At 51.1% G+C, this 142,666-nt stretch overlaps 2 protein-coding genes across 5 annotated transcripts; both read right to left on the bottom strand.

Moving 5' to 3' along the window:
- Positions 1–48,869: 48,869 nt before the first annotated feature.
- Positions 48,870–60,113, bottom strand: MATN1 (matrilin 1). 4 transcript variants are annotated; one of them, XM_006054585.4, is made up of 8 exons: positions 58,480–60,113; positions 56,428–56,774; positions 55,091–55,313; positions 54,050–54,175; positions 52,678–53,094; positions 51,630–51,782; positions 49,972–50,052; positions 48,870–49,383 (listed from the first exon to the last, which is right to left on the bottom strand). In XM_006054585.4, the coding sequence occupies exons 1-8, from the start codon at positions 58,574–58,576 to the stop codon at positions 49,334–49,336; spliced, it is 1,494 nt and encodes a 497-aa protein (XP_006054647.4). In that variant the 5' UTR covers positions 58,577–60,113; the 3' UTR covers positions 48,870–49,333. The 4 variants fall into 4 exon arrangements, with proteins under 4 accessions (XP_006054647.4, XP_045020567.1, XP_045020568.1 ...); XM_045164634.1 differs by lacking the exons at positions 48,870–49,383; positions 58,480–60,113 and adding an exon at positions 50,635–50,719 and having other exon boundaries at positions 49,967–50,052; positions 55,091–56,549; XM_045164632.1 differs by lacking the exon at positions 58,480–60,113 and having other exon boundaries at positions 48,870–50,052; positions 55,091–56,549.
- Positions 60,114–74,404: 14,291 nt separating this feature from the next.
- Positions 74,405–100,536, bottom strand: LAPTM5 (lysosomal protein transmembrane 5). The gene is made up of 8 exons (XM_006054586.3): positions 100,378–100,536; positions 84,197–84,290; positions 83,258–83,334; positions 81,477–81,611; positions 80,655–80,777; positions 79,416–79,511; positions 77,044–77,136; positions 74,405–75,791 (listed from the first exon to the last, which is right to left on the bottom strand). Exons 1-8 carry the CDS (start codon positions 100,462–100,464, stop codon positions 75,702–75,704), a joined length of 795 nt encoding a protein of 264 aa, XP_006054648.1. The 5' UTR covers positions 100,465–100,536; the 3' UTR covers positions 74,405–75,701.
- Positions 100,537–142,666: the final 42,130 nt, after the last annotated feature.

Raw genomic sequence — 142,666 nt, 5'->3', positions numbered from 1 at the left:
TTTTTACAGATAAGGAAACTGAGGCTCAAAGAAGGCACATGGCCTCCTGTGTCCCCACAGCCGGTGACCAGGCCCAGACCAGTGTTCAATCTGTGTTGTGACTCCATCTCCAGGCACCAGTGTTGGGGTGGTACTTCCTCCTGCTTCATCAGCATGGACATGAGAGGAGGAGTCCACGCTTTTCTCCATGCTGGTACAGGGCCAGGTCCACAGCTTCTGCCCAGGAAATATTGGCCACCCAGGAGTTGTGGAGGGTCAATAAAAGTGTCCGTTACAACTGACCACTTGCCCAACAAGGGGCTAAGCATTGACCTGTGTTGTCCCTTTTAATCATGACCGCAACTCTACTCCCACTTCACAGAGGGGCAAACTGAAGTTCCAACAGGCTAAGGCACACGTCCAGGACCACACAGTCAGCGCTTCAACTCGCAGCTGTCATGTCCAGGCCTGCATCCTACCCACCACAGGCCAAGACCTGTGTAGCTCCCTTTACACCGCATCTCTCCCACAGCCATCCTCAGAGGGAAGTCTCCTCATCTCCCATTTCACAGGTGAGGGAACTGAGGCCTGGGGGCATATGGAGGTCACTCAAGTTCCCACAGCCAGTAAACGAAGAATCTCCGAAAATTCAGACCCAGGGCTCCCTCTTCCCACAGTGATGGCAGTTTCCTCCTCCCTTCCTTGTTCTGAGATTGCATGAGTGACCAACGGGCCCCAGCTGTGGGGAGGGGGCTGCGGGGACAGGGGAGCATCGAGACCTGTAAGGAGGGCAGGCTGGGCAGCCAGCCCCCAGGGTTCCAGAGATCTCTGAATTCCATACTCTTATCTCCTTGACACTCCTCAGACTTCCAATCCTTTGCAGAGCCAGAGCCTCCTCTGAGAGCCGGAAGGCGAGGGGAGAAGGACCCGCTTTCTCTCCATCCTCTCCGCTCAGCATCTGCAGAGCTGTGCATGCACATCAGAAGGAGGAGGTACATCTTCGAGGGCCCACGATGAACCCCACAGAGATGGATTTTACTGAACCTCGTTATCTTTCCCTCCCAGGGTCCCAGGTCACGTCAATGACTTCCTGCCCACTGCCTGGCACAGATCTGCCACGAGGCTGCAAGCCTGTTTTAGGAGCTGTAAATCCACCCTCCCTCCCCCCGGAAATCAATTGGAAACCTGATTGCTAAATCCAGCAGTTTATGAATCAAAGGCTTCTTCTGGGCTCGGGATGGGCTGGCTGAGGCTCCAACTCCCCAGATCAGGTTCTATCCAAGTCTGGGGAGTCGTGGGACACACCAAGACCAGACTAAGAGAAAATCCCCTAAACCAGGTGGCAGTTGCTGCCCCAGCCTTGGCCCACACCAGTCTTCCAGGGGTGCTGCTCTCACCCACTGGGCCAAGGAAAATTCCCAGTGAGTCTGCAGGGAAAGAAGCTACCTGGTCCCAGAGCTTCACCCTCAGGCTCATTTCTCCCTCCACAAGCACTTGTCGAGCACCTACTCTAGAGAATGAAACTGAGCAAGACCCTGTGGGGCCTTCCTGAGGATAGACCCTCTATGTTCCCCACCTCTTGTTTGTAGAAAAGCTTCAACCTTCTAGGCTTGCCCCCAGTTCCAAAGAACAAATTTAATCAGAGAAGGGTGAAAAAAAATGCAGAAACAAAGAAAAGCAGTCAAGCAAAGCAAAAAGTTTATAACAAAGTCAAGGATCCTTAGTTCCTTCTCAAGGGCTACAGATAATATCCTGAGCCATATCCTTGAGCTGTTTTGCAGATACTAAAACCCCTACCAAGTGGAGGAAGTTGACTGAGTGTTGGCAACCAGCACACAGACCTCAGATCAGTTGGAACCAGAAGGTTGATAATTGAGTTAACCCAAAACGTCGCTCTGTTACCTCCCCATCAAGCCAACAGAGAATTGTACCTAAGCTGATCATACACTCTGCAGGCCTCGCCCTCACACTGTCTTTAAAAGTCCTTTCCCAAACACCATCAAGGAGTCTGGGTCTTTTAAACATGAGCTGCCCATTCTCCATGTTTGGCACCCTGTTATAAATGCTATACTTTCTTGCACCTTGACCTGGCATCAGTTTTGCTGTGCAAGGAGACCCAAGTTTGATTTGGTAGCAAGAACACTCTGGTTCTGAAGTGGCCCAGGAGATTACCTCAAAGTCCCATCACTTTACCAAGTCAGGGGGCTTTAGGCAGCACCTCCTGGAAGAGGGAGGCCAGAAGTGGAGCTCATCTGCAGCCCCTCTTCCCTCTGGATGGAAGAGCTGTGTGGTGCAGGAAATGGGTAGTGGGCAGTGGGGGCTGAAGAGGAGGAGTTCTCCTGTGTGTGGCACACATGCACATCCCATCTCCTGGCACCTTGGACCTCTTTAAAAGCAGCAGAACTCTCTCCTGATACACCCACTCGTCCACCCAGCCTGATTCCCCTTCTATTCCCAGCCTCAGCCACAGACACTTCCTCCTACTGACCACCCCCAGCAGAGTTCCCTTCAACCTCACAAGCTACATGCTCCCTGGAGCACAGGCCTTTGTTCACTCTGCAGGAATTCCCTTCCTGCCCATCCCTGAGCCCAGGAGAGCAGAAACCTGCAACCAGGTTTGCCCAAAGCTGGCATGATGACCGCCTAGTCAGTGCTCATCACTTACCTGTGAACAAATGGATGAGGAAGGGATCAAGTAATCAGTCCAGAGATTATCTGCCCTGGGGCATGTGAGTATGCTACGTCGCTTCAGTCAAGTCCAACTCTTTGTGACCCCACAGATCATACCCAGCCAGGCTCCTCTGTCCACAGGATTCTCCAGGCCAGAATACTGTAGTGGGTTGCCATGCCCTTCTCCAAGGAATCTTCCCAACCCAGGGATCAAATTTGCGTCTGTTATATCTCCTGCATTGGCAGGTGGGTTCTTTACCATTTGCGCCATCTGAGAAGCCCCTAATACCAGAGTGGGTAGCCATTTCCTTCTCCAGGGGATCTTCCCAACCCAGGGGTTGAACTCAGGTCTCCCACATTGCTGGTGGATTCTTTACCAGCTGAGTTACCAGGGAAGCACCCTGGGGCACATCCTGTGAGGAAACTTGGGCCCCAACCAATGGCCCTCATAACGCTAACCACAGCCCCTGCTGTGCGCCCAGGCTGGAGTGAAGGCCTTTTCCCTCTTTTCCTCATCTGATCTGCACAACACAAAATGCAGGTGCTGCTGCCATCCCTCTTCGGGGGCGGGGATCACAGAGGCTGAGAAAGACTGAGTGAGTGCAGCATGTCGGAAACAGACCTCCAAACGACGTCTGCTCACCCAAATCCTTGCTCTTTCCATGGCTCTGGCCTCCCTGGGCCCCTAGTTCAGTGCAGTTCAGTTCAGTCGCTCAGTCATGTCTGACTCTTTGTGACCCCATGGACCGCAGCACGCCAGGCCTCCCTGTCCGTCACCAACTCCCGGAGTTCACCCAAACTCACGTCCATCAAGTTGGTGATGCCATCCAGCCATCTCATCCTCTGTCGTCCCCTTCTCCTCCTGCTCCCAATCCCTCCCAGCATCAGAATCTTTTCCAATGAGTCAACTCTTCGCATGAGGTGGCCAAAGTATTGGAGTTTCAGCTTTAGCATCAGTCCTTCCAAAGAACACCCAGGACTGATCTCCTTCAGAATGGACTGGTTGGATCTCCTTGCAGTCCAAGGGACTCTCAAGAGTCTTCTCCAACACCACAGTTCAAAAGCATCAATTCTTCGGTGCTCAGCCTTCTTCACAGTCCAACTCTCACATCCATACATGACCACAGGAAAAACTACAGCCTTGACTAGATGGACCTTTAAGTCAGGTAGTATTGTTGTGTCAAGACAACCTTGGAGTTAGAACCTCTGACTCCTCCTCTGCTGGGTTCTATTAAAAAGATTTAGCATCCAGACTGAAGGAGGTGAAGGTCCAGGGCTCTGCCTCTTGCCTGTCTGCATTGGCTCCTTCCACAGGCCGAAAACTCAGGGCCCAATAGTTGTTAGGAGTCACGTGTTCACCCACCAGAGAAGGACCAGCTTTCTCAACTGCAGTTTTAGCAAAGGGCAGATGTCCATCACTGTGGCTGAAGGCATGGGGGGATTCAGATTGGTCCACCTCTGGTCAGTGCCCATCCATGTCCAGTAATGAGTGTCCATGAGTGATGACAAGGTCAAGTAAGACCAGGTGGACTCCTGATATTGTCACCTGGAAACAGGGTCAGATGCCAGGAGGAAGGGATGACAACTGGGCAGACAGCAATCCCCATTTTACAGATAAGGAAACTGAGCCTCCCAGAACAGAAGGAATTTTCCTGAAGTCACACAGTGAGTAAGTGGCAGAGCTGGGACCTGAACCCAGGTCCACCAGGCTCCTGAGTCTGTGCTCTAACCACTTTTCAGTGCTGCCCATTCTGCAGTCTGCAACTGCAGAGAGGTCAGAGGCAAGGCTGAGACTAAGAACCCTTGGTCCCAGGATAACAGAAAGGGCAGGCGCTCTGCCCTTGGCTCCCTCAGCCTCTCTCAGAGGTTGGGCTGTGTGTGGAGGCTGAGGTGGGGCCATCACAGACCCTCCATGCCTCACAGCCCAAACTGGTGCTGGAAAATTCCTCCCAGTAATGGGGATGTTTGCAGAAATAATCAGAGTGCAATAAACAGACACCAGAGTAATTAGACACAAACAGTGGACGTGCCAGGCTTCTCAATGCCAGCAAGCCCTCTCCATGTACCCTCCCCTCCACAGTATGAGAAGAAGCCGCTGGGTCGAGTTGAGCAGTTGAGAGCTGAAGAACCAAAGAAGAGACTGGAAGGGAGAGGGTTCCCTTGGAAATCTTAGCATCCAGACAGTGAGGGTGAAGCCCAGAGAGGGAGAGGAAACTGCCCAAAGACACAGAGCAGCCTCAAGGGACAGGCAGGCCTGGACCCACAGACTGCTGGGAGGCAGGTCAGGCCAGTTCCTGGCACATCTGGTTAAGTGCAGGTCAATGTCATCTAGGGGAAAGGATCGCAACGGACAGGCAACAGGGGCACAAAATTATGGGAAAGTGTTGCATTTGTTCATCCATGGGCTCTATATTGAATGCCTACTACACTCCAGGCCCTGTACTGGGATAGAACAGCGAGTAAGACAGGCAGTGAGTGAGTTCAGTCCAGGGACATTGAACCCAGAGTCAAAGACCAGCCCTGCTTCATGCTTATAACCTGCACTGGGAACCCAAATGGCAGCAGAGGAGCCCTGGGGGGCTGAGGGCAGGCCGATCCTGCCCAAAGTCACTGCTAGAAAAAGCAAGGGGGAGACTCTCCAGAGGAAAGTCAGGGCATGGCCACATGCTCCCCCCTCCCACCCCCACCCTCACCTTCCCACCCACCCCCCACCCCCCTGCTTCCCACCTCCCCTGTGGAGCAGGGCCTTTGTCTCTTGGCAATGGAGTGTCATGTAGCTGAAGCAGTGCAGGAGCAGAGCTGTGCTGTAAAATGTTCTCTCTGGGCCAGTATGGAGTGTGGAATACTGGGAGGTGGAGGGCTCAAATGGGGAGGGATGGGGAGTCAGGAGGCTGTTGTTGTGTTCCCAGTGAGCTCTGATAGGGACCTAGGATGAGGAGGCACAGGAACAGGGTGGGGTGGAGTTTAAGGAGAAATGCACACATCCTTTTGCATCCCCATGACCTGGGAAAGGGATCAGGACTCCAGAGGAGGTGGCTGGCCTCATGTGGTTCAGAACTTGCCTCTTGGGCCTTCCAGACCGAGTAGGTGGATAACCAGCAGCTGTGGGAAATGGGAACTCACAGCCAGGGCCTCCCAGCACCCCCATATCTGCAGTACCAGCCATGAGGACAAAGCCATGGGGAGCCTGACTCCCTGGAGGAGTGAGATGAATCACTGCAAGCTGTCCTGAGGTTGGGCCCCCTTGGGAAAGAGGAGGATTTGCAGACAGACAGCAGGGCAGGGGAGCCCCTCAACATCTCGTGGATCTGGGTTTAAATCCCAGCTCTGCCACTCACTTGTTCTGCGGCCCTGGGTAAGTTATTGATCTCTCTGAGCCTCAGGTCTCCCCATCTGTGGAAAGGTTAGAGCTGATGGTCTGTAAGCTTTGACCTTCACGATCTTCAAGCAGCAGACAGTGAGCAGCAGGATTAAAGCGAGAGCCCTAGCAGTACCACATGCTTCCCATGAACCAGGCCAGACAATGGGAGGGCCACTTTCCATACATCATTCCACTGGCAAAATGGCCCTCTGAAGATGAACCATCCTCAGGGCATGCAGTACCTCAGCACCCTTTTCCCTCTGTCCCAGCAAACCCCACCCATTCCTCAAGGTTCTGCTTAGCAATCCATCATATGCCAGGAGACCCAGGTTCTAGGCTAGGTTCTGATTCTTCTTGATCATGTGACCCAAGGCCAACTGCCTCAGTTTCCCCACCAATGCAATGGGTACTCACCTTGGAGATCTATAAATACTCTTTCAGCATTCACATTTTGGGGATGGGATTGAATGAGCTGCCATTTGCTGTATGACTTTGGGGGGAGTTACTTGAAGTCTCTGGACTGAGCTGATCTGCTCACCCAGCAGCCCTGTCCCTCTGAGCCAGGGTGCCCTCTCTCGCCCACTTAGAATTGACTTTCAGTGCCTCAGCTTGGGCAGACTCCAGCTGCACTCCAGCACTCTTCAAGGTAACATGGGGACTCATGCAGCTACCCCAGCCTATCCCGCTGGATGGAAGACGGAGACACATCTGTACTCCAGAACTAATAGGCCAGAAAAAGTAGCCAGAGCCCTGGAGGGGACCAGAACCCCACAACCACATTAGCACTGTGAAAGAAGAGGAGAAATGCATCTCCCCAAACTTTCCAAACTTCAAACCCTGGAGCAAGGAAGTTGAGCCAGGATAGGAGGTGGGTCAAAAAGTCAGGCCCTGAGCACCCATTGCACAGATAGGGAAACTGAGGCAGCTCAGCTCAACTCACACAACAATGAGGTATCAGAGGCTGGCCTGGAACCTGGGCCTCCCGATTTATGGCCAGTTGTTGAAGCAGAACCTTGAGGAATGGGTGGAGGGTTTTGTGTTGGTGGTTTTTTTTTTTTTCTGATTTAAAATCTACTTGAATCGCTTGCCACTCACTTGTTGTATAACAATGAAAAAATAAAGCATATTCCTCTGATATTCATGGAATAAATCTGTGAAATGCCAAAAATTACTTTAGAGAAAGAAAAAGTAGAATTTTTCAGACTGTGTATACGTGATAACCAAAAAGAAAATCATCAATCTATTATATTGGCTCATATTTAAAATCTGAGCTAAAATGCGTATCATCTCTCTATAAGCAGATGTCTTAAGGTAAATTGTTGAGCACGCTGCTCAGCATCAGACCTGAGATCTGGTGGCCTTGGGCATCTGTGAAGCTCAGGTTTTCAGAGCCCCAGAGATGGAAGCAAGGAAGCTCAGGGACCATCATTTAATTTTTTTTAAAATAATACTAAAGTTTCAGACTTTATTTTTGGGGGCTCCAAAATCACTGCAGATGGTGACTGCAGCCATGAAATTAAAAGACGCTTACTCCTTGGAAGGAAAGTTATGACCAACCTAGATAGCATATTCAAAAGCAGAGACATTACTTTGCCAACAAAGTCCATCTAGTCAAGGCTATGGTTTTTCCAGTGGTCATGTATGGATGTGAGAGTTGGACTGTGAAGAAAGCTGAGCGCACAAGAATTGATGCTTTTGGTGTTGGAGAAGACTCTTGAGAGTCCCTTGGACTGCAAGGAGATCCAACCAGTCCATTCTGAAGGAGATCAGCTCTGGGATTTCTTTGGAAGGAATGATGCTAAAGCTGAAACTCCAATACCTTGGCCACCTCATGCGAAGAGTTGACTCATTGGAAAAGACTCTGATGCTGGGAGGGATTGAGGGCAGGAGGAGAAGGGGACGACAGAGGATGAGATGGCTGGATGGCATCACTGAGTCAATGGACATGAGTCTGAGTGAACTCCGGGAGTTGGTGATGGACAGGGAGGCCTGGTGTGCTGCAATTCATGGGGTTGCAAAGAGTCGGACATGACTGAGCGACTGAACTGAACTGAACTGAACCTCTAGCTCAGGAAGCCCATACCGAAGAATTTATCCTACAGAAGTATACACAAAAATACTGAAAAATGTACATTCAAGGGTGTTCCTAATGGCACTGTACAGAAAGAAACTGGAAACCTTAAATGTCCATCATGTGGGGAGTGCATGCGTGCTAAGTCGCTTCAGTCACGTCTGACTCTGTGACCCTATGGACTGTAGCCCACCAAGGTCCTCTGTCCATGGGATAATCCCAGCAGGAATACTGGAGTGGGTTGCCATGCACTTTTCCAGGAGCTCTTCCCGACTCGGGGATCAAAACTGCATCTCCTGTGGCTCCTACATTGCAGGCAGATCGTTTACCGCTGAGCCACCAGGGAAACCCTCACCAGTGGGAAAACTAGGTAATAAATCATGGGTCATCCACACAACGGAATGAGATACAGTGTGGGGTTTTTTTAATGAAGTAAATATACAATGATGTCAGAGAGACATTTCCAAGACAAATTAGAAGGGGAAAAGGAAAGTTGAGAAACAGTGTATAAAGAATGATCTCATTCTTATAAAATGTCTCCAGAGGTCTGAAAAACAAACTGCCAACTCCTGGAGTTGGAGGAGAGAAGAGGTGAAGGTTTTCACTGTCTTTAAAGAACAGAAGGAAATGCAAAAAAGTTTCTATTAACTGTTTAGTAAGAAAAACAATAACAATATTCATTTTAAATTAAATCAAATCAATGTACACTAGTAATAAAACAAAGTGTGTTTTGTCTTTTCTTTTTAATGTGTATTATCAACACCCAAAGGTGTACTTTTAACATTTGATTGCATTTCTTTCAGTATTTTTTAATCAGTTTTTTGGGCATAGTTATTATTGATCTGTAGGTGTAATTTAACACTCTAGGATCCTTTAAACATTTAATAGTATAGCACTAAGTATTTCCCATCTTTTATGAGTGTAAACAATATTTCCATCACCTGAGAAGTATTCCAGAGGGTCCATAATTTAGTTAACTAAACTCCTCTTGTTGAGTTTAGATTTTTCCCTTTTTTTTTTGCTATTATAAGTAGCCCTGCAGTAAATGTATTTATGCCTGAAGCCCTGGGGACAGAGGCACAGAAGAGTCCCTATGCATCATTAAAAAATGCAAAATATATATGTAAAAGACTACTGCCTTGGCTGAACCTGATGGAGGCACAAACAAAACTGATGCAATTCTCCTCCAACTCTCCCTCAATTCTGCTCTACCTAAGGCCCACCTCAGCGCTCAAGGACTTCCCAAGTGGACTCCATAGCTCTGCAGACCCTGCAGATAGACCAGCACCCCGTGGAATTCATTCTGTCCCCTAGCCAGCATGGAGAGGTCCAACGTGGTCCAACCAGCCCTGGCCTGACCAGAATTCAGAATTTGGGGACCGCTGCTGGGAAGAAGGTGGAAAGGCAGGCCTCAGGGTCTGCTCCTTCCGTCGTGTTCCCTCCTGCCCTCCTGAGACTTCCAGCCCCTTCAGGGTCAAGCAGCCCAGAATGTGAACGTAAGCTGTCGGCTTCCAGAGTCTGTGTGTTTAGCCACTGTGCCAAATTGCATGGAAGGGCAGAAGGATGGGAGGAGCTGAAAATGAAGGGACCCTTCTTCTCCAGTCTCTGCTGAAGAGATGCGGTCCTCGTGCATGCCTGTCAAGTTTCCTGCCTTTACAGGACAGGCTCTGCCCACTTCTGCGGGCTTGTATACTTAATTCTCTGCCCACTGTGGTCTTTATTATGAACCTTCCATTTCTGCAGGAGCGAGACCCTTGCCATAGTAACCAATGTTTTGTGTATTACTTTCAGTTGCCCCTGACCCTTTTCAGCCTTTAGTTAGTCACTCTGGCCTCTTTGCTGACTGTGAAAAAGGACTTTTAGCAGGAAACTGTCAATTGGACCTGCCTTTTGAGGAGCGAAGTCCGAGGTCCCCAGGGTGTCAACGGTGGATGTGAAAAGACACACAGGGATGGCGAGCTGGGCTTTCCATGGAAGCAAGAGAAGGATGAACCTGGTCAGGGGGGCAAGCGGATGGGAGGGCACCTGATAAGTGCTCAGATGGGGTCCCGCTGCTGCCGCCCCGTCCTCTAAGCCTCCATCATCTCTATCCGAGGCTATTCCACAGCTCCCTCGCTGGCCTCCCTGCTTCCACCTTTGCCCCCTACAATCTCCTGCAGACGCAGCAGCCAGACTGACCCTGAAAACCTGAGTCACATCATGTCAGCCCTCCTCAAATCATCCACTGACTCATTCCTCATTCAGAGTCAAGGCTAAGTTCTTCCAGAGGCCTAGGAGACCACCCTCGCTCTGGCCACCTTTGCCTCTCAGCCCCCAGGCCAGCAGAGACTTTCCAGCTGCTCATTACACCTGAGCCTCAGAGCCCTTCCCTACACCTTGAATCATTAGATATGCACCTGCCCCAGGACCTTTGCACTGGCTAGTCCCTGTACCTGGAACATTCTTTTCCTAGATTTCTACACAGCTCACTCCTTTATCTACTTCCAGCCTTTGCTTAAATGTCCCCTTCTCAGTAAGGCCTTTTGCAGACATTCCTTTAAAATTACACTTCTATCCCCCTCTCAATCAAGCAGTTTCAGTCTTCCTTACCCTACATGAATGTCTCATGCCCTCACTGACTTCTAATACACGATGGATTTTTACTTTTTATTATATTTATGGTCTGTCTCCTCCTTAACTAGACTGTAAAGTGTGTGAGGGCCAGAATTTTTTTTATTTCTTTGTTTCCCATGAGGTAGTGCTCAATAAATACGTGTTGAATGCAGAATGGATTCCTAAGCAGAAGGCTCCTCCCAGACTGCCCCCTTGGTATCGTGTCCCAGGAAGGAGACCACACACACATATATCCCCAGACAGTGTGTGGGAGCTGAGACCAGAGGGATCCTGAGCATCTTTCTCTGGAGAAGCTCCAGGAAGGCAGGCAGGAAAGACACCAGAGAAGAAAGGGATGATGGGAGTATCCAGAGGCTGGAGCTGTGGATGGCTTCACAGGATTCTCAAGGTCCCATCCAGGCAGAGGAAAGGCCACAAGAGAGCTAGCTTGGAGCAGTCCTGCAGACAGACAAGGTTCAGTTGCATATCCCTACACCTGAGGGGAGGAAGGGAAATGCTTACACAGATGCCAAGATGGAGAACAGGCCCTGGAATCAGACACGATTCTGGGGAATGGTAGAAGTCAGCCTGGAACTGACTGAGCCCATATTTCCACCACTCTGAAGAATCGGGCTCTAGACATGTCAGGACAAGTCATGGCAAAGGGAGACTAGTTCTATCTCTGTTCTTCCGGATTTGTACCTTCTGCCTGCAGTTTTTCTATCCCTTTCAGAGCTCAAACTCAGCACAGGGGAAGCCCTGAGTCCCTTCTCAGGGCCATGAACAATGTTTTTCACACTTTTTCTCCCAAGAACCTTAAAAGAAAAAGAGAGAGTGGCCCACACAGGACTCAGGAGTTGCAAGCCAAAGCTGATGCACTGTGATAGTTAATTTTAGTCTACTTGGCTAAACCACAGTGTCCAGATATTTGATTAAATATTATTCTGTGTGTTTCTGAGACAGTGTTTTTGGATGAGATGAACAACTGAACCAACAGACTTTGAGTAAAGCAGATTGCCCTCCAAAATGTGGGAGGGCCTCGTCCAGTCCAGTTGAAGGCCTGAATGGAATAGACTGACTTCCCTCGAGGGAGAAAGACCCCTACCAGCTGATTGCCTTTGGATTTGAACAGCAGCTCTTCCCTGGATCTCCAGCCCAACATCCTACCCTGCAGACTCTGTATTTGCCAGACCTCCACATTTCATAGGCAATTTCCTTTAAAAAAAAAAAAAAAAAAGGATTCTATCTCCTGGTGGTTCTATTTCCCTGAAGATCCCTGACTAATGCAAGCACTGAATCTTATTTTATTTCTAATACTATGAAATATTTATCTCTATCCATAAGATATTTATATTTGTTTAAATATAGAAATGTCCTCAGTCAGCAGATAATCAACAAATGCTTATTGAGCAAATGGGTCAGGTCCTGACCCATTTGCCTTTTCTAGAAGACACTACATAGCTTCCAGTTCCCATGCATCACCCCCTCAACCTCCAGAGTTCACTACTCTCTCTCTTATCTTTTACTTGTTAAATTCCCATTCATGTTTCAAACCCCAGCTCACTTAGTCCACTTGAACTGCTATACCTGGCAGAGGGGTGGACCAGGTACTATAAACAACTGTTCCCCACGGAAATAACCTTGATCTTTTTTACTCTCATTAAAAGCATCAAGGCACTGTCACAAAATTATGAAACCTAAGAAGTAAAAAACAAAGAAATAGCAGAATTTCTGGGAGGTCAGAAGCACCCTAACTAGCTTTTCCCAAAAAAGTTTTACAAAATCTTGGAGACCTCAATAGGAGACAAAGTCTAGCACCATGCAAGGTGATGGGGCTAATAGAGAATTCCTGCATGAAGAGAGACCCCCAAAGGGCTTCACCCTCAGTGAATGGTTGAATAAAGAATAAACACACTGAAAAGAGAAGAGCAGCTAGAATACATGTCTGACTCAAACTCGGTGTCAGGCAAAGGGAGAAACACTTTACAAAGGGTTGTAACTACAGGGTCACAAAAGGTTGTAACTACAAGCCCATTCCCAAGTGAATTTGGAGTCAAATGTGTGATATACATCACTCAAACAACTAACATTTTAGTTGTTAGTGACCCCACATTGATGAGCAGCAATAAATGCGAACTGAACGAATGCAACCTCTAAGGACCATAAATTCACAGCACACACAAGGAAAAAAGCACTGTAAGTGAGAGTCCACGGAAACTCAAGACTAGAGAATCAGACCCATGAAGACTCCAGATGTTAGGGTTATTAGCCACAAACTAGAAGAGCTTTGTCTAATATGTGTAATGCAATAAAAGAGAAGATTGAAAATATGAGCAACAGCAAGAGACAATAAAAAATTCCAAAAAAATTGACCAAGCAGATTTTAGAATGAACCGAAAAAAAGAGCACTTTAGAAAGAGTTGAAGAGACTATTAGTGAGGCAAGTAATACTGTTGAAGAGTGCAGTACAAAAAGACAATAAGATGGAAAATATTAAAGAAAGAGGTTAAGAGGCAACGGGAACGAAGAACTATTTGAAGATAATTATTCAGAATTACTGGAAGACAACAATTTTCATCTCCCAGACATTAAATGAGAAAATTAAAGATAGTCACACCACACTGTAATACATATAATAAAACAACAGGAGAGAGAGAGAATTAATATTAAAAACAGCCAGAGACAACACCTCTCCTATTCCATTCCCTCACTTCCTCCCCCCAGGGGGAGATGTTTGAGGGTACATACTTGCAACTAGGAGATAAGTCCCAGAAACCTAATATACAGTACAATGATCATAGGAATAAAAAGGTATTATGAAAAATAAATTATTTTTAAAATCCAGGGGCGGGGGCGGGGGGCGGCGGGGAGATGCCTACAAAACAAGGAAGGATAACTTCTCAGCAGCAATGATAAAAGCTAAAAAAAAGACAGTGAAGTACTCTTTTCATTGCACTAAGGAAAAGCAGCTGTCAACATAGAAGGCTGGCAAACCTCTCTCTAAGGAGGGAAAAGGAAAGATATTTTCAGAAAACAAAAACAGAGTCCACCACCAGCTGGAGATAAATTCTAAAGCATGCCTTTTTCAGGCAAGAGGAAAATCACTCCACTCTGAAGGATGTGGTTTGGGCAAAAGGGAAATGAGTCCCAGTATAAGGACTGAGAGAAAAAATGAAATGGTGACACGCTGATTACCACATGGGAAAGCTAAACTTACATTAAATGTCTGAAACAATAACAATCATCTCTAACATCAAAGACAACAGTGTGATAACGATAATAAAATTTCATTTCAGAGGTTAGAAATAAACAAGAGAGAACAAAAACACCTGATAAGAAACCCCAGGTAAGTTGAGAGAAGGTGATTAGAGCATCCCAGTGTTCCCGTATTTCTTGGGAGCAGTGTAGAAATACCAATTAACTTTCAGTTCAGTTCAGTCGCTCAGTCATGTCCGACTCTTTGCGACCCCATGAATCGCAGCATGCCAGGCCACTTTAAGCCTTATTAATTGAGGTAGACATCTTAAAGCAACTAGAGTAACTGCTAGAAGAATATATCAAATAGACCAAAGCCTGGACCATGTGTCATGACCAAATGCAAGCTCCACAAATGTCAAAGGATGACAAGGACTCAGATCACAAAGCAATCAGGTTAGAAACTAATAATGAAAGAGATAATGGGGGAAATGCCCTTGCATTAAGAAATTAACCATATTTCTAAACAATTCAAAACTGAAAGAGAAATAATAATGGAAATGTTTAATATACGGAAAAATAATAATGACACTATGATACATTAAAACTGATGGGTATAGAGAAAGTGATAGAGGTTCAGTTCAGTTCAGTCGCTCAGTCGTGTCCAACTATTTACGACCCCATGAATTGCAGCATGCAAGGCCTCCCTGTCCATCACCAACTCCCGGAGTTCACTCAGACTCACGTCCATCGAGTCAGTGATGCCATCCAGCCATCTCATCCTCTGTCGTCCCCTTCTCCTCCTGCCCCCAATCCCTCCCAGCATCAGAGTCTTTTCCAATGAGTCAACTCTTCGCATGAGGTGGCCAAAGTACTAGAGTTTCAGCTTTAGCATCATTCCTTCCAAGGAACACCCAGGATTGATCTCCTTTAGAATGGACTGGTTGGATCTCCTTGCAGTCCATGGGACTCTCAAGAGTTTTCTCCAACACCACAGTTCAAAAGCAGCAATTCTTCAGCGCTCAGCCTTCTTCACAGTCCAACTCTCACATCCATATATGACTACTGGAAAAACCATAGCCTTGACTAGATGGACCTTTGTTGGCAAAGTAATTCCTCTGCTTTTGAATATGCTATCTAGGTTGGTCATAACTTTCCTTCCAAGGAGTAAGCGTCTTTTAATTTCATGGCTGCAGTCACCATCTGCAGTGATTTTGGAGCCCCAAAAAATAAAGTCTGACACTGTTTCCACTGTTTCCCCATCTATTTCCCATGAAGTGATGGGACCAGATGCTATGATCTTAGTTTTCTGAATGTTGAGCTTTAAGCCAACTTTTTCACTCTCCTCTTTCACTTTCATCAAGAGGCTTTTTAGTTCCTCTTCACTTTCTGCCATAAGGGTGGTGTTATCTGCATATCTGAGGTTATTGATATTTCTCCCGGCAATCTTGATTCCAGCTTGTGCTTCTTCCAGCCCAGCGTTTCTCATGATGTACTCTGCATATAAGTTAAATAAGCAGTTAAATAAGCATATAAGTTAAATAAGTTAAATATACTGCCTTGACATACTCCTTTTCCTATTTGGATTTAGAGGTTCAGAGTCTTAAATAATGAGAAAAGGGCTTAAAATGAATGAGATATGTATTCAAAGTAAGATGTTAGAAAAAGAACAAAATAAACCTAAAGAAATGCAAGGAAGGAAATAAGAGACAGCAAAAATTAATAATAAAAATAGAAGTGAGAGCAAGTATTTACTGAGCAAAATTCAGACTTAAATTGAAGAAAGTAGGGAAAACCACTAGACCTTCCAGGTACAACTTAAATGAATCCCTTACAATTATACAGTGGAAGTGATAAATAAACTCAAAGAATTAGATCTGATAGACAGAGTGCCTGAAGAACTATGGACAGAGGTTCATGACATTGTACAGGAGGCGGTGATCAAGACCATCCCCAAGTAAAAGAAATGCAAAAAGGCAAAATGGTTGCTTGACGAGGCCTTACAAATAGCTGAGAAAAGAAGACAAGTGAAAGGCAAAGGAGAAAAGGAAATATATACCCATCTGAATGCAGAGTTCCAAAGAAAAGCAAGGAGAGAAAAGAAAGCCTTCACAGCGATCAATGCAAAGAAAGAGGAAAACAATAGAATGGGAAAAACTAGAGGTCTCGTCAAGAAAATTAGAGACACCAAGGGAACATTTCATGCAAAGATGGGCCCAATAAAGGACAGAAATGCTATGGACCTAACGGAAGCAGAAGATATTAAGAAGATGTGGCAAGAATACACTAAAGATCTATACAAAAAAGATTTTAATGACCCTGATAACCACAGTGGTATGATCACTCACCTAGAGCCAGACATCCTGGAATGCAAAGTCAAGTAGGCCTTAGGAAGCATCACTACAAACAAAGCTAGTAGAGGTGAAAGAATTCCAGCTGAGCTATTTCAAATCCTAAAAGATGATGCTGTGAAAGTGCTGCACTCAATATGCCAGCAAATTTGGAAAACTCAGCAGTGGCCACAGGACTGGAAAAGGTCAGTTTTCATTCCAATCCCAAAGAAAGGTAATGCTAAATAATGTTCAAACTACCACACAATTGCACTCATCTCACATGCTAGCAAAGTCATGCTCAAAATTCTCCAAGCCAGGCTTCAACAGTATGTGAACCAAGAACTTCCAGATGTTCAAGCTGAATTTAGAAAAGGAAGAGGAACCAGAAATCAAATTGCCAACATCCATTGGATCATCAAAAAAGCAAGCGAGTTTCAGAAAAACATCTAACTTCTGCTTCACTGACTACACCAAGGCCTTTGACTGTGTGGAAACTGTGGAAAATTCTTAAAGAGATGGGAATATCAGACCACCTTTTCTGCCTTCTGAGAAATCTGTGTGCAGGTCAAGAAGCAATAATTAGAACTGGACATGGAACAATGGACTGGTTCCAGATTGGGAAAGGAGTATGTCAAGGCTGTATATTGTCACCCTGTTCATTTAACTTCTATGCACAGTACATCATGTGAAATGCCTGACTGGATGAAGTGCAAGCTGGAATCAAGATTGCTGGGAGAAATATCAATAACCTCAGATACACAGATGACACCACCTTTATGGCAGAAAGCGAAGAGGAACTAAAGAGCCTCTTGATGAAAGTGAAAGATGAGAATGAAAAAGCTGGCTTAAAACTCAACATTCAAAAAACAAGATCATGGCATCCAACCCCATCACTTAATGGCAAATAGATGGGGAAACAATGGAAACAGTGACAGACTTTATCTTCTTGGGCTCCAAAATCCCTGCAGATGGTGACTGCAGCCATGAAATTAAAAGATGCTTGCTCCTTGGAGGAAAAGTTATGACCAACCTAGACAGCATATTATGGAGAAGGAAATGGCAACTCACTCCAGTACTCTTGCCTGGAAAATCCCATGGACGGAGAAGCCTGGTAGGCTACAGTCCATAGGGTCGCAAAGAGTCAGACACGACTGAGCGACTTCACTTTCACTTTTCACTTTCATGCATTGGAGAAGGAAATGGCAACCCGCTCCAGTGTTCTTGCCTGGAGAATCCCAGGGACAAGGGAGCCTGGTGGGCTGCCGTCTATGGGGTTGCACAGAGTCAGACACGACTGAAGTGACTTAGCAGACAGCATATTAAAAAGCAGAGACATTACTTTGCCAACAAATGTCCGTCATGTATGCATGTGAGAGTTGGACTATAAAGAAGGCTAGCGCGAAGATTTGATGCTTTTGAACTGTGATATTGGAGAAGACTCTTGAGAGTCCCTTGGATTGCAAGGAGATCAAACCAGTCGATCCTAAAGGAGATCAAACCTGAATATTCATTGGAAGGACTGATGGAGAAGCTGAAGCGCAATACTTTGGCCACCCGATGAGAAGGACTGACTGATTGGAAAAGACCCTGATGCTGAGGAAGATTGAAGGCAGGAGGAGAAGGGGACGACAGAGGATGAGATGGTTGGATGACATCACCGACTTGATGGACATGAGTTTGAGCAAGCTCCAGGAGTTGGTGATGGACAGGGAAGCCTGATGTGCTGCAGTCCACGGGGTTGCAAACAGTCAGACATGACTGAGCAGCTGAACTGAACTGAAGTGATCTACTGAGCACCTACTATGTGTAGAATGCAATTCTAATATGTATTAGCTCAATTAATCTTCATAAACATATAAGACACACACTATTGCTGTTGCTCTCTTTGTAGATGGGGGAACAGAGGCACAGAATGGGTAAGGCAAACATAAAGTAAAGAGGATTGGCAATGCCAAAGATTGATGCTTTCAAATGACTAAAAAACCCAGTCTCTGGCATGAGTGAAATAAGAAAAAAAGGTAAACAGAGAGAAGACACAAATAAACAGCTTTAACGACAGGAAAGAGAAGCTTCAGGGATTAAATAGATAAATAGGAGAATATCAGAAATAACTTTATGACAATAAATTTGAAACCAGATGACACAGAGACCTTCCTGTAAAAAATACAAATTATGAAATCTGACTCAACAGGACATTTTTATGTCTTGTTGCATAATTGTATAACATTATGAAAGAATTAGAATCTGTATTAGAAGTAGAAACCTTTTGACAAAGACACTGGCCCAGATGGTTTATAACATGATTTCTCAGACATTATAAATAAAGAACAATCTAATCTTTCAAAAACAGGTCCCATTTATGAAGCTAATAAAACCTTGACACTAAACTCAGAAAAGAACAATATGAGAACGGAAAGTCACAGGCTAAATTCAGTCAAGAACACAAATGTAAAATTCTTAAACATAATATTAGCATATTAAATCTAGCAATATATAAATAATAAACATATCATGATCAACTGGGGTTATTCCAGGAATGCAAGGTTGATTTAAAGTTAGAAAATTAATTAATGTAAACATCCCATTAAAAAGTTAAAAGTAGATAAAACATGTAAATATCAATAGATGCAAATAAAATTCAGTATTCTTCAAGACCAAACTCCCAGCAAACTAAGAATAAATTAGACTTTCTTAGCAGGATAAAGAGCATTTCTGAAAAATCTAGTGCAAATATCAAACATTATGGTAGTGAAAACAGCTTTCCCTTTGAAATAAGGAATGAGACAACAGTCTCCTCCATCACCACTCTGGAAAGGTCAGAAAGAAAAGCAATGAAAGGTGAAAGGAAGAAACAAACCTGTCCTTGTTTGCAGATGATGTGACTGTCTATGGGGAAAGTCTAAAAGAATCTACAGATAAATAAATAGAATTAATAAAGCAGTTTATGCATATATCAAATCATGTTATACACTTTAAATATCTTATCATTTTATGTCAATTATCCCTCAAAAAAGAGAATTAAAAATAAGGAAACTTAACAAGTTTATGGGTCAAAAAATCAATATACAATGCTAAATTACATTTCCATGCCTCAGTAAAATAAAAAGGAATATCATTTACAGCAGGAAAAAAAAAAAGTATAAAATACCTAGCAACAAATCTAATGAAAGTCACTGAAGCTCTTTCTGGAGAAAATTAATAAGCTCAATTTGTTTAATAATTATATATATATAATAATTATAGCTCTTAGTGTGTATGTCTCTCTTTCCCCTCCCCTGTCTCTCAGCTGTTAGTTTCATCCTTGAGTAGGGGGAGGACCAGCATATTTATCAGAACAATTTCTGTTGACTGATTACCATTGATCTGTAGCTTTAAAAATTTGAGTTCTTCATACTAGCTCCTTCACTATGTTTCTCACAGGTGGGCAATAATATTGCTATCAGCATTTCAGGAAACAAGTCTCAGAAACGTGAAGTAATTTGCCAAAGGATGGTAAAGTGTGCAGGCAGCAGCAGAAACCAGGTCTGTTTTGTTTCAAAGTCAAGCTCTTCCCACCCCATCTTGTGCCCCTTAAACAAGAGCTCATTGTTGATTAATTCCCCACATAGTGAATAACAGTGTGCTGGAAACTGGTATTAATGAAATGCAGCAATGAACAAGATGGACATGAACTTGCTTTCATAGAACCCAGAGTCCTCTGAAGAAAACAGATTGTTAAATAATTACCACAGAGCTGAATAATGCCATTCCATGGGGGCTCAGAGCAGGGGAACAGGAAGGCTTCCTGGAGGAAGAGGTATTTACTTACAAACCAGTAGAGGAGTATGTGTTGTCCTGGTAAAGAATAGTGGAGAGGTTAAGGTAGAAGAGTGATGGAAAGGTATTCCAGGCCGAGGGAACAGCATGTGCAAAGGCTTGGAGGAAAGAGACTGGCCTGAACACGGAACAGAAAGCTGGCTAGAACCTAAGCTGTGGCCAGTGATGGGTGACAGGCAAGGGCTGATCCACACAGGCCCACCACAGCAGGTAAGGAGCTTGGGCTTGGTCCTAAGGAAAATGGGAAGCTATGCAAGCGTTTTTTTGGTTGTTGTTTGGTTTGGTTTGGTGCTGTGCTGGGTCTTCGCTGTTGCACAGGGTTGTCTCTAGCTGTGACTAGTAGGGGCTGCTTGCAGTCTTCTCGTTGTTGCAGAGCACAGGCTCGGTAGTTGTGGTACACGGACTTAGTTGCTCTGCAGCCTGTGGGATCTTCCTGGACTAGGGATCAACCCTGTATCTCCTGCATTGGCAGGCAGATTCTTTACCACTGAGCCACCAGCAAAGCCCCCACCAAAGCGTTTTAAGAAAGAGAACATCATGTGTGATTTGGGTTTTAGAAGACAGAGTGGACAGAATAAAAGAAGAGGTACTGAAGTCAGGAAGCTGGGTCAGAGGAGATTCTCATCCCCAGCCTACCTGCTTTCTGTCCATCCAGAGCCCTTACAACCTCATGAGGCCACCCCCAATACTGGTCAGGACTCTAGGCCACAGCAACAGAGGCCAGTCCAGCAGCTGAGGCCTTTAGAAGGGGGATGATTAGTCCCCAGGCTGACAAAGGGGCTCAGAAGTTTGGGGGCAGTAAAAAGAAAAGCCAGAATCAGGATCTTGGTGCCCCCAGGACACTCTGTCTATCATCGCTCATCTCTGTCTCTGCTTCTTTCTGCCAAGTGACCTCAGTTTCTCCCACTGCACCTGGGCAAGACCCACAAGGCCAGGGAAGGTGACCCCAAGAGTCTACTTTGAACTCTTACTCCAAAGGCAAGAGGGAGTTTCTCCCATAGACAGCAGCAGAAAATCCCAAGGGAGGCCTTGATGGGTGGGTCCTGAACCAGTAAGGAGGCAGTACTCTGATTGGCCAGCTTGGGTCACATGTCCATCCCTGAGCTCTAAGCTGGGAAGTGCGGAGGCCAGAGAATTGTAATTGATGGGAGAACAGAAATGGAAAGGCTGTACCATGACCTAGTAATAGGGGAGGCTAGTGAGCAGGTTAAAAACAAACCAAGTACATAATCAACAAACAACACATATAGACCTCCATGCAGGTAATGGTGAGTGGTTGAACCATTTATTACACCTTTCTCCCCCTAACTCTCCTAGAGCTAACTAGTAGAAACTAAAAACCACCAAAATAACTAGTCAGTCTGGATCAGGCAGTCCAACCTGCAGTCAGTACAAAGAGGAAAGAAAGTCAGACGGTGTTTATGGCTGGACTCACAGGTGGCCCACAGTGCTGTTCTGAAAATTCTGTCCAAATAAATGCTGGTCAGAGATCCTCCTGGAGTTAGCAGTGCCACCAGGAGCTGTCCAAAAAACAGGCCAGGGTGAATGGACTATTGGGCAAAGGCCAGATCCCCTGCCCTCTTATTTCAAGCTGCCTATAAGAAAGAGCCACCTGAAACCTGCAACCCACACCTTCCCCAGCCTCCAGTGACCTCAGACAAGACCTGGCTTGACAAACCCTTGAGCTCAGCAATTCCACTTCTCAGTATCAATTCTAGAGAAACAGTCTCACATGCACACAATGAGACATTCACAGAGATTTTTATTGCAGAACTTTTTATGGAGAGAAAAGAAAAGTGAAAGGAACTTAAATATCTATCAATAGGGAAATGGTTTTTTAAAAGATGATGCGGACTTCCATAGTGGTCTAATGGCTAAGGATCCGCCTGCCAATGCAGGGGACATGGGTTTGATCCCTGTTCCAGAAAGATCCCACATGCTGAGGGGCAACAAGCAGGTGTGTGCCACAACTACTGAGCCCTGGGCACCCTAGAACCTGCGCTCTGAAACAAGAGAATCCCACAGTGAGAAGCCTGTGCCTTGCAACTAGAGAGTAGACCCCGATCGCTGCAACTAGAGAAGAGCCAGCACACAGCAACAAAGACCCAGTGCAACCCTAAATAAATAAGTAAAAACGTTTTTTAAAAAGATGGCACATCCAAGCCATGGAACATGACACATGACCTCATTAGAATAAGAGAGCACTCTATGTGCTAATGTAGAAAAATGTCTGGGATGCTACTAATATTTAAAAAAAAAGCCAGATGCAAAAACATGCATATTGTATAATAGCTTTCATGTTTTTTGAAAGACCCATAGCAAAAACACATGCATATGTATGTATATAAATGCATGGAAATGAAGCTATAAGGATTATACGCTACTCTGATAACAGTGGTTACTATGGAGAAGAGATTGAAACGTAGGGGTGAGTGGTGGAGGAAGGCAGCCCAAGGAAGTTTTTCTTTATCTAAGTTGTTCAACTATCTGACAAGGAAAATATATGCAGCTAGCACTTGCACAGTCGAAGTTAATATTTAGGGAGAAAGTCAGGGGGGTATGTGCATTGTAGCACTGCCAGTAATAACAGAAAACCCAAAAACAACCTAAACACTTACCTGAAAAGGACCAACCAAACCAGTACAGGCCCCTCTGACAAAAGGACCCTGGGCGGCTGCTGAGAAAAAAGGGGGCCGAGCCACGTAGGAAAATATTCTCCGAAAATGAAAAAGCAAGCTGCAAGGATGATGCTTGGAGTATAATCTCGTGTTTACAAAGCAAAGATGAGTTATCGTACACTAAGGGGGAACAGACCTGAGCCAAACCACTAACAGGGAGTGTCGCCGAGTGGAAGGACGCTCTTGGAGTCACACAGATGTAGGTTCACTCCCTGCCCTGGAACCAGCTGGTCTTGGTGCTGGGGTGGGGGCGGAGCGGGGGCACCAGCTGTAAGCCCCTTTGCCTGTCCTTAAAAAGAGAGGGCAGCAGAACCTACCTTGAGGGGCTGATAACAGGATTGAGGAACCGTGAACTTTAAAAGCCTGACTCTGCAGCCATCTTTCAGCAAGCTCATTGTCCTCAATGCCTGTGCTGTTGCATCTGGAAGTGGGTTTCGGAGCTGGGGGAACCAGACACTCAAAATACACTCTACTACAATGCTCAGATTTCTACAGCGAGCTTGCATCACTTCCATGTTTTAAAAAACTAAAAGGAGAAAACAACCCAGCCCAACAGCTGCCTGTGATGTGCCCTCTGACAGCAGCTGGATGCTCCACCCCAGGGCTGTCCAGATGTGAAACTCCTGGGCCCGTCACGCTGGCATCGCTGACCACGGGCTGTGAGTGCGCACACCCAGCCACCACCAGCTCTCACCTCAAAGAAACTTCTTCCAGTTCCAAGACTGTGATTATGGAGACACGCAGGTAAAATGAGCCAGGCCCTCAGAGCACGAAGATCCCTCCCAGCTGCAGGCTCAAGACCGGGGGACGGGCAAGAGGTGGGTGACAGGTGTTCTCCTGTCGCCTGCCTGCCTGCATCCTGGGATTTAATACAATTTGGACACCTCAGCTGAGTGGTGGCCAGGGCTCCAGCCACATGAAATCAGGCAGATAAATACTGGAGCAAAGGGCGCCGAGACCTCGGCTCCCTGTCATCTTGTCACCAGCTCTGCCAGAACCCCTCTGGCATGTTAAGTTGCTGAATCAATCAGGGCTGAAGGGAGGAGGCTGAGAATTCCACAAGATTGCACCTTGAGAATCACATGATGCCACTGCTCTCCCTTTGAGCATCCGAGAGGTCCATCCAGCAACACAGAGGAGACCCCGGGCACAGGCAGTGGATTCTGAGCACCTACCCTGAGCCAGGCCTAAGAATTTGCCGGCAATGCAGGACACCTGGGTTCGACCCCTGGGTTGGGAAGATCCCCTGGAAAATGGAAAGGCTACCCACTCCAGTATTCTAGCCTGGAGAATTCCAGGGACTGTATATCCATGGGGTTGCAAAGAGTCGGATGCGACTGAGCGACTTTCATTTTCACTTCACTTCACCACGCACCAGGTCAGCACGGGTCCCAGGAACGCAGCAGAGACAGGACAGCGACACACTCTGTAGAAAGAGCTTCTAGGTTTGGACCCCCTCTGTCCCCAGAGTCCAAGCCCCAACCACCACGAGGGTGGCATCTCTCACTCTCTGGAACTGCTCTGGGACCCGGGGACCTGAGTGACAGTCCCCATCGGGCACTGTGTGGGTGAGCCGTGAGCCCTGGTATGATTAGCCGAGTCAGCCCTACCCTGGGAACACTGCAGTGAGTGCGGGGGAGAGCAAAGGGTCTGACACTTGCTCCTTCATCTCCCACCTGCTTGGCACCATGCAGAGCATGAGGCTGAGCCGGGAACAATGTGGACATGCCCTGGAGGAAGCAGGGACCTTGAGGAATGAGGCCATTATCCCCAGGTGGCCAAGACAAGCCCATGGTGCCTTTGCTGCCACCCAGCCCCTCTCATCGAAGGGAAATCAGTCCTGAATATTCATTGGAAGGACTGATGCTGAAGCTGAAACTCCAATACTTTGGCCACCTGATGCGAAGAGCTGAGTTATTTGCAAAGACCCTGATGCTGGGAATGATTGAAGGCAGGAGGAGAAGGGATGACAGAAGATGAGATGGTTGGATGGCATCACCAACTCAATGGACTTGAGTTTGATTAAGCTCAGGGAGTTGGTGATGGACAGGGAAGCCTAGCGTGCTGCAGTCCATAGGATTGCAAAGAGTCGGACACTACTGAGCGACTTAACTGAACTGAACTGAGCCCCTCTCAGCTCAGGGAGGGAATCAAGCACAGAGACCTTTGTCAGCCCTTCCAGGAGGGCAGGAAGATTCCCCAGGGAGTCCATGGACCAAGCTGCTTCCATCCCCCTGCAGTGACCTTATGCCCAGCATAATCCCTCCACCCTCCCTCTGTCCCTACAAAGTGACAACCTCACAACCCCTCACTTAGAAAGTTCTAGGTCTCCAAAACAGACCAAATACCATGTTGATCGATATTTTGCCAAGTCAGGGTGATTGCTGCTATGGTTTTCTGTCCCTTTTTTTTCTTTTCCACCACCTGCCTCACATCATGTCAAGATGACCTCAATTCATGCCATCTCTCCCTTCTATCCACCCCCACTTAGCTGTCCCGTTAATTCCTTTGGATCCCCCACAGATGACCGAGCAGCTGCCCAAGTCTGTGCTACCCTGGACAGCAGCCTGGGATCCAAACCCCTAGACCCCAGCATCCTCTGTGAACGAATACCACCCGACTCACCCAGAGCATCTGACCTTCCACCTTCACCTCATTCCTTCCCCCTGGAGGCTGTGTTGCAGCAAGCAAGCCCCTGCCCCAATCTGGGCCTCGGTTCCCATCTGCAGAGTGAGATCCAGGCAAGAGGATCGTTGAAGACAACATTCTCCATCCTCATTATACAATTGCCTCTCCCTGACTCACAGTGGGACCCTCATGGGATAGGACCATGTGTCCCTCATCGCTAGGTCCCAGCTCAGGGCCTGCATACAGGAAGGCAGATGGAGTATGGTTCTGAGAGGGACTTGGAGTCCCACAGAGAGACTGGGGGCTGGGCAAGAAGGAGGGGTAAAGCCTCAAGTCCCAGCTTTCTCTTCACCAGGCACAACCCCTGAGCACTTTGCACCCAAGGGTCTCCTGCCCTCCGCCGTAAGACGTGAGAGCACCCTCATCTCCATCAAGGCTGTAGCTGGAGGTCAAATGAGAAAAATGGGTATAAAGCTCTCAGCACAGAGCCCAGCGCATACCAAGTGTATGATGAAGATTTGTTGTTACGGATGACGATACTTAGAACAACCGTTTGAATAAAACATAAAACCAGCGATTGTTACTTCCTATTCTTTAGCGACTTCGGCTCCCTGTTAGCATTCATTCATTCATTTCACTCACATGAATTGAGTACCTTCCATGGCCCAGCAGGGCTTCCCTGGGACTATAGAGGTGAAGGGGACAGGCAGGGCCACCCTCCTGGGACCAATAGTCTCCTGGGGAAGAGCGACGTTCACCAAGTAAGGGAATAAACTGAACAATCATGGACAGGAGAAGATCCTTCTGAAAATGTTCTTCTTCGTCTAAGAACAGAAACAAAACAAAACACTGCGTCAGCTTTGGGGAGGCTCTCTTGCCTCCACCATGTCACGGGCACTCCCTCCAAATGGCACAGCCTCCCCTCTTCCCTTTCTCTGCCAAACAAGCTCCTACTTATTTCCCAATCCCCAGCTGGTGCCAAGTCTGGGCCCTTTCGACCCTTCCTAGACACCCACCTGGCTCACAACAACCCCTCTCCTCCTCCAGAAACCATCCTCTGTCCTCACCAGACACGCTCACCTCCTCTGGGCTCCAGAGAGTCTGCAGCATGTGACCGCACCTCTGACCCAAGCAGGCTAGACCAAAAGAGGATGCTTGACCCAGGTCGGAGCAGACTGGGAGCCTTGGTCTACTGGGAGGCCTGGGAAGAAGGAATCCTGGGCTGCAGGGGGAGGTGGGGACAGAGCTGGGAAGACAGAGGACAGGAAGGCTGGACAAGGGGCTTGTGTCCCCTCTCCCATCCATGTCACCCATCCACATGGTGGGGCCTAGTTGTTCACTTACACATGCTCCAGGATACTTTCGGGCCTACCCACCTGAGAACCCCGGAGATGACTCAGAGTCCTGCTCACCCCCTCTCCTTACTGCCTGTGCGGTAAGCAAGCTGCATGGCCACTGGGGGAGAATCCTGGGTTGCCCATTAACGTGGACCTAACCACCCAGGGTGGGAGGGGACATCCCAGCCTGCACCCCCAAACCCAGCCCCCCACTGCTGACAGGAGGTGGGAGAGGAAGGGAGCTTTGACATCTGCGCCAGGGGCTGCTCATCCCATGGATGGTTGATGGCGGGGAAAGCAAGGGCCCCAGAGGAGGGGCTCGGTGCCGGCTGAGGGGACAGGGGAGCCCAGCTCTCTGCCTGCACTGGTTACAGCTCAAGGGGGTGGGGAAGGAATGAGGGAGGAGGTGCGACTCCCCTCGGAGGACGGGAAGCAGACACGGAAGAGAGGGTCACCGTCCTCTAAAAGCACACAGAGACAAGCCATTAATTTAATGGGTTGGTTTTTTTCAAGATTCCTAGTAGCTCGTCAACTTGAGGGGTTTTTTAAATAACATTTTGCAAAATCCTTTGTGTCTAAATCTGGCCTTATCCAGTAAGTACATTCAACCCACACTGTGGACCTCCCCACTGACCCCTCATCGAACAGGCTTGGAGGCCCTGCCTGACTGGCTCCTGGGCAGGTCTGAGACTGGGTCTGGGGGCTTCCCAAGAAGGGTCGCCTTTACTTCTTCCTCCTCAGCACCTTGTCCTCTACCTGTGGAGATGTCCCCAGCCGGGTGTTCACACCTCTTCTCTTCTCTATTTGCTCTCCTTTGCTAGATGAACCAGGCCAGGGTCAAGGCTTAAATAACCTCCCCTACCCCCACCATCACTGACAACTCCCAAGCATTTCCCTCCAGCCTGGAATTCCAGGTTGTTAGATCCAGCTGCCTTCTTGACACCTCCTTCCAGCCATTTAATGAGCACTTCAAACTTAATACCCGAAACTGAACTCCAGACTGTCACCTGTCCCCAGTGGTGCCATCCCATCCGCTGCCTGCCCCTCCCACTGCCATCCCATCTCTGGGAACAGAAGCTTCTCATCACTCAGGATAAAACCCAGAGTCCACCTTGACCCCTCACTGGCTCTCACTCCCCACACCCAACAAGCCCCCAGCACATCCCAATGGCGCTAGCTCCAGAGTTCCCACACTGACCGTTTCCTCCCACTGCCACTGCCCTGGTCCAGCCACACGCCTCTCTCACGGCTGCACAGAGGGACTCCCTGCTCCACGCTCCGCCAGGGCTCCACTCAACCTCAATCCAGCAGCCGGGCACGTCCAAACACAAGTCAGAGCACGTGACTCCTCTGCTCAAAGGCCCCCCACTCCCCGACTCCCATTCTCCTAGCACTCAGGGTGACCCTGAGGTCCTTACGAGGCCCTGCAGTGGCAACCATCCTCCCCCCACCCCTCCCTTGGCCCCATCTGGGGTGCTTGCAGAACGGAGGGAAGACCAAAGAATGAGGGCAAGAGTCCGACCTACCTGCCTGAGCAGACAAGGGACCACAGTGCACACCCATGCTTGGATGTGTGTGCCCCGGTATGTGTGTGCGCACTAGTGTGGCTGCCAGGTGCACTGCTGAGGGGGTGAGGAGGAGAGAGCCAAAGGAAGAGGCAGAGAGCAGCATCTCACTCAACCAGCCCGACCTGCATATCTGAATGAGGAATGTGTGTGTGTTTATGTCAATGTGTCTCTGTGTGGGTATCCATGTGAGGCGGGGCAGGGGGTTATCACACATAAAGAACTCACTCTCAGCCAGCCCCACAGCCCACCTGATGGCTCCATGGCTGACCCCGGTCCTCAGGGACGTAAGTGAAGAGGGTTCTCTTTGCAAGCTCAAAGGGAAAAGAAGTGTCCCGGCAACCAGGTGGGAAGTGGCCGGTTATAAACACCATGGAAGATGAGGGGGTCAGGTGGCGGGTAGCAGGCACTGGGCTTCATGCTAAGCTTAGCTTCATGGGACGTGAAAAGGATTATAGGAGGCAAGCGTGTACAGGGCTGTTGGTACCTACTAAGTGCTTGGTGAAAGGCAGCTCTCGGTGTTATTATCTTGTCATCTTTTCCTCTTCTTGACAACCTCTTGGGAGCAGGATTAAGACCCCCCATGTCACAGGGGAAGCATAAGGAAGTGAGTCAGTGATGGAACTGGGACTTGAACCCAGGTCTTTGTGGCTCCAGAGCCCAGGCTCTTGACATGGCCCACCTGCTCTACCTCAGTCCTCCAGAGCCCAGAGTCTCCACTGGTGCCGTTGGGTCAGGACTGACTTGCAGGCAACAGAGCTTGCGGCTGAGGGAGATCTGGAAAAGTGTCCAGGGTGATGGGGTCAGATCTAGCCAGGCGGATAGCCATCACTAATGTCAACATGAAGTGGACAGGTAGGGGCAGGAACAGACCCAAGCGGGAGGATAGGCAGAGACTTTCGGAGGCAGGAGCCACCGGCCTCAGTGACCATCCAGGGGTGAGATGAGCATCCTCGTCCCATCAACCCCAGCCGCAGGGCCTCCCTGTTCTAACACCGCCTTCACTGCCCTGTGATTCAGCCCACTCCTAGCAGCTGAGCCCAGCTGCAGCCTCTTGGAAAGAGCACACTGTGAGTCCAATGGCCCAGGGCCAGACCCTGCCTCAACACTTGCAGAGTTGTCTTCAAGTTCCGTCACTTCTCTGAGCTCCCGTGCCATCCTCAGTCATACAGGGCTGACAGTGTGTTCTTGCTCACGTGGCCTTGAGAATGAGCCTAATCCATGTATGAAGGAAGCCAGCCCAGAGCCAGGTGATGCTCCAGTCCCAGGTGTTAAGTTGGACCACTCAAGGCCCTTAGATAATGCTGGATTTCACTAAACTGGGGGCAGTCCACGTTGTGGCACCCAGTCCGACTTTGATGCATGCTTCTAGCATGCATTAGTTCCTTAATGAGTTTGAATTCTGGCTCTGATGGTTTCAGCTCTGACTCCCACCAGGGCCTGCCCTCTCTGTGCCTCACTCCCCTTGTCTGAGACTCTTTATAAAGCCTTTTCATTCGCTCCCTGAGTTTCAAATATTCGTGGCAGTAAAACCCACTCAGATTCAGGGAGACAAAAAGCCGGGAGGGTAGAAAGAGAGAAACGCTGACAGGGAGAAGCCAGGGTGTCACAGCACCTCACACCCCTCCAGGGCTGGAAAGGCTGAGTTCAGAACGCCTGTGTGAACAGGGGCTGCTAATTAAGCGCAGAACTCCAGGAATGTGAGTCCTGGAGGAAGTCTGTGATTGGCTTTGCTCTGAAGGTAGGAGAAGGTGGGCAATGCAGAACTGTGCAGGGGAGAAGAGCCCTGGGCCCCTCAGAGCCCAGATGAGAATGGGAAGAGGGAGACGGAGGGAGGGGGAGGTGGTGTCTGGGGAGCACAAGTATTTGCACATGGCTCGTTTCATCCCACAGCTATCCTAGGGGGTGTGAGTTCACCCCTTTTACAGATGAGAACACTGAGGCTCCAAGGGGTCAGGAGACTTGTTCAAATGATGGAGGCGGGCCCTGGGCTCACCATGGGGATGGAGATGCCCCTAGTCCCCCAGGAGACAGACGATGAGGATGCAGGGGGGTCTGATGGGGGAGCACAGGTGATGTGGGAGCCAGAGGAGGACCCTAGCCAGCCTGGGGTGTCAGGGGCTCTCTGAGGAGGGGCTGTCTGCTCCGGGGCCTGAGGGTGAGCAGGGGTTCATCCTGGCAGGAGGAGGAGGTGGGGAAGCAGAGAGAGAAGAAGAGATGCTCACCTGGAAAAAATAAGCAGTACCAAGGCCCAGGGCAAGCATGGGTAAAGCTGTTCCGGAAACTGCAGGACAGGCCGCTCCAGCTGCGGGAGGGCAACCCCACGAGCAGGCAGGTCACACAGCTAGTGTGAGGCAGAGCTGGGACTCCAGCTTGGAAGTCTGGCCACACTGCCAGCTCTGCCTTGGGGCAGTATCATGGCTGAGGCTCATCGGAAGGGCTGGGCCTTCCCATCACACCCACCCTACCCCCTGTAGACATTCAAAACAGCCTGGTGAAATCCAGCTCCCACCCTCAGAATGGTGCCTGGTTTTCCCATCACATCACTCTTCTTGCTGTTGCCTGGGATTTGGCTGGAAGCACATCTTGTCTTTTCCATGATTCTTTTCAGGACCCTGATGCTAGGAAAGATTGGGGGCAGGAGGAGAATGTGGCAGCAGAGGATGAGATGGTTGGATGGCATCACCAACTCGATGGACATGAGTTTGAGCAAACTCCAGGAGATAGTGAAAGACAGGGAAGCCTGGCATGCTGTAGTCCATGGGGTCGCAAAGAGTCGAACATGACTTAGTGACTGAACAACAACAACAATTTCTGCCTCTGCAGAGCTGAACGGCTAGGATAAGGGCCAGCAGGCAGAGGATGGCTTGTTCTCACTCCAGCAGGGCAGCAAAGGAAGCGGTGAGTGTCATCGTCAGGAGTTGTCATGGCCTATGCCTTCCATAGCCCCATTGCCCTCAAAAGTGAAGTGAAGTCGCTCAGTCGTGTCCGACTCCTAGCGACCCCATGGACTACAGCCCACCAGGCTCCTCCGTCCGTGGGATTCTCCAGGCAAGAGTACTGGAGTGGGGAGCCATTGCCCTCAAAAGTCATTATGTTTTTAGCCAGGAGATAGTTCAGTTTCTGTCTTGATTTCTATTTACTTGTTTAGCCCATTCAGCATTTTGGGGTGAATAGAGAGAGGCAGGGAGTAGTGCCATGGAGAGAGGGGTGGGTGACTTATTCAGGGATAGATTTAGGCTCAGCATCAGCTGCCAAATCTAAACAGTGAGACAATTTGCCCTGTCAGATGATGAGCTCCCCATCCCTAGAAGTGTCCAAGTTATTACAACAAAGAGGGAGCTTCCTATATTACAGGAGGGAGTTGGGCTAAAGTTATTTCCTGTGCTAATATCCTGATTCCAACATTTCTATTTCAGCTCTGTTCCTCTGAATGCCTTTATGTTGTCCCACGTCTTTTGTAAAGATTCTTAAATCCTCAGAATCTGTGGGCCTGTAAGTCTGTGAATGCATCTGTGCTCCTATAATTCTAGGACTCTGCACAAAGACGAGATGCTCAGATCTTGCAGTTTAAAGATTCTATAAAATGCATCTCTGAGCCTGTGAAAGATGCTCTAATCCCAAGATTCTGTGCATCTCAGATGCTCTGAATGGTACCAGCATATATTCCAGAATGCTCCAGCTACACAAGGGAAGTAAAGGTTCAAAGATCCTGGGCTTCTCAGACTTTTTGATATCTTTAGGAGATTATTTGGTGGTTTTTCTCCAGGGACCTCTCAGCACTAAAAAGTGGAGTCCCTGGGTGTTCCCATTCCATTCACCTCCCTCTCTCATCCCTATCTGGCTCACCCTGCTCTCTCTCTTCCAGGACCCAAAGCCCTCAGAGTGGAATGAAACATTCCTGAAGTCTCCACCCCCATGTTCAACCCCACCTCCAACTGAGCCTCCACCTGGTTAACCTGCCAGCAGAGCCACACCCCTCCCTTGACGCTAGTGCACAAACTGCTTCTCTGGATTCTCACACATACACTCCCCCGGGGACCACCCCCCAGCTTGGAGCACCAGGGCTGAGACACCCCTCCCTGCACCCCAGGTCCTCCCCTCCTGCCCTCCCCAGCTCCCAGACCTGGGTGACAAGTGTGGGCCACACCCCTGCTGCCCTGTGGTTGGGACCTTCTCGGTGGGGGAGTTGTCACCTGTGACAACCCAGGTGTAAGGTCACCACAGGGACGCCTGCACACGCCCCCACATCTAGGGTACGTTTAGCTGGTCTTAAAGCCCAGATAATAAAAACCATCAGAAAATCTTTGGGCAGATGTCGTCCCAGAAGAACATTTCAGGGATTTTTTCTCCTCTAGTGTTAATTATGAGTAGGGATGCAGTCTCTGGAAACCACGTGGAATTTTTCTGGTGTAAGTAAGGGTTAGTAGCTCAGTCGTGCCCAACTCTTTGCGACCCCATGGACTGCAGCCCACATCTCCTGCGTCCATGAGATTTTCCAGGTAAGGATGCTGGAGCGGGTTTCCATTTCCTTCTCCAGGGGATCTTCCCAACCCAGGGATTGAACCCGGGTCTCCTGCACTGCAGGCAGATTCTTTACCGACTGAGCTACAAGGGAAGCCCTTTTCTGGTGAGTTTCACTAAAAATAAACACCTTGGGGAGCAAGAATCCAGGAGCGCACTTTCCTTTCAGTTCTGTGTTCCCTGATCCTCTCGCCCTCTCCGCGGAGCTCTTCTCTCAGTTCAGTTCAGTTCAGTCTCTCAGTCGTGTCCGACTCTTTGCGACCCCATGAATCACAGCACGCCAGGCCTCCCTGTCCATCACCATCTCCCAGAGTTCACTCAAACTCATGTGCATCGGGTCGGTGATGCCATCCAACCATCTCATCCTGTGTCGTCCCCTTCTCCTCCTGCCCCCAATCCCTCCCAGCATCAGAGTATTTTCCAATGAGTCAACTCTTTGCATGAGGTGGCCAAAGTACTGGAGTTTCAGCTTTAGCATCAGTCCTTCCAATGAACACCCAGGACTGACCTCCTTTAGGATGGACTTGTTGGGTCTCCTCTAGTCCTTGTTTAATCTGGGCTCTCAGTGGGCTCTGAGCACTGGACATCCTGCCGGGTTCCCTTTGGTTTTTCCGGAAAGAACTGGATCCCGGGGAGGGACACATGGGAGAAGGCAGGGAGAGGCTGGAATTGTGGAGGCTGCATCTGCAGTCGATCCTCCAGGGCAGCCCCCACCTACCCTGACCTCAGCAGGCAGGTGGGGGTCCTGGGGAACCTGTGTCAGAGAGGGAACCTGGAGCCTAGAGCCCAGCAGACTTAGCCGTGAAGGAAGAACCAGGGGTGGCTGGGGCTAAATCTCCCAAGGTCTGGGTACAGAGACCTGCCTGTGAGGGAGGGGGGCTGACTGGGGACCAGGAGGCAAGGGTGGCCGCCAACCTGCTCTGTGTGGACTGGAGGCAAGAGCATCTCTGGCAGCTGCCTTCCCGGCCCCTCTGATCAGAGGTGAACAAAGAGGAGCCTGCACCCTTCCCAAGCCACGGCAGGACAGCCATTGGCTCAAGGACCAGAGACCAGGCTGCCTCCCTGGAGGGAGACGCCTGTGAGGCCAGAGCATCAGGGGCAGATGAGAACAGAGCAGCCTCGTCACCGCCCTGGCCTGTTTCCCTCCTCCTCTCGCAGGGCTGAGGTGGCAGCTACAGTGACGGCACAGACAGCCAGGGACAGGGCCAAGGGGAGAGCACCCAGGGCCTGGGAGCCCGAGGGAGGGGCCGACCTGGGAGACAAGGGGGAGGAGGGGAGATGGAGGGGGTTGTGTTAATAGCCCCCAGCCCTCACCTGTGACGGGCACTTCACACACTCTGTCTTCTTTAATCCTCACAATGGCCCTGGGAGCCTCTGTTAATGTCCCCATTTTTCAGATGACAACACTGAGTGTCCACGATGATATGACAAGGCCAAGTCCCCAGCTGTTCAGTGACAGGGCCAGGTTCCCACCCAGGCCTGTCTGGCTCCAAAGCAGGTGATTTTCTTGTGCCCCAATCAACACAGACATGGAATAACCAGCACTGATGCTTTTGCACTGTGGTGTTGGAGAAGACTCTTGAGAGTGAGTCCCTTGGACAGCAAGGAGATTCAACCAGTCCATCCTAAAGGAAATCAGTCCTGAATATTCATTGGAAGGACTGATGCTAAAGCTGAAACGCCAATACTTTGGCCACCTGATGCAAAGAGCTGACTCATTTGAAAAGACCCCAATGCTGGGAAAGATTGAGGGCAGGAGGAGAAGGGGACAACAGAGGATGAGATGGTTGGATGGGATCACCGACTCAATGGACATGAGTTTGAGTGAACTCTGGGAGATGGTGATGGACAGGGAGGCCTGATGTACTGCAGTCCACGGGGTCACAAAGAGACAAACACGACTGAGGGACTGAACTGAAATGAACTGAACTGAAGACAGGCTCCCTTGGGACAGAAAACAGGGCCGCAGCTGTAGGCTCCAGGAAGGGCCCTGGACTGAGAGTGCGAAACTGAGGCTCAAACAATGGCCCATCCACTTTCTAGACGCCTTAGGCCTCTCTCAGCCTCAGTTCCTACATTTGTTAAATGGGAGGGATGACCCTATGGCAATGCGGGAGGGTTAGAGGGAGACCTGTGTGCCTGGCACACAGCAAAACATGAGCTGAAGCAGGATCTAAGGCTGTGCTCTGAGCTCTCCGCTGGCTCCTTTCCTGGTGACCTCTTGGTTCCTAACTCTTTCTGAATCCTTCCATCCACTCATCCACCTATCCACTTGTCTGTCCATCCACCCATCCATCCACCCATCCACCCATCCAATCACTCTCTTGCTGATTTAGAGCAGGAACCTAGAACTGCATTGAGCAGGTCCTGGAGGGAGACACTAGGAGGGATAAGACCATCCTGATGTCTGAAGGCCCTCCCAGTCCAGTGAGAATGGTCATAGGTGGAGGAACTGCTGGATTCCCCAGGGAGCACTCTCCCTGGGAGCATCGGGGAGGACTGCAGGAAGGGGGCTAAGTTACCACCAGCCTCAGCAGAGGAGGAAGAGCATTCTGGGCAGAGGCACATGTGCAGAGGAAAGGAGGCACAGGAGAGCCTGACTTATTCGAGAAAAAGCTTAGTGTGGCTGGATCCCAGTTTCAGCACTCAGGCGGGTGTATCAGGAGGGAGCAGGAAGAAGCCGTAGCTTGAAAGGAGGCAGGGCCAGACTTGGAGAAGCCTTAAATTCCAGGCCAAGAAGGTTGAGCTTGAGCCCACAGGCAGTTAGGAGCCACCGAAGGTTCTTGAGCTGGGGCGTGGCAGGGAAATACTCCTGTTAGAAGCACCCTCCAGCTGCAGGGCAGAAGTGAGAGGGGCAAACCAGAAGGCTGTGCATCTCCTGGGCCCAGTACTGCAGGGCCCTCCTCTCACAGAGGGCCTCCTGGCACACAGGGACCACAGGCTGGATAGCAGTAGTGTTAGTTGCTCAATCATTTCCGACCCTTTGGGACCCCATGGACTGTAGCCCACCAGGCTCCTCTGTCCATGGAATTCTCCAGGCAAGAATACTGGAGTGGGCTGCCATTCCCTTTTCCAGGGGATCTTCCCAAGCCAGGGATCAAACTGGTGTCTCCTGCATCACAGGCAGATTCTTTACTGTCTGAGCCACCAGGGAAGCCCAGGCTGGATAACTAGTGCTAATAGCTGGGTGGGGAGGGTGGTAGCGGTGCAAGGGATGGGTTGAGAAGTGGCCTGGGGTCAGTTCAATCCAGAGCCCTGCCAATGACCCAACACACAAACGCACAGCTCACACACCCCCACAAAGTCCAAGGGGATCCTGGAGTCAACCCCTCCCCCAGTTCCCAGCTACCCCGAGGGTCTCATCACCAAGGGGACTGTTTCAGCCCTTCTCTCATGCACCCCTCCCCTCCCCTTCTCAGCAGGTGAGCTCACTTCTCAGTCCAAAGAAAACCCAAGCCTCAAAATAGAAACTCCCTAGATTTCCCCAAACATTCCACCACCCCCACCCCACACGCACCCCCAGCCCCGCCCACCACCACCCTGTCAGCACTCACAGGCCCCTCCTCTTCCTCCTTCTGAAGATGGAGCTTGTCCCCTCCCTCTGCCTGGGCCCAGACCTGCTCCATGAGGCCCTTCCTGCCCCACCTCAGTCTGTCCAGGGGGAGAGGGAAGCACTGCTCTAATCTCTTTATCTATCATCTATCTGTCTGTATTTATTTCTGTCTAGCTCTGTGGCTCCCTTCCCTTCACACTTGGTTCATATTTGCTTGTATTCAAGTCTCTCACCTTGTAACAAACAAACCTGAACTCCACGTCCCTGTCAGTTGTATCCCTCTCTTTCCCCTAACAGCCCAACTTGTTAAACCACTGGTCCACAATGGTTGTGTCCCACCCCACCCCCCGCAGCATGCACACACACTCACTCCTGTGCCCACCACAGTCCCCATGCAGCCCCTATGACACTGCACTTGTCGAGGCCACTCTGACCTCCCTGCTGATTCCTCCAGGAGCCACCTCTAGCCTGCAGCCACCACTTCCTGTCTGGCCTCTTCCCACCCTCAGCCCTGTCCACAGCCACACAGTGGCCAGAGGGACCCAAATCTGCCCAGGTTCCTCCCCTCCTCACACCCTGCGTAGCAATTGTTCAGGGTAACATCCCAACTTCCTGGCCTGGCTCCACTGCCCCCACCACCATTTATTGGATGGATGGGTGGATGGATGGGATGGATGGTTGGAGATGGATGGATGGATGGATGGATGGATGCTGGATGATAGATGAATGGATACGTGAGACATGGATGAAGGATGGATAGAGGCTGGATGGATGATGGATGGGTGGATAGATGAGCATGTCAAGGACAACACATCCTAACACTCAGAGCTGGTTCAGAACCCCCCAGATTGTGCCAAACTTTCCCTGCCCAACCAGCAGATCTTCACCCCAAGAGAAGACAAATATCAGGATGAAGTACAGGATGAAGTACAGGATAAGCCCTACTGTTATGGAGACCTGGCCAGCCCTTTTGCCTGCTCTTTACAGCCATGACCCTATGAGATGGGTCTCTTGGTCTAAGGCTACAGTCAAGGACATGGTGGCTCCAAGCAGCCCAGTGGGTGGCCAAACTGGACGGACACCCAGCCTGCCTGGCCCAGAGCTGTGAACATGAGCAGGGTGCCCCTGGCAGGGGCTGCTCGCATGGAGCTGTGCAGAGAATTCTTCCCAGCTGAAAGCCATGGGTCGGGGCACCCAGAATAAGCTCCTGAGGCTTGCACAGTGATGCTAATACTACCAATAATACCACCACACGCTGCTGCCGCAGCTCCAAGCAATGACTCAGTGCTGAGGTCCAGGCCAGCCCCCGACCTGCCTCACTGGGTTTCACCCTGCCACAGCCCCTCGGGCTGCTACGGCTCCTCCCCATGTGACAGAGGAGGAAACGGAGGCTCGCAAGGTGCTGTGAGCTGCCCAAGGTGCCCCCATCCTGCCACCGGCAGAGCCAGGCTGGACCCTGGGATCTCGTGGGCCTCCTCCGTGTCTCCCAAGCTCCAGCAGCTTCTCTGACCCTCCCGGGGGTTGCCGCCCCCACCTCTCCCTGCACAATATTGATTTTGATTCAGTCCAACCCTTTGACTTGAAATGGCCTCCCTTTTTCAATTTCCCTCACCACAAGCAATAACATCCATGAAATCAAGGTTTAATGCATTAATTACTTGTGAGGTTTTTTTCTGATATTCATTAAAATAAATACATGACTGGTAAAATATAGAATATTAATGTTTGCCCATGCACCACCTGTGATCACCTCTCAGAACCCCCTCCCTGGGAGACTCCACAGCTGCTGCTGGAGAAGAGAGGAGAGAGAGGAGGTGGCATCTGATCAGTAAAGCCGGTCTGGCCTCTCCCAGCCCAGCCCAGCCCAGGACAGCGGCAGTTCTTTCTCCTGGGGAGGCCCCACCCTCACCTGCTGCCCCAGGCTGGGCCTTGGCAAAAGGAAACACCAGGACAGCTGGAGGCAGGCCCGCTGACCACCAGCCCCATGAGGGAGGACCCTGGGGGAAGGGACCAGAAGGTTGTGATGGCCCCAGTGGGATGCCTATGGGAGTGCTCACCACGTCCACTCCCCGCCAGTCCTGGCTCCTGGAGGAAGCCCCAGGCTTGGGACAGATTTCCTGGCTCTGCACCAAACACAGGAGAGAGGCGGGGAGGGATTGCTGTCCACAGGCCAAGGACTCCTGCCAGGAATGAAAGCAGGAAACTGCAAGGGAAAATTTGATACCAAGAGGAGGGGAAAAGCCTTCCCCACTGTGCTCACACACCCAAGCAGCAGCTGTGCCAACCATAGGGGCAGCAGGGAGGGAGGTGGCAGGCAGAGAGGCCCCAGGTGGGAGTGAAGTCTGCAGGACTGGGAGGGGAGTCTGTTCCAACCAACACGGTAGAGGGGATGTGACCAAGCTGGACGGGGGTCCAGAGGTGGAATCAGGGGAGCCAGGATCCCAGTCTAGGAAGGGGTTTCCTCCTGGAGGAAGGAAGACTCTGGGATCAAGTAGGGTAGACAGGCCAAGTTCAAGTCCCAGAGCCTCTACTTGTCTCTGTAGGTCCCTTCTGGCCTCTGAGCTTCACTTTACCCAACCTGTACAATGAGGATAATCATACTTCCCTAAGTGGTTGTAAGAAATAAACAAGGTTAGCACTCTTAGGACAAGGCTTAGCCCATAGTAGGGCTTCCCTGCTGGTTCAGATGGTAAAGAATCTGTCTGCAATGCAGGAGACCTGGGTTTGATCCCTGGGTTGGAAAGATCCCCTGGAGGAGGGCATGGAAACCCACTCCAGTATTCTTGCCTAGAGAATCCTCATGGATAGAGGAGCCTAGTGGGCTACAGTCCTTGGGGTTGCAAAGAGTCTGACACGACTGAGCGACAAAGCACAGCACAGCATAGCATAGCGCATAGTAAGCACAGATATGTGCTAGCTAGTCACAGAGTTATACGTGTAATTACTATTTATAGTTATACTGTAAGTGTATTATTGTACATCTATTTATATATTTATATACTGACATAATATATTTTTGTTGTTGTTGTTCAGTCACTCAGCCATGTCCAACTCTATGCAGGCCCATAGACTCCCGGAGTTTGCTCAAACTCATATAAATTGAGTCATATTATTTATATATTTATTTATTTATTATTTGCATAATTATATGACTTATTTATTTTATGTCTTAATGTGTTATATATAAGTATATAGTTATACTATGTACATTGTGAAGTGAAGTGAAAGTCTCTCAGTCATCTTCCCGCCAGTCCTGGCTCCTGGAGGAAGCCCCAGGCTTGGGACAGATTTCCTGGCTCTGCACCAAACACAGGAGAGAAGCGAGGAAGGATTGTAGTCCATGGAATTCTCCAGGTCAGAATACTGGAGTTGGTAGCCTTTCCCTTCTCCAGGGGGTCTTCCCAACCCAGGGATCAAACCCAGGTCTCCCACTGAAGAGACCTCCCATTGAAGACGGATTCTTTACCAGCTGAGCCACAAGTTAACATACCATAAATTGCAGTTTATAAATTACGTTTTATTATTATCACTAAAAGGCTAGGGGAACCAAGGGAGCAGATATGCTCTGTGTGGCCTGGATGCCTTCATTCTTTCCCACTTTCATTCAACACACAGGATTCTCAAGAGCAACTTGGAGCAACTCTGCCCCAAGAGGCAGAGTTGTGCTCATTCTAGGCTATGACTGCACAGTCTCAAGCCCTCAGGTGGGTACCTTAGAAAGCACAGAGGGGCTGTAGCTGTGAGGGTGCGGGGTTCCAAGGTCAGTTCCCAGGGACGACGTGCCTCGTGTCCGCCTGGGGCAGCCAGCGATAGCATCGGTGCAATGACGCTCAGGGTGGTGGAGGACTGGCCGTGGTCACATGGGGTCTGAGCACAGGCAGGGTGGCCACCCTGTAGACCGTCCCCCTGCAGAGCCCCCTTGCCCCATCACTGGGCCAGGCAGCCACTCACACTTTACAAGGAGGCAGGAGACACAGAAAGGATCCACTTCAGGCCCTGGGACCTGGGGAGGACGTGGGAGGGTTGTGCCCTGACCTGTTAGCAGATTTTCATGAGGGAGGAAAGGACCATTCTTTTTTTTTTTTTTCCTTTTTTTTTTTTTTTTTTTGCCATGTGGGATCTCAGTTCCCCAACCAGGGACTGAACCCATGTCCCCTGCACTGGGAGTGCAGATCTTAATCACTGGACCACCAGGGAAGTCCCAGGAAAGGACTGTTCTAGATGTGCAGAGATGTGCTTCCTCCTTGAGGCCCTCAGGGGAGACCTGTGATTGAGATGGGGCTCCTGGAAGACCTGTGACTGAGACAGGGGTCCTGGACCCAAACCCCGGCGAAGATGCAGCTTCTGTCTTGAGCCCCTAGGGCCCCTCGCCCTGCACTGGGCACTCACACACTGGCTCCTTTCAGTCTTCGCATCGCAGCCAGGGGGAAATCATTCTCCCCACTTCCTAGGTGAGCAAACTGAGACTCAAACTGAGGAGCCCAAAGACACACAGCGCAGGAGGGACAGCACTGGGGCCTGGATTGTGAGGTGTCTTGGGGGCCCCAGTCACCTCTGCCCCAGGGTCTCTAATAACCCCTTCCCCGGGCTGCAGTTATTTTTGGCTTGAGAACACATACCCTGATTTAGGGACAGAAGACTTGACCACTGCCCACCAAAACAAGAGAGGGTAGGGGAACAGGAAAATGTCTCCTGGGGGGCCTCCTGCTTAGCCCCCACCCTGCCCCAACATTCAGGACTGAGCTGCCACCCCTAGTTCAGCAAAGCCCCTGGACAGGCCCTACGAGACAGGAGGTGACTCCAGCCCAGGCCCTTCTCAGGGTTCAGAGCGAGTGATAAGAATGGGAAGATAACACCCACCTCTGAGACTGACACCCACGGTCTGCCCTCCTGGGAACCCGTGTGTGCAGGAGGGAGGGGCAGTTTAAAGGGATTAGAGTAGGTGCCACTGAGTGTGACCAGTGATGGAACTGCCCCAGCTCACAGGAAGGTGCGCTGAACCCCATTCCTGGGCTGATGGTGCCATCCTGTGGCCAGCTTCCACCATAGCAGCCCCAGGTCTGCAATTCCAGCCCCAATACAATCCCTTAACTCCAAGGTCCCAAGTGATCCTTGAGATCTTCTTGCCCAGTGTCAGGGGTCCATCTCACAACTGGGCAAACTAGGTCACCCAGGTAGCAGCAGAGGCTGAGTGGACGCAGCAGGAAACAGTCCAACGGGTCTGAACAACAGCCAGACGGTACACCACCTAGAATGCTCAACTACTAAGCATTTTATCTCCAAGGTAATAGGGAGCCTGAGAAGGTTCTTGAGCAAGGGTGTATGTGTGACTGATCAAATGTTCATTGTAGGACAATCACTCTGCTATCAGTGTGCGAAATGGACTGAAGAACAAGGCGGGAAAGCCAGTTAAGCTGCTATGGTCCCAACCTGTGGAGGAAGAACTAGAACTTCTTTCATCCTAGGGAATCTGAACCCCAAACAGATCCCCATTCGTGGAAAAAAAATATTTAAAAAGGTCACTAAGAAGTTTCCATTAGAAATTGCATGTATATTTCAAAGCACCTAACAGATGATCCAAAAAAGGTAATTCAGTGAGTGATCTAAATCTGATTCTGATCCTAAATGTGCGAAGGCTGCCGTGCCCCCACCAGAGCCATCCCCTCCCCAGGCCATCAGAGCTTGCCGGCGGAGCCCCCTCCCTTTCTCCCCTCCTCCCATCCCCCACCACGCAGCCGCTGGGACCGGGGAGGCAGCACACTCACGTAGCAGGAGGCTCTGAGCATCTCCTGCCTCCTCCCATATTAACTGCATTTGTATCTGGAACAGATGGGGTGTTGGGACTTCCCCACCCTCTACCATTTTTCACAGCGCATTGGTTCAGGAGAAAATCATGTAATTAAAAGAGGAGAAATGCAAAACAATCCCCTTAGCGGACTTTGCCATCTTCCCTCCCTTGTAAATCCATTAATGAACTGTAATTACAAAGACAAACCCCTTATTGAAACCTGGTAACCAATTCACTGGGGGGCCAAGAGACTCCTATTGTCAGCCACGACCTGAGGAAAGAAAGAAAGAAAAAAAAACCTAATTAGTTTAGCTCTGTTTATCTATACAAAAATCAAAAAAAAAAAAAAATACCAAAAATATCAGTTACAGAGTAACTTGCCGTCTGCCAAAACACTGCAGCTGCCCTGGGGAGATGCTGGTTTTCCTTCTTTTTGGGACTTGTTTATAACCTTCTGTTAATCAAACTGAAAGCAGAGAGATGGGGGGAAATTACAGAGAGGGGGCAGAATGGCAAGGGGACCTGGAGTAGCTGTGGGCAGAATTGAGATGAGCAAGCCGCAAGAGTTTGGATTTGAAAGATCTCAGGATGCCAGTCCCTGCCTTCCCTGGAGTCTGAGACGTGGTCCTTTATGAGCTCACCCCCCACCCCACCCCTATTCCCCCCATGCAGGGAAGAATGATATGATCCACAGAGCTGTTCCAGCAGGGGTTCCATGCGTCCCTGCCCACACTAGTTGGGACTATTCATTAGTTCTGCCTGCCCTGCTCCAGGGCCCTGCCTCTCACAACCCCTCCTCCTGAAGAACCACTGCTAAGTCGCTTCAGTCTGATTCTTTACAACCCTACCGACTGTAGGCTCCTCCAGGCTCCTCTGTCCATGGAATTCTCCAGGCAAGAATTCTAAGAGTGGGTTGCCCTTTCCTCTTTCAGGGGGAATCTTCCCCACCCAGGAATCAAACCCGCATCTCTTACATCTCCTGCATTGGCAGGCGGGTTCTTTACCACTAGCGCCACCTGGGAAACTCAGGTTTCTGGACCTAGAGAATCCCTTGCAGCCAACTCACCCATCATAGGGGACAAGCAGAGCCCCAAGCCTAGCCAGTCACAGCCTTGTCTCCCCCTGGCCACAATGATGGCTCAAGGGTGAGTGGAGGACCCAGTCAGATCCAAGGGGACTGAACTGTAGGAATGGCCACACACTTGGAGCTGGCAGAGGGTCAGTGCAGAGCTCATGGGCTGTCTCCAGGAGAGGACGTGCCCGGGCCTGAGGCCATGGAGATGGAGACCAGAGTCAAGAGTGGAGAGAGACCAAGGCTTGACAACACTGTGATCCCTGTACCCGCCCCCCGACCCCACCCCACCCCACCCCACCCCATCCCACTCCCTGCAGCACCTTCAGTCACTGGATCCCACCAACTCCCTTCTCGGGCTTAAGCTGCTTGGTGTAGACTTTCTGTCACTTACCACCAGGAGCTCTAACACCCTCTTCTGCCCCAGGGTGCCTGTGGACCAGCCTTCCGGTGTTTGAGCTCAGTGCTTCTCCGTGTGTCTTACTCTCCCTCTAGGCATGGAATTCCTCAGGCAGGAATGTTGGAAACAGGAAGCAGTCCCCCTTCCCCACCCCAGCATAATGGCCATATCCTGGGCACTCACCCTTCTCCAATTGTTGCTTTCATAGAAAACCCTGAGGCTCCAGGTCCCCAAGCCACCTCAGCTCAGCCTGGACTGGGGCCAAAGCCAGGCCTGACCCAAATAGCATCAGGCCCCCTGGTTCTAGCCTCTGAGCTGTGGCCTCCCCCAGCCTTCATTCTGGGAACCCTCCCTGGCACTGGGTTCTGAGCCTTTTCCATGGCTGGCCCCTTCTCCAATCCCAGTCTGTTGAGGAGGCCCTTACTCCCTGCCTGGCCCCCACCAGTCCTCACCTCTGGGGTCCGACCCTGTCCCCTCTGCCCTCCAAGATCCAGACTCAGGCTCCTCCACAACCAGGTTTACCCTCAGCCAGACCGTGAGCCTGCTGACTGCCAGGGCTGGGGGCGGCAGGGAGGTCACTGGGGTCTGCCAAGCGCCTACTTGGGCTTGAAATCTGTTATCACAAGCAGCAGAGCTCAGTATGGGCTGTTCTTGAGAAAAGCCTTATCGTCAGATAAACCAAGGAATCAGCTCTTCCACTGACTCGGACAAGTCCCATCACACGGAACAGTCATATTGCCTCCGAGGGTTACTGCACAGATGCATCGGGGCCTCCAGCACCATCTTCAGAAGCAGTTTCTCAACTCTCCCCAAAATGTTTAAACCAGCCCGGGTCTCACTGCCTCACCCCGACAGGCAGGTCAGCTGCCTGCACCCGACCCAGCTTAGGGATGTGACATGGATGTCTGGTCTGTGCCCATCCCAGCTGAGGTCTCTTCGCAGCCCAACTCACACTCCATCTGAGGATTTGTAAGAGAAACAGGAGTGCTACTGGTAATTTATAAATCTGGTCCCTTTACCTCCTCACTTAAAACACTTCCATGGCTTCACAACCCACCACAGATGGAGCCCTTGCCCAGTCTGGTCTTGGGCCCTGTCCCTGTTCCTGAATGTCCCCCGTCCCCCAGGTAGAGCTGCATCCAGACCCTTGGAGGACCACATGCCTTTCTGCCTCAGGGACCTTGCATGTGCTGTTCCCTCTTCTTGACATGTTCTTCTCCACCATCCCTTTCACCTTCCTCTTAAACCACCTTCAGATCCATGCTCAAGTCCACCTCTTCCAGGACACCTCCCCAGCCCTGCATGACTTGACTGGACCCTCCATTATGAGCCCCTGTGGCACACCCTTGATCAAAGAAACATTGGCTTATCAAACAAACATTATACATTTGCTTTAATTATTAAAGAAAAGGGTCTGTTGACTAGAAGTAAAGAAAGTATGTGTTAGTTGCTCAGTCATGTCAGACTCTTTGCAACCCCATGGACTGTAGCCTGCCAGGTTCCTCTGTCCATGGGAGTCTCTAGGCAAGAATACTGGAGTGGGTTGCCACTTCCTCCTCCAGGGGATCTTCCTGACCAAGGGATCAAACCCTGGGAAGACACAAGTCTACTGTGTCTCCTTGCATTGGCACGTGAATTCTTTTCCACTGAGCCACCTGGGAAGCCCTTTGGCCTTTGAGGATGCTTAGTATATGTGGAAGGAGGGAGCAATCAGACAGAAACTGTCCCTGCAACCCCACAGCCTGACTCACGGCTCCCTTCCTCCCCCGAGCCCTCCACGCCTCCCCCGCAACATGTGGCTTTTCAGCTCCTCTCTCCCTCCCTACACAACTCACTTTCCAGATTTCCCATGCAGGGCTTTCCCCTGCAGGCCCAGCCCTCCCACTCCCCTCAAATCCCCCTCTGCTGCCTCCTCCAGGGATTCCTGTAGGGCTGGCCACACCCATACCAAGCCCTCTGTCTGCCTATGTGATGACCACTGGGAGAAGCGTGCTGTTGCCCTGCTTACTGTTGAGGAAGCTGACATCAGAGAAAGTAGGAATTTGTTCAAGGCAAAGGGGTTGCAGGGGACTCACGCCAGGGATGTGTGACTCCAAAGACAACCACCTGCCATCACGTCCCCATGGGATATTTCCTTGAACCTTGGGGCCCAATACTTGGTCTCTGCCAGGCCAGAGAGGTTCCCCCTGGGTACTTTGCTATCTTCGTTTCTTTGATTTCATCAAGGAAGTGTTCACAGCTTTTGGTCTTTGAGTGCACACCACCTGCTTCCTTGGAGATTTCTCCTCATTTATTCCATGTTCCTGGATCATCTCTCCATCTAACAGATGAAGAACTAAGGTCCACAGGGAGACAGGGTGACCTGTGCAGGTTCATATAAGCAGAAATAGGTGTGGCTGGAATGTCACCCATGAACACGGGGACCACAGTCTGTTTTGTTCTCTCTCTCTCTCTCTAGCACCCAGACAAGGGCCTGGCATTGGTGCGGTACAAGTTTGCCAAGTGACTGTGTGATAGAGTGGCCACTGTTCCCAGAGGGCCCCGGGCTGGTACCCCTCCCTGCCTGGCCTCCTGAGCCTTGGCCCTCAGGCTGTTGCTCACACCAGAGGGAAGGCTGTGCTCGCCTCAGCTTCCTGCTGGGGCCAGAGGATGGGCACCTGCTAACATAACACCGAGGGGCCAAGCTCCCTGCTGAGGAGCAGAATGCTTGCAGGGAGCCACGGTGCACTCTCTGGGGTGGCCTCCCAGCAAGTGGCACAGCCACTGGAGGCCAAGTGGCCACAGCATCTCAAGGGACATCAGTGCCAGATGGGAGCAAGGGAGGTGTTGAGGAGCTGACAGGTGTGGGTGTGTTCCTGAGGCCAGGAAGCCACCCCCAGATGGCATCAGTGATGCCAGCTCCACTCCGGATGCAAAGTGTGGGTGGGCACCACACTGAATGCCTCCTATTTTTTCCTTATTCACATCCTGCAACCTCATCACGAGGCAAGGCTAGTAGTTTTCTTCCACGCTTGTAGCCTGCGGGACTCAGGTGAAAGGCTCCGCCAAGTTAGCAGGCCACAGAGGAGCTAGAAGCCAGGATGCTCCAGTCACTTCCCAGAATTGAAAGCGGAGAACCAGAAGACCAAGGCCTCACATGGGTTGGGGGGAGATGCAGGTGAGGAGACAGCCAAGTCAGGGCTTTTGCGTTGCATGAAACAGAAAGTGATTTGACCATGTTTAACTTTGCTGAGGTTCACTGGGTGTCTCACGCACGGCCAGGCAGGGAGTGCAGCCAGGCCCAAGTAGGGGGCCGGTGAATGACCCCAGGTGGTAGATTAAATATGGCCACAAATTCCTTGTCACTCTCCCCCCATGGAGAAGAGGTGAAGTTTATCTCTCCACCCTTGAACTTGAGCTAGCCTGTAACTACTTTGACCAACAAAATGCAGTGGAAGTCATACAGGGGCAATTTGGGCCTCAGAAATTTCTGGAAGCCCTGAGCTGCCATGTAAGAAGTCCAGTTCCCCTGCTGAAAAGCCCATATGGAGAAAGTAAGGCCCTGAGACTACGTGGAGAGAGAGACAAAGACAGGGACCCAGTCTGACAACTGTCTCCACTGAGGCAGCAGTCATGGGCGTGGGCCACACTATATGCTGCAGCCTGGTGGGGACTCATCACTGCAGCCGCAGCCAACACCAGGTGGAGCAGAAGAACCACCCAACTGAGCCAAATCAGTCACAGAGTCACACAATAACAGGTGGTTGCTTCAAGCCACTAAGGTGGCTTGTTGACTTTGGGGTGGTTTGTTTTACAGCAACAGGTCACTGAAACAGCCTTAGACCAGAAGGCCATCAGCAACTCAGCAAATGCTACTTTTCTCCCTCCTGAGGAGAGAAACCACCAATCTCAGCCTTTCGGCACACCTGGAAGAAGAGAGACCGCCCAGCTCCAGCAGCAGGTGCCCCGTAACTAGGGTCCACACTTCCAAATTCCCAGAAGAGAGGCAGCAATTGGCCCAACTTGAGTCACGTGACCCCCTTTGACCAATTAGCTGAGTCCAGGAGCCAAGGTTATCCTGTATTCACATGACCCTGCCGCCCTGCCCCCATGGACATGCTGGGGGTGGGTTGTGGGGATAATCTCAGGAGGCAAGAAGTGTGGACTGAGCAATTGCCACAGGGGCTGTGACAAGGAGCCTCTTCAGATGAGAAAAAACCATCCAGAAATTGGCACAAAAAAAGGGCTTTGCCAATTTGGCTGTGCCAAGGGTAAAAGCTGTGCAAGGCTGTATGACTTTTACATTGCTCTTAGAAGGTTGTGCTGTTTTACCAACACACAGGTTAGTTCCTGGGTGTTGCTGGTGGTGTTGGTTCTACCTCCTTGATCTTCCTTCTAAGGAAGATCTTTCAGGATGGTCTGAGCTTCTTATAAAAGCCTTTTACAAGCTCTCAAGTATGAATCTAGTACTTATGCTAAAGGTGCTCCATTAAACGAGAATGGGTTCCAAGCTCCCCTGGGGGAGGTACAGAAATGAGACTCCAGAGGCACCTGTGACTGGGTCGTGGGACATGGTGGTCAAAGACCTTCCGGGTACTGTTCCTGAGGTGGAGGCTGCAACTGTCTGTGTTGGGCGTGGGGCTGAGGCTGCTGACCAGGAAGCAAGAGAGAGAACTCCAAGGGAGGGCGTGGTGCCGGGCAGAGGGCAGAGGGCCAGCCCGGGCTCAGGCTGCAACCCTGCTCATCACCAACCTCACACACACGCACTCACTCACTCATCCCAGGGGCTCCTCGCAACCTAAACCTCTCAACTGGGGTAACAGGGCACCCTGCCCAATGGAAGAGACGGGACTGTGTCTTTCCCACAGGCCACCATCTCCCCACCACCTGACATGGGGCATAGGCTCTTTGTGTGTTGCCTGAATGAATGGTGGATGGATGAATGAATGGCTGGATGAATGGATGGTCCTCTCTGGTGCCACTGCCCTTCTTCTCTGATGCCTTTTTCTCTTGATGTCTCAAAGTCCCAGATTCAAGAGCCCTGTCTCTCCAACGAGCCAGTCATCTCGTCACTCAGACACTCAGGTGTCCCATCTGTAAAATGGGAATGACTCAAGTCTGTTCTGGGTAAGGTTGCTGGGAGGATGAACAGAGATCTCATCAATGAATCTGTAACTGAAAAGTCAAGACAGACACGTGCGGGTTGGGGAGCAGTGGCCATCTTCCCTGCTGACACCATTGCTGAGTTCCTCCGAGCAAACTCATCGCCTGCCACCCCCACAAGTTCTTCCTCCTGCTACCCAAATGACCACACGGCCACCAGCCTCATTCACTGCTTACGTTAAATCACATTTAATGGTTTTTCAAAAGGGAATACAGAAACCAGAAAAGAAATTCACAGCACTCACAGTCAAGAAAGAGTGAACTGAAAAAAACAAACAGGAATATATTAAGCTTTTGATTAAAAAAAAATGCAAACGCAGTTCCTCCCACACTCACCCCTGTGTTCTCACTCATGTTCCTAGTCACATGCCTACCCTTGGGTGTACACACACACACACACACACACACACACATACACGCGTGCGCTCCCGAACAGGCACACTCTCCCAGCACACACACACTCAAACGCACACTCCCCCCAGGCTCGAAGGGTGAGAGAGGAAAAAGCCCAGTCCTGTCCTGGGACCCCACCTCCCAAACCCCTCTCGCTGAACTGGCAAAGCTAGACTAAACTTGGGCTCCAGGGGACACACGCAGGGCTCCGTGAGCTGCACTGGGGACAGGCGGGCTTAGACGATTCTGTTCTCCAGGATGGCCAGCCGCTTACTCACAGCTTCCAGTGGACTGGGAGTTAAGGAGGCGAGGGCTGACTGGAGCAGGGCGGTGACGGGGTGGCACCTGCACTCCGGGCCCCGCTTCCAGGACTTTCTCTCCTCCCTCCCCATAGCGTGTGCTTTCGCCAGTGTCAAAACTTACCCATCCACGGCCTTAGGAGGGTGCTTTCCAAAAACAAGACGGCAGTTACGGTGGGTCTGGAAAGCCCAGCCCTGCCCAGGTACAGGTTTAGGCCTTCTGGGTACCCGCCTAGTCCTGCCTGAGCCCGGGGAGCTGTGCGGGGTGCAGCCCCATCTGAGAGGAGTCTGGTGGGTAGGCAGGTCACCGAGCGCCTGAGAAAGCGGAGTCCATAGGCACCACGTTTTCCCGAGCATATCCAGGACTCCGTGCGTGCCCAGCTTCTAGCTCTTGGTTTCTGCCTCTCCCTTGTCAGTACCAAAGCCAGGGCCAGCCTCCCGGGCCAGGATCCAGCCCGTCTTCAGCAGGAGCCTGCCCGACCCCAACACACAAGGGGCAAGGCTCTCTCCTCCCCGCCACCACAGGGCCCTCTTGACCTCTCCCCCTCCTCGCAGAGGCTTCTGGGAAAGGATATGCTTCCGGGTCAGGGCCTGCAGCAGCCCCTCCACTTTGGTCTGGAATTTCACGATGGACTCGCAAGCACACGGGTCTTCCTCTGGGGTGGGCAGAAAGTGGGGAAAGGGAAAGGAGATGGTGAGTGGCTGCCTGCCAGGGAGGCGGGTAGTCACTGCTCAGGGCCAGAACTGGAGTGCCTTGGGGGAGTGTGGGGCCTGGGAGATGCAAGAAGGCAGGGAGACGTGTAGAGTTCCTGAGACAGAGCTCCCAGGAGTGACGGAGGGGGCCATCCCTGAATGTCTTCCTGACCCCTCAAAACGCTGATAAAGAACTCCAAAACAGCCTCCCCAATGCTGACCACCTACGACGTGCAGGACGCTGTAGTTGGGGGCCCCGAGGTCATCTTGGTGACTCCTCACTCCAACTCTTTGGGTTTGTTATCAATCCCGTTTTACAAACGAAGAACTCAAGAAGGAAAACAACTTGCCCAGAGCCAGCAGCTAGTTAGTGTCAAAGCAAACATGCAAACTCAGGCCTGTCTGACTGGGGAATCTACACTCTTTACCACTGGGAACCAGGAGAGGAAGCAGGGTTCAAATCATGGCTCCTCCAGTTACTCAGTTGTTCCACCCCTCTGGCCTTGGTTTTCCTGTCTCTAAAATGGGGATAACAATATTCCTACCAAATAGGATTAAATGATTTCACATTTGGAGAGCACTGAGAACAGTGCCACTTGTAGAAGACAGCATTCAGAACATGTTTGCTGGCTGTAAAAAATCAGACAGAGGAGAAGAGGAGAGTGAAAAAGCTGGCTTAAAAGGCAACATTCAAAAAACGAAGATCATGGCATCCATTCCCATCACTTCAGGGCAAATGGGGAAACAATGGAAACAGTGACAGACTTTAATTTCTTGATCTCCAAAATCCCTGCAGATGGTGGCTGCAGCCATGAAATTAAAAGATGCTTGCTCCTTGGAAGAAAAGCTATGACCAACCTAGACAGCATAGTAAAAAGCAGAGACATAATTTTGCTGACAAAGGTCCGTCCAGTCAAAACTATGGTTTTTCCAGTCATGTATACATTCCAGTCATGTATGGATGTGAGAGCTGGACTATAAAGAAAGCTGAGCAGCGAAGAATTGATGCTTTGGAACTGTGGTGTTAGAGAAAACTCTTGAGAGTCCCTTAAACTGCAAGGAGATCAAACCAGTCAACCCTCAAGGAAATCAGTCCTGAATATTCATTGGAAGGACTGATGCTGAAGCTGAAACTGCAATATTTTGGCCACTTGATGTGAAGAATTGGCTCATTGGAAAAGATCCTGATGCTGGGAAAGATTGAAGGCAGGAAGAGAAGGGGATAACAGAGGATGAGATGGTTGGATGGCATCACCGACTCGATGGACATGAGTTTGTACAAACTCCAGGAGATGGTGAAAGACAGGGAAGCCTGGCATGCTGCAGTCCATGGGGTCGCAGAGTCTGACACGACTGAGTGACTGAACTGAAAAGTCAGATTGGTCCACCCTCCTCCCAGTTCTGCCAACTCATGATGCTATCCCAGCTCCTGTTTTCCCCACTCATATCTAGTCCAGGATGGTTACACAAACAGACACACACACGTATCATCAGAGCCCCACCTGCTCCTCCCACCGGTGCCCTTTCTGGTCTCACTCACCCACACAGATCCTCTTCTGCAACTTCTTGCCAATCTGGTTGATGGTCTTGAAGTCAGCTGTGTAAAAATAGTGCTCTGCCACGGGCTCCGAGGCGATTTCCCTCAGCTCATCCTCCACGGCATTGCCCACACCCACAGCAAACATTTTAAAGCCTACCAAGAGGAACAAGGTGAATAATGGTGGCCATGGGGACAGGCAGCTTCCCTGATAGCCCAGTTGGTAAGGAATCCGCCTGCAATGCAGGAAACCCCGGTTCAATTCCTAGGTCAGGGAGATCCTCTGGAGAAGGGATAGGCTACCCACTCCAGTATTCTTTGTGGCTCAGCTGGTAAAGAATCTGCCTGCAAAGCAGGAGACCTGGGTTCGATCCCTGGATTGGGAAGATCCCCTGGAGAAGGGAAAGGCTACCCTCTCCAATATTCTGGCCTGTATAGTTTATGGGGTTGCAAAGAGTCGAACACGACTGAGTGACTTTCACTTCACTTCACTTTCACTGTGGGGACAGGCAACCATGGATAAATCTGGGGAATGCCCAGGCAATCAAACCCGTCACCTCCTAGTGGCAGATGCTGGAATTGCAGGCACAATGCCTGGGACAAAGACATTGAGGAAATCCAACATTTACTGAGATGCTACCATATATCAGACTTGTACTGACTCCTTGTACTGAGAATTTTGTAATCTCATGTAACCCTTATAATATCCGTCTACTGGTTGCTATTATTTTCATTTAATAGGTGATAGGTGATAAAGCTGAGACTCAGGCTTGTCCCAAAATGGGCTTGCCTGCCAACAGATGGTGTGCTCTTGGAAATATTCAACTGGAAAAGTTCCAAGTCTCACTTACCAAAAGACCATCAGAACAAGCCACTTACTCTTCTGGGGCTTCAGTTTTCGTGTCAGTATAAGAAAGAGTTGGACAAACCTCATTTATATCGAACCTGGGTTTAGGGCACTCATCAGAACAGACCTAAGCTAAACTGAAACTGAGCTGTTCCATGAGCACCCCTGGCCATTGGTGGTGTTTGGGGTCCCAGCAGCACCTACCAAGGTCCTTGGCTTTCTTGGCAGCATCGTTAATGTAGTCCTGGCTCCGGCCATCAGTGAAGACAATGCCCACCTTCTGGGCACCAGGCCTAGCCCCGCTGGACACAGTGAAGGAATTATCGATGAGGTACTTGAGGGCAGCCCCAGTCATGGTGCCCTTCTCCATGTAGGACATGTTCCGCACAGCTGCCTTGATGTCCTTCTTGGTGTGGAAGCGGCCCAACGGGAACTCCTGGCGCACAGAGCTTGAGTACTGTACCAGCCCCACCTGGGCCAACTTGTCCGATACATCCAGCGTGTCCACAATCTGGTTGATGAACTTCTTCACCAGCTCAAAGTTCTCCGGCCGCACACTCTTGGACCCATCAATGAGGAAGACCAGGTCAGTAGCCGAACTGCCCCCGCCACCGTTGCAGACTGGAGAGGGTAGGAAGGCACGGAGGTGAAGCTTAAGGACACAGTCATTCTTCCCAGCCAGTGGCTGGGGACCCACCACACCCAACAGCTATTCAGAAGATCATCCCATTTGGGCCTCAAAACTCCCTCTGGGAAGCCTAAACTCTAGCATTGAAACTTAAAGCTCTGAACATGGTTAAATCACACAACTCAGAAGTAGTGGCACCAAGATGTGAGTTCAAGACTATATAACTCCTTCCCCGACACTAAACCCACCATCCACAGTGGCAGAAAGAGGGACAGTGAGAAGAGAACTGCAAACATCAAACTCTAGAAGACATCTCTTTCTTTTAAATTGGAGGATAATTGCTTTACAATGTCGTGTTAGTTTCTGCTGTACAACAGCATGAATCAGCCATATGTATACACAAGCCTCTTGAGCCTCCCTCCCACCCCTCTAGGCATCATAGGGCACTGAGCTGAGCTCCCTGTGCTCTACAGTAGCTTCCCCTGCCTGCCTGCTCAGTCACTTAAGTTGTGTCCAACTTTTTATGACCCCAGAGACTGTGCAGTCCACCAGGCTCCTCTGTCCATGTGATTATCCTGGATAGAATACTAAAGGGGGTTGCCATTTCCCCCTCCAGGGGGTCTTCCCGACCCAGGGATCAAAGCTGTATCTCCTGCAGTGCCTGTATTGGCAGGCAGATTCTTTACCGCTGAGCCACCCGGGAAGCCACAGCAGCTTCCCTCTAGCTATCTGCTCTACACACGGGAGTGAATACATGTCAATACTACTCTCTCAATTCATCCCACCCTCTCCTTCCCCCTCTGTGTCCACAAGTCCATAGAAGACATCCATTGCAGATTGGTCCAGAGGCAAGGAGCAGGGAGGCTCGGGTGAGCTTCCTGGGGACTGGCCAAGGCCCCATCCCCTCCCTGCCACCCTCCCCAGGCTGCCTGTGTCCGGCCCACTGACCATTGCAGGTCTTGCCGTCACTGTTCAGGGTGAAGCCCTCGCGGCAGGCACAGGTGTAGGAGCCCGGGGAGCTGACACACACCTGCTCACAGTCATGGTCGCCCGTGGCACACAGATCTGACACCACTGCAGGGACGAGAGGCGACAGAAGCACACGGTCACCGGCCCTTGGATATCTCAGCCAGAATGGCCCCTCATAAGCTCAGGGTCACTCAGGCCCTCACCCGGGTGGGGTTCCAGACCCTCAACCCAGGCCAGAATCACTGCAGCCGGGCTGACATCCCTGGAGACGGTGGCATTGCTGATAATAAACCAAAGCTTCCTGCTGAAATGATATAGGCCACAGGGGCAGGGCCTAAATCCCCTTTGTTCACTGTTGTATTCCAAATGACTAGAACAAAACACACAGCAGTGAACACAGCACACAGAAGACGCTCAACAAATATTTGTGAAATGCCAGATTTGTGGTACTGTGCATTATGGCCTAGAATTTTCAGTTAGATTCAGGCTCTTCCTAGATCTGTTTTACACGTGGAGAAGAATCCTTGCACTGCCTCCTCCACCCTGCTAAAGGTTCTGAAATTTCTCCACCCCAATGCTCAAGCCCCCTCAGACCTTCCCACATTGCAGAAGACTGGCATCCCAACCCTCCACCCCCCAAACACCGCGCACGCGCACACACACACACACACACACACACCCCGCAGCCAAATAGCACAGGATTTTTTAGTCCCTCCCCATGTTCCCTGCCAGGACTCTATCTCCAAAAAAAAAAAAGCGTCACCTCCTCCCCAAGTCCCTCAACCTCGGACTGGGTGGGGATCCGCCCAGATAAGACCCTGGCCCCGCCTCCAATGTGGTCTCAATCTCAGTCCCCGCCCTTTATAGGCCACCTCCTCCCGGGCTCCGCCCCCAATTGTCCGCTCTCAGCCCTGCCCCCGCCCTGGCCCCGCCCAGACACCCGACCGCCTCTCCCCAATCTCCCTTCCCCCAGCACCACCCCCAGCCTGGCCCATCGCCTGCCCCCGACCGCCCGCGCACAGCAAAAGGCCTCCTGGAACTTCTTGGACAGCTTCTCGATAACGCTGTAGCTCTCCACGTAGTCGACGTGCTCGTCCTGCGGCTCGCTGGCAATCTGCTGCAGCGTGGCTTTGTCCACGCGGCCCACGCCGATGGCGAACAGCTCGATGCCGCCGGCCCGGGCCCGCGCAGACACGTCCCGCACGCTGTCCTGGGGCCTCCCGTCCGTGACCACGATGACCACCTGCGACGCAGAGGAGGAATGTGCGAAGGCCTGGCCTCCCTCCCCACGCTGGGTGGGCCACTTGGTCCTCCAGTAGCACCCCCCACACACACACCCAACACCCCAGGACGGTTGACATAGAGGAGATTGACCCGGAGGGGCAGAGTGACAAGCCCCGGTCACACAGCTATTCGGTGGCAGGTGGATATGACTGCCGCCACCACCAATATCAGGCCCGAGAAAAAGAACTTGGATAGTGGAAGAGGAGAAAGGATTCTTCTGAGTGAGAGGCATGGCTAGGTGCTCTTCCATCTGACTAGGGCTTCTGGGTGTCTCCTCCTCCATCAGACAGCTCTGTGACCTCTGAGGGCAGAACCACCTCCACTCTGTCAGCCTGGGGGTGCTTGCGAGGGCAGGGCCAAACGTCTGTACTCAACTCCATGCAGTTCTACCTTTTGGCCACCAGAGAGAGGCAGAAGCTAAAGAGTGAAAGTTTTTCCTCTCTTCTGCTCATCTTCCCTTGTATACCCTGGGAGAGAGGTGGTACCTATATAGATGCCCACGGAATGAAGGAAGATGCTGCCTTTTCTCCCTCCATTCCCCAAGACACTAACTTCCCTAGGAAGAAAACACTTCCCCTCCCACAAGTCCCCTGTGTGCTGTATCTGGGAAAGGGCCGCAAGAAGGGACCCTGGTGCCGAGACTGGCCCTCACCCACCCCCTGTCCAGCCTGCCCTAAGTCGGGTCCTCCAGACTGCTCTGTAGGAGTCTGGGACTCAGCGTCCAGCCCCCTTGGCTGCTTTTCTGCTTCTGACCTGAGTCTACTTCTGATTCCTGAGTCTCCTCCTCTGGCCTGGATGCCCGACCTGACCTGACAGGCCTGGGTTAGAAATACAGCTCACCTTCCTGAGCCCATGTTTCTTTATCTGGAGAAAGGGGGTGTGGTGAGGCCCCCTGAGATGATTCTTGATAAGAAGCCAGAGGGAGCAGCACTATTTTTAGTATCCCTACCCTGGGTCCCCTGGGGAGCGGCCTTGTACAATCTCCTCCCCTCCAGAGGCCGAGGCTCCTGGCCCTGAAAACCTAGCTGTATCTCTTCATTGCCGCAGGCTGCCACGTTCCTGTGAGCCCCTACCTTGCTAATGTCGGGGGACCTGGGGCGACCACCCTCTGCATCGCTTAAGGCCTTGGTGATGGCGAACTGGATGGCCAGACCCGTCATGGTGCCCGTGGACAGCGGCTGGATGCGGCGCACGGCCTGCAGCAGCTCAGCCTTGGAGCTGTGGGCCCGCAGCGGGAACTCCTGCTTCACGGAGCTGGCGTAGTTGACCAGGCCCACGCGGGTGGCATTGGGCCCCACGTCCAGTGACTCGATGACCTGGGATAGGAACACCTTCACCTTCTCAAACTCCACGGGCCGCACGCTGCGTGAGCTGTCGACGACGAACACCAGGTCGGTGGGCCGGGTCCAGCAGAGGTGCCCTGGGAGGGGGCAAAGGTCGGGAGGATGGAGCGGAGATACTTAAGACAAAGGAACAGGGCATCAGGGGCTACTTAGGTCCAGACCTGAGGCCTCAGGCAGACTAGACCAGGCATGAATCAGCCTGGCTGGGTCCTGCTCAGGCAAGCAACTTGCCAGAGGCCCCCAGCTCAGCCCGTAGGAAAGACAGAGGTTCAAATGGCACCTTCACCTCTCTGAGCCTCAGTTTCCTGTCTGTACAATGGGCAGGCGATCCCTTCCTTACAGAATCCTTTGAGGGCAAGCAAAAATATGTGTAAGGTGCCAGCTCAAGGCTGGGCATGTAGGGTTCTCAGAGGCAGCAAAGGAGAAGATAGCCTTCACGTCTCAGGTTTCAGCCCAGAGTGTAAACAAGGGATTCTCTTTGCCCTGCCTGGGCAGGAGGGAACTGAGGGTCGGCCCTCCGGCGGGCACAGCCTTGAAAACTAGTGCAGCACCCGTCAACGTGGGCTCTTTCATCTGAGCATCAAAGAGAATCAGCAAAGTGCACCCAGTTGGCCCCAATCCCGCAGAGCCTGCTGGCTGGTATCTAAGAACAGGAAAAACAGCAGGAGTTCCTCGTGGCCACCTTGGCAGTCTGACCAAGTGGGCCCCCAAGACACACCCCGAGGGAGCAATGTCTTTCCAGACAGCCTGGGAGGCAGCACCAAGTGCTGGGAGGGACACGGAGCCCAAGTGAGGTAGACGGAGTCCGAGTCCTAGCTCTGTGGCCTTGGGCAGATCATTGCAGCTTTGAAGCTTCGCTTTTCTCATCTGCCTGGAGGGGAGGAGAGGCTTAATGCTTGATGTTATCACTGGCCTGGCCCTGCAGCCAGTACAGAAGTCTGCACTCTGTCCACCACTAAATCTGGGCTGCTCCCAACCAGGGATGCAGGAAGAATCAAGAAAGACAAGGTGTGTGGACAGTCCTATCTCCCAGCCATGGTGCCCCAGCCCGGACATCAGAGGTCCTCAAGGGACCTCAGAAATCACCTTGCAGCTTGGTTTCCTGGTCGCCACTAGCTGAGGCTATAAATGGGTAAACTGAGGCCCAGAGATGGAGAGGGCATTGGCCACACCATGGGACAGTGGACCAGGAGCCACGAGGCTCTGAGGCTTGCTCACTCACTGTGTGGTTTTAGATAGGTCCTCCCCTCTCTGTCCTCAGTTTCCCCATCTGCACAGGAGGAGCTGGGCATCCCAGGACTCTGTCCTCACAGCTGAAACTCAGCGGTACAGCTCATAGACAGCCAAGTCCAGAATGTGCTGGAAGGGCTGGTGGAAGGGGGAATGTCATCTTGCCACCCCCCCCCCCCCCCCCCCCAGATCTGCAGTCATCAGAGAGTCGTGAGCTCAGCCCTGGGCCTGGTTGCAGCCCCAGGTGACAGAAGGCTGTGCAGTCAGTGACCCAGAAGACCAAGACCATCCCTGCAGGATGCCTGGTCCCTGAGGACAGCCTGGGAGCTGCAAAGCCGAGAGACAGGCTCAGAGAAGCCGTCTCATGCCCCCTCCACACAGAACAGACAGGGTCAGCCCACCCTGGTCCTTGTGTTTGTCACCATCTCTGTCTTCTCCTGCGTCAGCCCTGTGGGGCACCCCTGCCTGCCCGCCCCCGCCCATGCTGGATCCCATTTAGCCTCTGTCTGTCTCAGTGCCCAGTATCCCCCACCTCACATGGGGCCCCCTCACCTCTGGACAGCGGGGCGAGGCCAGAGGCACATGGGGCCTGGAACAGCAGCAGCAACAGGCCACAGAGCACGGGGCGGGGACCACTGAGTGCCCTCATGGTTCTGGCACACGGGCAGTAGCAGCACAGTCGTGGGGGCCGGTGGGGGCCAGGTCTTATTAACCTCGATGCCTGCTGGCCCAGCCTCCCAGTCAGGCGGGCCCCCCACTAACGTGGGGTCAGCCCCCTTGGAAGGCGGGGCCAGGCTGAATGGAGGTGTGTGTGCCAGGGAGGGAGGGAAGGAGTCTCCCCGCCTGGGCTCCAGAGGCCCCTCTGACCACAAGGGCTCCTTTGCCTGCAGAAGCTGCAGCTGGAATCCAGGAAATATCAGGTGGGTGGAGGGTGGCTCCTCTGGGGCCCAGAGCCTACACTGGCCCGAAGCTGCTAGACTGAGCCGAGGTAAACCTGAGTCCAACAGCCTCACACCCCAGCCCTGCCCGGCGCCCTCATCCCACACCAACACTCTTCTCCCACCTACAACTCCAGCCCCAGTTTCCCACCTCCAGCCTTGGCTGTCCTGTCTGATGGCTCTCCACCTACACCCTGCTCTCCATCGCGCCTGAATCTGAGTGCTCCTCAAGCCTTTGTCCATGCAGGACTATCTGCCCATGTTGCCCCCTCCTCCTGATCACTCTCTGCCTAACAATCTTTCAGAGTCATATCCGAGCGAACAGGTACACGAGCCCCTTGTAAGAGCGGGACGGGCTTCTGTGGTGGTTCAAATGGTAAAGGATCTGCTTACAATGCAGAAACCTGGGCTCGATCCCTGGGTTGGGAAGATGCCCTAGAGAGGGTGGGGCAACCCACTCCAGTATTCTTGCCTGGAGAATCCCCATGGACAGAGGAGCCTGGTGGCTTATATAGTCCATGGGGTTGCAAAGAATCAGAGACGACTGATCAACCAAGCACAGCACACTAGGAGCAGCGCAGTAGGGAAGATGGTTGAGAGCACAGACTTAGGAGCCAGATGACTTGGGTGTGCTCTCTACTTGCTGTGTGGCTGTGGGCAGGTTGCTTCACCTCTCTGTGCCTCATCTGAAAGGTGGGGATGCTAATGGTGCCCACTTCCCAGGGCAAGCAGTCTTACATGAACCATCTCATCGAATTCTCTGGACAACCCTTTGAGGCAACCAATACTATTACCCTCATTTCCCAGATGAGGAACTGAAAACCAGAGTTTTGAAGTAACTTGTCTTAAGTGCAGCTGAGTGTCAATGCCAGAAGAGGGCCCCGGGCCAGAGCTCTCAGGCACCCTGCTTGCATGAGGGAAGCCAGGTGGAGGTGCCTTCTCCATGCCCATCTCTCTCCCCGCTCCCCTGGGTTAGGACCCCTTCCCTGTGCTTCTGTACCTTGTCCTTCTCACCCGTGAGTGGCTAAGTGTCTGGTTGATTCATCTCTGCATCTGGTCCCAGTCCAGGGTCTGCACAGACGAGGCAAAGCTAAAGGCTTATAAATAAAGGAATATAACCAGGAAGGGTCCCCATCATTGCATCTAGGTCCAGTTCAGTTCAATCGCTCAGTCATGTCTGACTCTTTGGGACCCCATAGACTGCAGCACACCAGGCCTCCCTGTCCATCACCAACTCCCAGAGCTTGCTCAAACTCGTCCATTGAGTCTGTGATCCCATCCAATCATCTCATCCTCTGTCATCCCCTTGTCCTCCTGCCTTCAATCGTTCTCAGCATCAGGGTCTTTTCCAATGAGTCAGTTCTTCCCATCAGGTGGCCAAATTATCAGAGCTTCAACTTCAGCATCAGTCTTCCAATGAATCAGATCAGATCAGATCAGTCGCTCAGTCGTGTCCAACTCTTTGTGACCCCATGAATCGCAGCACACCAGGCCTCCTTGTCCATCACCAACTCCCGGAGTTCACTCAGACTCACGTCCATTGAGTCAGTGATGCCATCCAGCCGTCTCATCCTCTGTCGTCCCCTTCTCCTCTTGCCCCCAGTCCCTCCCAGCATCAGAGTCTTTTCCAATGAGTCAACTCTTCGCATGAGGTGGCCAAAGTACTGGAGTTTCAGCTTTAGCATCATTCCTTCCAAAGAAATCCCAGGGCTGATCTCCTTCAGAATGGACTGGTTGGATCTCCTTGCAGTCCAAGGGACTCTCAAGAGTCTTCTCCAAACCACAGTTCAATAGTCAGGACCAATTTCCTTAGAATTGACTGGTTTGATCTCCTTGCAGTCCAACAGACTCTCAAGAGTTTTCTCCAACACCACAGTTCAAAAGCAGCAATTCTTCAGCACTCAGCCTTCTTCACAGTCCAACTCTTGCATCCATACATGACCACAGGAAAACCCATAGCCTTGACTACGGACCTTTGTTGGCAAAGTAATGTCTCTGCTTTTGAATATGCTATCTAGTTTGGTCATAACTTTCCTTCCAAGAAGTAAGCATCTTTTAATTTCATGGCTGCAGTCACCATCTGCAGTGATTTTGGAGCCCCCAAAAATAAAGTCTGACACTGTTTCCACTGTTTCCCCATCTATTTCCCATGAAGTGATGGGAGCTGATGCCATGATCTTCGTTTTCTGAATGTTGAGCTTTAAGCCAACTTTTTCACTCTCCACTTTCACCTTCATCAAGAGGCTTTTGAGTTCCTCTTCACTTTCTGCCATAAGGGTGGTGTCATCTGCATATCTGAGGTTATTGATATTTCTCCCGGCAATCTTGATTCCAGCTTGTGCTTCTTCCAGCCCAGCGTTTCTCATGATGTACTCTGCATAGAAGTTAAATAAGCAGGGTGACAATATACAGCCTTGACGTGCTCCTTTTCCTATATAAATTACACCTCCATAAAAGGAAATGTACAGCCATTTTTTTAGAGTGATTGCCAGGCGCAGCTGATCCAACCAACACTGTCACAACCTTCAGGAATAATGGAGGTGACAGTCCCTTGTACATGTGACGTGGCACACTCACTCACTGTGTCACTCTGTGTCTTTTGTTCCGCCAGCAAACCTGTGGGGTCATCAGGCCCAACTCTGGTAGCCCATTTGTCAGATGAGGAAACAGGCACAGAGAGGTTCTTGACTTGCCTGAAGCCACCTAGCCTCTTTGGAGACAGAGCCGAGCTTAGAAATCAGGTCTAATTCCCTTTCGCCCCTGTTTTAGAGAACGAGGAAGTTAAATCCTCTGACTTGTCATTTTAGTTTCATTTTTTCACAATTCGCCACCTCCTGCAATCAGTTGAAGCTGACTTCTTGTCTCTCTGCAACTTGTAAGTCTGCTTCTGTCCTCCCGAGATGCCACAGGGCATGGTCATTGTGGCCCATATCACTTCCCAAAATTGTGTTATGAATGTAGGACCTGCTCCCCCACCACCACCCCGACCCGGCTCCAGAGGATATCAGCTCCCTGCCAGCGGGGGTCTAATCTGTCACCAGTGAACTCCCCAGGCCTGGCCTGGTGCCTATCACAGATCTCTGGTGAGCAAATGAAGAAATGAATGAAAAGAAGTAACTGGTGAAGAACTGGGTCTATTTCCATGTTAACCAGCAAAGGTCAGACAGGGCTGGGCGATGGTGACTGATGGCGAGTGTCCCCCACCACTCCCATCCTGAAGGTGGACGAGCAGAACGTGAGCTGGAGTCTCCTCACCCCCCACCGCCCCTCTCCCGATGGACAGGGTACAAAGCCCTCTTGGCCGGGGCCGCGGCTGGGCCCGTGAAACAGCTCTTTCAGCTCCGTCTCTGAATGGCAGGTCTATGGGCTGCTTGGAGGAACACAAGCGCCTTCTCTGTGTCACTTTGCTCATTAGCGAAGCCACAGAAATATGCTACAGGTAGGTTTTCAGGGAAGGAGATGGGTTTCCCCCAAAGGGGCAGCTTTAACATTCCATAGTGGGAGTTTGGGGAGGAGGAGGAGACCTGGATGTTAAATATATACATTGAGGAAAGAAACTAAATATTTGTGTTTTTAAAATGTGAAACGTTTTACCCCAGGAATCAGAATGGGGAACAGTGTGTCCAGTCTTGGCCTAGGAGAAACAGTGCGTTGAGGCGCCTTTACCGAGGCTACTCCTGAAGTCAGACAGGCAGCCCGTGGAGGGCTCCCCCGTTCCCTCTCCTTGTTTTCACACACCTCGGGTTTCCAGAGACTTAAAGCCTTCAGTGTTTTATCCAAGAGAGAGAGGTCCACCGAGAGGCCTCTGGGCAGAGTGTGGGCCAGGGGAAGGCCCGCAGGACTCCCCATCCTGTGCCCCAGGCTCAATTCTTTTCCTGAAGAGCAAACCTGGGTATCTCTAGATGTAGTGTAGTCTGCGGGTGCCTGTCCCCTTCCTCCTTCCAAACCATTATCACCATTTACTGGGTCTGCATTTGTTGTTGTTCAGTCACCCAGTCGTGTCTGTCTCTTTGCGACCCCACGGACTGCAGCACGCCAGGCTTCCTTGTCCATCACTACCTCCCGGAGCTTGCTCAAACTCATGTCCATTGAATTGGTGATGCCATCCAACCATCTCATCCTCTGTGGTCCCCTTCTCCTCCTGTCTTCAATCTTTCCCAGCATCAGGATATTTCCCAATGAGATAGATGGCTCTTCGCATCAGGTGGCCAAAGTATTGGGAGTTTCAGCTTCAGCATCAGTCCTTCCAATGAATACTCAGGCTTGATTTCATTTAGGATTGACTGGTTTGATCTCCTTGATATCCAAGAGACTCTCAAGAGTCTTCTCCAACACCATAGCTCGAAGCATCAATTCTTCAGCACGTATACCTTTACTATTTTTTTTTTTTTAATGAATCATTCTAACTTTAAAGCAACTCAGTTTTGGGCAAAAATTTCTCCTCCTAATTTGAAATGGTAGCCATGAAATCATTGGTTTGATGTACAGATTACATGTTTATTCCAATATGCCTTCAAATAAATTCAAAACGAATTAAACTTAACTTTTTCATCTACATGTCACGGAAAATTATCTTGATTTCCGTCACTGGTGCTCATGCCAGATATTAAGGAATCCTATGAAGTGAAAAAACTCTTGGAATCAGACAGAGCTGGGCTTGAGGCTCTGTTCTGTTACCTGCCAGTTGTCTTGACATTAGATGAGCCCCCCACTGTTCTGCCCTTCGTCTATGAAGCTGGGCTCTCAACGCCAGTGTCAGAGGACAGTGGAGAAGGAAAGGTATTGAAGGCCACACCTGTGCTTATGCTTCTCAGAGTGCCTTCTTGTATTAGTCAGCAGAGAACAGGCTAAGTGACAGTAACAAGCAAGCACTCAAGTCACAACCAGTTCAGTTCAGTTCACTCAGTCGTGTCTGACTCTTTGCCACCCCCATGGACTGCAGCACGCCAGGCCTCCCTGTCTATCACCAACTCCCGGAACTTGCTCAAACTCATGTCCATTGAGTCAGTGATGCCATCCATCCATCTCATCCTCTGTCAGCCCCTTCTCCTCTTACCTTCAATCTTTCCCAACATCAGGGTCTTTTCAAATGAGTCAGTTCTTCGCATCAGGTGGTCAAAGTATTGGAGTTTCAGCTTCACTCCTTCCAATGAATATTCAGGATTGATTTCCTTTAGGAGGGAGTGGTTGGATCTCCTTGCTGTCCAAGATGGGCCCTCTGCAAAGCTGCCACCAGCTTGCTAACCCATCAAGTCCAAGCCTTTTGTCTCCAGCCACACGGACAAGAGAGAGAAAAGGAGCAGACATCACTGGATTCTGCCTGGGGATGGAGTGACTCCAAGGGTGGGAAGTGAGTACCTAGTGAGCAGGACACTCTCTGTCACTCTTCTCAAGGCAAAATACCTTGTGATGGTCTTGTATCGCCTCTAGATGAATATTCAGACCTAGCTGGGCATTTAAGGTCCTTCAAAATCCAGACAGTTGCCAGTCTCTCTCCCTGCCCCCCACCTTCCCCATCTCTTCTCTGCCACAGAACGAGTCATTCCCTCCTCTATCTTCTCTCACCACACTTTTTTTTTTTTTACATTTATTTTTATTTATTTGACTGCCCCAGGTCTCAGTTGTGGGATTTTTTACTTGCAACACAGAAACTTTTAGTTGGCAACATTTGGGATCTAGTTCCCCCACCAGGGATCAAACCCAGGTCCACTGCATGGGGAGCTCCAAGTCCCAGCCCCTCGACCACCAGGAAAGTTCCCTCACTGCACATTTTTATTAGCTTCTATCCTTGTTCTGCCTCTCTCCTGCTCTCACTGTACTCCCTGGGACCACCTCCCAAAAAAACAACCTGCACCCAAGTCTATGTCTCAGGATCTGCTTTGGCAGGGCAGGGGGGAACTTAAGCAAAGTGAAGGCAAAACTTTGGGGCCCACCGGGGGGTGAGGAAGAACAGAACCCCCAAGTGAAGGCCAGAAAGGGACATACCCCTACAGGACCCCAAGGGCAACTGGGATCTGTGGAGTGCTGAGCACAATTCTCATTCATATGCCCTTGCAAGTCACTCTCTGTTTTGTATTTCCTTCAGTTGCTCCCAAGCTATCCAGACAGTTTGGATAAGATAGTTCAGAAGAGGAAACAGATTCCCAGGCTCCATCCCAGACCCAGGGAACCTGTATTTCTAAGCTCTCCAGGTGGTTCTGCTATAATTAAAGCACCAATCTCACCCAGCCTCCAATAAGAAATGTAAATTCTCTCTCTGTCCTGGGAAGCTGATGTCCAGCCTATGGTGTTCAGCCTCTTGGACAGGGAGCTTAGAGATTCCCCCAAAGTACTGTCCATCCAGCTAAGACAGCAAGTGAGCCTGTCTCCCCCATGTACCATGTTCTGCAACCTGAAGATCATGGTCACACCCCTACTGAGTCAATTCTTCTCTAAAGAAAACTTCATTTCCTACAACCATCCTTTACAACACATGGATCTCAGCACATGGTGCCAGCTCCCAGTGGTCTCTTTCCCTCTTAAAAAATCAGAGCTCTAAATGTAATATAATGCTTTAGCTAGCAGAACAGAATATATTTTCTCCCTCATTTTCCAAGGTATCTAACCTCTCTCTTGGCTGCCTGAAATCCCTGCTGTTTTCCCTCAAAGCAGAGCATCTGGAGACCTGAGAAGAGCATTTGAGGATGTGCAAACAGTGGTTGGCTCACCTGTTCCACCCTTCAGTCTCAAAACTCTGACTCTACCCTGACCAAGACTTCAGACGTGCAAGATCATTGGTGCGGCTGCCACTTAGACATTGAAGAGGAAAAATAAAACTTCCTCCAAACTGGGACGGAGTGCTACATTCTTTTCCCTTTGCTGTGTAACAAATTACCACAAAATTAGCAGCTTGAACATAGCAAACAAAGTTCCTCACAGTTCCTAAAGGTCAGAAGTCCAGGTTCCCAGTCCCTCACGAGGCTGAAGTCCAGCTGAAGTCAAGACTAGGTCTTGTTCTTCTTTTCTGGATCTCAGGATCCTCTTTCAAGCTCACAGTGTGGCTGGCAGGATTCAGTTCCTTGCGGTTGTCAGACTGAACCTCCCCCCTCCACTCCACTACCCTGGCCTCGTTCAGGCTGCTACCCAGGAGACACTCAGCTTCCAGGAGCCACCTGCCGTTCCTTGTTATGTGGGCTCCCCCAAGGCCTCTTACCCTTCACATCTCTCCCATGCCAAACCCCCTCTTCCAGAAGAGCCCAGTCCCTTTTAAGAGATCAAACTGATCCAGTCTGGCTCACCCAGAATAATCTCCCTTTCTTAAAGTCAACTTGCCAGATAAGATAACCCTAAACCAGGAGTGACTGTCTGATCAGAATCCCAGAATCCACCCACACTCGAGGGGAGAGAACTAGACAAGGTCATAGGTCATTGGAGGCTTCTTAGAATTCTACCCACCTTAGGTGGTATATGTGGGCATAGAACAGGGGGAGAGAAAAATTTCCCTGGTGGTCCAGTGTTTAAGAATCCACCTGCCAATGCAAGGGACACAGGTCTAATCCCTACCTAGTCTGGGATGATCCCACATGTGGCAGGGCAATTAAACCCGCAAGCCACAACTACTGAACCCACACGCTGCAACTACTGAAACCTGTGTGCCCAGCTCCCATGCTCCACAACAAGAGAAGCCACTGCAATGAGAGGCCTGTGCACCCTAACTAAAGAGTAGCCCCTGATTGCCACAGCTAGAGAAAAGCGCGTGCACAGCAATGAAGACCCAGTTCAGTTCAGTTCAGTCGCTCAGTCGTGTCCGACTCTTTGCAATCCCATGAACCTCAGCACACCAGGCCTCCCTGTCCATCATCAACTCCTGGAGTTACTCAAATTTATGTCCATTGAGTCAGTGATGCCATCCAACCATCTCATCCTCTGTTGTCCCCTTCTCCTCCTGCCTTCAATCTTCCCCAGCATCAGAATCTTTTCCAATGAGTCAGCTCTTTGCATCAGGTGGCCAAAGTATTGGAGTTTCAGCTTTAGCATCAATCCTTCCAATGAACATTCAGGACTGATTTCCTTTAAGATGGACTGGTTGGATCTCCTTGCTGTCCAAGGGACTCTAAGAGTCTTCTCCAACACCACAGTTCAAAAGCATCAATTCTTCGGCACTCAGCTTTCTTCACAGTCCAACTCTCACATCCATACATAACCACAAGAAAAACCATAGCCTTGACTAGACGGACCTTTGTTGGCAAAGTAATGTCTCTGCTTTTTAATATGCTGTCTAGGTTGGTCATAACTTTCCTTCCAAGGAGTAAGTGTCTTTTAATTTCATGGCTGCAGTCACCATCCGCAGTGATTTTGGAGCCCAAAAAATAAAGTTTGCCACTGTTTCCACTATTTCCCCATCTATTTGCTATGAAGTGATGGGATCAGATGCCATGATCTTCATTTTCTGAATGTTGAGCTTTAAGCCAACTTTTTCACTCTCCTTTCACTTTCATCAAGAGGCTTTTTAGTTCCTCTTCACTTTCTGCCATAAGGGTGGTGTCATCTGCATATCTGAGGTTATTGATATTTCTCCCGGCAATCTTGATTCCAGCTTGTGCTTCATCCAGCCCAGCGTTTCTTATGATATACTCTGCATATAAGTTAAATAAGCAGGGTGACAATATACAGCCTTGACATACTCCTTGTCCTATTTGGAACCAGTCTGTTGTTCCATGTTCAGTTCTAATTGTTGCTTCCTGACCTGCATACAGATTTCTCAAGAGACAGGTCAGATGGTCTGGTATTCCCATCTCTTGAAGAATTTTCCACAGTTTATTGTGATCCACACAGTCAAAGAGTTTGGCATAGTCAATAAAGCAGAAATAGATGTTTTTCTGGAACTCTCTTGCTTTTTCAATGATGTTGGCAAAATGTTGGCAATTTGATCTCTGGTTCCTCTGCCTTTTCTAAAACCAGCTTGAACATCTGGAAGCCCATGGTTCACATATTGTTGAAGCCTGGCTTGGAGAATTTTGTGCATTACTTTGCTAGCGTGTGAAATGTGAGATGAGTGCAATTGTGCGGTAGTTTGAGAGAAGGGAATGGCAAACCACTTCAGTATTCCTGCCTTGAGAACCCCATGAACAGTATGAAGACCCAGCTTAGCTAAAAAAAAATAATTTGATTAATTAATTTTCAAAAAAAAAAAACAAAGAAGGGGCAGGGGATTGACAAGTAAATATGAAATTTTTATAATACAAGTGAATCTATAAAACAGAAAGAGACTCAGACATAGAAAATAAACTTATGGTTACCAAAGGGTGGGGAAGGGATTAGGAGTATAGGATTAAAAGATACACACTTGTATATAATGTAGATAAACAACAAAGATTTACTGTATAATAATACCCAATACTTTGTAATAACTTATAAGGGAAAATAATCTGAAAAAAGTAAATGTATAGTTCACTTTGCTGTACACCTGAAGCTAACACAATATTGTAAATCAACTATACTTCAAAAAAAATCTGATTCAAAAATGGACAGAGGAAGTGAATACACATTTTTTTCAAAGAAGACATCCAAGTGGCCAGCAGATACATAAAAGATGCTCAACATCACTATCAGAGAAATGCTAATCAAACCATAAGTTATCTCTTCACTCCTGTTAAAGTGGTCATCATTAAAAAAACAAGGTAAACCAAACATCTGTGAGAATGTGGAAGAAGAGGGATCTTTGTTCCCTGTTGGTGGAAGTGTACGTCATTTCATCCACTATGTAAAGCAGGATGACGTTTCCTCAGAAAATTAAAAATTGATTTGGAACCTTATATTCCAGGAATGCCACATTTAGACCTATATCTAATAAAAATATAAAAGTGAAAGTCGCTCAGTCATGTCCGACTCTTTGCAAACCCATGGACTATACACTCCATGGAATTCTCGAGGCCAGAATACTGGAGTGGGCAGCCTTTCCCTTCTCCAGAGGATCTTCCCAACCCAGGGATCAAACCCAGGTCTCCCGCACTGCAGGCTGATTCTTTACCATCTGAGCCACAAGGGAAGCCCAAAAAATATAAAAACCAGGTCTTAAAAAGAAAGAAATACAGCACTTTTCATTTCAGGCAAAGTTGATTCAGGGTCAGTATGGGGAGGTGAAATTGAAAAGTGGCTCAGTCGTGTCCGACTCTTTGCGACCCCATAGACCATGCAGTCCATGGAATTCTCCAGGCTAGAATACTGGAGTGGGCAGCATTTCCCTTCTCAAGGGAATCTTCCCAACCCAGAGATCAAACCCAGTCTCCCTCATTGCAGGCGGATTCTTCGCCAGGTGTTAATTATAGCAAATCTGCACTTAGTGCTTACTGAGTCTTCACGCCCTTCCCTCTGCAGTGCCTTCAGTGATGAAGGGTGTTGGGGAAGCAACCCGTGGGATCTGATCACCTGAGAGCAAGATCTGGCCCTGTTCTTACAGAGTGACCATGGGCCACAGAGGAATGTTACAGTGTCAAGGTTGTTCCACCTACAGCCTCTGTGCACGTATGCATGCCAGTAGCTTCTTTGCAACCCTATGGACTGTAGCACATCAGGCTCCTCTGTCCGTGAGATTCTTCAGGCAAGAATACTGGAGAGGATTTCCATGCCCTCCTCCTCCAGATGATCTTCCTGACCCATCTCCTGCATCTCTGAATTGCAGTTGGATTCTTTACCCATAAGCCACTTGGGAAGCCCACAGCCTCTGTAAAGATGCCCAAGGCCACGAACATCTGAACCTTTCCTTCCCACTCTCCCCTTATGACACTTGACATCATTTCTTGGGACAGAGGAGCTGGGAAGGTGCACAGTGACATTCCTTTCCCTCCACAGTTCCACCTGTAGCCCCTTAGAATACCTTGGCTTTTCCCCATGCGCTCAGACTAGAATTCAGCTCCACCTCCATATGAAGTGTCAGCAGCTTGGCTCTGGCAAGAAGAACAAGGCTGAACAACTTGTGTCTGTCGTAAGTTGTGAGTTCTCAGAGGGGAGACTTCCAGACTGGAACCACCCTCTGACATGTGATCAGCATCTCCAGGTCTTTGCCTAGGCTGTCCCCCAACCTGGCCTGTCCCCCCAGCATGTGGGCAGAGGAAGCTTCAAGGTCAATGTCCTGCTTGACCACCTGGACCAGGGAGGAGCAGGGAAACTGTTTACCAGATGGACTCTGTTTATTTAAGCCTGCAGCTCCCCTGTGTTGGCCGCTCCCTGCCAAGCCCACTGCCTGTTGAAACGCCCTTGCTGGCTAAGGAGGCCACTTCCTCCTGGAGTCCCAGGGGAGAGGTTGGAATGTGAGTGCTGGCTCCAGAGAGCCCGTCCAGGAGGGCAGGGGCCACAGAGACCCACAGAAGCTGCCTTGCACACACAGAATAGGTACTCGCACACCACCCAGACTGAGCATCCTTAAGCCTGGGAGCTACTCACCTTGTGAGTTAAGACTATTTCATTATAAACTAGAGATTTCTTTTTTTTTCCCCTCTCTCTCTCTCTCTTTGTTGTTGTTTTATTTTGGGCCATGCCACATAGCATGCAGGATCTTAGTTCCCTGACCAGGGGTTGAGCCCATGCTCCCTGCAGTAGAAGTGCAGAGTCTTAACCACTGGACTGCCAGAGAAGTCCCCAAATTGAAGATTTCATAGCCAGATTGGGCATGAATTGCTGGTCTCCCCCAGATCTCCCCACAATATGGAGAAGTTGCCCATAAGCAGGGCAGAGCTCCTTCATCGGCCGTGGGGGCGTCGCCCATTCCCAGCACCCCAGGCTGTTGCAGTGTCGCTGTGTTGCGCTTCCAGCTTACAGCCCCTTCAGGTCACAGCCCCTGTGTATGGGAACCACTGTCTCCCACATGTCATCCGCCCAAGTGCTGTCTTGGTCTCAGGCCCTACAAGCAGTCAGGAAGGCTGGAAGCCAGAGGCTGGATAGGGCAAAAGGGCATGTGCTTATCACATGAGAGCATGCCCTGGGAGGCCACAGGCCAACATTACGTCCTGCTGATGGGTTAACACCTCTGTGAACCCTGTTGAAAATGGTATATATGAGCTTATTTGCAAAGCAGAGAAAGAGACACAGATGTAGAGAATAAGTGTACGGATACCAAGGGGGAGAGGGATTGGGCGGGAGGAATTGGAAGGTTGGGATTGACACATATACACTATTGATGCTATGTAAAAAACAGACATCCCTCCTAAAGGAATCAGTCCTGAATATTCATCAGAAGGACTGATGCTGAAACTGAAACTCCAGTAATTTGGCCACCTGATGCGAAGAACTGACTCATTTGAAAAGACCCTGATGCTGGGAAAGATTGAAGGCAGTAGAAGAAGGGGACGACAGAGGATGAGATGGTTGGATGGCATCACCGACTCAGTGGACATGAGTTTGAGCAAGCTCCGGGAGCTGGTGATGGACAGGGAGGCCTGGAGTGCTGCAGTCCATGGGGTCGCAAAGAGTCAGACACGACTGAGCAACTGAACTGATCTGAACTGATGAAATAGACAGATGATGGGGATATACTGTAAAGCACAGGGAACTCTACTTTGTGGCCCTAAATGAGAGGGAAATCCAGATGGGAGGGAATATATGGGTATGTGTGGCTGATTCATTTGTCTGTACAGTAGAAAGGAGCACAACACTGTAAAGCAGCTATAGTGCAATAAAAATTAATTTAAAAAACAACCCTGATGACACTGCAGCCCCATGACATCCCACTCAGGTGTCCACGGGTGGCATCATATCCTAAACCCCTCCTCCTCCACGCCCCTGCCTCCAGACCTGTGGATACAGTTGTCCCCGAGCACCTCCCATCACGTGGTCCCCCCAGGTAACTCACATGCAAACAAAGCTGATTGCACCTCCTTTTGTCCACTATCAGGTGTCCTCAGCTCAGAGCTGGGCAGCACCATGCCAAAGGCTCTCCAGACCTGGGCACCAATCTCATTACCCTCCTCTTCCTCACTTCTGCCTGGCAGGTCCTGCTTCCCAAATGTCTCATGAATCTATCCAGTCCCATAGTGAATCCATGCTTGAGTTTGTGCCCCCAATGTACCTCACCTGGGCCACCTCCCTGTCACCTTCTGTCTGGGTCCTGCACCCACAACAGACCCCCAGCCTCTACCATAAGCAGCACAGGGCTCTGGAGCCAGGCCTGAACTCAGTGCCAGGCATACAAGGGTAATTATGCCTCTGTCCCCATCTTCAAAGGACTTTCCAAGGTCATCCTCACGCCATCATTCTGATCACCGGCAAGGTGGCCGAGGTGGGCCAGGAAGGACCAGACGGAGAAGCTCAGTCTCCATCAGGCATGTCAGAGTCAAAGCCCAGCTCCAGCCCTCAACTGCTGGTGACTTTGACGGTGACATTGGACTTGCCCACCTTGAGCCTCAGGAAGCAGCATCATGTGGCGCCTGCTCATGAGGCCAGTGGGAGAATCGCAGAGACGACACGCTAAGCAGCCCACTCGGTGACTGTTCCTGCCACCGTCACAGCCCTGAGAAACGGGTGTTCCCTCCCTTCAGCCACAGGGCTTGATTTTGTCGGCCCTCCTTTCCTCCAAGAGACAGCCCGTCTGGGCGGCCCTCACCTGCCCAGCCTGCACACAGCCCCTCTTTCCTGGGGCCAGCTCTTTTCCGGGCATCTAGCTCAAATAGGCCCTCTCAGTGGGTTACCCGACCCCGTCAAAGGATCCCTGTACAAGCCTCAAACGGGGCATTGATGGGGCTGTGGTGAGGACTGCCCAGTGATGGCGGGCTGGCTTGGCTTGGCCCGGGCCACATGACTTCCCCAAACCCAGCTATTTCCTGTTCCTCGGGCCAGCGCCCCCCACCCCCCACCATAGCCGCCTGGCCACAGGGCACAATTCCACTACACATCTCTGCCAGTTCCTTGGCTTCAGGCCAGGGGTGGGAGTGGGAAGGAGGATGAGAGTGTCATCTCAGCGTTTGTCCTCAGGACACACGGACACTGCCCCTTGACAACTTTTTGATGAAGACACAAGGCTGGAGGCAAGGCCAGTCCCCTCCTCCTGTGACCTCTGCCCCCATTTACCACTTGCTGGGGGTTTCTTGGGGCGGGGGGGGAGGGGTTTGGTTCTCTTCATAAAAAGCAGGAGCTCACACAGACTGCGTCCCCAACCCCTAAACCTGCACTTGCAAGTACAGTAAAAAGGCACCTAGTCCAACCCCTGACTGCTGTGTGGCCTCAGGAAAGTCACTTGATGTCTCTGGGCCTCAGTCCCCTCATGTGTGAACAAACGGGAGGTTGCTGTCCATCTCCATTAGAGTCTCGCTTTATCAGTTGTTCGGGCATTAGATAAAGAGCAGGTAAAATCCATGAAGAAACCTGCCAATCTCCAGAAAAGCTGACAACTCCAACAGATTGACAGCACAGCTCAAATTCCCTTCTCTCTTTCCCTATAGGGGGACATTGCCAGCCTTTTCATGGGTCCCAGAATTTGGTCTCTTCCTTCCTAAAACCCAAGTCCGATCCTGTAACTCCCCTGCCCAAAACCCCTCAAAGAATCCCCTATCCGAGGATAAGCCCACACTCCTGGCCATGGCATTCAAGGTTCTGTTAGGTCTCCTTGGTGCTAGTGACAAAGCCCAACTCAGACTGCCTTATGCTGTCTGCCAGCTTCACTCTCAGGCAACTCAGCCTGAAAGGAAGAAGGCTAGAGGTGGGAAAAGAGAGAGTATTGAAGATTTTGATTCCTGGATCCAACCACGCCTGAAGATGAAATTCCCTCGGATTTTCATTTATGTGAGCCAAGAAACATCACGACCACCATTTATTTCTGATTGCTATTTTCAGTAAATTTGGTTCACTAAATTTTCTGTTACTTGCAACCATCTCCTTCCTATAAAGCCCTTCTTGGCTGAAGTTAGCCAGGGTGGGCTTGCAGCCACAGAACCCTGACGTACACAAAGGCTCTTCATGACCCAGGCCCCAAGACACTGCCAACCTCCTCCTTACTAGCAGCCACACTGGGCTGCCTCCCCCAGTTCCTCTCCCCGCTCCACAAGGCCTTCTACACTCTGCCACTTCAGTCCAGAACATCCTTCCCCACTGTGCTCACTGCTGTCCTTTCTTCCTTCAGCTCAGTGAAACCTCTTCCAAGAAGTCTCCTCTGGCTGACAGGGTCCCTCAGACTTTCCCCATGATGGTGTTATAATAATTACAGGCTATTTACAATCATTTATGTTTCTGCCTCCTCTTACCCGACTGAAGGGTAACTGGAGGCTACTCAGATCCACTGTGGTCACCCCAGTGCCCAGCATCGGACCTGCCTCCAGGTGGGTGCTGTCCAGGTGAGTGCAGTTCCTACCATGTCTGGGAAACCTGAGGGTGTTTACAGGGTCCATGATTTGTGATCAGAAACAGTGCCAGGTCATGTCACTCCCTACCTGGACATTGGCCCTGTGAGTTTCTGGACTGAAAGAACAGTTTGTGTGTGTGTGTGTGTGTGTGTGTGTGTGTGTTGGAGTGATGAAGGTTGACTTTCCAACCCTGGCTACACACTATATTTTAGGAACCACATGAGCCAAAGAGAAGCGTGTTGCTGCTTTATTAAAAACTTCTTCCCCATCACACAAAGCAGTGGCACAAGGGGTGTTGGTGGGAGCCCCTTGCACAGCCCTCTCCCTCTGCACCCCCTCACAGACCCCAGAGAACCTGCTTCTGTGGCTTTCTTTCCACCTTTGGATCTGTGCCCTCAGAAATCCTGGCCCCCAGGGAGGCAGACAGAAGAGGTGGTACAGGTACCAAAACCTTCCCTATGGCCCCACCAACATAAGCCCCCAGGGCTGGGTCTGTGCCCACAAAGGGTTGGCCTGTTTTGACTGAACTAACCTGTGGATTTAGTCCAACAAATGCATTTGCCTGATTTCAGGGCTGAATTTCTGCTTGACCCAAGTGTCAGGCAGAGCTGGGTGGCCTACAGCTGACTGGCGGTGGATAGGCTGCGGGATGGGCCGATAGTGAGTTACTAGAGATGACCGCGGGTGAGGACACCCGTTTCCCAGGACCCATGGCTATGTGACCACACTGGCCGTGAGTGACTGGTTGTTGAGGATGACTACTCTTTAGCAAACCTATTGTGTGTCTGTAGAGGCTGTTTAATGATTAAAACAACTGCTACTTCCTGTTTTGGCAAATGCTTGACTGCATTTTCCTTTGAATGAACAATTATTCAGGACTCACAAGGACTGAATTGACCACAGCAGGCAGTTGGGTTATTGGATGAGATTGAATTGAATGGTTTAGGGGCTAATTTGAGTTTTTTTTATTATTGGGTGTCATCACTAAATTAACTGAGGGTTGGCTGACTTAATCATTGTTTAAGCAACTATTGGAAGGAATTGGACATATGTATTTGGTGGGGAGGACCAACTGATGATTATTTGACTAAATTGCTCTGTGAATTGACAACTATTTACAAATCAATGCAATGGACTTTGTTGTTTGACCACATTATTTTCACCGAACTGACAAGTGTGTTTTTGATTTGTCAGCCCCTTAGTAAAACTGGTGAAGTTGAGAGTTACATAACCAAACTCACTGACTTTAGAAAGACCAGTCGTGTAGACCAGTGTCAGAGCCGATCGAAAGAAGCCTAGGGCTGTTGGACTGAATTTTCGAGACCCAAGGAATCATTCAGCCTAAAAGGGTTGACCCATTGTGAGCATCTCCCAGGCCCCGCAGGAAAAGCAGGCCAGCGAGGGGGACACAAGCGGATGGTCCTGAAGTCAGCCAGGTGGTTCACCCAGGCCACGGGGGCCAAAGCAAAGAAGCGGATTGCGAGGCAGCTCCGCCCCTCCCAGCACCAGGGCTGGGGCCTGGCGAGCATCACACCTCTGAGTATGGGGGTGGTGCTGGGCCCCCTTCCGGAACCTTGTATGGCAGAGACACGGCTTCCTCATAAGATGGCAGGACCACCTGGGAGAGACAGACAGACGAGGACTGAGAATTGACCAGTTGGGACCACCATCCCAACCCAGGGTCAAGGGGCTCCAACCCCCAGCTCTGACAAGATGATGAAAATGATGATGAGGGTGACGACTAGCATGCTTTGGGTACTAACTATGTGCTGGCATTACACGAACCAGACAGGTGCAGACGGACTTGTTTCTGCCTGTGCAGCACCTAGCCCCCTTGTTCTGAGAGCAGTACACCGTTTTCCCTGGGAAAACATCCTCAGCCCGTGTGCTTTCAGAAGAACTGATCATCTTTCTGACCTAAGGGAGTGGATATGAGACCTGCAGTGGTCACTCAAAGTAGGATTTCATCCTCCCCGGCAATCCATCACTGGTTTGGGGACAGGCTTGTGACCCAGGCTGGCCCAATCAGACTTGCTCCTGGAATGTCTTTCTTTTTGGGGGGCTTACTTAGAGGGTGGGATGTCAGTCTAGGGCTACTGGCAGCTGTTTTGTCACCATGCAGATAGGGATGTCTAAAAATGAAATTTCTGGACATCAGGCCTCAGCTGTACCTGAATCAGACCTGAACACTGGACTTTCAAGTTCTATAAGCTAATAAATTCCCAATTTTTTTTTAACATAAGTAAGATTGAGTTGGGTGTCTAACACTAGCAACCCAAAAAAAAGTCTTAACCAATACAATCCCCATTTTACAGATGAGGAAAGTGAGCCTCCAATAATTTAAACCAGCTGCAATTCTGCATCATTTCTCCAATCATCTGCTTCTTAGTGCACTTCACCCTTCTTCCTGGAAGATCCCTTCCCCTTTCTCAGCTAACTTGTACCAACTGACAGTCTAAGATTTGGTCAGGTGCCACCTCCTCCAGGAAGCCTTCCCTGAAACCCCAGATGAGGCTAGGTGCCTCCTCTGTGCTCCCATTGCCCCTGTGCTTCACAGCAAGTTGTAATTGAATCTCCATGTCTAGGTTCACTCTGGACTATGCTCTCCTCCAGGGCAGGATGGCATCTTAATTTTCTCTACATCCCAAGGGTTGGATGTGAGGCCAAGAAAGAGTAAGAGGCAGAAAATGTTTAATGCGTGAATGAATGAATTGAATCCTAGACAATCAGAGCAGAAAGGGATCTTCACACTTCTTCTGGTCCAGCTTTTATCTTACAAGTTGAGAGACTGAAACCGAGCAAGGCAGAGAGACCTGCCCCCAGTGACACAGTGGGGGCAGACCTGGGACCTGACTGCCCAGCAGGCTCACCTTTTGTAGCATCTTGGAACCACTCCTCTCCTCAGCCGAGTTCGTGCACTTCATCAGTCTGTAGCATCTCCACACACACTTGAACATGTAGACCTGGAAAAAAGGCCCAGGTCAGGCTATGCTTCATGATCCCCTTCTCACCACTCCAGCAGGCCTGGGACAGATGCCACGTGCTTCCTGTGGAGCCCCAGTTGACCCCCCAAAGCCACATTCAACTGCTGCTGCTCAGACGCCTCTTCTGGCTGGAGGGGGCCTCACCTGCCAGTCTCAGCTATCCAAGGTGCTTTCCTTTTCACTGCCCCACAGACTCAGCACAAGGAGGAGGTTTCTGGAGGCTTCTGGGCTACCCTCCAGCCACTCTGGCAACACTCCTGCAGATCCTGATTCTTCACCCCGGGGACAGGAAACTCACCACCTCTTAAGGTGGCTCCACCCCTCCTGAGACAGAGCTAACAGCCAGAAAAGTTTTCTACAAAATTGCTTATGATATGCTGGTTTTTTTAAGCAAATTACCAAACTGTACACAGTAGTGTTTTATGTTTATCGATGCATAAAAATTATATGTACAGATGTATATATCTGTCAGATGGCATGAGCAATAGTTTTCTCTTAGCAATTGATATAAGAATTGGGGAGAAGTTTTCCAGGGTGGGGAGTGAAGTCTCCAGGGTGCATGCAAGGAACAAGAGCCAGTAAGTCTCTCTCTGCCCCTAAGCTGCCTTCTAAGGAAGAAGAGCGGGTCCTGGTATCTGGAATGTCCCCTGCCTCATGGAGTCCCCTGATGAAGACTTAGAGGGAGAAGAAATAAATAAAATGAGCCATGAGAGAATGAAGTATGAAGGGCCAGGGCAAAGCAAGCAGGTGGAGAGTGGTCACTGAGGCAGAGTTGGGCAGACCTAAGATGTGTTAATAGGTCTCCATGTTAACAGAGAACAGCCCCCCACTCCCACTGGATGAAAATAACAGGAGAGGGCTGGGGGGAATGGAGTTGTGTTTGGGCAGTTTTTCTCTAGCAGCGTGTATGATGTGAACCCCTACTTGGGTCCCCGCCAGCCTTCAGAAACGTTCTCACTGAGCGTGACTGACGCACTTGTGATAGGTCAGTCCTTTGAGGAAGGGTTAAAAGGAGTGAAGCTCTTTCCAGTTTGGCATAAAGTGAGAGCAGAGACTGCTCAGGGCCTCAGATGAAAGGAGGCAGTGATGTCTGGTAACACCACCCGTAAAAAAAAAAGAGGCGGGGGCAGAAATGCACCCAGATATCCTAAGTGCTACTCTCTGAGAGGCGGTGGATGGTGGGCTGATCATCTTCTTTCTGCTCATCGGTAGTTTCTAAATTTCTACAGCGATCATATGTTACTTTCACAATCAGAAAAGAATGCTTTTAACAGCCCTTCCTTCTCTTGAGTCGACACCAGCCTCCCTGTGGCTTCCGGCCACAGGTCCCCACTGTGGCCTCCAGAATCCCCATGAGAGTCCTTCGGGTACTTGGAGACAGTGATCACATCCCCCTTGAGTCATTTCTTTCTCAAGCTGAACTGCCCCGGTTTCACTGACTCCCTAAGACGGCAGAGTTTTCGTGCCGCTTCACCTTCCTGTTCTGCTGCTATTAACACATTATTGACCAGAGACGTATTAACATATCTTTCGTTACTCAAATGTTACTGACCATTGCAGGTAGGTTCTTTACCATTGAGCCACCAAGGAACCCCTTCATTGACCAGAGATGTATCAATATGTTTTTAGAGACTGATACAATTAACACACTCCTGTCTGTCACCATATCTCTAAGAACTGGGACCTGAAATGGAACTCTGTCCTCCGGGCCTGACTGCTCCTGAGAAAAATAAAACCGATCTCTTTCCTCTTTCTCATCACCAAACCTCTAATAATATGACCTCAGGACCTGTCTACATTTTGGTGCCTGAATCACATAAAACTGTTGACATGGGCAAAGCAAGACACAGGATGTACCTTTCACAGGTGAGATCCAAGACCCAGAGAGAAGTGACTTGAAAACCAACCGTATAGCTACAGAGGGGAAAGCTAGGATTCAAATCCAGGTCTTTCTGAATCTAATTCCAGACAGAATAGCTCCTCTTTCCCCTAGATCAGGGTTTCTCTGAGTCACACACTAAGTCCCTAACAAACACAGCTGGGTCTTCACAGATCCACTTGCTCTAACTTGGGGGTCCCTGAGGATCCCATGTGGGGTCAGAGGAGCTGGTGTGGGGAGCACTGGAGTTTGGAGCCCACAGCAAGGAAGGCAGACATGGAAGACACGCTTCCCTGTCTCCTAACAGCCTGGCATGGGAGGCCCTGGAGCAGCACAACCTCATCACCCCTCCCTGAGCCGTGGGGCAGGGACCACTCACCTTCAGGATGAGGACGGTGACGAAGGCGATGGAAAAGATGATCATCATCTTGATGAACTGGTTGTGAGTCATACCGTCCTGGCTGGGGAGGTAATTCTGGAACAGATTTGGGGGCCGTTTCAGTGCCTCTGCCCTAAGGAACTCTAACAGGAATAAAAGCCAGCTCTCCATACACATAGGAACACATTTTCTCCGATGATCCTTGCAAGGGCCCTGGGAGCCCAGTGCTAGCTACCATCAGCCCTGTCTGGCAGGGGAGCAAACCCAGAGAGGCAAATGCAGCTGATGCCCATCCAGATGACCCCTATCTGGCTGGTGCCCCCGTTGTCCCCATCATGTTCTTCTCCAGAGGGTAGTCTTGGCTGACAGATCCACCTAATCCTGAAACACCTGGGGGGCATGTCCCCTCCCCAGGGGCAGATTACAGCAGGACTGGTTGATAGAAGGTCCTGCTCTGGGGGCACAATCTCTGCGGCATTCGCAAATATGTGCACACATCCTTTGACACTCCGCCCTCGAGTGTGAGTTAAACTTAGAGACTCACTTCTCACAGACAATAGGATGTGCCAGAGGCAAGTGTGACCTCGGAGACCATGTGGCTGTCTCCTCCTTGCTTTCACTCGGCTACTCACTGGGGGAAAGCTGGCAGCCATGACATGACGATGCTCAAGCAGCCTTCTCAAAGGCTCATATCGTTGGGAACCAAGGCAAAGAGCCCCACAGCCATCCCAGTAAGCCAGCCTGGGAGGGCATCCTCCCGATTTAGAAAAGCCCTCGGTGTCCACAGTCACATGCCCTCTAGGCAACCTCAAGAGAGACCCTGAATCTGAACGACCCAGCTAAGCCACTCTCAAATTCCCGATCCTCAGAAACTATTCAGAAATCAATTGCTTATTGTTTTAAAGTCACTATGTTTGCGGATCATTTGTTAGAGACCAGTGAAAAACTATCACCATCTCTGCACTGCAGTTCACACTGCAGGGCGTCCTCTGGGATCCCTCAGGGCTACTCCTAAAGCCACATATCTGCCTGACTTCTTCCTTTTGTCTAACCTGCTTCCCTGGCTCCTTTCAGATTTCTTCCTGAGAACTCTCCTTCAGGAAATCACTCACGCAAGAATCTCCCCACCCAGCTCCACTTTCAGAGAACCCAGCCTAAGCACTGAGGCACAGAGAGAGGAAGCAACTTGCTCAAGGCTACACCGTCAGTGATGGCAGCGAACCCTCAGCTCAGACTCACCATGTGGTTCATAGACTTGAAGTTGAGATAGGTGGGCACCTCCATGTAGGAGCTGCAGAGGGTCAGGATGCTCAGGCAGAAGTCCAACAGCTGTAGGGTCATCAGTGGGACCTTGGAGGGGCTCTTTGGGGGAAGAAGACAGACCAGAAAGTTAGCCCCAACCCAAAAGTCTGGGTACCATGGGGCACTCAGTGGACCCTCAGTTTGAGAGACTGCCAGCCAGAAACATCAACAACTCTCTGGTCCATGGTGCCCAGAAAGAAACGGAAGCTCATTCCTCAGACATTGCCACCATGGGCTGGTGCAGACCCAGGACAAGAACCAGGGTGTCCTGACTCCCAGCCCAGGGTCATCTGCCGTATAGCTTGTCAGTCTCCTCAAAGGCCACAGTCAGGAGACGTGTGAAAGCAACTCTGTAAAGCTGAGTCAGTGATTGGCACCAGGTGTCATGGGCATTCCCACCAAGGATGCTCACCATCTTCCCTTCCTTTCTTCAACGTGGTTGAGGGACAAAGTAGGAGCTCGGGGCAGAAATGGGGCATCCCCTTTCCTATGGTGTAAATTCACCTTTGTTCCATGCTTACCACATGCTGTGCGCCCTGTGCATGCATCCCCAATTAATACTTAGACGTATGGATGAGACATGATCTCAGACACATTTTATAGGAAGAAACGCAGGCTGCTTTGAAGGGGCTCAGAGACTTGCTCAACCTCACCAACTAGAAAGGGGCCTTGTGGGCTCCTGCCCTCACCAGCCTGAGCTCCTCTGTCTCCCCCGCTGGAGGTTGGGAGGCATGGGACAGGGACACGGGACATACTCACCACCCGCCTGCTGCTCCGGGAGGCAAACTTGAGGTAGGCGGGCAGTTCGATGTAAGAGCCCAGCAGGGTGAGCAGGCACAGGAGGAAGTCCATGATTTGCAGGGACAGGAAGGGCAGCAGGTACTTCTCCCGGTTCTGAAAGGCAAGCCCAGTATGGTTGGGGTCCCTTGCACAAGCGGTCTTGTGCAGCCTGAGGGTCTCCGGCACCCCATGGCCTGAAGCTCCCTTCCCTCCCTGAGAACCTGGTGCTCTCTTAAATCATCTGTGCAGCTCAGCTGAGGTCACCCCATGGGGATCCACATGCCTTCCTCTGAGTGAGCGTCTGGACCTGGGGAGAAGGCAAGACCCAGGCCCTGAGGGTAAGCAGTCTCAGTGTCCTGGGAGACAGCAGGAACACCAGGAACAGTCCTCATCTACACAGATAAGTGGTTGGGGCTCTAGGACCCGGGTCTGCCTCAACTCGCTCTTAAGAACCCAAGAAGGAAAGACTTTGTGTCCATTTGACAGATGAAAAGGAATCTGAGAAGACTTCCTGGAAGTGGAGTCACTGGGACTAGAGCTGGAAAGAAGCAGGGAGGGAAGGGGTGGGCACTGGAGGCAGCAGGGCTGGCAGGAGCTAAGGCCTGAAGGTGGGAAAAAGAAAGCTTGTGCTGTTTTAACAATGGATCTGACCTCTGGGTAGCATGCCTCCCAGGATGTTCAGTCACAGTGAGAGGGCCTGGGAGGTCAAGGCTGACATCCCTCTCCTTCAAGTGAAAGCAAGTGACCACTGTGACCAGTATTAATTCGTAGGAACCCACAGCTGGGGACAAAATCAGAGAAAAGGTGGTTTCGTGGTTTCTCATGTGGTTATCCAAAATTGCTCAGGAGGCAGCCGAATCAGCCCAGGCTAAAGCTCAGGGGCTTCAGGGACGATCGGATCCATTTTCTTAGCTGGACCATTTGTGTCTCTGCACAACCCCCCAGGAACCACCAGGAACCAAGGCGAAAGCCCTCCCTGGGTTGCAGGGCCCCTGAGAGAATGATCTTAGCTAGGGAGTGAACAGTGGTGTTTGGAGCAAGGTGGAGACGATCCAAACCAGCACCAAATCACCACCCCACCCTGCTGGCCCTGGGATACCCGGCCCACTGTCTGCCCAGGAAGGATTCTCTTTCCGGGGCCCGCTCCCATGACTGTGTGACCTGGGCCCTGGCTTCCTGCCCACTCCCGGGGCTGCTAAGGGACAGACAGGTTCCTCTTTGCAGGAGGCTGAGCCGCAGTCCGTCTCTCTCATCCGCTAGCTGGTTGGCACTGAGCTAGATGCAGCTGCACCCTCCCCTCTGCTTGGGCTCCTCGCACTGATTACAGAATCCACTGCTTTCTTCCCTTCTACCTAGGCCTCAAAATGCCCCTTCCTTTTCTCTCTACCAAATTCCCTGCCACCACCTGCAATTCAAAAGGATGTGGTTTGGCAGCTAGTTCAGCCAAAGAGTCAGTGATGAGCGGCGGCCACAGCTGGCTGAGCACACCCTTGCCCACAGAGGACAGATGATTTTCATAGGAAACCGGGGCCTCCAGCCTGAGGGGTCTGGTGTGGAAAAAAGGTGGAAGGTTTCCAAAAGCTAAGTTTGAAGATCTCAGGGTGCAAGCTGGATCTCCACCAAATACCTGCCTCCCACCTCTCAGCATCCAGGGCTGCCCATGTAGCGGGTGTGAATAGGAGAGGGCAGGAGAGCAGCGAGGGTTCCATACCCACCTCCCAGGTCCCAACTCCCCTGCCCCTCCCCAACCAGGCCCTCACCTTGACCACGCCAACCAGCAGGCTCAAGCTGATGATGAAGAGCATGGTGATGAGCAGAAAGCTGGAGACCAGTTCAGCTGAAAGACAAAGAGAGCCGTGAGGGGCCCAGAAGCGCCCCCTAGGGAGGCATTCCAGGTTCCAAGGGCCACACTCTGGGAACCTCTGGTGTGGGTACTATGCCAGTGAGCAGGAAAGCCCAGGCCCTGCCCTCCTGCGGTTCTCAGTCTTGAGGGGCTACCAAGTTGCAAACAGAACATTTCAGGTAACAAAGATGGCGTAAGAGAGGGAGAGGGGTGGCAGGGGCCTGGGAAGGCCTCTAAGGAGGTGGCCCGTGAGCCAGGAGGCCAGGCAGGGACCCCGAGACAGGGCCCAGCTCGGTGTGGTGGGTGCAGCAGGGGGAGGGTAGCGTGGAGGGAGCAGAAAGAGATGAGAGGTGAGACCAGAGAGGTGAGCAGGGGCTGGAGCCCACGGTGAGGAGCTGAGTGACGGGCGCCTGTCTGGGCCAAGCAGGGGAGATTCCTGCTGCCATTGCCACTAGTCCAGACTAGAAAGGCTGGCTAGGTTTGCAAAGTGGGTCAGTGGCTCAGTCATGGCTGACTCTTTGCAACCCCTGGACTGTAGCCCACCAGTCTCCTCTGTCCATGGGATTCTCCAGGCAAGAATACTGGAGTGGGTTGCCATTCCCTTTCTCTAGGGGATCTTCCTGAGCCAGGGATCGAACCCTGGTCTCCCGCACTGTGGGCAGATTCTTTACTGCCTGACCACCTAGCAGCCTCCTATTTGCTCTCACATCTGGAGACCTCGTGCGGACACTTGGGAATTTCTCCACTTGCAGACGTCAGAAAGGACGAGTAGCAGGGCCTCAATTCCAGCTGCTCCACCCCTGGCCGGTGCCCCTCCCCTCACCCCTCCCCACCCTTTGGCTTCCCCTGGACCTACCGATCCTGAGGTAGCCCGTCTTCGAGAACTTGCAGGAGGCCTTGCCGTGGGCCACCTCCACCGAGTGCTCAATGAACAGCAACACACTCATGATCTGGGGGCAGAACAGAGCATCAGTGAGCCGGGGTGTGCACAGTCCCACCACCAACCACTTCCACCCCAACAGTGTGCAGTTGGGGCCCGTAAGGAGAGGTCCTGGAGGAGGTGGAATGCTGGGCAGTGGGGCATCCTGGATACAGTGTGGCCTAGAGAGAGACAGCTCAAGCTCTTAACCCTCCTTCTTCTTCTTCCTAGCTGTGTGAGCTTGGGAAAATTATTTGACATCTCTGTGCCTCCGTTTCCCCATCTGTAAAATGAGGATAATCCTGACAGCTACCTAAGGAGGCTAATGCGGGGAGTAAAGGAGAACATCGCAGGACAGCACTTAGAACCATACCCAGTTCTTAGCAAAGCGGTAACTGTGACTACTGAAGGTCAGGCTTGAGGAAGTGGGGGAAACAGAGGGCTCTCACCAGGGACTGGGCCCCTGCTGTGTGCCCTCTTTTATAACGACAGGCTCTGGACATCACAGGGTCTTAGTCACAGCATCTGAGCATGACAGAAATTCAAGTTCTTGGGATCATCAACTCAGACCTGGGAGTCTCTGATCTATGAATGCCAGTCCTCCTGGCTTTTCAACCCTCATGTGCAAATGGAGATAATACTAATATTTGTCTCATAAGGTTGTAGTGGGGCCAGATGACATGATTCACTTAAAGTACCTGACAAATAATAAGCACAGTCTGTGCTATTATTGTTATTGTTATTATTCTCTCTGGATTATAAAAGATGCTTGCTCCTTGGAAAAAAAAGTTATGACCAATCTAGACAGCATATTTAAAAGCAGAGACATTACTTTGCCAACAAAAGTCCATTTTAGTCAAAGCTATAGTTTTTCCAGTGGTCGTGTATGGATGTGAGAGTTGGACTGTGAAGAAAGCTGAGCACTGAAGAACTGATACTTTTGAACTGTGATGTTGGAGAAGACTCTTGAGAGTCCCCTGGATAGAAAGGAGATGCAACCAGTCCATCCTAAAGGAAATCAGTACTGAGTATTCATTGGAAGGACTGATGCTGAAGCTGAAACTCCAATACTTTGGCCACCTGATGGGAAGAGCTGACTCATTGGAAAAGATCCTGATGCTGGGAAAGATTGAAGGCAGGAGGAGAAGGGGACGACAGAGGATGAGATGGTTGGATGGCATCACTGCCTCAATGGACATGAGTTTGAGTCAGCTCTGGGAGTTGGTGATGGACAGGGAGGCCTGGCGTGCTGCAGTCCATGGAGTCGCAGAGTTGAACGCAACTGAGTGACTGAACTGAACTGAGGAAAGGACTGTGTCTCTCTTGTTCACTGCTCTAGCTGCTATAGATGAACAGACGGATGGATAAACGAATAAACCCTATTCCCTCAGGGGACCCTTGCTAAGAATGACAGAAAAGGGGGAAACCTGATGGACATGAGCATTGCTGTGGTCCTGGCAAGAGCTGTGGTTCAGCCACAAAGCTGCAGTTTCAAAGGACCTTAGAGGTCACCTTATCCCTGCCCTCTATCTTCTAAGGCAGGAATCCTGTACCATGCATCCTCTACTTGAATGCTTCCAACCACAGCGAACTTAATCTTCACTGAGTTCATGTCCTTACAGCAAGCCTTCTCCCCATGATACACACACACTTCTCCAGTGCCATCTGACCACACTGTGAAAAAGACTGTCTCCTCCCTTGCAGTGGATGGCCTACCTCTATTAATATGGCCTAAGTTTGCATGGGCTTTCTAGGCGGCCCTGCACTAGTAACTGATGCTCAGCTGACAAACAACTAGACACCCACCATCTGTTTCCCCGGCTGACTTGTGATGGGTTTTTTTTAGCTCAGACTTAGGTTTCAATTTGTCTTCCTGCCATATTACATCCTGTTCAGGGGGCAGAAAGGAACAGCAAAGAAGACTGATGAGGAGCTGGGCTCCAGAGTCAGGCAGCTGCTAAGTCACTAAGTCACTTCAGTCGTGTCCGACTCTGTGTGACCCCCATAGACGGCAGCCCACCAGGCTCCCCCATCCCTGGGATTCTCCAGGCAAGAACACTGGAGTGTGTTGCCATTTCCTTCTCCAATGCATGAAAGTGAAAAGTGAAAGTGAAGTCGCTCAGTCGTGTCCGACCCTCAGAGACCCCATGGACTGCAGCCTTCCAGGCTCCTCCATCCATGGGATTTTCCAGGCAAGAGTACTGGAGTGGGGTGCCGCTGCCTTCTCCGAGAGTCAGGCAGAGATGGATACAAATCCAGGTCACTATGTGAACTTGAGCAAGTCACTTTACCTCTCTGAATTCCCTCATTTGGAAACTGGCAAGCACTGGATTTAATGGGAAATAAATTGTCTTGTATTTGCAAAGCACTGAGCTTCAAGCCCTGCAGTGGGTACTCAGCAAGTATAAGCTGCTTTCGGCTGCTGTGAGTTGACATGGGCCCCCTCTACCTGATGAAAAAGGCTTTGTTTCCCCAGAAGTGTCGAAAGCAGCTCACAGCAGAAGGCAGATGTGGTGGGGGCTGTGGCTGATACGCACAGGAAATAGCTCAGAGAGAGAAAGGCTGCTTCCTCACCTCCTAAAGACTAGAGTTCCAGGCCCTTTTCCCCCAATTTCCCCTGTAATGAGGGAAAGAGAAAGGGAGGCACATGACGGCTCAGTTCAGGACAAAACAGGGCTCCCTGAAAAATGATAAGCTCTGGGGTTCCCTGAGATGTGCGAGCACAGCACAGACGACTCGCCACGGCTGAGCTTAGAAATGCATGATTATCTATCAGCCGTGATACAGGAAGCCTTTTGAAGTCCCAAGAGTCCAGGATTGTCTGAGTCTAGGACGACACTCGGAATCAGACAGTCTCGACCTCTAGCTGCTAGAAAGAGTCTGTCTGCTTCTTTTATAAACTCCTTCTGCTCATTTTCTGAGCTCAGAGAGGTTAGGTGGCTGGACCAAGGACGCACAGCAAGTTGGGGACAAAGAGGAGCCTGAAGCCCCAGTTTCCCAGGGCTGTCCTGATGCCTTCCCACACACCCCAATCCCCAGGTCACCTCGGAGACCTGCTTTTCCTGACTCCAGAGGGCTCAGATACTTTGATCATGGACCTATGTCAGTAAAACCGTTTGCACACACTACTCTGTTTCTTGATTTCCAAATTATATGCATGTGCCACCGTCCTGGTTTAGAGTGAACATCATAAAACCTACACGCAACATACCCAGAAATGAATAAAGAACATGATTGAAAAATTTAGAAATTGTAATATTGTCATTCTGAGGCCCCAGTGGTCACCTTGGGTATCACCCCACTTTGGAAACCGGTGCCAACCCACAAACCATTCCCGAGATTCTCAATTCTGGCCCTGACACTCTCCCACAGCCCTGCTGCCACGTCTGCAATCCTGCCACTAGCGCCCTAACTATCCCTCTTCAACCACCCCCTCCTGAATATCCTGGGATCCCAGAAATGAGAGCGAAGAGGGGGGACATTTATACAGCCTGATTCCATGCCTGGTTCACCACCCACACCATCCCTGTGATCCTCCCAAATCCAGCAAAGGGACTGTTCTTAATGCTCCCACCTCCATTTCACAAATGGGAAAAGTGAGGCTCAAAGAGGTCTGGTAACTTGTCCAAGGCCTTTCAGCTGATCATTTGTAGGACCGCAGGCCAACAGGGCTGGCTCTGATTCTCTTCCCCTCTCCAGTGTCCTCCCAGCATCTCCCCACCTCCTGGCTCTGCCTGAGGTCTGTCCTCCCCCACTCCCATGTGAGAGTCCAGCAGAGCCAGCAGGGCCCTGCCTCCCCTTCCCTCTGCCGCCTCCTCCACCTCCCACAGCTTGTGCTAGAAGCAGCAGCAGACACCAGAAGCATTTCCACTTTTGTAAAAAACCACCTGTGCTTAAAACCAAGCTCCTCCTTTACCCCGTTTCACCTTCTCATCCGACCATCCTGTAGGAGGAGAGTGATATCCCTGTCCCCATTTGCCAGATAAGAACCTGGAGGCTCACAGAGGCAGGAACCAACCCCAGAGCAACCTCAGTCTGACTCAGACCCTCTGCTGGCCTCTGACAATCAATGGAAGACACCAGTCCCTGATCCAGGAGGAAGATAGGCATCTCAGTTCTGTAGGAGATGAAGCGGAGAGGAACTGACATTCCCTGAGCACCTACTCTGTGCTGAGAACTGTATCCACAGGCTTGCACCACCATCTCCCAAAACCCTGCAAGAAAGCCAACATCTTCCCCATGTTAGAGGTTAGGAATGGAAACTCAGAGAGGAAAATTCACGTGCCCTGTGTCACGTAGCCTGGCTGGGATATGAACCCTATTGCCTGGGCTCCCAGAGTCCAGGCTCCACTCCAGGCTGAGTGGTTGATCTGGGGCCAAGCCCTGGTCTCACCAACGATCCGCCCACCCTTCCCAGGCCACCGACGGACCCTATGCCCACAGCTCAAGGGACAACAGCTAGGGTAGAAGAGGCCTCTCCCACTGTCTCACAGCTAGATAACCCTGGCCAAGTCCTAGCTCCTCCCTGACCTCAGTTTATCCCCTCCAGTCAATGAAGAGAGTCACCCCTATTCTCACTGGAATGACTGAATTCCTGCCACCCATGGCATGTCACACCCAGGCTGCCCAGGGTCTCCCACCCCGGAATGCACCCCACTCATCAGAAAGTCCTCACTGCTCCACCCAAGTCCTCAGCAAGAGCTCTTTGTAGTTCAGAAAGTACCTGACTTACCTATAGCATAAGCTGGGAGAGGCCAGGAAACCCCAAGTGTCCAGACTACCTAGGCCACCTGGCCCTCCCCTTCCCCTCATCTCCCTCCTCCCACTAGAGCAGAGCTGTCCTCTCCCTGAGTCTGAGCGCCCGCCTGGGCCGTGATTCATGCCCTCCTGGGACAGGAATGGGGCTTCTCTCCTCCCACAATGCCTGGGCACACGGCATTCACTACCCACCTGTTCCTCCATCACGGCATCTTTGGTCAGTTACAGCTAAGAGCCAGGGTGCTGGACTCAAGTGACCCTGCCCCAACCCCGGCTCTGTGCCCTTGAGCACGCTCCCAACCTCTCTGATCCTCAGTCTCCTCCTCTGGGAAATGGGATAATAATTGGACCTGCCTGGCAGGGCTGCTATCGGTCAAATGCACTCCAGCCCTGAGCCTGGCACACAGCAAGTGCCCGATCAGTACACACTGTTGGGCAGGTATATACCTGCTCCCTTGTTTGTTCATCCGGTAAACACTCTGAGCGCCCACCACCTCCCAGCCCTGTCTGGAAAAGTCACTGACCCTGGCCTGCAGGTGTCACAGTCCCCAGGGGAACCCAACAGGCGACCAGAGTGTGCAGAGCCATGTCATGGGACATGCGGGAGGCTGAGAGTCCCTGACGAGGGACTGATCATAGCTGTCTGGACGGCCCCAGGAAGGTTTCACAAACAGGAAAAGCTTGACCATGGCTTTAAGCGTTTCCAGAAGAGACCTGGAGCGTGCCAGGACAGATCCAGGGAAACTCGGGGGCAGGAATGACTCTTCCCTGAGAGAGGGGATGTCACCCTTGGGCACGTGGAGCCCAAGGAGAGGCAGTGGCCAGCCCAAGGCCACACAACAAACAGACTGCAGAGTCAGAGTCAGCTTGAGCCCTCCGGACGCTGCGCTCAGGCGCGGGCTCTGTGGCCGGTGAGTTCCGACCACGCTCAGCCCGCCCCTGCTGCCTTCACTCTCCATTCCCCTTTCTCACCTCTTCCCTCGCCTTCTCCCTGGTTTCAGTTCCCACTTTCATCCCCACCCCAGCTCTTCTTTCTCAAAAACAAACACACAACTTCCCTAAGCCGTGTGATGGGGGAAGTGGCCAGGAGGCCAGGAGAATTTCTACTTGTTTTCCTGGCGGTTCTGAGGAGCAAACCAACAGCCTGAGCTCAAGTAAAAGGGCAGCTGAAGGAAAGGTACGCAGCTCAAAACAGCCTGGAGTTAAAACTCCCCTCCAGGTCCTCCCCACCATTCTAAGCAAAACAAAGAACTCTCTCTCAGGAAGAAAAAAAAATGGACATTAAGGTTGATTACCCCCAGCTTCCTGGAGAAGGCAATGGCACCCCACTCCAGTACTCTTGCCATGGAAATCCCATGGACGGAGGAGCCTGGTAGGCTACAGTCCATGGGGTCGCTATGAGTCGGACACAACTGAGTGACTTCACTTTCACTTTTTACTTTCCTGCATTGGAGAAGGAAATGGCACCCCACTCCAGTGTCCTTGCCTGGAGAATCCCAGGGACAGGGGAGCCTGGTGGGCTGCCGTCTATGGGGTCGCACAGAGTCGGACACGACTGAAGTGACTTAGCAGCAACAGCCCCAGCTCCCAGCCGGTCCCAGCCTCTGGCCGATCACCGTTTAAGAGTTAACTACTCCGAACAACCTTAAAGAAGAACAGGCCCCCTTAAGACAGTAGCTTTCCACATACATGCCTATACATACTTACTCTTTTCTTGGGTAAGTGCAGCAGCTCACTAATCTGACTGCTGCCCCTTCTCGCCTCATTAAAGGTGATCTGTTCCTGTACAGTGCCCGTCTCCTTCTTTTTTCCGAAACTCGCCTTCCTCAACCTACAGCAGCGGTTGTAGGAGGAGAGGAGGAGGCCAGGAGGGCAGGGGCATGGGAGCACTATTGAACATGGCTGTGGCCATAACAGCGGTGATGCCGCAGCTGAGTGGAGTAGACACAAGGGTCAGGTGGGCTTGACAATGGTGCAGGAGCTGGGAGACAGGGACTGGCTGCCCTGTGGCTGGGCTATGATCCTATGGGCAGTGATGATAGAGGTGACGGTGGAGGTGGCAGGCTGGTGGTGATGGAGGTAGCCACAGGCCTGCTGGGGCTGCTGATGTCCACGGCACTCCTGACAGCATGACATGATGATGGTGGTGATGAAGATCATAGCGATGGTGGTGATGACACCAGATCCCCTGACTCTGGGGATCAAGCACCATTTCCCAGTCGAAGAATGCGGGCCCCGCTGGGGCTTAGGATCTGCGCAAGCATGCAGGCAGAAACCTATCCTTTGAGCTTCCAGGGGGTAAAATTGACAAAGCGATCTGACACTCAGTGAGCATCTACTACGTGAGAGCCGGTGCGTGGGCCATTTCCTGTCTGTTAACTGAAATGACTCCTCCTCACAAGTCTGTGAGGTCAGAACTGCTGACCCACTTCCAATCCGAGGAGAACAGGGCCTGTGAGTGCCTCAGCCAAGGTTGCACAAGGAGTCAGGCCCCGGCTCGTCCTCCGCCCTCGCCAACAGAGATGAAGCGATTCGCACAATGGGAAGCCGGTCCCAAGCGCACAGTTCTTCCAGCCTTCCAGGGCTGCTCCAACCTGACCCCAGGTCCTCCGGCTCTGGGGGCCAAGGAACTCATGGACTCCTGCATGTTCAGGCTGTGACTATTGTTATCTTTCTCCTTCCCATCATCATCATCATCATCGCCCCCTCCCTGAAGCTCACTCCCCTCCACATCACCCACCCACCCTGCTTTCCCTGTGTGTGTGGAGGGGGGCCCCCTGGGGCTGTCTGGCCAGAGGATGGGAGAAAAGAACTAGATGCATCAGCGTCGGGAGGAAGCTCTCCTCCCCAACCCCACCCCACACTTCCTGTCGCAGCTTATCAGGGGCAACTGGGTGGGGGCCATTCCCCCCTCCCGCCTCTGCCAGAGCTATCTCCCCAGACACCTCCCCAGCCGGCCTAGATACCATCACGGGGCGCCTTCCCAGAACCACTGCCCTCACTTCCCTGGGACCCCAGCTGCACCAGCCTCCCTCCCATCCCCGCGCCCCCCTCCTAATTAACCGCCCCTCCTTCGCCCCACCTGGCCCCTCGATTCCTGCACCGGGTTTCCTCATCTGTAAAACAGAAAGAACGCTCCACCCACTAGCAGGGCTGTTGTGCGGAGCAGATGAGGTTGACAGATGTCTGCTACCAAAGACTTGATCTTCAGAAAAATCGAGGGACCGTGCCTAGGGCAGACACCAAGCCACAGGTCCCCGTGGCCATTGTAAGGGCCCCACGCTGGAAACAACCCCAGTGTCTTCCTCCTCCCTACAAGAGGCAAACATACTCTGATATATTCATGCAGTGAAATAGTATACAGCAAGGGGGAAACAAAGTGGATACACACAGTCATGCAGAAAAAGCTCACAAACACAGGGTTGAGAGAAAAGAAGAGCCCGTGATGTGTAAACTCATCCCTGGGTCCTTCTAGAACTACAAGGGTTGAAGGAAGTCAGTGAGGGCCGCATAGTGACGAGCGGGGGCCACCAGGGGCCCTTGGGGGCTGGTCCCGTCCTATTTCTCAGTCTGGAAGTTACCTGGATGTTGTTCCCTGAAAAAGGTCATCAAGACATCCACTTATAGAAACTATGCATCAATAAAAGGTTTGCAAAAGTAAAATACAATTGAGATTGGCAGCCACCTACTCCGTGTCAGGCCCTGGGGATGATGAAGATGAATCAGGCAGGGCCGACCCTGGCCTTCAGGCCTCCAGGCCAGAACACAGGACCCCCAGGGCCCCCACAGGTGGAGGTGGGAGCCACCCCGGGATAGGGGGAGATGCTGAGAACTCAGAATCTAGGAGTCGGGGCTCCACGAAGGCTTCTGAGAGATGGTGAGAATTAAAGATTTCAACCAAAGGGCAGTGGGAAGGGTGTTCCAGGCAGAGGGAACAGCAAAAGCAAAAAAGGATGAGGTGTGTTTAGGCAACTGCAAGAAGCTTCTCTCGGGGAACTGCAACTTTGGCTCGGCACATGCCTGACACACAGGAGGCCCCCAGAAAATGGCAGCTGCCGCTGGGTGGCTGGACTGGTGGAGGGATACGGGAGATGCTAAGGGGACATGTGGTTTTCCAGGGATGTGACTGTGAGGTTGGCAGAAAAGGGAGAAAGAACACTCCAGGGAAAAAAGGAACAGCTCACGCGCAGGTAGGGAGCTGGCAGAGAACACAGTTGGGACTGCACGCCCCATGGGTCATTACCCGCAGTGGAAAGCGCCGGCATGGGAGCAGCACGCTCTGGGCCCACGTCCGGGAAAACCAGTGTATCAACCTCCGAGCCCCATCCCTTGCCTGTGCTTCGAGTGTGACAGCCCAGCAAGGCCTGTCCTCTGCCCTCTGCCCTTTGACCTTTCAGACCTGCCCCTGTGAAAGAAGACAGAAGGGCAAGACTTCCCCTGAAGGAAGAGGCGCTGAAGGTGAACTTTCTGACCCGCTGAATCCCAGGGGGACTCTGCCATTCTTGGAGGATGGGGGGTGGTCATCCTTTATGGGCACCCATTTGGGGGCTCAGAATGAGCCTCCAAGCTGAGTCCACGCTCCCATCCTCCTCCACTTTCGGAACACCCCCAAACTATCCCCACAAAGCATCAATTCCTTATTTACCTTCAGGGCAAACGCCCCTGCTGTGATAATAAGTGTTAGTATGACTGGAGCATTTAGGAGAGGTCAACTCCCTCTCATTTTACAGGTGAAATAGAGATTGCATCTTTGCACATGGGCTCCGTGTTTCTAAGAACAATGCTCCCCGGATACTACTGTTGAATCCCACTCCATGGCTACCAAGAAGCCGGCCCTTCCCCCGACACGGTCTGGAGTAACAGTGGCAAAGCCTGGGCCTCGAGCAGGACTCTTGGGCTCTTGTTCTGGATCTACCCCGGGCTGCAAAGTCGCTTGGCCTGTGCAAGCCTCAATTTCCTCTTCTGTCAAATAGGGGCTCCAGGATAGATCCCATTTGTGGGGTACTCGCTGGGTCTCCCACCTGGTTCCCTTTGAGTCTCTGACCATGCTGGTCATGGTTATTGGCCCCCAGTTGACAGGAGAGAAAACTGAAGCTCGGACGAGAGGGACCCACTGGGCCTTCAGCAGGGCTGAGGGCTGGAAGGCAGGGAGCCAGCACCTTCGCTCTGCAAGCTCCCTGCTCAGCTTCCTGCCTCGTTAAAGGCTCTGTGCCCCTGGTGGTGTGGGGTCCCCTGGGAGACCAATGCAGGCCTCAGTAAGCTCAGATAGAAGTCCTGGTTCTGAGCCACTGCCCTGGGCTCAAAATAAAAGCCTCCCTTCCGGTTGGTGAGGGGCGGCAGGGCCCTGGACTAGGGTGCTGACCGAGAACCTTGGCCCACCCAGGCCCTGCCCTCCAGCCATAGGGCCAGGTCTGAGTGAGGCCCCAGCCCCTATACCAGGGAGGACCCTCCCCGGGGCTGGTATGGCTCTCTGACAGCAGTGGGTCCCTCCAGCCAAGGTGACCCCCAATGGGTGGAACCACCACTCACCACCTCCCCTTCCCAGAAGCCCTTTCTTTCTCTTTCCTTGGGCTTGAGAACCAGGAAGTGGGGATGGGACAAGGCTCACTCTGGGGTCTGGCCTGTCCCGGCCCACCTCTCACAGATGACTGGCCACCATCACTCAGCCCACCAGGCCTGGGGTAGCAAGAAGAGCCCAACTAACTCTGTTCCCCAGAAGGCCCTGCCTGCCACCCTACATTGGGCCCAGTTGGTCCAGGGGTCCCCTTGAAGGCCTCTGACATTTTATAAGCTAGAAGGCAGGGTGCGCACCCTGGAGATGGGGAGCACAACTGAGTTCCCACCAGGACGCCTTGGCCATGGCTCTGGAGAGGGGCCATGATTCCCACCCTACCCCCACTGGCCTCCCCCCGCATTCAGGCAGCATACAGAGCAAGTTCTTTCTGCCCCACATGGGGCCACTGGGCGTGAAGGCAGAGGTTTTAACAGACGGACCTAACAGTTAGGACCTATTTTTAGACTCTAAACAGATGAGCTCTAGAAAGGGGAGTGGCCTCTGGTCACATCCCACAGCCCACACTGGGCACTTGCCTGCCAGCCCCATCTCTCGTAGGGCCACATCAGCTCAATATTTCAAAACCATCACCCTTGAGACAGGGACCACTGGCCCCATTTAACAGATAGGAAGCTGAGTCCCAGACAGCAAAGGCAACTGCCTGCTCAGTCACATTGTCAGTGAGTGATGGAGACAAGTCCACAATCTTTTCAGGCCCCAAAGTGGAGCAGAGAGAGAGGAGTCACTGCAGTTCTCAGGAGGACAAACAAGACGGCCTCCTGGAGGAGGAAGCTTCCCATGAGCTGGACCATGAAGACGAAACGAACGCTGGGTGAGAGAAGGGCCTCTCAGACAGACGGACCACCCCTGGGCCATGGACCAGGTAAGGAGTTCATTTGTGCACCCGTGGGCTCATCCCACACACCTGTGTGCTGGTAGCCGAGGTCCGGAGCAAGCCCCTCCCCACCTCCCTGTGTGACCTGGAACTAGCCAGGGACCCTCTGGACCCTGTTCACTCCTCTATGAAATGAGAGAACTAGGGCAAGCAGAGATCCATGAAAGAAGCCAGAGCTTCGTTTCAGTCTTGCCCCTGCTGACTTCTGCAACCTTCCCTACCACGCCTCATAAGCATCGCTCCCTCCATCCCAGCTCCATGAGCTTCTCAGTACTTCCAAATCTTCACCTGCTGCTCCCTCGGCCAGCACGCCCTTTTATTCCTCTACATTCTGAAGCAAAGTCCTGCTCATGCTTAGCACTCAGGCCTCCTCCCAAAAGCCTTTCCTGAATCCCGGCCTCCACCTGGTGCGTGCTCAGTAGAGTCCAACTCTTACTCCAACTCCATGGACTGTAGCCTGCCAGGCTCCTCTATCCATGGGATTTTCCAGGCAAGAATACTGAAGTGGGTTGCCCTTTCCTCCTCTGGGGGATTTTCCTGACTCAGGGATCGAACCCATGTCTCCTGAACGACTCAGGGATTGAACTCATGTCTCCTGTGTCTCCTGCCTTGCAGGCAGATTTTTTACCGCTGAGCAACTGGAGAAACCCAGAGCTTCTAGGCCAGGGCTGACCTAAGGCAGCTTGTCTGGGCCCAGCTGAGCCAGCCCTGTTACTCTTGAGCACCATTATCACAATTTTTCCTTGGTAGGTTGGAACCCCTAGAGGACAGAGGCCATGAAACTGTCAGGCCCGTGTGCTGGCCTGGGGCTGCGCACGGAAAAGAAAGACATGTTGAGAGCGAATCCACATTGACAAGAGGGTCCTTTAAGTAATAGAGATTGAGTGCTTTCTTATTAGCAGTGCCTCAGACATGGAGCCAGCTGCCAGCAGACCTGTAAGTCAAGGAGAACACTGGTGGAGAAGCAGTCTCCTTACAGTGGAGAAACACAACAGACAGGACCTCAGCCAGGTGATCAAGGTCAACATCAACAGTGATAAGGCATGTGCAAGCTTATACCCTCAATATGCAGTGCGGAGAAGGGCACTTTACCTCTGCGATCTCCTTCCCGAAACACGTTGTCCAAGTCTAACCAGGAGAAAACCACCAGACAAGTCCCATTTGATGAATATCTGACAAAATGCGTGACTGATATTCCCTCAAAACTGTCTAGGTCATCAAAAATGAGGAAAATCTGAAAAACTATCACAGCCAAGGGAAACCTACGGCGGTGTGATGACTGTATACAACATGGGATCCTGAAAAAGGATCTTAGGGAAAAGCTGAAGAAATCTGAATAAAGTATGGGCTGGTGGTTAATAATAGTATGTCAATACTGACTCACCAATTGTGACAAATGCGTCATGTTAATGTAAGATGCTATCAATCGGGGAGTCCAGAAAGGGGGTATACAGGAACTCTGTTCACAGTTCTCCTATGAATCCAAAACTGTTCTAAAATAAAATATTTATTTTTAAAATGTAATACATGCTCATTGTAGCAAATACTGAGAATACAGAAAAGTAGAAAAAAAAAATAGAGCTTCACAACCTGTAACCCAGAGACAAGCCATGGCCAGCATCAGTCTCATTTCCTCCTGGCCTTGTTTCGGTGTATCCTCTTGCTACAGGATTGAAATCACCGTGGATGTAAGCTTTTCATCAGACAATGGATTTCTAATGGAACTCCAGGCTTGGGAGGGAGATATTTCTGGGCAAAAGGGTCTTCTAGGGTCCTTATCTCCTGCCATTAACTTGGGACAGACATGCTTTGGGCTGCCAGATAAACCAGAACCAGAGAGACCAGTTTACAAAAGTTCTCTGACTCCTCTAGGTGTGCCACTTTGGGTCAGAAATCATTTGTGACCCAGGGAATCCTCTGCACAAACCCAGGGAAGTGGGGAAGAAGGTCCTCCGGCCGTTGGGCGTGGGGGTCCTGCAGTGATAACACCCCAATGACTCAGTAAGCGGTGACACTGTCTGAGGATGCGAAGAGCCCGATTTAACCCTCCCTAGAGGGGCCCAGTCCATGAATAGCTCTCCGTGTGCAGGGCTGTCACCCACGAATGGCTCCAGATGACACCAGTCTAGGTGACCAATACATCTGGAGGGCAGCATCTACTTTTCTATCCAGATGTTCAAGGCCCTGACAATACACCTGCTATGTGACTGCCAGGCTACAGAGAAAGCCCTGCCCTTTCTGGGAAGGAGCAAGACCTCTCACAGAGAGGGCAGGAGGACCATCCTCCACTGGAATCTATCAAGCATTCCAGCCCAGAGAAGACTGCCGGGGCCAGCTTCCAGACTCTTCTTCCATTCTCCTGCCTTCGGCTCTAGGACATCCCAGGGCTCCCCATGACCCACATGAAAGACGGTGGTTCTCAGCTGGGTGTGATTTCACCCCCAGGATACATTCACAGTGTCTGGAGATATTTTGGGTCATCACAGCTGGTGGGGAGTTATTAGTATCTTGTAAATAAAGGCCAGGGGATGCTGCTAAACATCTGACAGTGTGCTCTTCACTCTCCACAACAAAGAATGCACCAGCCCCAAATGTCAAAAGTGCCCTGTCGTGAAGGTCCAACCTCTAGCTTATCAATCCAATCCCCTCCCACCTCCTACTCCCCAACCTACAGCCTCCAGTTGGTCTGTGTAGGGTCCCAAGCACAAGCCACGGTCCTCAGCCTCCACAGCTTTGCACACCTATTCATCCCAGATCCACCCTCCTCATAACCAAACTACACCTCGGCCAGTGGCACTCCTCCAAGAAGGCTTCCTGATCACCCGCGCACACATTTTCCAGCTCTGTGGGCAGGGGCTGATGTCATATCGCTGTGTACAGGTGAGGATCTCGGATGGCATGAGCAAAAGGAAACCTCAAGAGTCACCAAGTCAGGGGTTTGTGACGCAGACTCCGGGCCCTGCAGCCTGCAAGTAGGTTTGACTCGGTCTGCCCAGGGATTTCTTTTTTTCCTCAAATCAGTCGCCAACATGGAGACAGCAGAAGTTGTGGCATAAAAGCCTGTGTTTCCTGATTCTCCAAATGTCACAAGAGCGGCTGCTGGGGCCCACACAGCAACAATCGGCGGAAACAGAGAGCAGCTGCCAGAACAGACGCAGAACAGGCTTCCCAGGTCACAGCGAGGTCCGCAGACCCCAGGGCGCTCACTTACAGGACCCGCCTGGCCCCGGACGCATCGGCGTTTGAGACCTCTGAGCCAGTCCACACCCCTTACCCATCATCTTGTAAAGGAAAAACTGAGACCCAAGGAAGCAGCCTGTCCAAGGTTGCATGGCTAGTTAGCGGCAGAGCAAGGGTAGGGACCCAGGGGCCTGCCCCCCACGGGGACACCCCTGCTTAGGACACTGTGTTTCCAAGAACATGATACAATCTCAGAGCTTAAAGAGGCCCTAAGGACTTGGTCTGGTGACAGTCAAGTGCCTTTCACTTCTCTCAGAATCACTCTCACATTGGCAGGAGCCCGGCGGAGCAACCTCTGAGCTCCACCCAAAACCAGTGTTCTGGGGATGTGACCACTTGACTTATGGGTGTGCCGGCCTCAGGCTCTGTGTCTGAGGCCCTGCTAATAATAACTTCAACTACCTGTCAGGTAATAGTTCCCACTACATGCCTCGTAGATATTTATACCCTTGATCCTTGCAACAACCCCATCAGAGAGGTATTACTATTCTCAGGCTCATTTTTTTTTTAGACAAAACAGACATTCATAAAGGTTAAGTAAGTGGCCCAAGGCTGCACAGCTAGGAAGTGACGAGGCCAGGACTGGTACACAAGAGTCCGGATCCAGAGACTGTGCGCTGAACCCTGAGTGGCACCAGCGCTCTGAAGATTGGGCTCTGGCCACAGCCCTGCCGGCTCTGCCTGCGACAGGAAGCAGATGCAACCAGGTCTGAACAGTTTATAGCAGCCTGCCACAGCATTGCCAGATCTAGGCTAATTTTAAGGAAGCCCTTCCAGGCTCATAAAAGAACTATTAACCACAGGCCCTGAGTCACCCTGGGAGGGAGGCGCTGGGTCTGGTGAGCTGTGTGTGTCTCAGAACTGTGGGCTGGGGGGATGGGTCTGGACAGGGCCCGAAAAGAGAACCCCAACTTTCAGCCACCTAGACAGAGGGAGAGCCTCTGGCCCCCGGGGGGCTATGACTCGCCCAGAGTCACTCTGAGTTTATAAGAGACAAGACTCAACACCCAGCTGTGCACACCAGCCTCCAAAGGGGTACCAGTGGGCCCGTTCCTCCTCAACTGACCCAAGTCTCCAGGGCCAGGCCAGTCACCCTGCTCATATGCAAGCCAAACCGAGGACTCAGGCCCCTCTGTTCCCTCTGGAAGCACAAAAGGGAGATCCCGTTTCCCATCCCTTCCAGTGGCCCAGGCTCCAGGGAGAGTCGGCACAGCCGTGCCTGTGACCTGACCCCATTTCCTGACAACACTCCTGGCTCACGTTCTTCCTGAGATTCCGGGTTTCCAAAGCACTTTCACATCTGGGGCTGTTTGCACCTGAATGAGCTTGTGGAGCTGAAGGTCCCATTTCACAGAGGCAGAAACTGAGCCTCAGAGAGAATGGGAGCTATATTCGTTTAGAACAAGGACCCCCTCCTTCCACTGCTGCCACTGCCGCAGAGCTCCCCCCGCCCCCAAACCCCACCCCCGGCACACACTTTGGACAGAGAGGGACCCTAAGGCGCAGAGCAGGGAAGGGACGGCCGGGGTTCTACGAAGAGGTGGTGAGCAACGGTGCTCCCACTCAAGGGGGTTCAGTAGATGGGGGTGGGGCTCGCTCGCTCTCTGTCTTACACACACACACACACACACACACACACACACACACTGCCCAGGGCACCTGCACACTCACCACATGGTAGATGGCCAGGGCGGTGGTAGCGATGCGCACATTGAAGCAGCAGCAGGTCTGGCGGATGGCGGCCGCGCGGGGGGCCATGATGCTGCCTCCCCTCCTCCGAGGCACTGACGGGGAAGGAACTAGGAGCCTGGAGCAGGGGCAGAAAAGGGGAAGCTGCCGGCTGCCCTCCTCACTTCCTTCCTGCCCCTCAGACAGGCAGGGGTGTGGGCGTCACAGCTGGGGCGGGGCGGCAGGGGAAGGGCCCCGGCCTGCCTCGAGTAGGACAGCAGGGGGCCGCCGCCACTCCCGGAGGGGCTTCCCTTACATCTCCACTGCCTGCTGTTTGCCAGGGCTCGGGGCTGGGGTTTAAGCAGTTTCACTCACGAAACCCCGCTGACAGGATGCTCACCACCATCCTTGGATGCAGGGACTGTTACCAGTCCCATTTCCGGACAGAAGTTAGACCCTCAGAGAGGTCAAGGCATCCACCCAAAGTCACACAGCAGTTAGTGCTGGTGGCAGGATTCAAACCCAGGTCTGCCCAGCTACAAAAACGGCCACTGCTTAGTGTCTCCCACCTTGTTAAGTGTTTCCTAAGCATGGTTGCAAAGTCGGACAGGACTAAGCGACTTCACTTTCACTTTCAAGCATGGTCCTGGATCCACGCCTTTAATCCTCTAAAGTGAAGTTGTTCAGTCGTGTCCGACTCTTTGCGACCCAGTGGACCTTAGCAGACCAGGCTTCTCTGTCCATGGGATTTTCCAGGCAAGAATACCGGAGTGGGTTGCCATTTCCTTTTCCAGGGGATCTTCCCAACCCAGGGATCGAACCTGGGTCTCCTGCATTGCAGGCAGACACTTTACCCTCTGAGCCACCAGGGAGGCTGACCACTCCTCTAATCTTCTCAGCCCTTTCAGGGAGCTACTATTATCCCTATTTTACAGATGAAGAAACTGAGGCACAGAGAGGGGAAGTGATTTGCCTGAGGTTACACAACTTACCCGTGGAGGAATGGAGATTTGAACTAAGGCTTGACTGGTTCTAGAAATCAGTGTCTTCACTCAACCCTGAGCCTCAGAGAGAAGCCCAAACCAGGACAAGAATAATTACTAAACAAACCCACCAACTGGGTGTCAGGTCCTGGGCTAGGCTCTTCCCACAGCTGGGTCATCAATGCGTCATAGCAATCTGGGGAACTCACCATCAGGCCCCTCTTTGTGAGCCTCAAGGTCCCTGATGCTCCCATGTAATCAGGGATTTTTCTGCCTCGCTCTTAGGAAAAGCTGGAATGAATCTATTGAGACTATTAAACAAGTTACACTGGGATCTATACTCCCTTCTCAGATGAGAAATTATCCGTGTTGCAATAAAGGAAGGGAATAGGAGGCACTTGCAGAATTCCTGCAAGAAGTCTGCTCGGTCCAGACACTGAGAGTTCACTTGCTATGTGAAGCTTCCTCCAGTGGAGAAACTCAGCAGGACCTGCCATGAAGTCCCAGCCTCTTATGAGATCACAGAGTTAGAATTGGTTACTACAGCTGCCCATCATTTATACACCAAGAGAGGTTATTAAAGGTCTCTAGCTCCTCCCTCTCAGCAGGAGCTGCTCTATTAGACCTACAAAACTTGGCTGGGGGTCTTGATCAAACCTTTCTCTTTGCCAATGAGACCAAAAAGGGTTCTACAAGTTTGAGGCTCCTGGGCAGCCCAGCCAAGCCCTTCCCTACTTAATTTTCAAGCCTGTCTTTGCTGTTGTTACAGGCCTTGCTGAGACCAGGTATCATAGAAAGGTGGTATAGAGTGGAGGTTAACAGCTTGGCTCAGAGGCTCATGCCTTGGGGTCAAATCCCAGCCCCTCCCAGCTGGGTAGCCAATCAGTTCAGTCAGTTCAGTCACTCAGTCGTGTCCGACTCTTTGCGACCCCATGGACTGCAGCATCCCAGGCCTCCTTATCCATTCCCAACACCCAGAGCTTGCTCAAACTCATGTCCATCGAGTCAGTGATGCCATCCAACCATCTCATCCTCTGTCGTCCCCTTCTCTGCCTGCTTTCAATCTTTCCCAGCATCAGGGTCTTTTCCAATGAGTCAGCTCTTTGCATCAGGTGGCCAAAGTATTGTAGTTTCAGCTTCAGCCTCAGTCCTTCCAATGAATATTCAGGACTGATTTCCTATAGGATCAGGATCTCCTTGCAAACCAGCAAAATTGGGTAGCCAGTGCAGCAAGAAATACACTTCTTTCCCCAAGAGTAGCAAGTCCAGACTGCCGGAGATGAGGACAGCAGACGCCTGAGGCCAGGCTGACGAGTCTGGATTTAATGGTGCTGGAAAGACATTTGAAAATTTAATACTGTAATAAATGATAGCCATGAATAATATTGTGATTTGGTGAAACCAGAGCCAGTATGGAGTCAATTCCCAAAGAGAGGTCCAAATGTACTAATGGAGCCAAGAACTCATTGTACATGGCATAGGGATGAATACTTTTCATTTTTATGGTGATAAATTCATTTTCATGTGCATTATAAAAATATACATAACTACCTCAAGGATTCTGTTATTTTCCATTTATGGGAATAATATAAAGTCTCAATTTAAAACAGAAGCATTTAAATTTTTTAAAAAAGCAATAGTTTGATTTAAAGAAAATTATCAAGGAGCCATAGCCAATGAGGCAGGCATACGCGGCCAACAGCCTCGGAGAGGGTAAAGGCGTCGCCGGTTTGGGAATCCTGGCACATGAGAAATCCCTCAGTGGTTATGTGATCTCAGACAAGGCGCCTAATCTCTCTGTCTGAGCTGCTGTTTCCACATCTGCAAAACGGAGGCAGAAGCTCCACCTCAGTGGAGATGAAATGAGGTCACATGCGTGCACACGTCTTGTTTGTTTCTCCCTTTCCGGCCCACCCTACTCCCCCATCTCAACCACACCCAAGCTTCTGGGAGAAGGCAGAGCTGGAATTTGAACTCTGATCTGTCTGATGCTGAGTCCTGGGACACACCTCCAGGAGGGTCCAGTGACTGTAAGTGACACATGCTTTGTGGGCAGGTGGCATTTCCCAAGAACTCTCTCCCTTCCAGAAACGTCAGAATTCTGATGGATCTTCTATCCTTCATTGGATGGCACAGCCTCCAGCACATGCTGGTCCCTGGATGGAGCTTCAGTAACTTCCTGGGGGCTGGAAATCTGATCCTCTTTTTTTTCACTCCCTCCAACTTCCTAGGGAAGGGATAGCTATTATCCCAAAACTAGGTCCCTTGGCCAAGACTACTGTGGTAGGCAGAATAAAGGTCCTCCAAGGGTACCCACATCCTAATACCCAGAACTGGCAGATACATGTTACTTTACATGGCAAAGGGAATTTGCACATGTGATTAAGTTAGGAATCTTGAGGTTGTCTTGAATTATCCAAGTGAACCCAATGTAATCAAAAGAGTCCCCGAAAGTGAAAAAGGGAGGTGGGGACTATCAGAGTCAGACAGAGACTAGAAGATGCTACACCTCCGGCTCATAAGGAAGGGGCCACAAGCCAAGGAATGCAGGCAGCTTCAAGGGGCTGCAAAAGGCAATGGAACAGATTTTCTCTCTCTAAAAGAAATGCAACCCTGCTGACACTTTGCTTTTAGGCCAGTGACCTCTGTTCCAGACTTCTGACCTCCAGAACTATAAGATAATAAATGTGTAGTGTTTTAAGCCACTGCCTTTATGGTAATTTGTTACAGCAGCAACAGCTAACTCACACAGCTACTCAGCAGAGTCCACAATGGAGCCTGGAAGTCTCTGCCTTTGGAATCAAGTACATCCCATCACCATGGAGGCCCCAGTCCCCATCTTCACAAGTGCAGCCCTTGACCTCCTCATTGTGTGATCTTGGCCAAGTCATGGACTTCTCTGAGTCTCAATTTCCCCTGCATAGGGTGGAGATAAGGATAACACCCATCTCATCGTCTGTGACAATTAAATAAGAAAATACATGTAGGGACTTCCCTGGCGGTCCAGTGGTTGGGACTCTGTGCCTCCAGTGCAGGGGGTATGTTTTTGATCCCCAGTGGGGACAACTAGGACCCCACATGCCATGTGGCAAAAAAAAAAAAAAGAGAGAGAGAGAGAGAAGAAGAAAATGCACACGCAGCTGACGATGCTGCAGGTGCTCCGACTCCAATTCTGTCCTCTTCCATTACCAAGTTTTGAGCTCCTCTAGGCTACTCTTTAAACTCCCTTTGTTAACAGGTAGAACCCTTGAAAATTTCACACCTTCCAAACTCCTCAAAATAAGGAGGAAGAAATGTTCCACATCTCTGCAGAGATGAATCTGCTTATGAAACCGTCCTCCTAAGTTCTACTTCTTTCAAAAGAGTCTTCTGAAGACTCCGTGACTTCAGGGATGATTCGCATATCCTAGAAAGTCACCTTTCATCCAGAAAAAGTCTATAATTCTGATTGGCTGCCTTGCTTAATTATTTACTGCCACAGTATATTAATATTGCAATGGACACGTCTGTCCTCAAAGGCAGAGTTATTTGAGGGTTTTCTTTGTGAAGCCAGAAGAACAACTTTGGAACTTCCCTCTTCACACACATGCCTGGAGGTAAAAATAAAAGCCATGACTCTATCAGGTTTCATATTTAAACAAAGAACTGGGGAGTCTTGTGTCCTTTCAATGAACCAGGTAAAGCACTTTGGAGCGTCTGGCTCATAGTAAAGCCCTAATGCTGGGAGCTATTTTGATTGTGATTGTTTTGATGTTCATTTCTATTATTAGCTAAGCTCTTTCCCAGCTCATTGCTCGGCTGAGCATCCCCCAGACCCCGCCTAGAGAGGAAGGCAGAGTGAAGTTGCTGGTATGGACCTGGCAGGCCTGAGGGGAGAGTGGCCTGCCACAAGACACGCAGCCAGGCAGCAGCAGAACCATAAGTGGGGTCCCACTTTGGGATAGTGGCTTGGGAGGCATGTGAGTGGTGCAACCAAGGGTAACTCACCAGAACTCTCCTCCCCAGGGGGCTCCTGGGTACCCTCTGCGGCTCGCCCCGGCCAAGGGTCAAGCTTCCTGCCAGACCACTGATCTGTAATTCCCTCCTGGCAGCCCACATCACCTCACTCCTGCCTTTGAGATTTGGAGCTGGGACCTTCAGGGCCAAGGCCAGTGGTCTGGAAAATATGAGAAACCACATATCCCATCTTCCCCTTCTCCTCCTCCCAACTGAGCAGACTCACCAGCACCCATAGCCTGAATATGCAACCTGGTATCCCTCCCCTGCTCCCTTGACCTCAGAGGATCAGCCTGGCTACCACAGCCCAAAGGCCTGGACTTGGGGAGAGCAGGCCCTCCAATGACCAGCAAGTCAGTCCCCAAGGTAGGCAGGGGCCCTGAAGCTGTCTGTCTAACACTCCATCAAAGAGGATATCTCTTGGCCAGCTATCGCACGGTCACTGGCTGTACCCAGGGGCACAATCACACCATATACAGATCTGTCAGTGCTGCCATGGTCTTCGTGGGCAGAAGACTCCTGAGCAGGAGGCTCTAGGGTGATGGCACTGCATTCAGAAAGGCTGCTGGCTGGAAATAGGAGGAAGAGCCATGCCATTGCCCTCTGGCAGAAAGTCAGCTCTGGGCATTCCCCGAAGTCTAGCATCCCAGACCAGGGGTACCACTGATGCTGTCTATGGGGACAAGATAACTGATACCAGAGCTAGGAACCCAACTCCTCTCCTCGCTCGGGTCTCCAATCTGCCTCTTTCTCACTCTGAGTCTATAGAGTGGGAATTGTCATACTGTGTCCAGGGCTGCTGTAAGGACTGGAGGGTAATCTCTGTGAACCATCAGTCTCCGGCAGCATCTCCCTTCTCCTAGCTGTTAACCCCACCCTTGGAAAGAACCTCAAAGATCCAGGTCCCTGAAAAATTGCACACCTGCCATTAACCCCACAATAAGAATGACCTCATTAGGGCATTTCCCCAAGTTAGGGGATTTTTCCTTAATCAAATAAAAACAACAACAACCAAACAATGAAAGTGATAGGGCCTTCTAACAGCCAAGTCACTACAAGAGATTAAAAAAAAAAAAAAAAAGGACGACTGAAAACTAGTATTTATGGTTCTAGCCAATGCACTATTAATGGACTTCTAGGAAAACTATGATCGTGATGATCAAAAAGGTACAGACTTGATAAGTATGCGCTCTCTACCTTTTGTCCTAACTCCCCTGTTCCTGCCAGGAATGCAAGCTTAGTGGTTGGAGGAGCAGCAGCTATTTTGGAGGCATGAGGACAAAAGTCATACCCTAAGAATACTTGAGGAGAATGATGGAAAGAGCCTGGGGCCCTGATGGCATCATGAAACCTCTATATCAGCCCTGAACTCCCTTTCTCTGGCCATCTTGAACTGTAAGAAAAAGAAACCTACCCAGGAATTCTGCCTTAATACATGTGTTTAGCTAGAGGCTTGGAGCACAAGCCTTAGGTGCTTGGAACACAACAGTAGACAAGACAGACAAGGTCCCTGCTCTCATGGGGTGAACATTCTAATAGGGGAGACAGGAAGTAAGCAAGGACCCACAAAACAAGGACATTTCAGTAAGAAATAATTCTCAATCACTGTGCTCTGCTGCCTCTGCTAGCCTGGCTTCTGGTCTCCACTAGAAAATAGATTTTCTGTGGGACTTTGGGACAATCTCTTACCCACTCTAACCTCTGTATCACTGTCTGTAACATCAGGGAGAGGTCCAAAGTCATCTTCCCTAAGGCCTGGCCCTCCTCAGCCAGGCCCCAATGCCAGGCAGGTTACTTACTCTAAGAAACTGCTCCCAGAGCCTGGACACCCTCCAGGTTGACTGGGCTGTTGCTGCCCTCGAATTTCTCGGCATTGAGTAAACAGCTGGGAGGCCCTGGCCCAGACCTCCTGACTGCAGCCCTTTCAGAGCCACCAGTAAATCTCAAGCAACTGCTGAAAGATCTGTGCCCAGACAGCCTGTGGCTGAAGGGCCCGATTGTGGTCGCGGCCTCTGCCTGCCAGCGGTGGACACGACCCTGGGCAGGTTGGGAAGCCGGGCCAGCAGAGGCCAGACTGCACTCTGCAGCCACAGCAGCTGCTGTCCCAGGCCACTGTCCCTGTTCTGGGGACCCCAGCTGCTGCTAACTTCCTGCCCAGGACCCCCTTTGTGCCTCAGACCCCACACACCCCTTTGTACTCAGCACCCCACAAACAGGGCCCTCTGGGTGTGACCACCCCCCCCCACAGCCTCCCCTTCACCCAACACCCCTTCAGCTCCCCCTCACCTTCACTTCTTCCCAGTCACCAAGCCCTATGGATTCAGCCTCCCTTTCCTCTGCCTTTCTCCATCCCCACACACAGGGCCCAAGGACCACCACCTCCCACTGGACTTACCTGTGGAGAGAGGCTGGGGCAGAAGGAAAAGGGCCCCCCTCTCCACCCCTGGGGCTGAGCAGGCTCTGAGGACCCGTGCCCCGGCCCAGGTCCCACACTCTCCCTGGAGGGAAGGTGTTTCTTTGGCCTGAGGGCCTTCAGAGGGCTGGGTCTGCTGTCAGACCTGCTTTTTGGGGCCCTCTGTCCTCCTCCAAGTGTCTGAAGAGGAGGTGGTCCAGGCCACAAATTCAGAATCAATGGATAGATAGATAGCATAGCAGGGACAAGTAATAATATCACCTCCGAGCAAAAGGGATAATTGAAATATATATATTTCAATTATCCCTTTTGCTCAAGGTGGTATTATTACCTGTCCCTGCTATGCTATCTATCTATGCATTGATTCTGAATTACATTAAAAACCATTAGAAACACTGGACAAATGTGACTGACTTGAAGGCCACACCTCCTCCCACAGAGTCAGCCCAAGAGCCTGAAGTCCAGCACCGCGCTTATGAGGATGCCCTGTTCAGACTCTGCAGCCCCATCCACACTGGCCTCATGGTCCAGGGAACCTCAGTCTGTTCTGTGCCTCCTCCAAGGGGACAGTGCGGAAATGCTAATCTGACAGGTCTCATCTGTGAGTTCATTTGACGCGTACTTACTGCATGCCTACTGTGTGCCAGGCCCTGTGCCAGGCCTCAGAGATCAAGCAGTGAGCAAGACAAAGGCCCAGCCTGCCAGGGGCTGCCGATGGAGGGTGCCAGCTAGATCCCAGTCCCCCACTTGTAAAAACTGGAGTGGGGGCCTCCTGCCAATTGGGGCTGCCTCGAGCCTGCGGTCACAGGTGGCGGCCCCAGTGATTCCAGCCAAAACCCAAACGGGGAAAGCAGAAGCCAGTAATAGTCGCAGCATTATTAATAGCATCAAAGGGACAGGTGACAATACCACCTCTTAGTAAAAGGCATAATCGAGATGACGCCGGTGGTCTAAAAATAGCTGGACCCTCAGTTCGAGAGGCATCAGGCGTAGGGGAAATCCGCAGACCTTGGAGGAGGACAAGTCTGGGTTCATACCCCTCTTTGTCCCTGGTAAGCTGTGTAACCTAAGTCTAGTCTAACGGCCTTTCTCAGTTTTCTCATCTGTAAAATGGGTGTAACAATAAGCCAACTTTTCTGGCAAAATTGCCACGAACAATAAGATAATGATTAGGACATTGAACTGTACAGGTGGCCTCTGAAGCATCTATACCTGCCCCAACTCATCACATTTACCCTTGCCAACCACACTTCCTAAAGGCTGATTCTAAACAATTCCTGTCTGGCTCAAGAACTTTCAGTGGCTTCCTGCGGCCTGCAAAGTCCATTCTTTGGCAGCCGCTAATCGGGGGCTCTGTCTGCAGCTCCCCAGGGAAGCTCAGACTTTCTCTGAGGCCGAGCTCTTCCGGATCCCACAGAGCAAGGCAGCCTGAGGACCACACTCTCCACCCCCACCCCGGGGATCTCTTAAGGCCTTGGGGGTACAAGGCCTGAAGCCGTCACTTGCATCACCAGCCTCAGCCCCACCCCATTCCCCCAAAACCCCCTTACACTGGAGGGAAATGTGGGGGTGTTTGTGGTTGGAGAAGCGTGCTATTTCCCATCAGGGCTAATCTGATGTTGACATTTTCCACCCCACCCCCAAGCTGCTTTGCTAAGTGACACAGCCCTGTGCTCCTGCCTCGGAAGGATAGGGGGCTGAGTCCTATCCCCCTCCGGGGGTTCCCAGGGATGACAGAAGGTACTGATGAGGTCCAGGGAAACTGGACGGACAGCATCACAGGGTGCCTCTGGAGGGCTAGCCTTTCACACGCATCACTTCAATTACACTCTGGGAAGGTGCTGTTCTTGTCTCCACTTTACAGACTAAAATACTGAGGATTCCAGGGGAGAATGGGTTTTCTGGGAGTACATTCTCCCTATGGGTAAAGTAAAACTCTTACCATTCACTTTTTTAAGTTTATTTTTCAATAGATAACATGCATAAATTTTTAAATATACAAAAAGACACAAAGTGAAAGATGAGTATCACCCTGTCCAGTTGAGTTCAGTTATCCCACCCCTGTCCAGTTGAGTTCAGTCCCTCAGTCGTGTCTGACTCTGTAACCTCATGGACTGCAGCACGTCAGGCTTCCCTGTCCATCACCAACTCCCGGAACTTGCTTAAACTCATGTTCATCGAGTCAGTGATGCCATCCAACCATCCCATCCTCAGTCCCCTTTTCCTCCTGCCTTCAATCTTTTCCAGCATCAGGGTCTTTTTCAATGAGTCAGTTCTTCACATCAGGTGGCCAAAGTATTGGTGCTGAGTGCAAAGTAACTGAGTTAATATTCAGGACTGATTTCCTTTAGGATTGACTGCTTTGATCTCCTTGCTGTCAAGGGATTCAAGAGTCTTCTCCAACACCACAGTTCAAAAACATCAATTCTCTGGTGCTCAACTTTATTTATGGTCCAACTCTCACATCCATACATGGCTACTGGAAAAATATAGCTTTGACTATACAGAGCTTTGTAAAGGTCCTGACTATAAGCAGAGTAATGTCTCTGCTTTTTAATATGCTGTCTAGGTTGATCATAGCTTTTCTTCCAAGGAATAAGCGTCTTTTAATTTCATGGCTGCAGTCACCATCTGGAGTGATTTTGGAGCCCAAAAAAATACTCTCTCACTGTTTCCATTGTTTCCTCATCTATTTACCATGAAGTGATGGGACCGGATGCCATGATCTTAGTTTTTTGAATGTTGAGTTTTAAGCCAACTTTTTCACGCTCTTCTTTCACTTTCATCAAGAAACTCTTTAGTTCCTCTTTGCTTTCTGCCATAATGATAGTATAATCTGCACATCTGAGGTTATTGATATTTCTCCCGGCAATCTTGATCCCAGCCTGTGACTCATCCAGCCCAGCATTTTGCATGATGTACTGTGCATTTAAGTTAAAGAAACAAGAGGACAATATACAGCCTTGACATACTCCTTTCCCAATTTGGAACTAGACCGTTGTTCCATGTCCAGTTCTAACTGTAGCTTCTTGACCTGCATACAGATTTCTCAGGAGCCAGGTAAGGTGGTCTGGTATTTCCATCTCTTGAAGAATTTTCCAGTTTGTTGTGATTTACACAGTCAAAGGCTTTAGCATATTCAAGTCACGTCAACCATGAAGCAGAAGTAGATGTTTTTCTTGAATTCTCTTGCTTTTTCTATGATCCAACAGATGTTGGCAATTTGATCTCTGGTTCCTCTGCCTTTTCTCAATCCAACTTGAACATCTGGGAGTTCTCGGTTCACGTACTGTTGAAGCCTAGCTTGAAGAATTTTGAGCATTACTTTGCTAGCATATGAAATTAGTGGAATTGTGTGGTAGTTTGAACATTATTTGGCATTGCTCTTCTTTGGGATTAGAATGAAAACTGACCTTTTCCAGTCCTGTGGCTACTGCTGAGTTTTCCAGATTTGCTGGCATATTGAGTGCAGCACTCTCACAGCATCAACTTTTAGGATTTGAAATAGCTCAACTGGAATTCCATCACCTCCACTAGCTTTGTTCATAGTGATGCTTCCTAAGGCCCACTTGACTTCTTACTCCAGGATGTCCAGCTCTAGGTGAGTGATCACACCATTGTGGTTATCGGGACATTAAGACCTTTTTTGTGCAGTTCTTCTGTGTATTCTTGCCACCTCATCATAGTATCTTCTGCTTCCGTTAGGTCCATAGCATTTCTGTCCTTTATTGTGCCCATCTTTTCATGAAATGGTTCCTTGGTATCTCTAATTTTCTTGAAGAGACCTCTAATCTTTCCCATTCTATTGTTTTCCTATATTTCTTTGCACTGGTCACTTAGGAAGGCTTTTTTTAATCTCTCCTTGCTATTCTTTGAAACTCTGCATTCAGATGGATATATATTTCCTTCCCTCATTTGCATTTCGCTTTTCTTTTCTCAGCTATTTGTAAGGCCTCCTCAGACAACCATTTGCCTCTTTGCAAATTCTTATTCTTGGGGATAGTTTTGATCACTGCCTCCTATACAATGTCACGAACCTCTGTCCATAATTCTTCAGGCACTCTATCTATCAGATCTAATCCTTTGAATCTATTTGTCACATCCTCTGTATAATCATAAGGGATTTGATTTAGGTCATACCTGAATGGTCTAGTGGTTTTCCCTACTTTCTTCAATTTAAGTCTGAATTTTGCAATAAGGAGTTCATGATCTGAGCCATAGTCAGCTCCTGTTCTTGTTTTTGCTTACTGCATAGAGCTTCTCTGTCTTCGGCTACAAAGAATATAATCAATTTGATTTTGGTATTGACCATCTGGTGATGTCCATGTGTAGAGATGTCTCTTGTGTTGTTGGGAGGAGGGTTTTTGCTATGACCAGTGCGTTCTCTTGGCAAAACTCTGTTAGACTTTGCCGTGCTTCATTTTGTACTCCAAGGCCAAATTTGCCTGTTACTCCAGGTATCTCTTGACTTCCTATTTTTACATTCCAGTCCCCTGTGATGAAAAGAGCATCTTTTCTGTTGTTGTTGTTAGCTCTAGAAGGTCTTGTAGTTCTTCATAGAACCATTCAACTTTAGCTTCTTCAGCATTAGTGGTTGGGGTGTAGACTGGGATTACTGTGATATTGAATGGTTTGCCTTGGAAACGAACAGAGATCATTCTATCATTTTTGAGATTGCACCCAAGTACTGCATTTTGGACTCTTTTGTTGACTAGGAAGGCTACTCCATTTCTTCTAAGGGATTGTTGCCCACAGTAGTAGATATAATGGTCATCTGAACTAAATTCGCCCATTCCAGTCCATTTTAGGTCATCTCCTGTTTGACCACTTCCAATTTGCCTTGATTCATGAACCTAACATTCCAGGTTCTTATGCAATATTGTTCTTTACAGCATCAGACTTTACTTCCATCACCATTCACATCCACCACTGGGCATTGTTTTTGCTTTGGCTCAGGCTCTTCATCCTTTCTGGAGTTATTTCTCTACTGTTCTCCAGTAGCATATTGGGCACCTACCGACCTGGGGAGTTCTTCTTCCAGTGTCATATCTTTTTGCCCTTTCATCCTGTTCATGGGGTTCTCAAGTCAAGAATACTGAAATGGTTTGCCATTCCCTTCTCCGGTGGATCTTCTTTAGTCAGAACTCTCCACCATGACCCATCTGTCTTGGGTGGCCCTACACGGCATGGCTCATAGTTTCAGAGTTAGAAAGACTATCGTCCTTGTGATCAGTTTGGTTAGTTTTTCTGTGATTGTGGTTTTCATTCTGTCTGTCTTCTGATGGAGAAGGATAAGAGGCTTGTGGACGCTTCCTAATGGAAACGACTGGCTATGGAGGAATCTGGGTCTTGCTCTGATGGGTGGTAAATGCTCAGTAGATCTTTAATCCAATTTTCTGTGGATAGGTAGGGCTGTGTTCCCTCCCTATAGTTTGGCCTGAGGCCAGCTATGATAGGGGTAATGGAGGTAATGGCGACCTCCTTCAAAAGGACTTATGCCACCATGCTGCAGCTTGCAGGACTGTTGTATTCCGTGCTCCTGACCGCATGGCAGGCCACTGTTGACGTATGCCTCTGCCAGAGACTCCTGGACACACACAAGCCTGGCTCAGTCTCTTGTGGGGTCGCTGTTCCTTCCTCCTGGGTCCTGGTGGGCACATGGCTTTGTTTGTGCCCTCCAAGAGTCTGTTTCCCCAGTCCTGTGGGAGTTCTGTAATCAAATCCCACTGGCCTTCAAAGTCAAATTCCCTGGGGCTTCTCAGTCCCTTTCCCAGGTTGGGAAATCTGTTGTGGGCCTAGAACTTTTGCAACAGTGCAAGAACTTCTTGGTATAGTAGTTCTCCAGTTTGTGGGTCGTCTGCTTGGCGGCTCTGTGGTGGGGCTAACGGCAGCCTCCTCCAAGAGGACTTGTGCCATGTGCCGCACCTCCCGGGTCTGCTGCAGCCAGAGTCCCTGTCCCCGTAGCAGGTCACTCCTGCCCGTGACTCTGCAAGAGACACTCAAACACTCAAAGGCAGGTCTGGCTCAGTGTCTTGTGGGATCCCTGGGTCCTGGTGCACACAAGGTTTCGTTTGGGCCCTCTGAGCGTCTCTGGTGGGTATGGGGTTTGATTCTAAAGTCAGTTTCGCCCCTCCTACTGTCTTTTTGGGGCTTCTCCTTTGCCCTTGGACGTGGGATATATTTTTTTGGTGGGACCCCTGTCCAACAGTTGCCACTTTACCCTCCCCTGGGGAGCAGGGTGACCTGCTTTCTAGTGTTTCCTTCCAGAGATTTCTACACAGGTACAAGCACAGCCACATGCATTTCAATATCAAAAACAGTAGCTTAACTTCTGTTCTGCATCATGTGTTCCCTGAAAGATAGGTTTGGAGCCTGTTGCATTTAAGTACATAAAGAAGGTTCCCATTCTTTGTTATGGCTGCATGGTACTCCTTTGAGTGACTCTCTTATAACTAAATAAATTTTAACCAATGGATATTAGATTGCTTTCAATCTTTTGCAATTACAAACACTGCAGCAATAGATATCATTCTATATGCATCATTTTCACATATTTGAGGACATGTGTAAGATAAATTCCAAAAGGTGGAATTATTAGGTTAAAAGTACCTAACCTAAAAACATACCAGTTTTGATCCATATTGACAAATTCACTGTTCATACAGTTTGTACCAATATATACTCCCACCAGCAGTGTGTCTGTTACCCACATTCTCACCAACACAGTTAGTTATCAAACTTTGTGATCTTGACCAACATAATAGATGAAAAATGGCTTGCAAATACAGTTCAATTCATTTGATAAGTAAGGCTAAGGTTTACTTGTGTTTCATAAGTAACCTTTTACTTAAGGTTTTGTATGTTTAGGAGCCAAGTATTTCCTTTTCTAATAAACTGTCTGAATCCTTTGCCCAAGTATTCTGTTGGTTGCCAATCTATTTCTTACTGATTTGGAGGTATTTCTTATAGATTAAGGAACTTACTCTTTTGTCGGTAATATAAGTTTAAGTATTTTCACAAAGTGTATCTTCTGATTTGCTGGTGGATTTTTTTCCCTATTGTTAAAGGATACTTAAATTTGTTGATATTTTGGGTTATAGCTATTTAGGTGTCTGATTATAAAAATATTCCCCCATTTTTTCTAGTACATTTATGCTCTTATTTCTACATCATTCCCTCTTCTGACTGATTTTCTTTGCCTTGATTTACCCATTTACCAAATAACAGAGTCTTCCCTCATGGGTATTCAGTGGTTCTATCACTGGGGAGGACACTAAACAGAAAAAGTAGGGAGCTTACAGGAGGAGGAATGGTGGGGATTTCCAGATCTGTTTCTGTCACTGTGTGACCTTAGCCAAGTCCCTTCCCTTCCCTGAGTTTCAGAACAAGGAAGTTGACCTGAGTGCTCACAAAGGCCCCTTCCTTCTCCCCATCTCTCTCACTGTTGAGCTATTTATTCTTTGAGTCTGGAGTTTGGAGTTGCCTGGGCTGTGGCAATCGGGGAAGGCTTCTGGGAGAAGGTGGGTCTTCATCCAGGCCTAATCTAGGAGCTGGAGATGACAGAAGCCACTGCTTTGTACCAAACTCTCTTCCCTTACCTGCTTCAGTCCTCAAAACATCCCAGTGAGCCAGTGAGACTGGATTACCTTGCTCTGCCCATTTCAAAGATGAGAAAACTGAGGCTTTGAGACGTTGAGCAACTTGCCCAGGATCCTAGAGCCAGTCCACGGTGGAGCTGGGCCTCAGATGCTGGCCTGTGACAAGCAGAAGCTGGGGTTCTCAGTTTGAGAGCTGGAGGGGCAGGGGTGCTGGCTCTGGGAGTGGACAGCGGTCAGTGACTCTCCTTGTGGTAGGAGCGTGCGTTGGGAAGCAGCTGGAGTTGGGCGATAGGAAGCCAAGGGCCCACGGATAAGGCCCATGGTGGGCGGGCAATGTGCCCATCCCAGCAGCTGGAGTTTAGATGAAATCTCGACTAGCCCAACCCAAAGGCTAGGAGAGGGACCACGTCAACTCAGGCCCAGGGAAGCCCACTTCCTGCTTCCTGGGGCCTGGCTCACCGCTCAGCTTTTGCAGCGTCTCCTGGCACATTTCCCTGCCGGGAGTGTTCATCTTGTTTTACTGTGAGTGCTGTTGTTAGGACCCACACTTCCAAGCTCCCCTCTACTGCCTCCCAACTTCTCGCATCACATGGTCATGATCCCCACCTGGCTGGCCCCTGGTGACTTCTGAGTTGGAGGACCTGAATTAGCGGCCCAGAACCCTGGAAGTGCAGAGGTGATAGTTTGCAGGGAGAAGGGAGGTCTTTGAAGCAAAGGAGACGGAGGCCCAGAGGGAGGCAGTGACATCCCAGAGTCCCACCGTGGAGCCAGGCAGCACCGGAAGTAGGGTCAGGATCCGTGACTCCGAATCCAGTTCTTGCTGACCTGCCTTCCGCTGCCTGCCAGAAGCCATGGGGTGTGGAGCGGGGTGGGAAGGGTGGCACAGAACCACCTGAAGGAAAAGAATGGAGGATACGACCGACGGCTCCCTCAGTGGCCAGTCCCGCCACCCACACTGTGACCCAAGGCAAGTCCCTGCTGCCCCTGGGCCTCAGTGTCCCCGTCCCACAGAAGGAGGATGGACCTGGGACAGTCTAGGACATCTACAGTGTCTGTGAGCTCCTGAGCGCCCCCCACCCTCCCCGCTCTGAGAGGCCTCGGGAACAAACCGTGCATTCCTCGGGCCTCTTCTGCACGGGCTAATATTGACCCAGGGCTGTTTCCTCTGGCCTGTGCAGGGGCTGTGTTTGCTCTGGCAGGACCCCTAGCCTCGCCTGTGCCCCTCTGTCCTCCCGCCGTGCTGGCCAAGACAGGAGGGGCCCAGACATGTGCCTCATAGGCTGGGGGCGGAGGGGGGAAGCAGAAACCACAAGGGGCCCAGGGCACTATCCCATGACCCCCTCACCCCCGCCCAGCTTTTAATGCTTCCAGTGTCTTTTTTTTTTTTTTTTTTAATAAGAACTACCCAAACAGCAAAATGTCTGAAGTCTTTTTTTAGCGTTGTATTTTATAAATATACTCTCTTAACAAATATCTAACACTCATCCATACACACGCATATGATACAATAAATGTTTGTTTTATCTCACTTGGGAATCACATGGGAAACTTAAAAGAATCCTTTCCTTGGAGAAATGGCTGATTCCAGGGTGAGGCCAGGGACAGAAAGAGATAAGCCCAAAACATCTTTTCTGCACCAGGAAGTAAGGGAGAACTCAAAAAGCAATGAAGCCATCGTTGAAGTCACAAGAGCCGGCAAGAAGGGCCCCCTCCAGCCCACTCTGAGCATCAGAATAAGAAAAGGATAGTCACACTATTACCTGTTGAATAAAACAGGAGTTATCATTTATCACCCTGAATAAATGCACAAATGATTAGAAGTGTGATGAGAAGTTAGTAATTAGCATTGCCTCCAAGTACCTCCCTGAACATGCTTTTCTGAGGCAAAGGGAAAGTATAACCTGACTATGGAGAAGCCTGCAGGTCGATCCCAGCTGAGGATCCAGGGGTTCTTCATCAGCAATGGGGCAAAACCCAAGTACGCGCCACCTGGCGGGACACAGCAGGAACCCCAGCATCACTTCTGTGATAGAGCAGCTAAAGACGCACCAACTTGAATCCTGCCAGGAGCAAACAAACCCCAAACGAGGCTCACTCTGCCAAGCGACTGGCCTGCCATCTTCAGCAGCGTCAAGACTGTGAAAGCTAAGAAGAGATGAAGAAACAGCTGTTCCAGGCCAAAGTCTACCGGAGAGACAGGACAACTCAATGCCAGGGCACTCCTGGGACCACAGGTGACATCAGATGGAGCTTGAGGATGGCCGAAGAGATGCGTCAACATCAGCATCCTGATTTCCAGGTGGAAGTGTGTTTGTGCGGGAAAGGTCCCTATTGGCAGGAAACAGGCGCTAAAATATTCAGGGGGCTGGGTCGCCATAACAGCCACTTATTCTCAAATGGTCTAGGGGGAATGATTTTTAGGGCTTGACTTGTACCTTCTCAGTGATGTTCAAGATCGTTAGAAAATTAGAGCAGGGAGGGGGACTTCATGAATCTAAGGCCCCCTGAGTCCTGAGCTAAGATTCCCAGGGGAGGCCAGGAGGAGCAAGGGGCTGCCCTGCAGGAGGCCGGCTCCTCCCACCTCCTTCCAAGCACATCCAGCAAATGAAATGAGAAACGGACATCCAGAGAGGGCACAGCCCTGCCTGAGGCCACACAGCGAACAGGACAGTAGGCACTGGCAGCTCCCATCTTCCTGTGTTTCTGTCCCCCTCCTTCAGGCTTTTCGAGGCCTCCCAGGATTCTGGCAGCATCTGCTTCCCTGGGGCTGACACCAGACAGAGACCAGAACTCTTAAGCTTCCTCCTCACTCTGCCTTGTTCATCCTTGTTCACTTAGGTCTTTCACTCTCTCGGTCTCCATCCCCCATCTCTGGTCCAAGCGGACAGCAAGTTAGTGGCGTTCTATGGGGCTGGGAGTCAGGGGCTCAGCTTTAGCCAATTCGGTCCCTGGCCCTCTGGATAATCTGGAACAGGTCACTGAAGCTCTCTGCAATTGTTTCCTTATCATCACATGGCAGGATAACGTGTCAAAATTTTCACCAATGCCTCCTTCCCCAGAATTTCCCACGTCCCGTCTCCATCCCACCCCACTGCTCCCCAGTCCTCATCTGGGGCCTGGCATGCTGCTGTCCTCAGGATAACACAGAAGCATGCAGATGACACGAGAGTCAAATTCACTGACTTCTGAGTTTCCAAAGTCCAGACTCCACCATCGTGTAGAAAATGTGGACACCCAGGTGATAAACCAGAGGCATCCACCTTTGGGACCAGGTAGGTTTCTGGGCTGTGGAGGATGGAGACAAGGAGTTGTGAGGGAACCTGGGATGCTGTGAGTCCCTCAGCTCCCACTGGAGTGGGAGTCCGATGCTCGGAGGGTCTGATGTTCTAGGATGTGGTGAGAACAGAGTTCCTACCTGGTGCAGGAACCAGGGACAAAGCCTTTCCTAGGGGCAGATGAGGCAGCCAGAGCACCCCACGGCACATGAGCAGAGAGCTCTCCCCTCAGAAGGACGGGTGCAGGGAACTTTCTCCCCTGTACCCACGGCAGCACCATCATGGCACTGACATGGCCCCAGGGAGCTGGTGGCTCCAAAGGGACGCTGTGATGAGAGATCAGGGAGGACTCGGCAGTGCCCTCAAGGACAGAAACACAGGGACAAGCCAGCAGACGACAGAACTGGTTTCTAATGCGCTCCTCCCACCTAAGGCCCCGGACCTTCAACAACCCTGGGGCAGGGGCCAGGGGCCAGGGGCACAGGCAATGACTAGATGATGATATTTCCATAACTTAATGGGGGGAAGGCATCACACAGAAGTTCAGGTCAGTTCAGAATTTAGAAAGAAAGCTGCTCTCCTCACAGCTCATTGTTGTTGTTCCGCTGCTCAGTTGTGTCCAACTCTTTGCAACCCCATGGACCACCAGGCTCCCCTGTCCTTCACCATCTCCCAGAGTTTGCTCAAACTCACATCCATTGAGTCGATGATGCCATCTAACCATCTCATGCTCTGTCGCCCCCTTCTTCTCCTGCCATCAGTCTTTCCCAGCATCAGGGTCTTTTCCAGTGAGTCAGCTCTTCACATCAGGTGGCCAAAGTATTGAAGCTTCAGCTTCAGCACCAGTCCTTCCAATGAATATTCAGGGTTGATTTCCTTTAGGATTGACCAGTTTGATCTCCTTGTAGTCCAAGGGACTCTCAAGAGTCTTCTCTGGCACCATCTATTCTTTGGGGCTCAGCCTTCTTTACGGTCCAACTCTCACATCTGTACATGACTACTGGAAAAACTGTAGCTCATTTGCAAATTTTGATTGCTACCTAAGGTGTGGTAAACAGGAACAGCCCAGGGGCATGCTTGGGGCAGGCTCCCACGGGCTGGTGAGGCTAACTGTGCATACATGTTTGCAACTCTGCATTCAGCAACCTTATCTGCCATGATGGAAGTATTTACACCTTGGAAATTGGCAGATGCTACGAGTCGGTAGGAATTGTAGTTTGTTTTGCTTTTCAGAGGGACTCTGCTAGCGTGTCCCCGAATAGCATCTCCTGCACAAGGTTGCCGTGGGCAATAAGTGAACTTGTTCAGAGAACTTGGCACTGTGCCTGGTACCCAGCAGAGGCTCAGTCAGGGATCGCTGCTTCCGCTGCTGTTGCCTCAACAGGAAGATGAGGTCAGGCCCTTTCTGAGCTGGCCCCCTGTCTGTCTCACTGCTGGGGTTGGGATCAGGGACTGTGGCATTATTTAGCCCCGTGAGTCACCAGAGCTGTCCAATGTGAGGACCCCCCCAAACCCCACCCCTGAGAAAGCCTTATCTTGAGGATGCTATGCTCAGTTTGCAAAGACCCAGGCTGCTCGGTGGAGGACAGCAAGGCCCTCTGTGGGCCTTCTAGGCAAGCCAGGAACACCAGTCTCTGGGCAGGACCCTGTAAAGAGCCAGCAGCAGGGTACAAGCCCCTGGTTGTGGGGATAAGGTTGATGGGAAACAGAGAGATGGACCCCTGGACACCTGGGCGGTCGACCACAGCCAGCTCTGTGAGGACTGAAACCACTCAGTGGAAAAACTCCAGTTGTTTTGCCCCATTCTGTGGGCTGCCTGTGTGTCTGTGATCAGGTGACAGGAAAATGGTTTTCTTCCTGGTCTCAGGCTGTATCGCATGCCCCATCACACTCTGGGGAGGCCTCACAGAAGGGTGACATTGGGGTTGTTTATGTTTGTTCTATTTTTCTTCACTTCAGGATGCCCATTCCCGGCCCAGAAACCACATTGCCATTAAAAGGTCAGGACATTTGAGGCCCCTGCGCCCACTCCACCCAGCCTGGGCTGAGGGAGCCCAGGCTATACGCTGATGCTGGCCACTGACTGTCCACGAAGGCCAGCAGAGCCATAAACAAGAGGGGCGGGAACTTCCAGGCTGGTTGGGGCCAGCTTATTTGGACCAAAGTCGAGTGCACTGGTGAGGGTGTGGTGAGGGTGTCCCAAAATAAAACTCACGTGGCCAGGGCTGGGAGCCAATCCCTCCATGGAAAATTTAAGATAATTTTTCACGGCTGCAAGGTCCAGGCCTCTAGATGGGCCACCCAGAATCACCTCATTGCCAAGGTCCTGATGGCTCTAGAAGTCCAAGGAAGCCATCCCCCTGTCTCTGGGCTCCCTCCCATTGCCAGGAGTCGCAGTACGGCCAGAGCTGTCGGATGTTCAGACACCCCTTCAGCATCACACATATGCAGAAACTGAGGCCAGAGAAAGAAAACTAAAACCATAAGAGCTGGGACTTCCCTGGTGGTTCAGTGGTTAAGACTCTGCCTTTCAACTCAGGGCGTGCTCCTCTGATTGGAGAGCTAAGATCTCACTTGCCTCCAGGCCAAAAAACCAAAATATAAAACAGAAACAATATTGTAACAAATTCACTAAAGACTTTAAAGATGGTCCACATCAAAAAAAACTTTAAGAAATAATACTAAATATATTAATAAATAAAACCATAAGAGCAGAAGCGTGCTTTGTCAGATTCTTGTAGGTATTGGGCACAGTTGTTTTGCAGTCGCTCAGTCACGTCTGACTCTTTGTGACCCCATGGACTGCAGCATGCCAGGCTTCCCTGTCCAGCAACAACTCCCAGAGTTTGCTCAAGCTTATGTCCATCAAGTTGATGATGCCATCCAACCATCTCAACCTCTGTCGCCCCCTTCTCCTCTTGCCTTCAATCTTTTCAAGGATCAGGGTCTTTTCTAATGAGTTGGCTCTTCGCATCACGTGACCAAAGTATTAGTTCAGTTCAGTTGCTCAGTTGGGTCTGATTCTTTGTGACCCAATGAATTGCAGCATGCCAGGCCTCCCTGTCCATCACCAATTCCCAGAGTTTACCCAAACTCATGTCCATCGAGTATTGGTATTGTTGCTGAATGCAGATTAACACTGAAGGGAACAACTGAGCGAGCAGCAAGGAGGCGGAAGATTAAGTGAGCAGAACACAGAGACAGCTGCAGAAGGTCAAGGGTGTGGAATCTCAGCCGGGGGTCTTGACAAAGGAAAGGGGCCTCAAGGGGGCCTTGCAGATGCAATCTGTGCCCAGGAGAGAGGAGGGGATGAGAGAGGCACTTCTGGGAGCAGAAGCAGAGCAGGCAAAGGTGAAGAGGTGGGACCACAATGCCCTGCACACACAGGGCTCATCCACAGCCAGAGGCCAAGCTCCGATCACCCAGAGGGAAAGCGATCCACCTGAGCTTGAACCCGCGCCCCTGATCTCAAATCACATGCCCTTCCAGTGACCCGAGGCTGCCCACCCAGGGGCTGGAGGAGCCAAGAGCGAGCTCCAAGGACCCCCTATCCTTGGTCATATGACACAAGGCAGGAACCTCAAATGGAAAGAGTCTGGGACTTGGAAATGTCCTTGTCCTCGGATTCCTCAGCAGGGAAGGAGCCTGGGGACTCTGGAAGAGCCCAGGTTTCAGAGTCAGACATGGAGCCCCCACTTCCCGCCAGGCTTTGCTGATGTTCACAGTGGAGGCTGCTGAGTCCCTACGCATCAGTTCAGCCTCTCAGTTAATCCCCCCACACCCATGAAGGAAGCACTGGGGTCATCCCCATTTTGCAGATGAAGGGACTGAGGCGCAGAGGTTGGTTGAGCAGCTTGCTCAAGGCCGTGCAGTGGTCAGGGGACAATCCAGGAGCTCGGCTCCAGGTTGCCTGACACCCGAGTTGTCACCAGCTGCTCCCATTTCCAGGCAAGTCGCTAAACCCCTCCTGGCCTCTGCATCCTCAAAGGCACTGTGACTCCTGGGGGGGCATCAGGATAGGAGAAAATGCCTGTCGGGGACCTGGCCCGTCCCCAGCCACGCAGCCTACACATCCCAAAGCCCTCATGCCCCTGACCTTTCCCAGGGTCCCTGCCTCCCCTCCCAGGAGGAAGCCGGGCCCTCCTAGCTCAGCAGGGCAGGGGTTCAAGAGAATCAGGGGCGCCCTGGGGGACTGGGTAGGGGACCAGGCAGCCAGGGGAACACAGGTCCCCTTCATGGCCAGCTCAGCCAGTTGGATCCTCCCTTGTCCCCCTGGACCCGCTGGGGACTTGGGGTTTTCATACATCTGATTAGCATAAATTAGCAGCTACCAGCAGGAGGGAGGAACACATTCCGGGGGGCCCAGTCTTGTTTTTGGAACTCTTATCGAGTCCTGCTGAGGGCTCCCCTTGTTCACCGGCCACCGGATGGCCGTCTGGTGTTTGTGTACCCAGCAGCGGCCCACACCAGCCCCCAGTGAGCCCATGACCCGCGGGCTCCAAGGATAACACAGAGGGAAAGAGCGTGATGCCCAGGAGGGGACGTGATGCCCCAGGAGCAACACGCCCTGACTCCAGACCCAACCCCAACCCCAGACTCTCGCCCAGGATCCCTGTGCTCTGGGAAAAAGACCTCCGTGCAGGGCAGTGGGGGATGCAGGGGGAGGGCCTGAATGGCCTCCCCCAGTTCTCCCATCAGGGAAGCAGTGGTCCTCCTGAGCCGCTCAGGCCCGGTTATGTTCACAGCATCCTTCCCACTGGGCACACCAATCCCATTCCCTGGGGAAGAAGCTGATGGGCCCTGACTTCCCAAGCAAAGGGAAGGCAACTTCCATCCCCAAACCCCACTGTATGCCAAGCCCAGGTTGGGTACTTGCTGTGTCATCCAAGGATCCCATGGGTGGTAGAAGGGACATGGACAGCTTTTGTCTACCCACCAGCCCTTCCCCTGCTTCCGGTAACTGCAACCATTAGAGTTCCTTATTAGGTGAACTATGAGCAAGAACTCTGGAATCAAAGTTCAGATCCCAGCCTCACCACTCACCAGCTGTGCGCCTCTCTGCCTCAGTTTCTTGGCCTGCAAAATGGGATCATTGTTACAGGAGTGAAATGAATTAGTGCATTTAAGGTACTTCTTAGAACAGCACCGGAACATGGTAAGTATGATGTGTTAGCTATTGCTGATTGCCTTAGCAAGACTGCTGATAACAGGACCTCTGTCTCCAACCACAAGGGTGGACTTGTGACCTGCTGTTGTTATTCAATCATAAGCCGTGTCTGACTCTTTGTGACCCTGCGTACTGGAAGCACGACAAGCCTCCCCATCTCTCACCATCTACCAGTTTGCCCAAGTTGGTGTCCAGTGAGTCAGTGATGCTATCCAACCATCTCATCCTCTGCCACCCTCTTCTCCTTTTGCTTTTAATCTTCCCCAACTGCAAGGGTAGACATGTTCCCTGGAGGTGGCTAATTGGAACTTCTCATCTCCAGCTGACCACAGTGATTGTCCCAGGAATAGGCAAGCTCAGCCAATCAGACTTTTGCCCTGGTGTTTCATATTTGGATGTTGGTAGAGATGCTCTCTGTTTCTCTGGTGTGGCTAAGCTGAAAAGACATAGCCCAGTGGTGTGCATGGCCCTGCCCGCCTGTCCTCACTCGCCATGTCAAGTAGGAGAAAGTGTAGTGAAGCGTGCAGTAGGAGGAAGTGAGGCCACCACCTAGACAGAAGCAGAGCCAAGAGCGATGGAAGAGAGATGCAGAAACCAAGAGATGCAGAGCCTGACAGTGACTGGCTGACAGCAAAGCCCACCCCATTATTTCTATCCCTGCACCTCCCCTACTGTGAGCCAGGGAAAATCCTGAATAATCCAAGCTTTATCATCTCTGTTGTACATACAAGCAGACTGAGGCTCAGGATGAAGAGTGTCTTAATCTATTTAGGATGCCATAACAAAGACCATAGTCTAGGTGGCCTACAAACAATAGAAAATTATTCCTCGCAGTTCTGCAGGCTGGCAAGTCCAAGAACAGCAGCAGATTCAGTGTCTGGTGAGGGCCCACTTCTTGGTTCACAGACAGCCGTCTTTACTTGAACTCACATGTGTAAGGGGCAAGGGAACTTGTAGGGGCCTCTTTAATTAGGGCACTAATCTCACTTTGGAGGGCTCCACCCTCATGGCCTAACTACCTCCCAAAGGCCCCACCTCCTAATACTATCACCTCGGGATTAGATTTCAACATAGGAATTTGCAGGAGATGGAAACATTTAGCCCAGAGGAGGAATGATCTGCTTGTGGAGGGGAGAGGTAAATGGTGGTGGAGCCAAACGCAGGTGGCCCTCCAGAGTCCAACGAGGGAAGGAGGGAGGGAGAAAGGGAGGGACAGAGACAATTTAGCCTCTTTGTCTCTGCATCCCTTCTTGGACTGGACATTAGCCCTCTGTTTGGACAGCTGCCTGGAAGAGAGAACCTGAGCTGAAAATCCAGCTCTGCCATTGTCTTGCTGTGGGAACTCATTTTTCTTCTCTGAGCCCAGTTTCCTCATCTGTAAAATGGGTAGAATAGTCCTTATTTCACTATATTAGCATAAGCTCATGTCACGTTGAGAGTGCCCAGTGCGTACTCAGCACCCCGTAAATGCTCACTTTTCTATTCCCCTCAAACCATATCCTTCGTTTCAGTCCTCCAGGAAGCCAAAACACCTCAGATCTGAAGGGCCCTCCATGCTCTTAGTGGATCACCAAGGAAGATGGTAACCCCCATTTTAGAGACGGGGAGCTGAAGCTCAGGACAGTTCAGCAGCATACCCAAGCATACACAGCAATGGGACCTCTCAAACTCCAACCAAATTTGCCCTGAGTCCCTGCCCCAGCATTCTTTGCAGTCAGAGGCTGAGAGTCCAAGTAGGAGATCTCTTGAGGGTCGGGTAAGTGGTGAGGACTGAAGCGGGTAGGGGTGAGCCCAGAGCGCCTTGCCCAGCTTTCAGGGGCTCAGCCCTCCCCACTCCCTCCATGCCTAGGCTCTGGGTCCTAGGTAAAGGCCGCCTCCTGCTGGCCAGACAGGGAACTCCAGCCCAGGCTCCTGGTCAATCCCAGGAAAGGCACACAGTTAAGGAGCTTGGAGCTTGCACTCCTTGTGAATTTAGGGAAAGGAGTTTAACTCTCTGAGCTTTGGTTTTTTTCATAGGCCAAGTGGGAATAATAACAGTGTAATAAATGAAACAATGCTGGAAAATGCTTGGCACAATGCCCAGACCAGTGGTTTTCACTTGAGTGTGTATCAGAATAACCTGGGCTTTCCAGGTGGCTCAGTCGTAAAGAATCTGCCTGCAAATCAGAAGATATGCAGGAGACGTGGGTTCAATCTCTGGGCAGGGAAGCTCCCTTGGAGGAGAAATGGCAACACACTCCAGTATTCTTGCCTGGAAAATCCCATGGACAAAGCAGCCTGGTGGGCTATATAGTCCATGGGGTTCCAAAACAGTTCGACACAACTTAGAGACTAAGCAACAACGAAAATAAAGAAATAACCCAATTGTCCATCAACGAATGGATGATGAACAAAGCATAAAATATGCATACAATGGAATATTATCTAGCTTTTAAATTTGACATGTGCTACAACATGGATTCACCTTGAAGAGATTATGCTAAGTGAAATAAGACAAATATTATATGATTCTGCTTATATGAGTTACCTCAAATAGCCAAATTCATAGAGACAGAAAGTAAAACAGTGGTTTCCAACGGCTGGGAAGAGCAGAGATCGGGGAGTTCCTGTTTTCATAGGTACTGAGTTTGAGTTTGGGAAGATGGGAATGTTCTGGAGGCAGATGGATCAGTGTGAATGTATTTAATGCCACTGAACCCCTACACACAAAAATGGTAAAAATGGTAAATTGTATGTTATCATCTCTTACCCCCAAAAATCAATAAATAAACATAAATAAAAGAGCACTTGGTGTGAGATCTGAAGGATCAGCATTCCTCCAAAGAAGGGGATGGTGTCCTAGCAGAGGGAACCATGTGAGTCCAGCCTGGGAGGCCAGGATCCTCAGGGAGCCTCAGGGCGGGGCAGAGAGAGGCTGGGGCCAGAACTTATCCCTGAGGCCCCTGAGACTCAGTCTCCCCATCTGCAACATGGGGATGATCCACTCGCTTCACTTCACAGAGAAAAAGGATCTCTCTCAACTCCCCAAAAACAAGAGAAAAAAATCCTAAACAGGAGCTTGGTTTCTCTGAGATAGGGAGGCTGGTAATGGGATTACATTTGGGGGTTCAAAAGCTTCCCAAAGCTTCCCAGGAACTATAGCAACCCCATCTCCACCCATCCCCACCCCCCTGCGGAAGGAGCAAAACCTGCTTCTCCTACAGTGGGGCCCTAACCCAGGAGGGATGCCTTGGGGACCCGGGCCTGGACGAGCAGTGTTCCAGAGTGGCCACCAGGGGGCGCACTGCACCCACAAACCCAGCGTGCCTTCCACTCTGGATGGAGGGAGAGAAGACTGTCCTGGGGGCCTTTCCTGGGCAGGGGGATCCAAGGTCTGTTGAAAGCTGCCTCTGGGTGGGGGACACCATGCACCATGAACTCACAGCCACGGAGATGTCCAGGTTGGAAAGAGTTTAGAAAGGGGACCTCTTTACAGAGGTGAGGAGTCCAGAGCATAGAAGGCACCCGCCATGGTTGCAGGGCAGGGCAGAACAGGACGGGAACCCCGTGGCTCTCAGCTTCCAGCACACACTTATTCCTTCTCTCCAGGCTCCCGGAGAGCTGGGCCCAGACAGAGGCCAGGGGCCAAGACAAAATGGAACTGTGGGGAGAGGGGGCTAGAGCATACCCACATCCCCTGTCCTCCCAGGACACTGAGGCACAGAAAGGCAATGCTTGCCTGCCTCCCTCCTGAGCAGCTCAGGAACCTATGGTGGGGCCCAGCGAGCCCCCTCTACCCCTCCAAGGGGCTTAATTGGGGGTAGGGCTGTGCCTGGCCAGGCAGACCAGGCTGCTGCGGTAGCCGGCTCGAAGCCCCACAGAGAGCCATTGATTGGATCTGTGGTCAGGAGGGCACTGGGGTCAGTCTGTTACGAGTCTGCAGAGGACAGTCATCAGATGGTCATCTGATGGGTCCCCTGGGCCCTCTCTGGAGGAGCAGGACTGGGGAGGTGTCAGGGAGCCCCCTGGGTCTCTGCAGGGCCTTTCTCCCCTCCTCCGCATCCTGACCCCACTTCCCTCCTCAAATTGCTACTGAAAACTATACCTCCTCCCTGTGGAACAAGGCCTCATCCTTCTAGGAACCTGTCCCAAGGAAACCATCAGAAACAGGTAGTTGTAGTGGAGGCAACTTGGTGCACAAGTTTGTGTAATTCTCAGAACAACTCTACAGCTTAGATACAATGAGTTCGTTCCCATTTTCCAGTGGGGGGACCCGCAGCCTGGACAAGGAGGTCACATTTTACAGATGAAGAAATGAAGCCCAGAAAACAAACTGTCTTGCTATTCAAGGGCCCCCCCATCACTGCCCAGACCTTGGATAACAGAGAGTCAGGTCTGGCTGAACACACTGAGGATATGGGAAGGAACTGCCCCCTACACACACACACACACACACACACACACACAGACACACCCCCAGCCTTCTAAGTCTCACCTATATCACTCATCAGAGTCAGGCATTCCACTATTAGGGATTCACTTCTTTGGATCTAAAGGCTTGAAGGAGCTTGGTTCAAGGTAGGATTCAGGGCATGGGTCTTTGTACAGCTCCCTGGTAATCTGGGCCAGCACCCTGCTGAGAAGTCATGGCTTTAGAGGCCACTAGTGAGGTGTGAGTGCCATGGACTATGTCACCTTCTAAGCTGAGGTCAGCACTGGCGCCTGAGAGCAGGGAAGGGGAAGGAAAGGAACTCACACCACGGGGAGGCCATGCCTCTCACCAGATACTGCTGAGCACACACAGCCCTCACCCTGTCCACACAGAAATCCTGAGAAAGGAGGTTATTGTCCCCCAGATGAGGAAAAAAGCTTCAGAAAAGGTAAGGGACTTGCCCGAGGTCCCACAAGTAACATCAAATAGCTGGAATTCAAACCCAGGCCTCAGCACCCCCATCACAGCCCTGGGCTCTGGTCCTGGCCTTCCCTAACTGGCTCTGTATCCTGAAAAACCCTACCCCCACCCCCAGGCCTTCTATAAAATTCAGGGGTTGAGAGTCACAATCTTGCATGAGCCCAAGAGGTCAGACACTGCCTAGGACCTAACCCCAGCCCCATCCCTTACAGGTGAACTTAGGCCCATTCCTTAATTCTGTTCTGCCTCCATTTGCTCATCTGTAAAATGGGGCTAATACCAGTTTGGCCTTCATAGAGTCACAGTGAGGATGAACTGAACTGATACCCGGAAGGTGCTTGGAGGGAAAGGGTTGTGTCTGGCATGGAGGGAAAGCCATTCTGCTTTGAGTCCCCCGTCAGTGACTCACTTGGGTGGTGAGACCCCGCCTCACCCCCTGCCCCAGACAGGTCCCTTGGAGGGGGTGAGGCTGGTGTTGGAGTTGAGGCTGGCTCAGGGGGAGAGAGAAAGCACCTTCCAACAGATTACAGTCTGGATAACATGTCAGGGAAAGGTCTGCCAGAGCCCCAGGCTCCTCGCTCTTTGGCCCCTTGCTGGTCCCACGAATCCCTGGGCAGATAAAGCCCAGTTCCTCACTTCCTGCCTCTCAATGAGGCCCTTTGTGCAGCGGGGATCAGAGGCCAGATCTGGCCCCACTAGGGGCCTGATCAAACTGCAGCGCCGACCTGGCACAAAGGGCCCTCACACGCGGCCAGAGAGGCCCTGCTCTGCTCAGGACCCGCCCGCTGTCTCCCAACTTCCGCGGCCCGGGTGGCCAAGGAGGGCCCACGCCAGCCGCCTGCCCCACATCACAGGCAGAGGGCGCAGAGGCCAAGACCCGCCGGCGGGGGGCCGGGGAGGGCCCTCGATAAGGGGGTGGCAGGAAGGGACTCAGCGGGGGGCCGCTGGGAATCAAAGCCTCCCAAAGTTCCCCATTTGGGAGCCAGAGGGCCCTGCTCTTTAAAATAAATAAATAAAGCATTCCAAGTCCTCTTGTAGCTTCTCCTCCGGACTCAATGCCAGCTTTTCCCCAGCCGCACGAAGCTCTACCCGCTGCTGCCTCCCCCACCACTAACCTCCTCCTCTTCTCCAAACCCACCGGCCCCTCCCCACCCCCCCAAACCCCCCCAACCGCCCCCCACTCCGACCTGGCCCCAGGCTCTCCCTCTGCCTGTGGCACTTCCCTTCACCAGCTCCCCATCCCTCATCCTCACTTTCCACTAAGGCTTTGCTCAAAGATACATTCCTGGACCCCTGACCACTGGCCGCCAACCTTTCTCTGGCCCCATCTCCAGCCCTCCGTCCTTTCCCTCTGGAGCCAGTGGGTCCCCACCACGCTTGCCAAGGTCACCAACGACCTTAGGCCCGGTGGCCAAGTCTCAGCCTCCTGATTAAGTGACCTGCCAGCAGCCTAGACACAGCCTGGACAACATGCTGTCTGTTCTTATTTCTCGGGCACCTCTGTCCGTCTTCCTCCTGCTTTATGGGCTCCTGCAAACGGAGAAGGCAATGGCACCCCGCTCCAGTACTCTTGCCTGGAAAATCCCATGGGCGCAGGAGCCTGGTAGGCTGCAGTCCATGGGGTTGCTAAGAGTCAGACACAACTGAGTGACTTCACTTTTACTCTTCACTTTCATGCATTGGAGAAGGAAATGGCAACCCACTCCAGTGTTCTTGCCTGGAGGATCCCAGGGACGGGGGAGCCTGGTGGGCTGCTGTCTATGGGGTCGCACAGAGTCGGACACGACTGAAGCGACTTAGCAGCAGCAGCAAACATGGGAGGTGGTCTCCTTCGCCTTTACTCCATCACACAGTCTCTGTTTTTTGTTTTTGCTTTTTTAAAAAAATATGTATCTATTTGGCTTCACTAGGTCTTAATTGCAGCGTGTGAATGCTTAGTTGAGGCGTGAGGGATCTTGTTCCCTGACCAGGTTCGAACCCAGGCCCCTGCATTGGCAGCATGGACTCTTAGCCACTGGACCACCAGGGAAATCTCACACAGCCTCTGCTTCTAAGCACCTCCTTTCTGCTGATGACACCCAACTCACACCTCCAGCCTCAACCTGTCCCCAGACCTTGGGTTCCCACCATCCACCCTCATTTCCAGGAGCCCTGGTGGTGGTTCATAGTCAGCATGCCTAACCCCCACCCAGAGCCACCCTGCCCCCAGCCTGCTGAGCACCGCTTCCCAGCTCCTGAATAAGCACCCCTTCGCTCACACTCACCCCTCTCACGAGACAGGAAGGCTCTTGCCCCTCCCGCCCTCAAAACAGATGCAGATCACTTCTGCTGCTCCCAAGGCCATCACCCTGGATTTTTGCCAGACCCTCCCAACCGGTCTCCCCACTCTGCCCCAGCCCCTTCAAACCCTGCCATGGCTCCCCTCTCAGTCAGGATTAAAGCCAGTGAGGACCTAGGTGGCCCTGCCCAGCTGCCCTCCCAGCCCTCCACTGTTCCCCTCTGACCTCTGCCCCTGCCCACTGCCCACTCCACCTGCACAGGGGTCTCCTTGAACATTCCAAGCTCACTTTGCACACAGGGCCTCTGCATTTGCTCTTCCCTCCTCCTGGACCACCCTTCTCACAGATTAGTTGATCCCTCCTATGGGTCTCAGCTCGAATGTCACTAGATCCATGAAATCTCCCCTGGCTCCCCTCTGTTCATAGCAAAACAACCGTGCCCCCATCCACACCCCTGTCTCCGGCCCCTGCTCCATAGCCTGTATCACCCACTGGCCTCCTCTGTATCTGCTGTGGCGGTTTAGACACTAAGTCATGTCCGACTCTTTGCGACCCCATGGACTGTAGCCCTCCAGGCTGCTCTGTGCAAGGAATTCTCCAGGCAAGAATACTGGAGTGGGTTGCCATTTCCTTCTCCAGTGTCTGCTGAGCCCCCCGCAATAAGTAGGCTCCACGTTCACAGGCGCTTCACCAGTTTGGGTCAATGCCAGCCACCCAGAAGAGTGCCCAGCACATAGTAGGGGCTTCAGGAACACTCACTGGGTCAGCGAATGAGCCGTGTATGGAAAGTTTGTCGGGGGTAGGAGGGGGATTCCGGAAGAGATGCCGGCAGAAGAACTCCATGGAGGAGACTGAGACGTAAGAGAACACAGAGAGTTCAGGGAGGTGGGGAGTGGAGTGTGCAGGGTAGAGGCCGGAGGGTCTGAGTCTGGGGCTGGGGAGTTGGGCGAGAACCTGGTCACGAAGAGTTTTGTTCATTCATTCATTCAGCATGTATTAAGTCCTATGTGGAGCCTGGCCTCCTGCCCACCTAAGGGGAGGGGACTTAACCCTGAAGGTACTTGGGAGCCACTGAGAGACGCAGAGCAAGGGAAGGACATGTCACTGCAGGTCACGATGCTCCACACTAGGGAACCCCAGTGGTCTCCCCCAGGGGGCCTGCTCCCACCCCACGCTGGCCTTCACCCCCAGGAAGCCCTCAGGAGGTCTCACACCCAACTAAGGTTTCACCTGAGGCTGCACAGTGACCATCTCCATATGAGTCAGGCTATCCATCTGTGACCCTCCCGGTATGTGGGTCCCCCCAACCCAGATGGGGGACTTGAACGTCCCCAGCTGGTGGAATCTCTTCCTGAGAATCCAACTCTTATATTTTTCAAGGTGGGGCAACTGAGGCTATCAAAAAGGATTTATTCAAGGTCATACTGCACATCAGCCACAACGCTTTCGTTTACAAGGAAAGTGAAGTGAAAGTGAAAGTCACTCAGTTGTGTCCGACTCTTTGTGACCCAATGGACTATACAGTCCATGGAATTCTCCAGGCCAGAATATTGGAGTCGGTAGCCATTCCCTTCTCCAGGGGATCTTCCCAACCCAGGGATCGAACCCAGGTCTCCCACATTGCAGGCAGATTCTTTACCAGCTGAGCCACAAGGGAAGCCCATTTACAAGGAACAAGCATGCAATTCAGATGGACTTCTTTTAAAAGAAGAGGAAAAAGAAGAAGCAGAGAAGGAAGAGGGGACCTGACTCACATAACTAGGATGCTGAAGCATGAACTTCAGGTACAGTTGGATCCAGGCCATAAACAATGGCTGGCTCAGCTTGGGACACATGCTGCCCATCCCTTGGACCAATTACTGAGCCAAGGGTCTGCAGAACTCTCGATGGCCAAGCCTAGGTATAATATGCCTCTTGTTGGAGTGGATATCAGGTGGGCAGAGCAGTGTCAGCCCCACATGACACCCCAGGACTGAGGAAGGACCAGGACCCTAAAGAAAAATCAGAGTGTTGACCTGAGAAAGGGGGTGAACAGAAGCAGGTGGCCACCATCCCCAGGAACTCAGTGACCGAACCAAGGTCAGAACCCTGGCCACCTGACTCCAGGCCTCTTGCCATTCCACTGTCATGAATCCCATGAGCAAGATTAACTAGACATCAGCATGGGAGGGAGCAGATGGAACCAGGGTGGGAGGTGCGGGAGCTGGAGGCAGGGGGGCCAGTCGGGAGATCGTCTGGGCAAGAGGTAATGAGCCCCTTGACAGAAACTCATCAATCTAACTCCCTAACCCACTTTCCCACTTTGGCATTTTGCTGGGGGAAATATCTGTCACTTGTTCAAGATGAATGATACACCAACACCATTATTAATGTACTTTTAAGCGGTGTTTAGAATCCAGTTCACTTTAAATAAAAGAACACTATGTGGATCTCTCCTGACTTGTTTAGACGCTAGAGGCGCTGGCACGATGTGGCTGCTACAACATCTGGGCTCTGCCCCCAGCACGGCGCACTGAGCCAGATCCACCTAGACCCAGTAAGTGCCAGGACAAGGCAGCCTCCAGCGAGAGAAGCCTGAGGCTGGTGAGGGCGGGTGAGATGAGTGATTTCTTCTACAACTGTGAAAGCATCAGTGTCAGTTTTCTGGAAAGTCATCTAATAGAATGCTTTGGCTCACTCATCCCTTCTGGGAAGCTCTCTTGAAGATATTGCTGGAGATGTGAAACAAAGCTGCAAGGGCTGGAGATGTTCATCATGGCATTGTTTATGACAGAGAGAAATGGGAAATAACCTAAATGTCCAAGCAGAGGAGAACAGTTGTGCAAACTTAAGGCACGTCCACTCAGTGGAACATTTTGTGTCTATTCAAAGAAAATGTTGCCTACGATGATTACTGACTTCAAATGACTTGACTGGGAAAAGCAGAAGTTTAAAGAAACTCAAGTCAAAAGGAGGGCTATTTTAAGCATCAGAGGAGTTTCCCAGAATTCAGTCGCCAGCAGCACAACTGGACGTACCAACCCTGCCAGGCCCTCAGGCAGCACATATCTCCACAACTGGGTCCCTCATCCCTGTTTCTCTCTCACTTCAATTTCCTCTTTCCACAGATCATCTTGATGGTTCTGCTCCCCCCAGAGTTTACCTAGTACTGTATTCCATCATGTTATTTGATTCACTCTTCTCCTCCTGTCGAAAGAAAAACAGAAAAGGAGGGAAGGAGGTGAAAAGGAAAAAAGAGAAGAGAAAAAAGAATACCTAGATGATCTCAGTTCAGTTCAGTCACTCAGTTGTGTGACTCTTTGTGATCCCATGGACTGCAGCATGCCAGGCTTCCCTGTCCATCACCATCTCCTGGAGCTTGCTCAAACTCATGTCCATCGAGTTGGTGATGCCATCCAACCTCTGTCATCTTATCCTCTATCATCCCCTTCTCCTCCCGCCTTAAATCTTTCCCAGAATCAGGGTCTTTTCCAATGAGTCAGTTCTTTGCGTCAGATGGCCAAAATATTGGAGGTTCAGCTTCAGTATCAGTCCTTCCAATGAATATTCAGGACTGATTTCCTTTAGGATGGACTGCTTGGATCTCCTTGCTGTCCAAGACTCTCACGAGTCTTCTCCAACACCACAGTTCAAAACAGTCAATTCTTCGGGGCTCAGCTTTCTTTATAGTCCAACTCTCACATCCATACATGACTACTGGAAAAACCATAACTTTCACTATGTGGACCTTTGTTGGTAAAAGAAGGTCTCAGCCTGGTCCAACCAGCTGTGCTAGACCAGGTGGTCTACCCACATGACACCAGGCTTCAATCTTAATTGTTTAGATGGGGTACTGCAGGGGAAACAGTCGCTATCTCAAATAAGAGGACATAACCCAGGATGTGTCAGTTATCTATTGCTGCATAACAAAAGATCCTCTTTAAACATTTAATGATTTAAAGCAGCATTGATCTCACGCTCTTCCTGAGAGGCAAGAGTTGCAGGGCAGCTTAGGCACCCTGATGGGTGGCTCAGGGTCTCACGTGAGTTTGACGCCGCCTCTTCTGTGGGTTCGATGGGACTGGAGGACCCACTTGCAAGCTCACCCACATGGTTGTTGACAGAAGGCTTCAGTTTCTGGCTGGCTATTGGCTGGAGGCTACAGTCCCTCCTCACACTACCCTCTCCGTCAGGCTGTTCACAGCGGCACAGCTGGCCTTTCCAAGAGCAAATGATCTGAGAGAGAGAGAATGACCAGGACTGAAGCTGTAGGGTCTTTTCTAACCTAACCTCAGAAGTGACCCCATCAGTTCTTCCACATCTTACTGGTCACACAGACCAACCCTGGCACGAGGCTGTGGGAGAGGGACTATACAAGAGTGTGAACCCCAGGAGGACAAATCAGTGGGGGCCACCTTTGAGCCTGGCTAACACCCAGAAAGCCAAAGAATTGGTGCCTGAGGAAACCAGCCAGCACCCACTCCCCCTGATGGCCCAGTGGTCAGCCACCCTCTTCAGTGTTGAGGTTCGCTCTTCCCTGCCCATCACAAGCCATCAGAAACCATCCATTCTCCAGGACTGCAGCAGGAGCCACACTGGACAGCTCCCCACCCAAACACCCATTAGAATGGCTCCAATTAAAAAGACCAACCATGCCAAGTGTTGGCGAGGATGTAGAGCACAGGAACTCTCGTCCACTGCTGGCGTGAATGTAAAACAGTACAACCATTTGGGAAAACAGTCCACCCTTCCAAGCACCCCAGACCTTCCATTGCTAGGGATTTACCTAGGAGAAAAGAAACACATAGCCACAACAAGCCTTGTATATAAATCTTCCTAGAAGCCTTATTTGTAATAGTCCAAAACTATTGATAGAAACAACCCATTGTCCATCTAAAGTGAACAGAAAAGCAAACTGCTGTATCCATAGGATAGAACAGCACTCAGAAATAAAAGGAATGCAGAGCCCTAAGAATGGATCTCAAAAAGATGATGCTGACCGAAGGAAACGGGACACAAAAGTCTACAAACTCTGTGATTTCCTTGAGGTAAACGTCTAGAAAAGGTCAAGTGATCTATAGTAACAGAAGACAGATTGGGTCTGGCCTGAGAGTGGGCGTGAAGGGGTGGCTAAGGGGAAGGGGAAAACCTTCCAAGGTTTGATGGGGATGTCAACGGTATTGATCGTGGTGGTGCCCTCGCCAGTATATGTGCCTATTCAAGCTCTCTGGGGTGTAGGTTTTCAATAAGTTGTATTCATGAAACATGCACAATGTATTTTAAGTTGTTTCTTAAAAACCCAAATGCGTAGTCCCTTGATTGAGTGATTTACCAAACTGTGGCTAAGCTGGAGACCTCCGGGGTCTGCTTTGACGACTCTTTGCAAATACCTCTTGGATGGGCTTGAGCGATACCAACTGGGCGTCATCTCCTCGGCAGGTTTAGACCTTGTTAATCCATGACTCTGGAAACTGGCTTCCCATACCCACCAAAGGTCGTTCGGCAAGTTCATGGCAGAGCATGGAGCTAAGCACAGCCCTCCTGATTCCCTGGGCCTTCCCTTCCCCTCGGCGGAAGGAGAAATAGAAGCACATGGGCTGCTTCATGGTTCTCCAAGCTGCTTGACATCTGTAATCTCATTTCCTGGATTAATCCCATTTAACACAGTTGAGTGTGTAATGGATAAGATGGTGCTGGGAGGACAGACAGCTTGTTTATTTATGGCAGGCATCTATTCTGATGGCTCGGGGCCCAGGCCAGGCCAATTGTTAGATATCTTGAATAACCCTCCTGGGTTAAGCGTTCTGGGCTTTGGAGTCAGAAAGACCTGGGCTGGAATCCAGGCACTACCACTTAACTAGTGGAAGAACATGAGCAAACCATTTAACCCCTCTGTGCCTCAGTTTCCCCCTCTCTAAAATGGAAATAACAGCAGTAGCTGCCTCACAATGCTGCCGGGAGGATTAAATGGGATAACAGCTTCCAGCTCATGGTGTGTGCATGCTAAGTCGCTTCAGTCGTGTCCAACTCTTTGCGACCCCATGGACTGTAACCTGCCAGGCTCCTCTGTCCATGGGATTCTCTAGGTAAGAATACTAGAGTGTGTTGACCTCCTTCAGGAGATCCTCCCAACCCAGGGATTGAACCCACATCTCTTACGTCTCCTGCATTATCAGGCAGGTTCTTTACCACGAGCACCACCTGGGAAGCCCACCCAGCTCATAGTAAACGCTTAAAGTCTGGCGGCTGTCATTACAACTATTACTACTATTAATCCTCACAATACTCTTATGAAGTAGGTCCCATTATTATCCCTACTTTACGCATAAAGAAACTGAGGCTCAGAGAGGCAAAGCAGTTCACCCAAGATGACCCAGAAAACAAGTGCCAGAACCAGGACTTGACCTCACGTCCCTTCTATGGTTCCAAAGCCTTTGGGTAGCAGCAGGAATTCTAAGATAAGCAGCTGTGATTAAAGTCCCCTCAAAGCCCTCTAGTTACAGTTAGAGCTGAAGGGAACCAAGGCCTGGCGAGGATGGTGCAATTGAGGTCAGGTCAAGGGTCCCCTCTCTGGACTCCGGGCTTGGCCACTGAGAAAAGCAAGACAGCACAGAGAATGGAGACCATGAGCCCAGAGAACGGGCCCCCAAACCCAACACACCCCTGAGAGTGGCCAGGCCTGCTCCTTCCACCAACGGCCAACAGTCCTCAGAGTCTGAACCCCAAACAGTGACAGGATCAGTGTGTGACCCTAGGCAGGTCCCAGCAACCAAAAGCCCTGCACCCAGCCGTACGCCAAGGGTACTGGACAAGATGGCAGCTCAGGACATGTTAGCTTCCAATGTGCCAGCAATGCCTGGATGCAGAGAGCACTCAACTCCAGGTGGGCTGGAGACTTGAAAGTCCAAAGGGGGTGTTCCAGGTAGAGCCCACTGGAGCAAGGCGCCGGCCCCAACGTGGGGTCACCATTGATCCAAACAAAGCAGCCTGCAGGGGGTGAGTGGAGCGATGGCTTTGTAGACAGTAGATCTGGATCCACTTTCCACTCCACTGTTCACCAGCTCCGCCAGCCTGGCCATTTCACTGCCTGGCTCTGAGCCTCAGTATCTTCATCCACAAAACGGGGACAACCACACCAGCTTTATCAGGTTATGTGGCACTTAAAGAAAAAAAAACAAATCATTTACCTGAAGCACCTGTAAATAATCAGCGGTGGTTGCTTTAATCACTGCTTCCTGCCTTCACCCACGCAGCTCCTAAAGGTCTGAGTCCTTGGGTTGCAGGAAAATCCATCCACCCAGATGACAGGCACCCTACAGTAGCCACTGCAGCCCACGGGGCTCAGACACAGAAGTGAGTTCATACTCACCCTCGCACACAGAGACCCCACCTGAGCACATGCACACACAGTCTGCGCTCCAGGGGATTCGCAGGATTTGCTGGAGAGACACGAAGAGTTAACAGTGGCTCCGTTGACATCAGGAACCAGCCGGCTCCCCGCCAGGACCTCCGCGCAGGAGGAGACGGGTCCTGTGGCTGGGCTGCTGGAGGAGCCTGAGACCTTAGTGTTGCTTCAGTAGGTTTCTCATCAAGCCGGCGGGCCCCTAGCACAACCTACGGCACCAGGGGATCTGGAGAGAAGAGAGCCCAGGGTCCTGGGGAGAAAGAAAAGGCTTCCCGCCCAATTCACCCTCCTTCCAGGTTGAGACTCTACCTAACCTGCCTTGGGGTCAACCAGTGAGTGTGTGAGTCCCCAGGAGGCCAGGATGGGGGACCCTGGTGGGAAGGAGGCTGGACAGAGAGCCGGGGGTGAAGGGAGGTCACTGTGGCAGGATGGTCAGTGGTTACACCAGTGAGCTTTGGAGCAGGAGAGCCCTGATTTGTCCCCCAGCTCTGCCATGTATTAGCTGTGTGACCCAGACAAGTTACTTAACCTCTCTGGACCTCAACTTCCCACCTATCAAATGGAGATGATGTGATGAGTGGGATAATGTTACATGGTAGGGATACGGGGAGTAGGAGGAAGAGTTAACAACATCACATACGCCCCTGGATGTAGTCAGCACTCAGTGGTGTGAGTCATTTTTATCAAGGGTCCAGGAGCAAGCAACGGCCTCTAGATAGTGGGTATCCCATGGATTACAAAGTGACAGCTCAGGAGACCAAATGCAACCCACAAACGGCCTCTGTTTGGCCCACACAGTGTCTTTCTTTTTTCCTTTCTTTTTCAAATTTTGCCAACATTTAATAATCAGATTTCACATCAAAATCCGAATTTTCTGCTTTTCTTGAAAAGTATAAACACCGGCAATCCTAGACCCGCTTTCCCGCCAGTTAGGTACCCTCCAAAGCCGAGTGGCCACTGCCCAGCTCCCCCAGCCTTTTCTGGGTCCAGCCACCTCTCCTGCTCTGCCCTGCAGGCCCTGGAGGCTGCACCCCCTGACCTGGTCCAGTGCCTTCATGAGGCACATGGGGAAATGGGGCTCTAAAGGGGGCAGAAACCCAGCCAGGGTCACATGGCAAGTCAGTGGCAGAGCTGAAATTAGGACTCAGGTGGCCAGATCCCCAGTCCTCCTGGAACACTGCGGAGATGCTAATGAGAGAAATTGGCCATGCCCCCAAAGCTCCTGCATCTACAGCCCTTAGATACGAGCTTCACTGGGCATGGAACTACTGCCCTGAGCCTTAATTTCTTCATCTATTAAATGGGCTAACCATCCCTTCCTCAGAGTGATTGTCAAGAAGAAATGAAGTTTTAAAGTAAGGCTCTTAGTGCAGCGATTGATTGACAGGTAGCGGTCTTCGTCACTGTTATCAGTGAATCCTGGCCTGCATGAGGCATACTCACCGTCTTACTGCTTCCTCTAAGCAGCTGATGTCACATCACTCTGCTTAGCCCCATCTGACAGATGAGAAAACTGAGGCCCAGAGGAGGGGCATGAGACGCAGACAGCCCAGGAGTGATGGAGCCAGGATTTGGGATTCCAAGTTCAAGCCAGGACTGTCTGGCTCCCAAACCCCAGCTTTCCTCATGCATCAGAGGCCTCTGCAGAGTCCACAGATGACAACTGAGGGCCTACTATGTGCCAGGCCCTGTTGCAGACACAAGGGACAAAGTGGAGAACACAAGAGACAAACAGGAGTAGGGTATAAGCCATCAACAAATCGCGCAGGCTCTGGCAGTGGTAGATGCTAGGAAGAAAACAGCAGAGAATTAGAGAGTGCCCGGACAGGCAGAGTGGGTGCCTTGGGCAGAGCCGGCAGGGCAGGCTGCCCCAGGAAGGTGCCATCAAACTGGGACCTGAAGTCTGAGCAGGAACCAACCAGGCAACAACTGGCCAGAAGGCTCCAGACTGGACCAGGGCTGGTGTTCTCCAGGCGCAGGTGCTTCCAGTGTGGCTGGAACAAGAGGAAGAAAAAAGAGATGAAGTCAGAGAGGTATGTGGTAGCCTGAGTACTGAGCGATAGGGCCCCTGGTTTAAAAATAATAATACCCTCCACTCTTCATCCAGGGCATGCCGGGTGCCAGACACCGTGCTGAGACTTCTGCCTGCAAAACCTCATTCCATCCTCCCCAGACACCTGCGAGCTACAGCTCATTGTCCTGCTTGTCAGTGATGACACTCAGGCTCTGAGAGAGGTAGACTTGACCGGGGCCACCCCATGGGGGAGATGGGTGCAGGTCTGGAATTCCCATCTGAACTCTAAAGGCAGGCTAGGTCTCCAGGTACCACCTACTGGGAGTAAGCTCAGACCCCTGGCCTTGATGAGATCAGAACAGGACCTAAAGGGTCACCTCCCAGCCGAGCAGGCCTCTTCCTGGAGCAACAAGGCTTTTAAGGTTCCCATCCCCGGTGACACTGGGCTTCCAGCCTGTGGGCAGGGACACACACAGCACACACGCTCACACGCCTGTGCAGGCTCACACATACACAGCAGCCCGGCCAAGAGATAGGACTGGGGAGGGGGCAAGAGATGGTCAGGGGGAAGCTGTGCTCTCCATAGGTAATGAGCTTTCAGGCACCCAGTGGCTGTGGGCAGGCCCCCCCAGCCTCCTCTCACTGACAGGTGCAGCTCATCACTCAGGCTGGAAGCCTGGGCAGCAGCCCTCACTCTCATCTCTCCTACCCTCCCCGTGTCTAACCCAATACAAAGTCCACCCTAGCTCCCGCACCCACCCCTGCCTCTGACCCTGGCTCAAAAAGCAAGCATCTTTCCTGATTTCATGTCCCTTCAGTCCACTGCCACCCCCTCCAGCTGGAGAACCAGAAGCAAGACGCTGGTGGCAGGTCCTGAGGACTTGGGGCTGGGCAAACCGGTTCAAATACGGAGATCAGAGCACTTGTCCGGTGACGTCACCAGCCCTGGGCACCTGCTGATGGACACCAGCGTCAGCCGTTCACACACACACACACACACACACACACACACACACACACACAGACCTTGAGTCCCCGTTTCGTGGCTATCAGGTTGCAATGACGCTGCTCCAAGACAAAACAGGAAATCCCACGACGGAGCCAGCCAGATGGGGTGAGGGCTGAGAATCTGAAAACCTCCTCTGCGCTCCACGATCACCCTCCCCACCCCGCACCTGGAGTTCCCCTGCGAGGAACACAGGCCCCCACCCCCACCCCAGGCATGGACATAGCCCCGTCTCGGCCTTAGGGCCTCGAATTCCTGCTCTGCGCAAGCTCCTTGCCCCGCACGGGGCCTCCTGACTCTACCGGTGAGGCATGGGTGGATGATCCCGGGGGTCCTTCCCGGTTGAAAAGGTCCTTGCCCACCTTTTATGGGCATTTGGTTCCCAGACCCAGTGGCTGGGAGTCTCCAAAGCCTAAGGTGCAGTTAGCCAGCAAGCCAGCAGAGGGCGCGCACGCCCCGTTTACGGGAGACAGAGGCGCCCAGCCCTGGAAGGACCCTGGAAACGAGTCATCGTTTGTACCCTCTCTTACTCTGGTTTTCCAAGGGCTTCACAGTCTCAGGACCAGGCCTCTGTGCCTTTGCACATAATGCAGTACCCCCACCACCCTACCCACGCGGGCCAGTCCTGATCTTGCCTGCAAATCTGAACAAGGCATCTCACTTCTCAGCTGGGGTAGCTTGTCCCTGGTCCTCTGAGCAATCACGTCTCTCTGAACTGCTTTATCCAGATGCTCAGCGCACAGTGCAGGTCTGGCATTAAAGAGGGATGGATGCATTTGGTGGATGGAGGGATGGACGGAAGAAAACCAGCTACAAGCAGCCCACATAGTTCTCCAGAATCAAATAATATGACAGGCAAAATGATTTACTGGGGAGGAAATCATTTTAAGAAATAAAACATTTATTGAGGTCTAAGGAACTGACAACTAGATGGCCACTTGTGTCCAGTATAACAGTCTTATTAAATTCTTACCAAACTCCTTTGGGGCAGGTAACAATGCCCCCATTTTACAGAGGGGGCAACTGAAGCTTAAAGGGAACAAAGACTGCCCAAAGACACCCTGCAGGTATGTAGAAGAAGCAGGATTTGAACTCAGATCTGTTTCACTATTCATCCTGCTATTACCCAAATGCCATCTCCGAGCTCATGGCCCTCCTGACTCCCCAGCAGGGTCCTCTGGGTGATTCCAAGAAACAGACAAACATAGACAGGCCTCGAATGGACTGGCAGCTGTTGGTCCTAGCTTTCACTAATTCTATCCTGACTCTCAAATTCTAGAGAGCCT

Source organism: Bubalus bubalis, chromosome 2 (genome assembly GCF_019923935.1).
Source record: "Bubalus bubalis isolate 160015118507 breed Murrah chromosome 2, NDDB_SH_1, whole genome shotgun sequence".
Taxonomy (NCBI): Eukaryota; Metazoa; Chordata; class Mammalia; order Artiodactyla; family Bovidae; genus Bubalus; species Bubalus bubalis.
The sequence above is the reverse complement of the archived record's forward strand: the minus strand, read 5'-3'. Positions and strand labels throughout refer to the sequence as shown.

Excerpts from the sequence above, each read along its gene's own strand:
- MATN1 (XM_045164632.1), bottom strand. The coding sequence starts at position 55,637 with ATGGAGGAGGAGACACCCAGAAGCCCTAGTCAGATGGAAGAGCACCTA. Across the intron at positions 53,095-54,049 it reads TGACGGCAAGACCTGCAATG|TCTGCAACGGTGGCGGGGGC; the intron begins GTCAGTGGGCCG and ends TACCCTCTCCAG. Across the intron at positions 50,053-51,629 it reads GCAGAAGAGGATCTGTGTGG|AGGAAGACCCGTGTGCTTGC; the intron begins GTGAGTGAGACC and ends TGCCCACCCCAG.
- LAPTM5 (XM_006054586.3), bottom strand. The coding sequence starts at position 100,464 with ATGGCCCCCCGCGCGGCCGCCATCCGCCAGACCTGCTGCTGCTTCAAT. Across the intron at positions 80,778-81,476 it reads CCCGGAGCAGCAGGCGGGTG|AGCCCCTCCAAGGTCCCACT; the intron begins GTGAGTATGTCC and ends CTTCCCCCAAAG. Across the intron at positions 75,792-77,043 it reads GTTCCAAGATGCTACAAAAG|GTGGTCCTGCCATCTTATGA; the intron begins GTGAGCCTGCTG and ends TGTCTCTCCCAG.